The sequence below is a fragment of the Molothrus ater genome, chromosome Z (assembly GCF_012460135.2).
Source record: "Molothrus ater isolate BHLD 08-10-18 breed brown headed cowbird chromosome Z, BPBGC_Mater_1.1, whole genome shotgun sequence".
NCBI lineage: Eukaryota > Metazoa > Chordata > Aves > Passeriformes > Icteridae > Molothrus > Molothrus ater.
This window is the reverse complement of record NC_050511.2, coordinates 27,055,000-27,176,895: the sequence shown is the minus strand read 5'-3', so window position 1 is coordinate 27,176,895 and position 121,896 is coordinate 27,055,000. Positions and strand designations below refer to the sequence as shown.

Here is a 121,896-nt window from a genome sequence, read left to right as displayed (position 1 = left end):
AAGGTCTCTACTAGATTCTTAAATTTCATCTGCAGTATCACCCACTCATGGAGTAGGCAGTAGAGTTCTCACAAACAGTACTCTGTGCTGCATTCATTTACTACTTCAGGTAGTCTGAAAGTTGTTTTTCTGGAAAGGACAATGCTCACTCGGTGTTAACAGCAGTTATGAAGTCCAGCCACACTGTGATGAAGGCAAGGACTTGTACTAATTCTGCTGGACACCAGTGTGCAGAAAGTGGCAATTAATTACTTTATTTTTTGTCACTGTCTGTAATGGATTAATTTAATCAGAATAGATCAAGAGGATAATTCCATCCACCCATGCAAAGACTTTTCTGCCATTGTATTTGAGCATAAAGAAATTTTAAAGCCTCATCTATGGTCAGCCAGACAGATGAACACCTCTGGTGTCTGTACAAACACCACTGCTTAGACTCAGGCCCTGTGTCCGACATCGCCACACCTACAAAAGTCATCAATTTGGCACGATTCCCTGACATTAAAAATTTGGAGCGAAATTATTTTTGCAGCAATTGTTTAAATTACTATCCCAACTCTGGTTAAACAACTGAAAACCCCCTGAATTCTACAATCAAAGGAATTTCTTTCAGGATTAGGGCTGAAAATTTTTGTAATTTTCTGAAAAGAAATACAGATTCTCAGTGGATTCTATAACCTCAGATTTTGCATGGCAACCAAACAAATCTGTATTTCTTTAGTTCAGATACAATGTGGCATAATATATGCCTACTAAAAGTATTTCACATTTTTAATATCAGATACTGAAGAAAAACAAATCTCTTAGGCTGCACCTGGGTTATTTTTACTCATTATAACAGGTAGAAGTGCTCTAGGAACATATCCCAATATAATTTTTAAAATAGTTACTGACACTTCTGTGTATGATACCTGTTTGTTAAAAACACAGTGCAGCCAAACTCTAAGCAACTTTAAATCACATGAGCACAGAATCATTAGGTTGGAAAAGACTTCTAAGATCATTGAGTCCAACCTTTGACCCATCACCACCTTGTCAACTCAACCACAGAACTTAGTGCCACATTTGGAAATTTCTTGAAATCCTCCGGGAATAGTGACTTCACGAAGTCCCTGGGCAGCCCGCTCCAATGCTTTACAACCCTTTCAGTGAAGGAAGTCCCCCTGATGTCCAACCTGAACCTCCCCGGCACAGTTTGAGGCCATTTCCTCTTGTCCAGTTACTTGTTGCCTGGGGAAATAGGTCAACCTCCACCTGGCTATACCCTCCTTTCAGGCAGTTGTAGATAGTGATCAGGTCTCCCCTAAGCCTTCTTTTCACCAGCCTAAACAACCGCAGCTCCAGCAGCTGCTCCTCACAGAACTTGTGCTCCAGACCCTTCCCCAGCTCCACTGCCCTTCTCTGGACATGCTCCAGCACTTGCATGTCTTTCCTGGAGTGAGGGGCCCAAAACTGAGCACAGGATTTGAGGTGTGGCCTCAGCAGTGCTGAGTACAGGGGGACAATCCCTGCCCTGCTCCTGCTGGCCACACCATTGCTGGCACAGGCCAGGATGCCATTGGCCTTCTTGGCCACCTGGGCACTGCTGGCTCATGTTCAGCTGCTGTCACCAGCACCCCCAGGGCCTTTTCCTGTGGCAGCTTTGCACCCGGCAGCCTGTGGCACTGCCTGGGGTTGGTGTGAACCAAAGGCAGGACCTGGAAACCTTGGCTCATGATCTAGCCTGTCCAGATCCCTCAGAAAAATCTTCCCAATCTCCAGCAGATCAACACTCCCACACAACTTGGTGTTGTCCACAAACTTAGCAAGGGTACACACCTGACACAGGTCACTGATGAAGATACTACACAGAACTGGCTCTAGTACTGAGCCCTGGGGAACACCACTGGTGACCGGCCACCAACTAGATGTAACTCCTGCACCACCACCCTCTGGGCCAGGCCACCTGGCCAGATTTTAACCCAGTAAACAGTGTACCAGTCCAAGACACAGGCTGCCAGCTTTTACAGAAAAATGCCATGGGCAACAATATTGAAAGCTTTGCTAAAGTTCAGGTAGACAATATCCAGCAGCTCTTTCATCATCCATTAGGCAGGTCACCTGGTCTTAAAAGGGGATTGCATTGACCAAGTAGGACCGGTCTTTCCTAAATCCCTGCTGGCTGGGCCTGATCCCCTGGTTGTCCTGTATGTGCTGAGGGATTACAATCAAGATAATCTGTTCCATAACCCTCCCCAGCAGTGAGGTCAGACTCACCAGCCTGTAGTTCCCCAGATCCTCCTTACAACCTTTTTTGTGGATGAGCATCACGTTGCCTAGCCTCCAGGTCTGAGACCTTCCCATTTAGCCAGGACTACTGGTGGAGAATTTCTTGGTGAGTGCTTCTTCCAGCTTCCTCAGTACCCTTCAATGAATTCCATCCAATCCCATAGAATTCTGAGTGTCTAAATAGCTCAGTACTTCATCATGTATTGCCGAAGATCTGGCTGGTTGCCCTCAGGATGAGTCTTACCGTTAAAAACTGAGGCAAAGGGGACATTGAGGACCTCAGCCTTTTCCTCATCCTTGGTGATAATGTTTTCCATGCCCAATAAAGGGTGGAGATTTTCCTTGGCCTTCCTTTTGTTAAGGTATTTATAAAACCACTTTTTATTATCTTTCACAGCAGTGGCCAGATTGAGTTCTAATTGAGCTTTTGCCTTTCTAATTTTCTCTCTACATGTGCCAATGACATCTTTGTACTCTTCCTGAGTTACCTACTTCTTCCAAAGGTCATAAATCCTCCCTTTTTATCTCTAAGTTACTAATTATACTGAAAATACTGATTAACATGTCAAGCTTCTGAATTATCCATGGATGTGGTACTACAGCATTTTAGTTCATACTAAAGCTCATACACTATCAAGGCAAATCTATTACACTCCGTAATATGCTTTGATTCCCTTTATGATGCCATTTTCATACATACAAACTTCATACAGCTTTTCAAAACACTTTCCAATTGACCCATGGAAGGTGCATTCCATGAGTTCACATAACATGTTTTATTTGCTAATGCAGATGCAAGAGCCTCAGCTCAGTGATTAGGGTGCACCCACTTAAGTCCACCAGTGTATAGCAAGCACAGAGGTAGGAGTAGAAAGCTCTCAGTATGCACAGCTAAGGCCATACCCTGCAATGCTTTTCATGCACATAAAAGGCTAGGTGTTGCCAGTTTTACACATGCTCTTTATGATCAGCATTTATGATCAGTTCTTGCAATCTTGCCCCTTCCTCATTCCTGCAAATGGTGGTATTGCCCATGACTTGTTTCTCGGAATTATCAACAGTGGTCCACAAAGAAACCTACAGGTAATCCAAGAAAGTGCACTTCTTGTGTGGACACAGTTCATAGTACAAGGAAGACACCAAACTGATGGTCTACTAGTGATGTCTCATCAGCCACTGATGAGAGGACCAGCAGCAAGGACAAAATATAATTTAAGAAAATCAAGTATTTTCTATATGGAAAAGGTATCAACTTATCCTCATCAAAACCCAGGACTTGCAGAGCAGCATAGCAGTATAACAGAATGCCTAGGCAACCCTAAAGTGTACTGAGTCTCCTGCCCAGCAAAGCAGTGAGGCCATCTGTTCCCATCCCCAAGGTCAAACATGCAGACTGCACAGGCATTTGAGTCAGCAAAGGAAAGGGAGTCTCAGTTCCTCAACTATCTGGTACAGATGGATAGAGGAATCCTGATGTACCTGAATGATTAACAAGGGAGGTGGCTGTCCCCTTTACTTTGCTCTAGTGAGACTCCACCTGAAGTACCGCATCCAGCTCTGGAATCCTTGGTAAGACATGGACATGGAAGGACATGGAAAAGGAAAAGACATGGACCTATTGGAGCAGGTTCAGAGGAGGGCCATATGACTTAGACCTGGAGCACCTCTGATATAATGAAAGGCTGAGAGATTTGGAGTTGAGCAGCCTGGAGAAGAGAAGACTAGAAGGCTCTTGGGAAATCTTATTGTGCCCTTTTAGTACTTATAAAGGGGACTTACGAGAAAGATTAACACAGACCTTTTAGTAGGGACTGTAGCGATAGGGACTGACCCTATGGACCAAGACAACTTCACCTAACCCTATACAAATCCCAAAATATTAGTAGGCATTTGGAGAACATGTACCACATATAGCTGGAGTAAAGGTATGCAGATCACCAAGTAAGAGGGAATATTCCCTCCATAAAGGGAATAAGCATAAAATACTCAAGAGACAAGTGAATGACTTGTTATGGCTGTAAGATAACAGAAGAGAAAGATTGTTATATGTCCTACTGTTTACCGGAAAGGTAAGGAATAACTAAGTAACTAACTAAGGTAGAATTGTTTAGCCTTCTGTATATTTACAACAGTATCCAAAAGAATCATGCCCGGCAAGCAATTGGACATTGGAGCGTCTGGATCTGCCTAAGTTGCCTATCCTTTAACATCAGCATCTATACATACCTCCTTTGCCTTTTTCCCCCACATCATGAGCACTCTTGAGAATGAAAATCACAAAAATCAATGGGACTAGACTTCCAAGAAAGCAAAAGGGCTTGTTTCCTGATATAACAGCTTCCAGATGGTTGGCTTTTCTTGATGAAAGATGTTGCAAATGCTAAGTTTATACATGAGTTTAAGGGGTGACTAGCGAAGTTTTTGGAAAACATTCTCTGATGTAGATGAAAAGATTATCATGCAGAGTTCAGAAAATCATGAAAATGGACATAGGTTGGAAAAGTTAAACAAGCAAAATGCACTTATGCTTCTTATTGCACTTGTCGAGGCACTAACTTACACTATCTTGTCCAGTAAGTATACCCATGGTCTGAATCAGTTGGATTGCTCCTACACACTTTTCTTTAGTAGATTGTCTTCGTACTGCTTCATAAGATAGATAGCTACTGTGTTCTTGACAATGAGGCTGGCAGGAATGACTTATGGTACGTTTCAGAAATGCAACAAATGGCAGAACGTATCTGAAAACCATTTGGAAGTGCAAACAAACTATGAAATGGACTTAAGTAAAAAAATGGGCAATGTTATGCGAAATTACTAGACAGGCTAATTATGACTTTATAGGTAATAGCAAACTGTGTAAGATTCTGTATTTTGGAAAAGTTCTGAAGGATAGCAATGTAGCTCTGTTGAAAATAAAACACTTAAAGTATTATAAATCTAGTATGAAAAAAAGGAATTCATAGGAATTCATGGGAACAAGAAATGGGATAGTTTTCCATTACCATTTGCAACATACAAAATTGCAGTAGAAATTCCTGCATATGACACCAGTTATTTTTTCAGAGGTGTTGAAGATCTGAATCTGGCAACAGAAAGTGATAATTTTTAAGGTACACAAGCAACTTCTGTCCAACCACCTCTTAGTAAAAAACATTGATTACATTCTGATTATTCCTTATCCACATAGAAAGGTATAAAATTACTTTGAGATATGCAGCATATTCTGCATCTAAACACAAAACCCAAGGCTTTTAGCAATACAACCACTTTTAATCAACACTGCTTTCATATTTAAATTTGGCAGGTTGTTTAATGTCATTAGTTACAAAAATTCTATGAAGGGACTGAATGTTTTAGGGATTGTCTTGCAGCGAATAACTGTTGTATAAGTTTTTAAAAAAAGAGTTCATAAAAAATGAAGTCTTTGATAAAGATCAAATTGATAAAATGCTAGGATACAAATTTGCAGAAATTTATTTGAAATTCTTTTAAACAGATTCCATTAGGTCCTGACTGATCTAAGTGGGCACATCTGCAAATTAACTTCATAGACAGAAGCATAAAAATATTGAAGTGATTAAATAATCTTCCTGTAACAAAAGTAGCCACTTCCCTTTAACAAAGAAATTGATCATTTTCCTATAGACTGAAATGTTGCTATAAATTCAAATAGTCTCTAATGTACTGGCTCAGGGAAGATGTATAGTGATATTTGTAAGTATATTTTAAATTTCTGCCAAGACCTCGATTTGTTCTTTTCATACAGATAGACACATAAAGTTCCATGATTTCAGGAAGAAAATCAACATCCCAGTGCTTTTATCCTCCAACTTTACACATTCACCACAGCTCATCCTACTAAGGTAGCCAAGCACATAACAATGCAAGTGACAATTTACACAACAGAAAATATCCAGAATTAAAATACTTAATATCAATGCTTTCTTTAGCAACATAGATGACATGAATGTTGCTAAAGCTTTACCATGGAACTAGGTCACATCACTTTGGCAACAATTTTCTGGTAAAACTACTCAGTATCTGACACCTCTTTTTGGTTTTCCACCAAACCAAATAGTATGAACCTTGTTCATATGAAATTTAAAATTGTATGAAACACAAATCATAAAAGCTTTCCAAGTACAAGCTAAATTAAAGCATTTGCTTTATTTGCTAGATAGAATGAAAGATACTTATCAAAACATCTTTTACCTTTAATTGAATGCATTGCTATATATTTTTATTAAATTAGATTGCTTATAGTTGTGTCTCATTTCCATGTTTTTGAAAAGGTTAGTAATGTGAGTGTGACCTCTTAAAACACCCAGACATCCAATGAGGTTGAAGATCTCAGCTGAGGTTACTAGTTTAGCATCTCTCAAAAATCAGGTTCCACAGCAGAAATATCAAGACATAGCCTCAGCTGTAGAAGGGCTTTAAATAGTTTTATTAATTCAAGATTGTTCTGTTATAGATTTAGATCTCTGTCAATCAAGATCTTGTTTGTATATACTTAACCCTATTTCCCAGTATTTTTTAGTAAATAGTTGCCATAGCTTAAGATGGTTACAGAGGGCCCTGAAAATCAGAGTGAATCTATTAATGTAAGAGCAATTTCAGTTTTTTTCTGTAGGGACAGGTGGAGTAGAATTGGTTGTAGACCATTCCACACAAATGTCAGGTGCTCTTAGCAGGAGTATTAAAAAGATGTGACTGGTAAACCATAGGCTGGTAGAACATGTAGAGGACACAGACCAGTACATAGATAAAGGGGGAACTCCACAGTTTACATGGATTATAGCATTACTGGCAACACAGACTGCTGCCACTGTGTATAAAGCTTCGGAGATACTTTTCTGGTTAGTAACAGGCTGCAGATGGCGGTGCACGGGACTACCGGGAGACAGTAGCAGTCAGTAGATGCAGGGACACTATACGTAGCCTCGACATATACACACCCACTGAAGGAACTTCCTGAGTTTGGCAAGCACTGGGACAGGCTGCCCACCGAGGTCCTGGATATCCCCTCTCTGAAGACATTCAAAACCCACCTGGACATGTTCCTGTGTAACCTGTTTTGGATGACCCTGCCTTGGCATGGAGTGGGGGTTGGACTAGATGATCTCCAGAGATCCCTTCCAGCCCTGTGACTCTGTATACACCTGGAAGGAACAGATACAGCCTGTCAGGAGAGCATCCGGTTATCTCAATGCTAACCTCCTTGAAAGTGTTTAAGGAAAGACTGGACGTGGCACTCAGTGCCGTGTCTAGGTGACATAGTGGTGTTTGATCACGGATTAGAATTGGCGACCTCAGAGGTCTTTTCCAACCCGATGGATTCTGTGAGTCGGTGTGCCAGCTGGGACAAGGGCCCAACGCACGTACTCGGGCCAGAAGGCCACGTGGGCTGAGAGCAGCCACCGGGCACTCCGGGGCCTTGGCTCGGCCCCCCGCACAAGTCCGGGGTCGGCAGGGCTGACGCGAGGCCACCGACGAGTCGGCGGGACAGGAAAGACGACAGGCATAGTGGCGGCAGCGCTTCCCTTTCCATCGCCACTTGCCGGCGACCCACTCCTCCTCCTCCTCCTCCCTCCTCGAAAATGGCAGCGCGGGCCACGAGCGGTGGGGGAGCGGCCCGCCCGCCGCCATCTTGAAGCTGGAGGGACGCCGGCCGCCGAGCCCCTCCTGCCCGGCCTCCTGCCGGAAGTGGCGTCAGGCGGCTCCCGCGCGGCCACACCCCCCCCCCGCCGGGCCTCGCGGGGTCGCCGCATGCCCCGCACGGCGCCGGGCCCGCCGCGCGTGCCCCCCCTGCGCGGGCCGAGAACCGGGCGGGCGCGCGCCCTGGGCCGGGGCGCCAGAGAAGCGCCGCGCGCCAGCCTTTACCGCAGACCCCGCCCCTTCCGGGGCGCTCGGCCGCGCCGCCGCCCCCGCCTCCCTCCGTCCGCCCGTCGGTCCCTCCCTCCCGCTCCCGCTCTCCTTTTGTGAGTTATAGCAACCGTTGCCTTGTGAGTCGAGCGCCATAGTCACCGTAGTCCTGGCGACTGTTACCCATCAACAACAGCCGCTCCGCTCCCGCTCCTGCTCCTCCTCCTCCTGCCGCTGCTCCGCACCCCCTGCCTCACCGTCACCCACCACAACAACAACAACAACAACCGCAGCCGCCGCCAGCAGCAGCAGCGACAGCGGGAGCGCCGCCGCAGCCCGCCCCGGCACAGGTGAATGCGCTCGGCGGGCGCACCCCGGCCCTCCCTCCTCCTTCTCCGTGAGGCATCCGGGCCCGGGCTGCGCCCTCGGGCTGCGCCCGTGCTCGCGGGGCGGCGAGGGAACGCGAGGCTCCCCGCCGACCCCCCGCGGCCCTCCCGGGAGCGCTGTGCGGTCGGGGGGAGAGGGGCGGCGGGCATAGACGGGGGTGTCGGGCGGGGAGCGGGGCCGGCCGCCGTGCGGGCCGAGGAGGAGGAAAGGCTGGGCGATGCCGGGGACGCAGGCACGCTGCGGGACCTCCAGGACAATCGCTGGGATGCGGTGGGTGTGCGTCTGAGTTGGGTCTCGTTTGTACGGGTCGGGAAATGGAGAAATCAGGGAACGCGCTGCGGCCGCAGTCAAAGGTTAATGGCTTTAAACCTGAAAAAAGGCGTAGGGTTGAGAGGAAAGATGCAGCCGGAGACAGATCCTGTAGGACAGCAAGAGCAGGGGTTGATTTCCCTCTTTCACTTAGAGGGGCCTTGTTCTGATTTGATTTGACTACTAAATGACTAAATGTTGCAGGTTTTTGTGAACTTGCTATATCTTTTAATGATACTCTCGTACTATCGATCATATGAACCCCCTTTTATTTTTTGTGCTGTGTCTCTGTGTAATTTTTTCTTTCATTCGTAATTAATCTTGCAGTTTGTTTTTGTGCAAGCTATATTTTCTTTGTATTGTGAAGTGGGGTTTTGTTTATTCAATACCCCCACTAATACATACATAGAGTAGCAGGTTGGGTTTTTTTCTTATTGCACTCCTTCTGCAGGGAATTGTTTTTAAATTATGCTTTCATAGTGACAGTGTAGCATGGAACAGTGCCTGTGTAGGTCTAGTTTATTGCATAGTGAGTTACGTTCGTGTTGAGAGAATCCATTTGTTTCCTTAAACTCTCCACGATGAAGGAAATTCAAGATACTGACTATGGGTTTCAGTGCTAAGCAGCGAAGAAAGGAGAAAAGAACAGTATGAAAAAGAAGTCTGTGTGATTTTGTTAGTGGTACTGCTTTTCAAGAGTACTTTTGTGAAAGAGGGAATGGGCAGCTATTTACCCCTGAAAGAGATGTAGGAGGACTCATGTTATTAATGAGTATGACTTCCTTCTTAGTTTTAATCCAAAATGCTTGCTTTCTTCATCCATTTTGTGATTGCTTACTAAGATCTATCTTACTAAGATTTGTGTTGTCATTGATGTTGAATCATACTTCATATACTTTTTTAATTGTTTGTTTGGATGAAGTGAATTTTTGGCATCTTTTATGGCAATGAAACATCTAACATCTTAACATTTCCATACCCACTTCCACTCTCCCCTTCGACTTGTCAAATCATGTGTTGTTTTGGTAGATCTGAAGTGGTGACTTATTTATTTCCTTATTTATTTAGTAATATAATTAGGAAAAATAATGCTCTTGTTTTTAATCTAAACCCTACATATAATTGTGCATACACCTTTTCCAATTTATGTCCTTAGATATCCAGTGTAAGATATGGGATTTGTCTCACATTGGAACTACCAATGAGTGTGACTGGGGCAATTTTTTCAAGCAGGTATTAACTAAAAGAATCTGCTAAGTGGTTAGTGCATTGTTTGATAGTGATATTCCTTGGAGCAAGACATATTGGATCTTTTTTTAAATGTGTTTTAATATTTCATAGTTCACAAGACCTTAGAAAATAAATTATTTTAGATAATGACCAAAAGCCCCTACATCATCATCTTTTAATTTTTTTACTCCAAGATGAAACCACTGTGTGCTAGTTTTGTAGGCCCTGGTGTAAATAAGTTCTAAATACACTAAGAATTTTCAGTGTGAGTTCTTCTTGGGTATCAGTTATATGGCACATCTAAGTCCTTATGAATTTGTTGTTAGTTTCTGTGATTGATTGGTTTTGAAATAATTCCTGGCATGTACTGTTGTTGAAAAGATGTCAGTTCTGCACCATACCTTTCTTGAGAAGCTCTCTTAGAGTAGGACAGAATACTGCTCAGGATGGGATTATTCCTGGGTATTGAAATCTGTCTTTGCAGAACATATATCCAGGCCACTGGGTAGCAAAGGAAAGTGTGTGCCTGTGTGTGAGACAAAGTTTCTGTTCTAATTCTGCTGGGTGATGTATACAGGTGTTTCTGGAAATTTGTATTAAAAGCACATGTTTTTGTCTAAAACCAAAGACCTTTATAGTACTATTTGGCTGCATTTTCCTTAGCCAGTGACTACAATTTGGAAAATAATAAAGAAGGTGTAATCATGCTTTTAATATTATGGACTTCACTGTGAAAAGTATTGACTCTTTATTCTCTCTGAGATACTGCAGTGATCACAGACGAGATCTGCATTATACATTCTGATTCCCTAATGACCACAGCTAACAAAATAGTTGGTGTTTATAATGCTAACTAGTGTTTAAAAATGACTTGGCTTGTGATATTTATTTATTTATTTATTTTAAATCTATAGGTTTTCATGACTTACAGAGTGTGACTATCGAATTTTGTTTCAACATATCCAAACAAAACAGTAAGGATCAGCTGCTCTATTGTGTTACTAGTAAACTAACCTACATTATGCTACTTTGGAGAAATCCTTTCAGTAAGGTAGTGTAGGTAAAAGAAATCAGCGTCAAAGATACTGTCAAAAGCTGTTGAAGATTTTAAAGACATGTGCTTTATTAGATAATTAGGTTCAGCTTTGTTAGGTCTATCCCATTTCTTGTTCCTTCCTGACAGGGTATTGTTAATCAAAGACTGACTAGAGAAATAAATGTTGCACTTTATTTCCATTTACTAAACTTTTGAGAAGTCCAGCTGCTTTTGTTTGCTTCTCTTACTTGAAACGTAAGCCAGTGTCTAAAATGAAATAGTGGTTTATCATTGTAGTTCCTTTTAGTGTTGTAGCTAGTGTTTCTCATTTTCACGCTTTACTTTGAAAGGCTTTCTTCCCTCTGAAAATATTCTAGATTAGTTTTATTTTTTACGTGCAGTCTTCAACAGCTTACCACCTGCAGGTATGTGTCATGCCGAATGCTTAAAAAATGAATAGGCTTTAAAAATATATATATGACTATTAAAATGGTTTTTAAAAATCATTGTCAGTTGGAAAGGCATAAGACTGCTCTACAATACAGAGTAAAAAAGGAGCTTTCAGTGGCAATGTTGTGTCTTGTAGTTGGAGTTCCATTTGAAAATTGAGCTCCTTGTCAAATTTATGTACTAGAATACAAAAAGAAGAATGTTTTGAAATTATCAATGAAAATTTTTTGGGTTTTTTTTTCTTTTTTTTTGGGGGGGGGGGGGCAAAAATTAGGGCTGAAAACTTAATGAGGCTTTTAAAATGAATAACTGAAGTTTAAGACCTTTTATTTCAATTAGCCACAAGTTTATTGTCTATGTATTTTGCCTACAGTTGGTTGTCAATCAAAACAATACTTCTCTTTTCTCTCAGCTAAGACTTTGATTTTTAGATTTGGCTAAATCTAGTTTGTTAGGGACAGATGGCTGATTTAAACAGGTGTCACTTACATTTCTTGTGCCTTGTGTTGAAACTTCCAGAGGTTTACAAAAGAGCTTCCTAAAGCAGATGGTGATCTCCACTTCTGTGATTAGAAAAATGTACTTTTGTAGGAAATTATTTTCCTAGTTACTAGGTGTATTTTAATAGTTCGATGTGTCATATTAGACTTTATGCTTTAATAGTTAAAATGTCAGCAGAGTTTGAAATGTTTCATATAATACAATAATTTAAAATTTTTGTTTTCTCATTGGACTTTTAAAGGAGATGTGAGTATTTTGGTGTGAAATTCAGCAGTTTGAGTGTGTGGATAGCTGTAGACCTAGCAGAAATATTGCTTGGTGTAACATTTTGTTCCACTACCTTATCTTTTCTACTTAAAGATTATTTCTTTTTGGAATATTTTTTAATAAAAATGAATTACTATTAAGAACACAAGATTAGTGCGAAACAAATGTATGTTTAATTTTATTTTTCTGGCACCTTGATGTATTATCATATCTGCAGGTTTCTTTTCTTGTAAAATTTTTTATTCAGTACTTATAATTTCCTCAATTACAAAAGATTTTAATAGGGAAGAATGAAATTGAAGTTAGTTTTCTAATAATTTTTGATATTTTTGTTTTCTAAGGACTCCTTTTTTTCTTCTTTTTGTGTTGACTTTTTTATCGCAATGACTGGTGTTTATTATTAATTGTTTTCTTTTTCTAGCAGATGCACCAGAGGGTGCTGTGCTATTTGAAATACAAAAAGGAGAGAAAAATCCTAAAAGTTTGTTCATTGAAATGCATTGGTAAGGCATATGAGACTTGAATAAACATTACTGAAATTTTTACACTTTTCTGTGCAGTGCAATATAGCAAACTTTCTGTTTTGACAATATTATGTTAAAAATCATAGAGTAAATTGGCTGTTCTGGATCGGATTATGTCTGTGTATGTAGATTCACACACTTAAAATGCAATTTCTGTTCATCAAAAGAAAACAAACATTTATATGTAAATTATGTCTGTTTAACATATAGCTAAACCTATATAAGCTGTATACTTATTGAAGTACTACATGAATTTATGTGAGGCACACATGCATTTAGAAGTGACCTTTATTGTATATTATATTTTTCATTTATTAGTCTACATTCACATTTTATATAGCTAATTTGCTCATATGTGAACTCTTTTTAAAAAATGTATTGCTGTATATAAATTTTTTTTTCCTTTCTCATCTTCCTAGATGAAACTGAGGTGGGCATGGGAGGGTATGTACTTATGAATTGTAAAAAGGACAGGATATTTTTCTCCATCGATCAGTAGTTCTGGGAAAGAAAGCCACCAACCCACCTCCCCCTCACACCCTACCCCCCCAAAAAAACCCCTAAAGAAACAACAACAATCAAAAACCAAAACCAACAAAACAAACAAACAAAAAAAAAACCAACAAAAAACCAAAAAAAGTGCCCAAATCAGCCCCTGCCTCTACATATTTATAAGTACTGAGTTTCATTTTAAAAAATTCTCTATGGATATATGAACCTGTCAGATTAGAAATTAATAGTAGTAACTTCTGTAGTTTAGTAATATCTATTTTTTTATCATACCCCATAAAATTAATAAGGTAATATTTTTCCCCTATGTGTAGTGGTTAATGGTGTCGAATTTAGTGTAATTTCTTTTTGGAAACATGCGAAAAGATGCGGAGTGTAGCTAGGGTAGTACATCTTAAATTGCTTCATTTTAGACACTGTTGCAAACAATTTAGTTGTTCTACCTGTTCCACTATTATAAATTGTTTGGTTAGTTAGGAACTTCAGTTCTGGTGTCCTAAAATCTAGAGGTAGTGGATGGAATATATTGTGAATTCTGTTTGATAAAGAAATTTCCCATTTTACAATACAAATTTTAGTGAGATTTGGTAGGTTAATTTCTAGCAATTTAGAGTTCCTCTTTGAATATCTAATTTATTTCTAACTTGTCTTCTTTAAATTCTTGCATGACATTCTTAGCAATGCTATGAGAATGCCAAATATTGTACATGAATAAACTGAACTGAAGTGTACTTGTAGCATTTATGATTTTATTCATTCATCAAAGAGAGGAAAGAGCAATTTAGCACTATTTTTAAAAAAAGGTCATTTCATTCACCCAGAGACCCCGTATTTTGAGTCCATCTCAGCTTCTTAGACCATCAGTGAGTAAACAGTATATTTAGTTCTTTCATTTCTTCTTATTAAAGACTGATTTCAATAAGTTTATAAGGCCTTTAAGGCAAGAACCACATATTTAGATTTTGTTCAGGCTTTGGATGCTGCTACTACAACTAATGACTCAAAGCCATGTTTGCTGTTTATGTACCAAGTAAGTGGATTCTTCCTTCTGTTTTACTTCCTCATTATATTTAATCTAACTATGCCTTCTCTTACATACCGCCTCAGGGATTTTTTCTGAACTCTGAAACAGTGTAGTTAAATCAAGCAACATTGCAAAGTAGAAATAGAAAGAGGCGTGTCTGTTAAAAGGTGAAGTATGTCAGTTTGCAGGTGGCATTGACTCAGATTATTCTACCTCAGTTAAGGTGTTCTGGGGTTTTGGGGTTTTTTTGTCTGATTACTTTTTTATGTGCTGTCAACTATACATCCTTTACAAGCAACTTTAATAGCATAATAGGATTCTGTGACAGAACTATTTACAAGACAGTTATTAATGTTATAGATAGCTATTTCTTTATTAAAAAATACATTTTTGGCTCCAGTGAACCAGTTTGTCTGCTAAATTTTCAGGTGATTCTCTAATACCTTTGGTCTGATTTTCTTCCCCTCTCCCCAAAAGTTCCTAAATCTGGGGTGGGAAGAAAGGACGGTGGCAAGCAGTCTTGCTTATATATCTCTCTAATCTGACAGTGGTATTGGAGGTTTATTGAATTTATGAAGTTTCCTTTCTAGTGGATTAGATGACTAGGACTGTCAATTTGTACTATTGTCTTTTGGTGTGATCTCTTGCAGATTATCCACAAAGCATTTTGAAATGTTGCTGTTGTACTGTGTGGCATCATCTCAAGAAAATTAGTCTTATCACTTGAGCTTTTTCTTCCTTGCATCATGGTAGCATTCTGCACTGCAAAGAGCTGGGAGTGAAATTAGCAGTGAAACTAACTGAGTTGAATGGTAAAAAGTAACTAGCATTATCAAAAGAGGACTTAATCTATTCATTTTTGGTATGGGGAAAGCAAAAAAAAAAACCCTAAATAGCTGTAGTTCTCATGCTGTTGGAAGCAGCGGTCAATGTCGGGATTTCTGTCTTACATTAAATGTCTCATAAATTTGAAGACTTATTTTCTATTTAACTGCTGCAAAAAGTATTCAAAATTCTCCATCCTCATTGTTTTGTTTTCCTTGTAAGATATCTGCTGTATTCTTACCTCCTTATTGTTCTGTGGCTTGAGAGTAGATACATTAGTTACAGACTTAATAAAGGAAGAATAAATGTTTCCTACGTCCCGTTTTTGCTGATGAGATGCACGTTGCAGTTCTTCCATTAGGAAGGACATGTGGCTATACACAAAGGATTGTTAATTTGTCTTTCTAGTTAATATTTTATATATTGTGTTTATTATTGGAAGTCAGTGTTAATTACTTTGTATCCCAGAGAATTTAGAAGTACAATAAAAAAATAACCTTTCTTTAGAACTACTTTCTTTAATTAAAATCCCATTCTTCCTTTTCAGTGTTTTTAAGAAAAATAGTTATTGTATAATTGCCATTTAAAAACTAAATTGTCTCAAAATTTCTGATTGAAAAATCTGGAATAATTTAATGATCATCTGATAGTCATTTTACAGTTAAGTTATATAAAGGTGTTGTTTAAATATATATAGTTCAAGAGACTATTACAGTCATTTATAAAATACATGACTTGAAAACTATTACAATACATGAAAACTATTTATACTTCTATAGGAAAGCCCAGCTGTTTTCAAGTTAAATTAGCCTTGGATAGTGAGGAGCAGTTGAGCTACCTGTATAGTAGCTGATTTATCAAATTGACTGTTAGCCATGATGTGAGTTGACACACTGTGGTAGCTAAGCTTGAACTATCATATCAACATTTGTATTTGTCTTTAGCATTTAGTTCACTCCTATTTTGTTTTGTCCACTCTATGTTAAATCAATTCAACTGAGTTGCAATTTGCAGAGGAATTGATAAATAACTCTTCCATATTCATTGTAGTGTTTTCCTGTCAGATTTAGTAAATGGAGAAGTGTAGAATCCAGGGTGTTTCTAATTCCTCACAGTTGAAACTGGGTAATATTAATAGCAATTCCCTGTAACTTCTAGGAAGTTTATTCATTAGACTTTCTGAAAAGCAAGGAAGCTCTTCTGTGAGCTACATCATCCTTACAGTTGTTTGGAGAGTAGAACCTGCTTAGTGTTAAACCATAGATTTAATGTAATTTAATATAATTATTATTTAATAATAAGTGGAGGTAAGTAGGACAGAAATATAGCTTCATTCCCTTATTTTGTAGAAAAATTTTTGAGCTGCAAGTCTTGATTTTGAAGTGAGGCAAGAGTGAAGTGAGGCAATTAAGATGAGAACACAGCTCTTCATTGTCTCTTTCCAAGTGCTTTCTGATGGAAGGTTGTCCTGAGTTGCTCTGGCTTTCTCTAACTTTGAAACTCCTTTGTAGGGTAAGGAGCACAGTCCTGAGAGGGTATTGCATGGAACAGTAGTGAGCAAGTAAATGTATAGAGAGTTCAGTATGCTGGGTCTGTAGTGGTGTGGAGATGGGTATGCCTTAGGGTTTTGCAAACCTCAGGCTAGTTCACAGGTTTTGTGTCTGAAGTACCCTTTGCTAGCAAATTTAAGTCACGCTGAGGAAAGGTTTATTTGCAGTAACTCAGAATTAGAGATGATCGTACAAAGCAATAGCATAATTTATCATGTAAGTAATTATTCTGTCTTATGAAGCAGACCTTCCAGTGTTTTAAAAGTTGTGCGTTTACACTTATTCAGTTGCATCTGTTTGGTGTAATGGTTTTTTACTGCTGTTGTTTCAGGTCATTCAGATGATCAGTTGTGAAACACTATAAACTTAGGAACTTGTGTCGTCTGGAATATCCAGACTTTATGTTACTGTTTTATAGCCATACTTCCTGTGGAGGCAGATTTAAATTTCAGATATTAAAATTTCCTGCCATGATCTTGATAAGGGCCACTGAGTCAAATTTCCTGTCCTTAATAGGGCTTGAAGGTCTTCAGTATCTTCACTCCTTGGCCTACTTTAATATTTATTTCTCCTTATTGAATGCTGAAGAAACTGACATTTCTTGAATTCAGGGAAGAGCTGGACACAGGATCATGATTTCAGTGCAGTGACCAACTTTCATGACCTGATGAAGATGGATTCTTAATGCAGTCTCAAATCACTGGTTACAAGTTTGTTTGTCACAAACATATTTCAGGCAACTGAGATGAAGAGAAGTTTTAGGATTACTTTCCATGTGAAAGATTGACATATAAGGGCACCCACTGCTTGATTTCAGGATGAAATACTAGATTATTTGGCTAAGACTTGTAACAACTCAGTGCTGTAAATCTCAGAAGCTTTTAATGGCTTGTGTTCTAAACACAGATGTAAGTTTGAGATATTCAGAAGTTCTTGTGTCAGCATAGTTCTATTTTCTGTTACATGCTATGTAGGATGGTAACTCTTCATACACAGCTGAATTTCTTGAAAGCTCAACATCAACAGACCATCCATCTGCAGCCTACTGAAAAAAGGGTTAAACTGGAGCCAGTAGTTAATTTCTTTTCCTGTACTTAATAATAATTAATATTTTGAAAAACTACAAGCATTTTCTTCCCATATTTTATAAAATGGAAAAAAATAAAATGTCCAAGTCAGAAAAACAGGTGGATCTCGCTGATAGGAAAATAGAAGTTATGTTTTTGTCATCTGTGATAAAGAAAGCTGTGTATGTGTGTGTAAGTCTTGGTCAGAAATGCTTTAGTATTTGTCCCAGAGTTTGTAGTATAAGAATGGGAAAGTAACAGATTTTGGCCCTTAAAAATGGCTTGAAGATGTAATTGTGTGTTAATAGGGGGAATTGAGATGTTGATTCATAATGTGTTACATCCTCTAATAAAATTACTTGTGTCATCTCCATAAAACAAACTGCATGGTCACAAGTATAACTTTGTTTTATTGCTATGCTTCTGACCTCCCATTGATCTGTTCTCTCTTAATATTTAGATTTCGTTTTTAAAAATATGTTCATTCCACATGAAGTACTTCTGTCTTCCACAAACTGATTCAAAAGCATTTTATGTGCTCTAGTTACAGGATTTAACTTGCTAGTATGGAAATGGTTAAGTTTACTGTAATGAAGCCACAATGATTTTTGCTTTCTTGTTTCCTCCTTATATATATTTTTGACTATATTTACACTACTGTTGTATAGTTCTATTGTTCCTAGCTAGCCCCAGTACTTTTCTCTACCGTGATAGACAGAAGGACAAAACACATTCCCGAAGCTCCAAGCCCCAGGGGTCGAAGGCCCCTATCTTGTCTTGGTTCTCTTTGGGAGCCAAGGTTCAAACCAGCTCTTGGAGACACATCTTCATAAATAGAGTTTAGTGCCTATCTAAGCTGGGGGGAATTCAGGAAAGGGTAGAACCAGGGGGAATTACCTCATCATTTGTGCTTCTAATTAGGGATTTTTTTCAATTATGATAATTTGCTAAACTTATAAAACTGTATTCACCCTGTGCAGGATTGGTATTTTTACATACCTGCCCCTTGCAGGCCTCCAATAAAGACCAGCCTTTGTATTACCTCCTATACTAATATTGTCTCAAAGGTGTATTGCTCATTTCTAGATCTTTAAGGCATCAATAAAACCAAAGGAACAGGAGATGCTTAGGGTACTCAGTGTAGTATGGTGTGCAGTTTGCGGTTGGTTTGGTTGGTTGTTTGGGGTTTTTTTCCTTTAAGAGTGAAAGAAATGTGGAAGATACTTTCATAGGAATAAGAATCATCTAGCAAGACATTTTATTTTAATCTGGATGGTTCAGCTTGTCAAATGGAGTTACTTGTGTTAGAACAAATGGTAAAATTGGTGGTTTTTACATCACTGACTGCTATGTCATTTCTGTATTGAGCATATTGTCTCAAATAATCTGCTAGCCATCCTTCACAGGGTGTTAGAAAGCTTGTCTTTTCTTACAGCAAACATACAGGTTACCTATTATAAACATAGTTGTTTTAGTGAAATCTAGAACAAAAGTGGTCACTGAAAAAAATACTCTTTTAACCTGCTTCTACAAGAATCTTCTGGACAAAAGAGAGAGAAATGCCAGTTCTGTGAAGCTCTTTAGGACTTCAGAGACCTGTAGCTGCAGATTGCAGGCTGGGGACAGAGTGGCTGAGGCTACAGGCTGGATGAGACCCTGAGGTCCATGGTTGTCAGGTAGCTGAATATGTGCAAGCAGTGTGCCTGTCCTGTAGGAAGGATAAAAAATGTCTCTTGGGCTGTATGGACACAGGTATAGGCAGGGAATTGAGATCAATGTTTATCCACATCTCTTCTGTATTAATTATACCACATTCACATGCATTTCTTGCTTTCTGTCACTCTTCTGCAGTTGTGGGAAAGATGTTGGTTGGAGTAAGTGCAAAGGGCCACTAAGATGGTCAGGAACTAGAGTGCACATCTATGAATAGGTACGGAAGGACATGGACTTGTTCAGTCTAGAGAAGAGAGAGTTACAGGGGTCCCAACAGCAGCCTTCCCTGAAAGTGCACTTCCTATGGAAGTGTGTGGTGAAAGGATGAAAGACAATCACAAGACAATTAGATTAGACACAAGGAGACCTTTTTTCCCCATGAGGACAGCCCAACAATGCACCTTGGACTAAGTGAGGTTTTGCCATTTCCATCTTTGGAGATTTTCAGCCTCTGACTGGATAAAGCCCTGGGGAGGTGGTCTAATGCCAAACCTGAACCTGCTTTGGGAGGGAAGTTGGGCTTGGCAGCCCAAGCTGATATCTATGGAAGCCCAAGCTATACTATAATTTTACTTGGGATTCTTGCTCTACAGCAGAAGTTCCTAGACGTGATCTAGTTTGACTTCTAGTCTTGTTGGCCAGTTCAGTTTCCTAGGACTGTATTTAAATTTTCACATCTGGAAGTAAAAGTGGAGGGATAGAGCTAGAGTCACAAAGTTGTCCTCTTGACATATATCACAAAGACCTAGATTGGGTGCCCAGGAGATGATCTCCTTAACAACACAACTCTTGGGTTCCTTTTTTCTTTGGTGTATTACATTTTTGTTATTTTGGTCCATTCATTCTACAACACTTCATTCTATGGATTCTGCAAACTTAAGTCTCGACATAGACTGGACTTCTCACGTTTATTTATACAATATTTTAGATTGAAACCTTGAGACTTTTCACTGGAGTCCTGCAGAGGGAAAAAAATAAAAGCAGTAGCAAGAAACCAAATTTTTTTAGGTCTCTCGAGGAAAAGACAATGATGAACAAAGAGTTTTATGAAAGAAGAAGGGACCTTGGTTGAATACCTGGCAAAACCAAACCCCACTTGCTGATTTCTGTGGACATTTTTGTGTATATATCAAAGTCTTAATTTGCAGTTTTTAATTCTTTTGTTGTAGCAAAAGAAAAGAATAAACTAAAAGTGGAAGAACTGCAGATGACATTTTTATTGGAAATTATTCAGAATTTTAAAATAAACTGGATCATTTCCTTTCTTTGTTGAAACAAGTTCAGGGGTGTTGATGAAACATTCTATATTTGGCTTACTGCCTGGTGATTTGTAAGTGGTGTTCAGTGTGCATAACAGCCAGCAATCTGAAGAGGGTATCAATCTTTTTTTTAATGAGGGTACCTAAAATATTTTCCGTGTAACTTGACTATATCTCTGTTCACTTTGATAAGAACTGGACTGTGTCCAAAAAAAAAAAAGGATTTCAGAAGGAAGCACGATCATTTTTGAGTGTATGTAAAGAGATGTTTGTTTTAGAAAAAGTATTTGCTTTATCATATAGCTACAGATATAAAATTAATAGCAATGATAGAGATCTAGAGCAAGGATCTAAAGAAGTATGTATTGCAGTAACTATTATTGGTAAAATCAGAAAAAATGGATTGATAATCAATGCTTCTGTTGACTGAAGTGGTTCTCTTTGGGGGTCTTTTGGTTGTTTTGGCTGGAGTTTATTATTATGGGACATTCAGATCCATAGCAAAATTAATGTGCTTTGATTTCTCTTACTCTTATTTAGCACTGCTTGAGGGATAAGCACAAACATATGTATACATTACTAATTATGATAAATGTAGTCTTGATAATCATGGCAGTATTAGAAAGTAATTCCTTTATTTAAATGGAGATGTTTCATATCAGCTAATAAGCTGAGTTGAATGGAATGATTAAGCCTGGATAAGCAATACATTATTTACGATGTATTTTTATTTTATTCATAATATGTTAAACTTACCTCTGTCAAATTTAAGAATTTAAGTTAGGGAGGGGTGTAGGATTTCCATAAAGTGTTTCCAGTGAATTTTTTTCCAAGGAAAAATCATTTTTCTGATTGAATAAAGTACATGAATGCACAGTAAAACTCAAAGTACCCTAAATGATCTAACACCATGACATAGTCAGTACCTTTTTCAAGTACCTCTATTCTAATGTGCTAGTATTTTAGAATGTTCCTGTCAAGTCTTGCCTGACTTTTCAAAGTCAGTGATTAAAATGAATAGCAAGAAATTCAGGTAGTAGAAATCCTGGTGGGCAAAACAAAGAGCTGCAGTAAGGAAAACAATAGAAATAAACTTAAACATATATCAAAATTTATATAATTAGTGTTCAGTGTTGTTGTGTCATAGTTTATATTTCTATTTTCCATATTATAAATGAGATAGCTAATGATATCTGTTTATTTTTACTGTTACTTGGCAATATGGAAGAGCAATGAAAGGGTATGTTACATAGTCGTATATCTTTATCTTAAGACTTAGAAATCAAATTCAGTTTCTGCTATTCATGACATAAATCTTGCATACATACTGTGGCTGAATGTTCTTTATATTTGAATTGGTTTTTTATTCTCTATAGGTGCAGTAGGCTGGAGCCAAATTAAAAAAAGTTACCAAATAATTATAAAAATCAGTTACCATCACCTTTTGTCAAACTATCTTTTGAAAGTAAAATTATTTAAACTTCCTGAGCATCAAGCTTTTTGTCAGATTATATGAAAATTTCCATTAGGAATGTTTTGTAACATTAGAAGCCAGAAAACAAATAAACAAACAAATATGCTTTGGATCCAATTGTGCAATTCTCAATATTCAATTTCTCAATATTCAATTTGTATAAGTACAATTACTGTAAACATAGAAATTAGTTAAATACACACTGTTGTACAGTTCTAGTCATTGTCATTGATTAATGACATTCTTTCCTCTTTTTTACAATTAATTAATTTCCCTTAAATTTTTACTTTTTTATTATTTTTTATTTTCATTTATGTGTGCTGGTATGCTTTTCATTATTCTTTACTTCAGTTGAGTTTTACATTGTACTTAATTTTTTTTAACTCATTGTTTTTTATTTGAGGGCAAAAATGCCATGTTAGATAAACCTAGCTAAAATGATTCCTTATGCATGTTTTCATTTTACAGTCAATCTTAGCTAAGAGCTTAGAGAACTGTTTCTTTGAGAGAAAGCTAGTGGTGACTAAAGAGGGTTTAATAATTTTAGGATATTGTTTATAAATAAATGCCTGTAGGCTGAAAATGTAAGTTGAAATGGTTTGTTCTAAGTCACACATGGAATAAAAATAAAATATTGGTATCTATCCAGGAAATACAAGCTGTGGCTTGCTAAATCACAATCTTTTCAGGTGCTTGGTACTGTTAGGTTGGAAAAGCAAAACAGAATGTGCTGTGGAACTGAGTGTCTTTTACAGTGAGGTCAACAAAAAGTCATGTGGAAGGGTTTTTTGTATGTTTGGCTTATAGGATTTTCTGGTGTTTTTGTTTGGTTTTTTTTTTGTATGATTTGTATGTATTTCAAATGTTAAAATAGATTTCATTTCATGCGACATCAAAAGGAACACTGGTAGTAACAGTGTCTTGTGAATAAATACCTGCTTGTGAAAGCTAATGTGTTGGGAAGGTCACACAGGAAGGCAAACAAAGTTATAATTAATATCTTAAATAATGTTGTCAAGTGTGATAGTAAATTTCAAGCATGTTTGGTAAAATAGTATTTTTGTAGTGAGAGGTTTTTTTGTTGTTGCTTTCAACATATAATGCATTTCTTGTATATTTCCTGTGGAATTGCTGCTGCTGAATTTGCTCTTAAATTGAGTATAAATTTCTTAAATTAAAAAAAAAAAGAAAGAACTTGGTAAACATATTGAAATTTTAGTTTCCTTGTTGCAGTTACAGTACTTCAGATACATGGTTACAAAGCTAAGTAGATTTCTAAAGAGATACTTAAAATTCAGATGGTAGGGCAGGGTAAAGGATATCTTTAGGACATAAAGCAGTATTTTATAAAGAGACAGCCTTCTTTAAATAGCTTTCTAAATTTCTAAGTTTGTAAATGTTCCTTTCTTTCTTTTAAATTAAAGTATATGCCAGTCTTGAGGTTTTTTATGTCAGCATTTTTTCCTTCCTTCGTGTTTATAAATGTAGTTCTTTTTTTTGCTGCTTTATTATATCATCATTAGTGACAGTGATATCTGCTTACATATATTTTGCAATTACAATTATTTTTTCAGTACTTTTCTGGAACTTACCTTTACTTATTAAGCTCTGCAGTTCAGTATCCACAGTTTGGCTATTGTTTTTTTTTTCCCCTGTTGTTGTTGGATGCCTGGCTTGGATGTGGTTTAATATTTAACAATTTACCTGAGATAGTGGGGTATGACTAGTCTGCTAAGCTTCACACAGTGCTGACATGGTTGTAGGGATTGCCTACAGGTGCTGAGATTGGTTTTCAGGGACTGCCTGATTTTTTTTATTTCCAACAGCCACTTTGCTTTCATGTTTGCTAATCTCTAGCTTTCTCTCAGTGTGCTTTAGCCTGCTTCATGGCAATGTATACAGAATTGATATTTAAAAATATGTTTGGAAGAACATTCTTTTAGTCAGTTTGATGTAATTGGAAATAACTTGAATTGAGAAATTCAAAATCTGTTTCTTTTAACGGCTACATGAGAACAGGTAAATCTCCAGACCCTCTAGAAAATAACCCCAGTAATTGAGGAGTGGAATGCCTGAAGAATATCTTAAAACAAGATCTTGAGTCATTTGGGGGTTTGGGTGGAAGGGGTATATTTGTTGTTGTTGTTTCAGTAAATTCGGGAGCAGTTGTATGGACCATGCATTTGGTCTGGTCTAATTGTGGTGATAGTGAATTCTATCCTAAGAATAGGATTCTAGAATTATGGGAGAACCATTACCTTCATAAGAAATTATACTAATGTGGAATTGTCTCCTAGAGCCAAGGGAACCTTCAGCTTGTACAATTCATCTCAATGGCCAGTTTACAAGCAAGTTATCTTCCTTCTGTAATAACGGATGAAGGAATCTTAGGCTCCTCCTTAAGCTAATTATAGTGAGATTCTGGTCAAGTTTCTTTTACTAAAGTGTCAGAGAAGACAACCAGAGTGTCTCACCAGACTGAAGGCATCAGGGCATGTTTTGTGTAAAAAAAAACACTGATGTCTGCTAATCTAATTTCCTTCAGTAACATTAAAGTAAATATACTTACAGAAGAACATTTAATGAAAAATGGTGGATGGATGTAGCTTTGGATCTGTTCTCTTTGTCAAAGTCCTCCTTTTCTCTAGTAAATTCTTGGGCAACACAAAAGTATGTTACAAGCTCTGACAAATGCTGAATGCAGAACTTTAGATAATCAGTACCTACTTTTTAGTTGTAAACCTTAGGTACTTTTACAGCATGACATTCTTCTCTTACTTCTCTAGCTGTATCTAGTTGTTGGTGTTGTCCAAGCACCCTGTCATCTTTGAGGTCATGATGTCCAGGCTAACATACTACAGTGATCCTTTTTTAATAAAATCATAAAAGTAAACTAGCAATGGTGGTTATACACAACAATTCTTTAGATTTATGGATTTGGTTAGAATGTGTTTCATTCTGGCATTTTGTTTTAGACTCTACTGGATTTGTGGCTGTCAACTATTCCAGGCTAAATCCCTCAAATACAGGGACTTATGCAGGTTTTTTGTTGTTTGAGTGTTACCTGACACAGGTGAAAAGTTCAGTTTTGCCTTTGAAATAGATTTTGCAAACTTAAAAATTCTGGAAGAGTAAAAAAAATGTACTTGGAAGAGTTTGAATTCATGAATGCATTCTGCTGATATTTGCTTTTTTACTCCCAATCATCTGAGATTTTTGTCTTCAGAACACACTTCATATTTGTTATTGTTTTCATGGTTCCCCTAAAAAACATCAGCCACTAAGTAGTACAAAGCATTTTGGAAAGGATAAACCCTAGCATTTCCTTATATTACTGCTAGAATCAATTTTGTGGCACTGTCTTTTACATCTAGATAACTGATCTTAACATTTCCAGTAACTACTAGGGCAGTGCGTTAATTTCTTACATTTGTACTCTTAGGAAAATAAATTTGGTTTGTTGTTTTTTGGTTGTTTTTTTTTTTCTGATATGCCTGTCTGTCTTATTCAAAAGATAATTAAAAGTTTCAGAAAAACATAGTAACAAAATAATTAGCTTGAAAAGGTAAGAAACCATAGATGCTACCATTGAAGAAGAGGCATTTGCAACTTACTTTTCACTCCCAACGTTCTATCCTATCCATTCACTCCTGACTGGATAGTCAGGCAGCAAATACTCACAATCTAATCTATAGTGTTGTATGGATCCATTTAAAGGACCAAGCTGGAGGAAATACTGCTTTCTTAATTCTGATGCCATGGAACAACTTGTTCTTTGATGTAGACTGGAACTGCCTCAGATAATTAAAAAGAAAAGCCATAATAATCAGCTCTTTTTCATGTCATTTCTTAGCCATTCTTCAGCAGATTTACAGAAATATTGCTGTAAGAAATTAATCTGTAGAGATTTACATAGATCTCTAATATGTAGAATGTGTAAAGGTGGCAAAGACACACAAAACTAGAACTCACTTGGAATCTGCTTAGAGGTTTGTTGGACATCTTTTGATATAGATTATAAATAAGAAATATTCTGCCATTTCAGAGTTAATTAAGTTGGTTTTTTTTTCCTCCATGTTCCACATTTATGATCTAGAGTATGAAAATTGTATGAAAATGTATTGTTCTGTCAAAAGTTTATTATAAAATATCTTTGCAGAGCATGTTTAGCAACTCCATTATACTATCTGGTTAGTATGTGAAGGTTAGAATTTGACAGGGTTTGGAGTTAACAGATTTTAGCTTTGCTAATTTAAATGATGGATTAGAGGAAATACTGCTGTCTGCTTTGTTGTAGTGTGCAGTGTAGGTTCTGTATTGCTTCTTTGTAATTTTTTGGAGTTTGTATTTGTATACTGTATTCAAACCTGTCATTGTAACTTTTTTTAAGGGTATGTCTGGAATTGGGGTTGACTAAGGAGAGTGTTAATCTATTTAAATAAACTGGTTAGAGCCATAGGAGCGGGCCTGTGGTGTTTTCAAGGCTTCTCAGCCTGAAAGTGCCGCATAACCCTTTTAGGTTGCATAGCAACAGGCTCCTAGCAACAATAATAGATTGAATTTCCAATAGTGACCAGGCCGGATGTAATAATAAAGCAAGAGTACTAACAGTTGTCATGGTTTTCTTTTCACAGTAAACTAGTGTTGAATTTAGGGAGATTCTGTTTCTCAAAGTGGTGAACCTCTTTGGAAAATGACAGTAATTTTGAAAATTGAGGTACCAAAACCCTGACAAGGTGCTTAAAATGAGTGACTTTGATGTCTAGTAGTTCAGAACATTGGAGAAAACAAAGAAACATTGAATTATTTGTTCACAAAGAAGAGTTAATAAAAAAGAGTATTTAGTAACCACTTTACATTGCTTTTAAATCCCAACTTCTTTTATAAATGGACCTGTACTGGATCTTCATAAAAACCCCTAGCTGTACTGATAAACATATTGTTTAGAAAAGTTAGGAAATACATTGTCAGAATACTGTTAAAAGGTAATGAATAAAACTGAGTAACAGATTTGTTTCATGGCACTAATCTGTCAGTATTTCAGGACCTGTTATGTGTGAAAGATAGAAATATATGGATAAGCAAGTGACTTGGAATGAGACAGAAATAATCTAATTAAATAGTAATAGTTGTAATTCTAGATGATTACATTTCAGTTTTAATATTTTGACCTGGCTAACAGTTGAAAATTGTAACACTGGTTGTTAAATAAAGACGTAGATTGACACTAGATTACCACCATTTTTCAGTTCCTGTATGTGGCTTTGGGATGGTGTTGAAGTGTCACTGTAGTATAGGCCAGTTACCTTAACAAAAAAGACAAATTAGTTATTTGTAATCTGCTATATTCCATTAATATGGCACTCTTTGTTTTCTGAATAGATGAAAACTGCTCTAAGAGTATAAAACATTCATCTTTAGTTACTGATAACAGGGGCAACTCTGGGGGCTGTACAATATTGAAGAAAGGCCAACAGAGAACAAGAAGTTTGGCAAAAAATCTGTGTAGTCCATTGGGCTGTACATTTATCCTACTACTAAATTACAACAAAATGTAATGCATTGTGGCATGGCATGGCATTGAATGTTTAATCCTATTTTGTTTTAATTAGTGCTGTTGATATGCAAATTTATTTTCAGAATTTTCCATTTCATGTAAACATACTCTATTCTCATATTATTTTATTGTAAGAACAATTACACTACAATTTAGTGTAAGAAGTCAAAACGATTGTCTTTTTGTTTAACATCTGTAAGTTGAAAACTGTAGTTTGGAATAATTTACCAGATACCAATTCTGAAGCAAACATGTCATATTCTTTCTGTTTATTTTTTGTAGTGATGTCTTTCTTTTCTCATACACTAACTATGACTGAAATAACAAATACAAGTAATAATGTTGGTTTATATAATGTTAATGAAATGTTGTGGAAAATTACAAGATGTTTAAAAATGCAGAGTTTTTTAAATGGGTAAAGAAACAGGCAGAAGTAGTGAAAGCTTCCAAGAAAAAAGCTATATTAGCATTAAATGTAATTCTTGTGTGGAAGACTACAAGGTCTAACTAATTTTTTGGACTTAACTGCTATTTATATGCTACTGGAGTATGTATTATATTCTTTCATAAATTTACCCATGTACAATATTCACTCTTTGATGGTATACTGTTATTTATGCCACATTTATCTGCCAAGAAGAGTGAAGAATGTCAATGAGATGTTTTTCTGCTTAATTAAATACTTAACACTCAACTTAATAGGTCTACATCACATAAACATAGCTGTTAATCAGATATAAGTACAGAATGCTGTTTGTGCATTGGACCTGAACTTGTGTGTTCAGTATCTCTCATTTTGATGCACCCTTGAAGATCTTAAAGTTACTTGTTTTGGAAAGAGAGGTGTAGGAAGCTACTGTGCAGAATTCCTGGGAATCAGACCTGCTTTTTTCTGGAGAGGACAAAGATGGACAAAAATAATCTTTGATGGTGGCCTTTTGAAGAGAGAGATGGAATTTTCAGGTTATTTAAGCCTGTATATATAAGATTTATGTATTTTTATATTTCTGGAAAGTAATTCTTCAGAATGCTCACATTTTCCTTTTTTTTTGTGAGAGTTTCATGATTGGAAAATTCCAGGCTGCCTAATATTTACAGATTTTCCTAGGTATTTTCCTATGTATCTGACAATTAAGAATCTAAGATTTCTGTGGTATTCTGAGAAAAAAATACTCTTGCCATTTTTCTACTAAATGCATTTTATGTTGTAGTAAATAGGAGAGCATCTAAATAGTATTGCTAAATATTACATACAGCTTTACATTATACTTTCATGTACTAGTTCTTTGTGCTTAATTTGTCTCATATTTTTAATAGAATTTTTGACTATTCTGAAAATGCTGACTATGCTCATACAATCTTCAATGTAGCCCTTGGGGCTACCTATTTCGTATTACTTACTGATGAGAAAGCTGTCGTTAATGACTTCTCTTTTAAGAAATTTACAGATATATGTGTGAATTGCTGTCTCTCATGATTTAATTTTTGAAGCATACCAGAACAAAAAGCCCAGTGTTTGGAACTTGGGTAATTTCTAGGTCTTTCTAGAAGCAGAGAAATTTTTTGTTACAGTCATGGAAGGTGCCAACCTATAAAGCAAATCTTATATTTATTTTCTCTTACTTCATCATGGAATATAACTACCAAGCCAAAATCAGTCAGTATCATCAAGTTATTCATGCCTTGAGATAATATGCCATTCAGTTTTTAAATGAATATGAGAATAGTGGTGATACCACCTTACAGTCATTTGCCTCATTGAAATAAAATATATTAAGCCTCTAATCATTAGATAAATAATACTGCAATTACTTGAAATCTCAGTAGCTAGGCCTGTTTTTTTTGTACTGTAGAAGACAGTATCTTTTGAACTTGAAGGTATTTTGACATAACAAATGTGACATTAAAATCAGTGTAATTCCTTTGAATAATTAATTGACATGCAAGTGTTCTTATAAAAGTGGCAAATGTAGGATGTATCTGGTGTTGTTATTTCAAAATAGTATTATTTTATAACTGTAGTAATGCTCACTGTAAAAACATAGCGTTATAGGTTCAGACATACATCAGTTCTTTTAAGTTTCAGTTCCTTAATGTGTTTAACTAGGTAATTTTATCAAAATTTATTAGCGTGTCAGTTGTGTCATGTATTTGAGTGTGGGGGGAAGGTGTGAAGGGGATATTCCCAAATGTATTCTAGTACTATTCTGCTTTCTTTGATGTTGTTGTTTTTAATATCTGAAACAAAACCATTGTAGTGTTGAAAAAATATCTTTTACCAGGTAATGATGCCTTAAATGTGGAGAGTTTGACTCCTGGCCTTTACTATTAGTCACTTCTGGCTGCACACTACAGTTCTTTCCTACACTTTTCACTTCCATTCTGTATTTCTTCTTCAGTATGTGAGACAGATGGGTAATGAGAAAAGCAAGTAGTTTAATTTTGAGATGAATCAACAAAATATCAAACTGTATGACTAAAACCATTGTAATGTCACAGTCTTGCATACCCTGCAGTGAGTTGGATCACAAGGGAGCAGCTGATCACTGTAAAAAATATGTTGCTATCAATGCTCTCTCTGGGGATTATTTAAAAATAGAAATGTGTGGAAGGGAGAATGGGGACTTGAAATGTCCAGAGAGTAATTGAAAATGAGTTCTCTAGAAAATGAAATTTGGGGCAGATTTGGTAGAAAAGGACAAAGGCAAGGTACCCAAGATACATTCTTCACCTTGGTTTTTATTGGTAAGAACCTCCTAGAGATGTTGCAGGTACCAGTGGAAAACTTCTGGATCATGGAAAGTTTTCCTTCTGTGGAGGAGTGTCAGGTTATGATGATTTAAACAAACATGACATACAAATTTCCATTGATTCAGGGAAAATGCATACAGGAGTGCGGAGGGAGCTCACCAATGCCACCAGGAGATCACTCTTGACTGTTTGAAAGGTCATGGTGGTCAGGGGATGTTCCAGATGTGGGGATGGGGATATGTGTTTTTACTACATTTCTGATCCATGCTTCTGCCTGTAGATAATTACCACAGAAATGCAGTTGTTTTATATATATTCTTACTGTAAATAACTACACAGTCGTCCACATGTGTTACTCCATTTTATTAAACCTTTTTTTGTTTTTCAAATTAATAGAGATCTATGTAGTGTTCACTTTTGCTTAAGATTGTACTTTCTTTTTTGGTAGAATACTGACTAAAAACAGATACTAGCACTAGATAATTAAGCTATTCAGCTACCACTTTCAGAACATTTATTCTGAATGCAACATGATGTGATTTAGTTAAAATATTTTCAATGCTGTTTTGCTATCTGGTTTATTAAAGATGTTTTAGGATAGTATAGCCTCTACTAGTAAAAGACTAATGTAAGGAAGTAATTAAAGAATAGAATTGTTCATGGTGAGTTGGAGTTCATTAATTTGGTCAGTTAAATGCCTTAATTAATTAAAAGAACTATTGAGCTAAATCTGAACTAAATGCCAGAGCATAGTGATAGTCTAGATGCTAAAGTTGCATAGAACTATTCCTTGCTTTTCATTAATGCTGGTGTAATTAAAAAGATGCCATGTCAACATTCCTATGGCTTTGTCACTGCATAACTTACTATGTGATCTGCTGTTCGGCAATGAGCTTATTCCTCATTATTTGCTTTTAAACAGGAAATCTAATTTTTGCAAATTATACAGTTGCTCTCAGTGTCTATTGTTCACCTGGGAATATTTGAATTAAAATGATTAGGTATTTGGGAATTTATTTATTGATCATAAATATTAGCCAGATCCTATATCTGTAGGAAATATCTCAGGACTCAATTGTTACAGTCAACAGTTTCAGTCCTACAAATGTGTGAATAATTCTTTTTGTGCTGTATATTGCCATTTCTTTACTACTGGAAGTTACTACTTCAGAGACAGGAAGGTTGATGAAGAGGATTGAATGGTTGAAAAGGCAAAGAGACATATCAAAGATCATGAAAAAGAGTGTGGGAAAACAGTACTGAATTTAAAGATTCTCAGCTCTTAGACAAGGATCTTCACTGCATGGGCCAGGATGCCTGAGAGTTGTTTTGTTTTTTTTAACCTAGAGATTATGTAAGGAATGAAACATCTACTGGATATATTGAGATTTTTTTTTCTATGCTTAAGTCAGTGAAATACTTAGGATATGCAAAACAGTAAATGGCTATATGGAGAATAATGTTCATTTTGTGTGTATTATTAGAGTCTAGAGCTTAAGAGACTCAGTTCTGCTGTGTCATGGTTTGACGCTGGCACAATGCCAGTGCCCCCATGAAAATATATGCTCCCTGGTATCTGCTATGAGATGTGACCAGGAATAAGCAAAGCAGGCCCCCCACTTAAAAATAAAGAAAAGAAAACTTTATTAACTAAACTACAACTCTAAGTAACCAGAAACACACAGGGAAAATGAAAACTTTCCAAAAACATTTCCTCTTACCCCACCAAATTTCCAGTGCATCTGTCCCCCAAATCACCAACTCTCAGTCCATTACCACCTTTCAGACATTCAGTTCTCAGTTCATCAAGAGGAGAGGAGTCCTTCTTGTACCATAGGCTTCCCCAGGAAACACAGTTGAAACCTCGTGTGCTTCCATGTCACTCGTGGCACCGCCTGGAGAACATCTGCCATCGTGACATTTTCCTTCCATGTCCAGTGCTCTCACCACTGAACATGGACCAGAACTGCTTCTAGGGTCATCTTTTTTAAGGATGCTTTGTCCTGTACCAAAAAGAGCACAGTCTCACCTTTGGGACACCTGTCCCCCCCAAATTTCACCCCCTGGGGCCGAGGGGCCTCAACACTGAACCCTTTTGGCTCTGAGCCATTGCCTCCCCCGGGATGCAGTCTCTGTGTCACAGGAAACATGGCTCTGTTCATGGCTATAACAAGAAGAGTCCAGCTAAGGCTACTCTATCATTTCTTCCCACCTAAGATACTTCTCTACTCTTCAGACATCTTTCACTTGCCCAGACCTTCACACTTGCACATTTCCTTCTTCCATTTCATCTCTATCTCTCTTCTAGGAAAGGTTAGTGTTCTGCAAAGTTTTCATTGTCCAAAAACACCTTCTCGCTGCACCCCCCCATTTCTTCTCCTTCTCTGCTGTGCTGCCAGCACATGTTATCAAGTTTCAAGGTAGCAGTCACAGGCACAGGCTGTTCTCTTTCTCTCTTTCTCTCTTTCTCTCTTTCTCTCTTTCTCTCTTTCTCTCTTTCTCTCTTTCTCTCTTTCTCTCTTTCTCTCTTTCTCTCTTTCTCTCTTTCTCTCTTTCTCTCTTTCTCTCTTTCTCTCTTTCTCTCTTTCTCTCTTTCTCTCTTTCTCTCTTTCTCTCTTTCTCTCTTTCTCTCTTTCTCTCTCTCTTTCTTTCTCTCTCTCTCTTTTTCTCTATTTCTCTCTCTCTCCCTCTCTCCCGGGGGGGACTGCCCGATGCCTCCTGGATGCCTCCTGGTGCTTCTACCACCCTTCCATGCCGGGGCCTCTTCACCTCCCATCTCTGTCCAGGGCCCGTCTTTCCTCACCTGGCGAATGGCTCCCCTATCCCGCCCAGCAGCGGCAGCTGGATGGGGGAGAGATCCGAACTCTTCCCTGCCGAAACCCAAGAGAACTTCCCACGGGATTGCTCTGCTTTTTAACCCCTGTGTTCTCAGAGGCGTATCTATTGTCCCCAGTGGCCACACCAGGTGCCAATATTCAAATCTGAGCACCTGTTGGTGACCACAGCATATCCCAGAAAACCTACTTCCTCTCAAACCATGACATGCTGCTAGCTCTGAATTCAGCCCTCTAATAAGATCAATATAATCACTCATATATCGCCTATTACAGGGTTGAATTCTAAACATTCTAAAAAGGGGTGAGAAAGGCAAGAGGATTAGTACATTAGTTGCATTTTGAAGAAGCTGGTTAGCATCACCTGAGATTTATTTATCATGTTGTACAGCACATGCCTTCTGTAATGATTTTGCACTTTTTCAAATCAGTAAATCTACTCAAGCCGTGTAATAAGCCACCACAATTTGTACTAAAATGAAGTTAGTAAGCAGCCAATGTAGAGTTTCCATGGACTAGAACTTCTAGGATTAGCTGCAGCTTAGCAACATTCTTAGTGTATTAAGGACATATTCATAACGGTATTTCAGAAGCTAATGTAATTTTTGAAGTTTATGTTCATTCATGACTGTAAAATAATAGAGCTACATTGGTTTATCAGTTTGTCTTCAATTATACTGTTGGAGTTTACCGAATAACATCTTCATTAACTGAATTTTTAAAAGTAAGTTTCATAAGCTCAGTCACTGTAGGGCAATTCTTAATGTAGTAGATAAATATGATCTGACCATCAAGTCAGATCTGACCAATAGTATGAGAGAGATAACTACTCAAAGCATTTAAAATGACATGTGGGTAAGAAAGATCATGCTAGTGATTATATTAATCTTCATTACATTTCATTAATTTCAGATGTTTCATGTTTTAAAGAAATTTCTGCATACTGCAACAAGAAAGATTTTTAAAAAAGTAAAATTAAATAAATACCATATGGCTTCAAATTCTGTATAGGTATCAGTCTCTATCAGTAATCATAAGAAGGTGGGAAAAAATTAGGTAATGGATTTCTCTGAGGCATGCATTTGGAGTTAAAAACTATCAGGTGTGTGCAGTATTTCTAGTAGGTGCTTGTCATAAAAACAAGGATTGGTGTCTCAGCCTGTTTTCAAATATCTCTACAGTAGCTAATTTTATTTATATGCACTTGGTGTTTAAGGTTTCAGGGAGTTTAAAGACTTCAACTTCCATGCCATTAGCTGTTTAAGAATGATTATGTAAATAATTGTTTTGCTTTCTTTGTACTGCTTCTGTAGTTATATAATTTAGATGCTATGGCAGTAGTGGTGATGGGCGTTTTAGTTAGGAAATGTTAATTTTTTATGTCTGGGGTTTTCTTTGACCTTGCTTGAAAACATGCAGACCCCTGTCCTGATTATTTTTTTAGGCTGAAATGAAATACCACTATACCAATGGTATACTGGAACAAAAACTAGACAGCATTCACTGTACTGAAGATTTATCAGAAAGCCTGGAGTACATGAACACATTTTTTAACTTAAGGGTAAGACAGAACACACTTTGGGAAAGAGCTGTGCTTACTAAACTGCATCTCTAGATACTAGTTCTTGTAGAAAATATATAGGAAGTATTCTTAAAGTGCACAGTTACAACATTATAATATACTATTTACCTAGTTTTCCACACTATAAAGAATGTGTAAGAAAGGCGTGTGAATAAATTGGTACCTGACCTCATTGTTACACCTTGTGTGTGTGTGTGTGTGTCTTTTCTGTCACCCTGTGGCCCGACTTATTTTTTCTAGAATGAGTTCTTCCTTTGTTTCCTGGAGAGGAACAGTTACATTTTTTCTTACATGGATTTTTATGCAGTTGTTTTCTACTAATTTTTGTTTTCTGAGCTGAAGTTGCACAAAACTCCTCCTAGTGTTTTAAATTCAGCATTAACTCTCCTAGGAACCTTATCACTTCAGTTTCTACTGTCAGTGACTGGAATTTCTCAAGATTAAAGCAACACGTTTTTTCTTCAGCTCACTTCGTAGCACATGGTGTCAGTTTAAAAACAAAGATGTTAAAAATGGCCAGGAGTTTCAATTTTCAGATTGACAATGTGGTCTTTTTCTCTACTTGGACACCTTTCTTTATGGACGGTTGACTGTTACAGCAGTTTCTAAATGGAAGATGTTTTTGGAAAATCAAATTTTGTGCAGGGGAATCAATGCATTTGTGATAGCAGACACGAAGAAGGGTGAAGCCAGCTGGTGACACCTTGACTACAGCATGGAGGATTGAGGAAGCATGTTGTAATAAGAATGTGCTGTAGATGGAGATGGAAAAGGATCAAGACATTCACTACAAGAATAGGGAAGGAAAAGTTTGAGAACTATTGCAGCACAGATAGGTTTTTATAAAAGATAGTAATCTTTAGTTTTTCAAAAATACATAGTAAAAACTAAGTAAGATTTCATGAAAGCTCTAGAGGCAATGACATCTGTACCTTAAACAGTTAGAAAAACGAGGACAGAAAGTACACTTTTCATTCTTTTCTTCCTGTCTATCCACCACCCCTTCCTTTGCCCTTGCTTTCTCCCCTTTTCTGCTTTTTTCCCTTTCTTATACTTTGCCAGACAAGAAACTGTAATAGAAGAACACAGTGAAATAAGAGAGTTTTAAAGCTTCACTTCGTGTTAAGTGTCCTTAAAATACATACTTTAAAAAGACTTTAGGTTTCTCTTTGAAATATGAAACTAAATAAAAATTGCAGTATTTTCCATTTTTTTGTGCAATATCCAGCCTTTCTAGTCTAACGGCTGAATAATGCCACATAAAGTTTAAATTTGCAACCACTATTCTTGCTGTGATTTTTAGATTAAATTTTTTATACAGAATGATTCTTTACAACAAAATTTTAGATATGACAATCAGAAAATGAATATATTTATTTCATGTAGCATATGCATATTTAAAATAATACTGGAAATTGTTTATTAAAAATAAATTATTCTAGTTTTTATGCCTAATGTTTTCACTCTTTTGTAGATAATTATTGTTTTGTAATAACATCCCAGTTTCCAGAAAGGACGAAGGGCAGGGGGAATGAAGTTTGAATGTAAAATATATTTTAGCTTCTCCAAAGCTTATGTTGACATAAACAGGGCTAGGTCTTTTTGGTTGGTGTTTGCAGTTAATTAGCTTCTCTTCCTTAACAAACAAAGCAAATGGAGTCACAAGACACTTGTTACCTTTTCTGTCACTCTAATAATAATTTATGTATTTAACTTATGCAGGTTCTTCAGTTGTTTTTAGTGCTAACCTTCCTACATTACATGTAACGGAAGTGATAAGTAAAAGTTGCAAAACATATGTGTTGCAAGAGAAAGCATGACTGACACCTACATTCCTCTCTACAGAAAAAAAAAGCAAGTGTGTGGTGGAACCTAAAGAATGTCCTAAATGTATAAACCTTAACACTTCAGGTTTCAGAAGTTAACTTTGAAAAATGATTGCTACTTTGGATTGCTTTTAGTATGGAAACAATTGTTTAAATATTACTTTGAAAACAGTGTTTTGTTTTATTGATTTTGTTTTTTGTTGTTTTTTTTTTTTAATTTTTGACAGCAGTATCAGTAATAGAAATTACAGAGAAAAGAAAATTTATCTTATACTCTGAAATAGCATTTCACTCCATTTGAAATAAACCAATGTCTAAACTTCCAAATCCAAATAGGTAAAGTGGAAGACGCAGGAAAAGAAACGAATATGCTAAAAACATACTGTTTTAATGTGAAATAATGTAGGATTTGTGGTTATACTTTGTGAGAGATGCCTATGAACTACAAAAATGTGTTTTTCTAAATTGAAGTCTTACCTCTAGAATCTGTCATGTCTGTTGAAGAGGAAAGAAGATCCTGAAATAGGGTGTTAATCTGGAAACTTGCAGTCTGTCCCTGTGTTGCAAATTCTGTGTGTGGTCCAGAATTAATTGTTTAGGCCTACATACCTGAAGGTGTTAATGAATGTAATTCTTCTTAGCTGATCCTTAGTCAGAGTTTCTAAGTATTAGGGGTTTTTTTGGTTGTGATATTTTTTCTTTTTTTTCTTAAAAGTGTAAGATTTTTTAACACACTGAGATTTAGCACCTTGAGTTTGTTGTGGAATTCAGAAGGAAATGTCTAGGATTTAAGAGATACCAGTCTTGACTTATCTTTTTTATTTTTTAGTACTTTTTATATGGAGTATTTTTCAATCGGGCTGAAGAGCTTTTATCTGAGGAAAAGAATATATTGGTATAAAATTGACAATATCCTAATCATCGGAGAAGAAATGAGGCTAAATTGAGGGCTAAAATTGTTTAGCATCTGTCAGTCTCCAGAAAAATGTTTTGTAACTCAAATGTTTTTTTTCTTTTTCTTACCCATTTATTTCACAAAGATTGATCCTTATCATTTGTCAATGCAAGAATGTAAATTGCTAAAATAATTTAAAAGGAGATTGATTTCCTGATGGCTTTTAGTCACTACCAACCACTATCTACAAACCAGTCCTTGCAGCTGTGTATCACCCAAAAGCTTGCTGAGATGCACTGTGTTCCATCCTGTAGGTCATTAATGAAGACATTAAACAGTACTGGAGCCACTATTGATCCTTGCAACTGGACTGGCCACCTGCTGAACTTCATGCCACTCGTCACAACCCACTCTTGTTAAATTCTGTTCAGGACTCTTTGAAATGTCAGTATCAACAAATACATGTTTCAGAGCTTCAAAGACTTTAGTATGCATGCTTTCTAGTCCTAAGAAGCCACGAGTGGGGTAGACTCTCTCTTGGGTCTTAATGTTGCACTTGTATGCTTGGACATACTCAAAGTTGTGTGGGCCCTGGTTCACTGACTGGTTCATAAGGGTTGCATTACAGGCATTGCAATGAAATTCTTACTGCATGTGTTAGGTTGATTATAATCTTAATTCTTTTTTTTTTGCAAATCTCATATTTCAGCACTATTTTTTTATTTTCCTGTAATGATAGTTATGTTCCAGATGACACTATAGTACCAGGTTTCAGGTGTATCCCAAAGTAACTGTATTGTGGTTTTGAGCAGGAAAGGAGGGGAGGATACTAAATCTTTGGGGTTTTTTGACACGTGAGACTGTAATTATCCAAATCCATTTTTTAAACAGATTAGACAACAATCCTTTCATTAACTTTCACTTTTCTTGCCTTGTGCTTTCATCAATAGTAGTATTCTTCCCTTTACTTTTATATTGTATTATTAATTTATTAGCTAGTTTTCTAATTTACTTAAAATATTGAGTGAAATTACATAAATCCTGCTCAACTTCCCCTATTTCTTATTTTAAATCTCTCTCTACAGCATGTGGCAATAAATTGCAAATCTGCATGGGTTTTAACTTTGAAAACAATTAGTCTCAATAAATTGCTGGTAGTGACCAAATATCCTATAAACTTGATGACAGAATCAGCGCTTAAGAAGCAATTATATTTTATTAAGGTTTTATTGTGCTTTTGTGAAGACCACTTCATGTTCTCTAGTCCATGAGAGAGGTTGCAGATTGTAAAGTTGCTAGTTGTGTTGTTTCAGTCTGTGTTTGTTACTGGTTATTACCTTCTTCCATTTTGTCAGACTGGTTTCTGGCTCTAATAAAATAGGGCTTCAAATAATGTGCTGCTTATCCTAAACTAAGACACAACAGATTTTTCTAATAATTTGCTTATCATGAATATACATCAATCTTCATGCAAAACTTAGACAATAACTTTTAAGACTGAAATGATGAAGTGCTAATATATTGTAACTTTGATGTAATATATTAACTCCTGAATGTACTCTTATCTGACATTTATTGCAGAGTATGCTAACAGTAACAGTTTATGACAGCCTGATAAAGGAAGTATAACCTTATTTGTTTGAGGTCATATTCACCTTTTGCACTTTGTATACTGCTTGTGTACATACTTTCTGTTAAAATCATCCTTTTCTTTGGTGATACATATCGCTTGGGATTTTCTTGTTTGTTTGTTGTTGGGTTTTTTTCCTTTTACTTGCTTAGATATATCTAGAAACTTACTAGCATTTGTTGGAACCCTCATAAAAACAGAAAACAACAAAATCCATCTTCTTGTTAACCTGTGCAGCTTATCTGTATAAGATAATCTAATACACATCAAGGAATGCTGATGTAAAAAAAAAAAAAAAAAAAAAAAAAGGACTGTACTTTTGAAATGTAATTCATTTCAGTACCTGCAGCACATAGGAAGTTCTCTTAAGAAGACAGACTGAAATTCTTGAAAATATTAATATGCCCCCTAAAAACTATCACAGCTTTAGCTCACTCCTCCTTTTTGCCCCTGGGAGCCACCATGACTCATTTTAAAAGGTGCAGAATATGATGGTTAGACCCCAGCTGAGAACTAAGCACTATGAAGCTGCTCACTCACTCCCCTCTCCCAACTACTGTCTCCCTGCACCCATCCACTGCGGGGGAGAAAAGTTAAACTTCATCAGTTAAGGAAAAAACACTTCATTAATTTAAACAAAATATAATTTATGTTATCAATTATCAAATCGGTAGCAAATTTATGAAAAATTTAACAAAGATTTATTGGATCGATAACAAAAAATAGAATTTCGAAAAAGAACCACCACAGCCAAGACAGAGTCAGCCCCGGGTGCAGGTGCTGGGTGAACCAGGATCCGACTGACAAAGTGTCAGCTTTTCCCCAGGGGTTCACCCCGAATGCTTCAAGCAGCCAGCTTATATACAGTTTATTCTGCCTGAGGCAGAGATGACCGAACATTTCTTTGTGTCTCTTCACATGTAGAGCGGGATCCATACATGTGCAGAAACAGACAAAGACAAATCCGGAGACTCAGATGAATGTCTGAGTATCCAGGCAGAAGCTGTATTCACGTGTAGTAGGGTGATACCAGTTCCTGAGTACCGCAGATGTAATCATGCCCAGGTGCAGGTCTTCTGAGTTTCTTGAGACATTCCATTAATCATGGTCCAGGAAGGTCTAGATGCTATCTCCCAGGTGCAGATGCCAGGGGAAATCATCTATGATGGTCCAGGGCTGTCCCATTCATACGGTAACAGACCTGATATTATCTTAACGCTGTCCGGGAACTGGTTACAATGAGAATAGAACTCTGCTCCCAGCCAGAGTGGTCAAATGCTTAACTTTGGACCTTCACAATATTTTATGCACACATATATCTATCTATATACCATGAATTATCTCTACAATATATTACAATTTACTACTACTAGTAAAGAAAAAGAGCTTGTAGTATACCAAGTGGTTGCGAGAGACGCGTGCTCCGGGAATGCTCTGGGTGTTCATTCCAAGCGCACGAGGGCCGTAAGCCGCGCCCCCAGCACGTGCGAGAGGATGGCAGGTCCAGCGGCGGGGCGGGCCGGGCGCTGCCCTGAGCCTATCGGGCAGAGGTGTCGGAGCTTCTTGGAGCTCTCCGTCCGGCCCCTGGCGGCCGCCCCCTTGTCCTGGCAGGGGGATGGCGGCGGGGCCGCGGGCGCAGCCGGTAGCGCCGGTGCGGGGACGGGCCGGGCGCGGCGCTCTGGCGGCAGCCGGGCGGGCCGAGCACGTACTCCTGGTAGTCGTCGTCCGCCCTGACGGAGTGCAGGATGCGGCCGAAGCGCTGCCTGCAGAGCGGGCAGGCGGCGCGCACGGCAGCCCACTGCCGGATGCAGGCGAAGCAGAAGGTGTGCAGGCAGGTGTCCACGTGCGCCGCGTTGTCCAGGTCGCCCAGGCAGATGGGGCACAGCCCGGCCGCCGCCGCCTCCCGCTGCTCCCCGCTCGAGGCGGCCGGCGCGGCGGAGCCGCTCTCCTGCAGAGCCTCGGCGGTACCGCGCGCCATGGGCTGCCGAGAGACGGGCCCGGAGCCAGAGCTTCTCTGGGGAGCCGGGCAGCAGAGAAGGCCCAGAGCGTGGGCAGAGAGGGGAGACGGGGGCCTCCCGAAGGGTCTCCTTGCAGGAAAAGGAGACTTTACTGGAAAGTGACCGAGCAGCCCCTCAGCTGCCTTCGACACCTGCCTCCCCCTCCGCTCCCCCAGGCACGCTGCCCCCCATGGCAGGAGAAATCTCCCTTCCACTCTGCTCCCGCCCAGCCAGTGGCACAGGGTACCTGCGGGAGGCGTCCGGGACGGAGGAAGTGGCCGGGAGCCCTCAGTGATGCCGAAGGCCCCAGAGCACTCTCAGGAGCTAGAACCAAATGCACTGGCTACTGAAGTGCTGTGAATTTATGGCTGTTTGCCCCTCAGTGATAACACGTAAGTCTCTGGGCCTGCGCCCCAACCAGCACCTGAGGAGGACAGCAAACATTCAAGGGTGAAAACCCTTGAATCACAGGATGTTTATCCTGTTGTGGTGGCTCTTTGAGCTTAGATAAGTCTCAGTCTCCTCAGGCCCCTTGCTTGTGGTAAGAAAACTTCAGAAGTGGAAAGTAAGCTCTGGAGGGCATCTCTTCTAAACCCCTGCTCAAACCAGGGCCACTTAAGAGACAGTTGCTCAGGACCATGTGCAGATGGCTTTTGAAAATCTTCAGGATGGAGATAGCACAAGCAGTTCTAGTGGTTTTTCAACCTTGCAGGAAAAAAAAAAGTTTTTCCTGATATTCAGTAAAGATCCTCCTGTATTTCAGTCACAGGCTGCAGAATGGGTAGGGTATCGGCTCCATCGTTGACTTCTCTGGGTTACAGGGGTGCAAACTTTGTCACCATTTTTTTTTCCACAGGGTTCAAGAATCTCTCTTCCAGCACCTGAATCACCTTCTTCTCCTTCTTCTAACCTTGATGTCTGCAGCATTGCTTGTCTTTTTCACGTGCTGTTGAATGGCTTTTTTTACCTTCTCTTGATTATGTTATCACAGGGGCATTGCCACCATTGGTGTTCAGCTCAGCTTTGGTCAGCAGTGAGTCTGCCTTGGAACCAAGTGAAAGTGGCTCTCTCTGACATGGGGAGAGTTTCTGAAAGCTTACCAAAGCTAACCCTGTAGCCCCCCTCCTACCCAACTGATACAGGAGCCCAGAATTGGACACAGCACTCCAAGTGTGGCCTCACCAGTGCTGAACAGAGGCCAGTGATGACCTCCCTTTTCTTGTCTTCAATACTTTGTGTAATGCAGCTGGGGATTTTTGTAGCAAAATACAATCTAGCTTCTTTCAAGGAGGAAAATTCAGGATGGAACCTGTTGTACATTTATATGTGCATATCGATAGTTTAAACATGAAAGTGTTTCCTTGGCACTTGAATTGCTCAGGTTACGTGGCTGTAGCATTGTAACATCCTGCTGTAGCAAGGTTAAGTTTAAATATTTGGTGTTTTGAAGATGGTTCTGTTGAGCATATCGGGACTATCTTAGAATTAGTTAGAGACAGCAACTTTAAAAATAACTTTATAAATGTTTTTGTATTGTTTTTAGGTTAGGCAAGTATATGTGTATACATGTACATAAAGGTTGCAAATTATTTCTTCTATCCTGTAGGTCAGGAACTTACTTCTCTTATGTCTGCACAGAACTTCCTGGGTTTTTCTTTTTAATATTTTAATATTCTGTGTAATACCTCATTATATTCATGGCATGTAAAATAAATGAAATTTGTTTATATTTTAAAGCAAATTTCTGGTCCTAGAGCAAAGTCTTAACAGAAGGATTTTAACTTTGTCATATACACCTTGCACTGAGAACTTCAGACACCTTTCCTTTTATTGTGCTGTGTCTTGTTAGGTGGTAGTTGTATAATAGTTTTTTTGTGTGCACCATCTCTAAGTGAAAACCACGCAAATGCTGAATTATTTCTCTTGATATAAAATATGGCATATTTCAAAGTGCAAACCTAATGCATTTTTAAAGGTTTGTGTTAGGTGGGAGTAATGTGCAGGTAGTCTTCTGCAGTGTAGAGAACTTTTGTCCAGGAGCTTGAGGATCATGGGAAGGTGTGAGGAGACATAGGAAGGGAGAGAAGAGAAAAATAGCAATTTTTGTAAATATCACAAAACTGAGTTAAGGATACTGTTGTGGCTTCCTCTTATTCTAGGAGATACACCATCTCTCTTCTAGTAAGCAAATTAAAAGAAGGGAAGAATATTTCATTAGTATTTTGTTAGGTGTGGTGTGTCGTAACTGTGCAGCTTGCCCAGGTGTTCCAGATATGTGTAATTTGTACTTCATAAGGAAATTTCTGTCTTGTCTGAAGTATTTAAACACTGTAGTTGAAAAAAGTAGCCAATATGACTGGCTTCCTCATTGATTAGTGAGCAGCCTTGACATTTCAAATGTGAGTAGACCATTTAGATTGTACTTACTTACAAATATGTTGTGAAAATATAGTGGATACAGCAGGAATTGGAGCAAAATCTGTCCGTTTTTCAACTCCTGTAAGTATTGCCACTGATCTTACTTTGTATTTGGTGTGACTTGAACTACGTCCTGCCTTTTCAAAGCAGTTGAGGTAGTTGTGTCATTATCTTGATTCACCAAAAATGGAGAATTACTTGGGGGCATACCAGATTTGGACATTTTAACTGAGTAAGTGTTTCAATTATGGTTGTAGGGTTCTGTGGCTTTCTGGTTTTTTTTCTTAGAATGAAGACAAAATAAATACTTGGTTAAGTGGGCAATGTTGTTTACATAGAAATAACAAAATATGACATAATGTTGACTCATTTATAGAGAAGATAAATCTTGCAGTAGGTAGGCACATTTTTCTGCTTGGTATCAGAAACTTGAAGTACGATGTACAGAATTAGAGGGAAGCTGCTCTTTACCAGAAGTAAAAAATCAGCACTTATCTAAGCATGATGTAGTCAGTGTGATACCTGTCAATTCATGTCAGATATTAAATGTAAATATAATAGCTGCATTGGCATATGTGCTGTGAACAGTAACACTTCAGCAAACTTGTTTAAAACACACAGCAAATTTTGTGGGGTCTGACAGGTAAGTTTATTTTGCAGTCAAGGAACTTGCCTTACAATGATTGATAGTTTTTGCTTGCTTTGTTGAACTGTAGTAGAACTGCTGGTAATATTTGTCTGTCCATATGCTAAATGAGTGAATAGTTGAGAGTAGCTCAGGCTTTCAGCTCTTCATGCTACAGTTGTTCTCCTAAGGTTACCAAAAAAAAAATCAGTACTGATTTGTTTTGCAGGTAAGGTAAGAACTATTTGCTGTGAAACTAGACAGACTTGGAATATTAGCTCTATAGCAGTAAAACTTTTTTATATTTAAAGGCAGTATATGTTTGTTTATCCAGTGCAAGGTCCAAGTGTTGGCATCAGGGTCCTCTCTTTCCATGTGAAAAGAAACCAGCATTGTAGCACCAGTGTAATTTTTACAAAATGAGAAAGACTCATAGTATAGGATGAAGCCTTGAGAAACAAAAGCTGTAAGAAAAGCTGCAGTAGGTATTGAATAGTTTTTTTCAGTAAGGATAACAAGCCTACTGCTGTAATGCTACAAGGATGTGAGCAGTGAAAGAACAAATAATTTTTGTGTCTCTTAACTGGAGACGGGGAGGTATCATGCTGTAATCCAAGCCAGGCAAATAATAATGTTGTGTATGGTGAAGTTTATTCTTAGTAAGCCAAAGTTATGTGAACTAGGAAGTATGTTATTTCTTACACCTGACCAACCATATGAATTAAATCTTACTATTTCCGTCTGTCAGATGGTGGAGAAATTTGTTTCTTATTTCTATTCTTATCTGAGAGCTGTCTTTTAATTGCTTATTTGTGAAGATGATGTACAGATCCAAGCTCATTCTTAACAGGAAATTTTCTTACGTCAAAAACCTACATCTTTTTTCTTATGTAAAGTGTTTTAAACGTCATCTTCCAGTCTGCTTGCATTGTTTTTGGGTTGCACTATTCTTTTGTGTACAACCACAGTGGATCAGATGCAGACTGTTGAACCTGGAACCATACTGTCAATACCTTAGTTTGATTTGAGTCCATTCTTTCTTGTAGTCAATTTGTCAGTTGCTGCAGACAGTCAGTATGTTTTTTTCATTTTTCTATGTACAGACTTCTTAAATGTAGGTGAACCTATCTGTGAGAAACTAAAACATTCCAGTTTTCCTATAAAAGTCTTTGCACTTTTGATGCCTGGAAGATACCAGTAGGTAATAATGTCTAGTTAAGCTGAATATAGGTTAATAATTTGGTAACTACTGATTTACTTGATTTTTTCCCCAAGATGTTCAATATTATCTCTCTAAGAAGAGATAAATGAGTTATGGGAAGAAGGTTGTTAGTTTTTCTTTAGGTTGAATTAAGAAATCCAAGCACTCTGCTTAAGCCTTCATTTTTTTATTTTTTTAATGAAGGTTTAGGTTGTCTTAGAAAAACTACTGGATTACTGATTTATTTGTGCTACAGCATAAGCATCATCTTTAGCATTTAGAACACAAGTCATCAGTTGGCCACTTCTAAGATTGAGTGTGTGGAGAGGCTATCTCAGAGAAACACTGGTGATCATATTAACCACTAAAAGTATTTGGATGTTTCTGAAGTTATAAAGGCATGCCATGAAATTAGGGAGGCAATTTACCTGTGGGTCTTTGTTCAGGAAATTATATGTATCTGAACTTTATAAACTTCTTTTATTAAGGCTGAACAAATCCTTTCTGATCTTCTGGTCTGCCTTTCCTTCCACATCAAATATAATTGCTTTTTTCTTAATTTCTTTTTTTTTTTTTTTTTATTTTTACCTGTAGAATCCAAAGATGGATAGATGGATAGAGCATTTCAGATGGAGAGAGCATTTCATTACCTCCAGTCTAAAGTCTGGAACTGAGGCACTTGTTACAGTCAAATCTGCTGTTGGTTGTCTTTACTGAAAGGTTATCTCAATCTACAGTTCCCATTTTCTTTACTCCAGTTGTGTCTAAATACTTTGTAATTTTTAACATGTCAACACTTAATATGTGTTACAGTGTATTGTTGTTTAGGGAGATCAGAAAGACTCATCTGAAACAAGTTAAAGTTATACATAATTAAAGCTATCAGCACAAATAAAATATATGAGAATATTTTTTCTACTACTATTATTAAAATAGAGAGTACATAATATGCTGGGATTTTTACCTTTTAAAAATTGCAGATATAAATTAAAATACATTTCACTCTCTGTTCTTTAAACAGTTTAGTCCTTGCAGATTCTTTTTGCAATATAAAGTAAAGTTATCAAAGTATCTTGAAAGATGGTTGTTCTACTATACCAAATGCTGTCAAGACAGGAACACTCTTAAGTAGTCTTAGGAAAAGAGAGGAATGTTATCCATTGATACACAAAATATATCAGATGGTTTAAGAGCCTACAAGCCTTCTGGTAAGTCAGAAATACTAAGCCACCAACTTGTGGTTGATCTAGGACCTGAAGTTATTAAAAATACTAAATTTTTTAAAGATTTTCCATTGTAAGTTCCATATTTTCAGGTTCCACACCTTCATGTAAATTATTTTATCAGTTTCTAGGTCTGAAAGTTTAATGTCCTTGAAATAACTTTAGAAATTTTTTTCAGTTCAGGGAGTTCAGAGGATAAATCTGCCTGGTGTTGTGCAGACCATGATGAGCAAGCTATGCCAATGTTCAGGGCTGACTGAGGCTTCAAGGCAGAGTTAATTACTCTGATGCTAAGGAAAAGTTTGCATGCCTTGCCCAGAGCATTCTGCATAATTTATGGCTGAATGTGATCAGTAAAGAAGCTTTGCACTGAAGCGTTCAGAAAACTTGGCTCTTTCTTCATGGTTTCATTGTCGGTGCTTCTGACAGAATACAGAAGCACTGCATTTTATTCTTTGGAATATTTTTAGGTTTAAATTCATCTGGCACCTAAATCCCATGCAGGTGCTCAGTCACTTCCTCATCAGCAGGATGGGGGAGAGAATTAGAAGGGTTATCCCTGTGATCAGTTGAGGTCAGCTGTCCTGAGTGTGTCCCCTCCCAGCTTCTTGCACACCCCAGCCTACTCACTGGTAAGGTGGTACAAGAAGCATAAAAGGCCTTGGTTCTCTGCAAGCACTGTTCAGCAATAAGAAAAATATCTCCGTATCATTAATCCTGTGTTCAGCACAAATTCAAAACCCAATCCAATACCAGTCACTATGAAGAAAATTACCTCTACCCCAGCTGAACCCAGCACATTCCAGCCCTTATTTCCTGGCATTTACATCATGCTCGGGTGCCATACTACTCGGTATGATCTCATTAACCACAACCCGCTTTCCATTTGATGTAATAATTTTCAGTTTGATATAATACATAGATAGCATTCCCTTAGTCTGAGAACCACCTCAGCAAGATGTTCATAAAATGTCTGCAAAAGGTTTATTTAGTCTGTGACTTTGGGCTCCATCGGTTCTGGTGGTCATTTGGGACAGGGGGAGTGGTGTGTTGCATGGAGTAACTGGGCACCAAAGCCAGCTCAGGTCAGGTCCCTGCTGCACTGGAGCTCCTTCTTCTCTTCCATTGGTTTGGGTTGTTAGTGTCATGGTAATTCCTGTAAGATGCAACTCAAATCATGGCTTACAGCAACAGTTTAAAGGTATATCAATTATGAGCTCTGTCCCTCACCCTTTTGGGCCAGGTTTGTGGCTCAACATTGCAGTGAACTCCTTCATTTGTTTCTACCCTGCCTACCAGCAAGGATTTCCTGCTGTGGTCCACCATGAACCCTCCATGGGCTGCAGAGAGACAGCATGTCTCACCATGGTCTTCAGCAAAACAGGCTGCTGGGGAATATCTTACCCATCATGGGGTACCACCCACAGGAGACAGTTCTCTACGAACTTTTTCAGCATGGGTCCTTGTCACAGATTGCAGCTCTTCATGACCTGCTCCAGCCTGAGTCCCTTCCACAAGGTGCAGTCCTTCAGAAACAGCGTGCTCCAGCATGGATCCCTCACAGGGTCACAAGTCCTGCCAGCAAACCTGCTCCAGGGTGGGCTCCTGTCTCCATGCATTCACAGGTCCTGCAAGGAACCTGCTCCAGCATGAGCGTATTGCGGGGTCCCAGCTGCTTTCGGTTATCCAGCTACTCCACCGTGAGGTCCTCCATGGACTGAAAGTGGATACCTGCCCCTGCATGGACTCATCCTTCTACTCAAGTTCACACTGGTGTTGCAGCCTCTCCAGTACAGCATCACATAAAACTGCCACAATGCCCTGGCCACCTGCCAGCCCAGGCACTTTGCCACGGCTTTTTTTAAAATGCTCTCAGGCACAACACAGTGAGGTGATCAGCAGCACAGCACTGCAGCGAGCAGCAAAGACAACAGGTGGCCACTAATGAGCACTAGACTCTAGTATTCAGTCAGGCAAGCAAGCTCCATGGCAAGCACAGGAGACTGCTCTTTACTAGCTAAGTGGCATTAGCTATAAATTTGGTCTAGTACATTTGAGTCAAATCTGTTGTTATGTTGAACTCTTTGTGCTTCACATTGGCTACCAAAAAGGACTCTTATGAATTAACCCCAGCTGCCAGCTAAGCCCCATGCAGCCATTCACTCACTTCCCTGCCACTGGGATTGGGAAGAAAATTAGAAAAGTGAGAAGACTCATGGGTTGAGATAAAAACAGTTTAATAGGGAAAGCAAAAGCCACACACATAAGCAGAATAAAAAACCAAGGAATTAATTCAGTGCATCCCATGGGCAGGCAGGTGTTCAGCCATCTCCAGGAGAACAGGCCTCATCACACATAATGGTGATGTGGGAAGGCAAATATTGTTGTTCCAAATATCCCTCTCTTCCTCCTTCTTCCCCCCCCATTTTATATGCTGATGTTGCAGCCATGTCTCCTCCCAACCTCCTGTGCACCCCCAGTCCCTCACCAGCATGGTAGTGTCAAAAGCAAAAAAGGCCTTGGCTCTTTTTGTAAGCAGCTTGCTCAGCAATAACAAAAGCAGCTGTATTTTATCAACCCTGTGTTCAGCACAAATCCAACACATAGTCCCACTCCAACAACCGTGAAGAAAATTAACTCTATTCCGCCAAAATTACATCATGACCAGAGACTTCTTTTTTTCTTTTTATTTTTCTTTTTCTTTTTCATTTCTTTCTTTTTTCTTCAATTAATCCTCTTTCAGTAGGAACATAAGCACGAGTAAGAATAATTTAGGATAAGAGGGTAATTTGGGAGAAAGGTATAAGGATAAGCAAGGCTTGTTTGGCTACACAGCTGCTAGGTGCAGAATGACAGATGTAAATGAGAATGATGAAGTTCATCTGGACACTCTGTTTCCTTATCATCTCCTACATTCCCTGCTGTTGACATCTTAATTATTTTCTAATTGCATTGTATTTCAGAATTATCTTCATTTCCAGCACTTTCTTCTCCACTTTATGTGAGTTGAACCATACCAAGCAGAGTCCCAGTTGCAGCTAAGGTGTGAATTATTGCAGCTATTATTTCTAGATAATTGGGACTGTTGTAATATTCTGAGAGACACTGATCAAATCTCCAAATTCCAGGCACACATTTTTTTATGCTCTACTTCTAGTCTATTACAAGCTAAGAATCAAGCACTAATCAAATACACTGGTCTTCAGGTTTCTTCTGAGGGTTGATACCTATTTTCAGACATCTTTCCATTCATCTGTTTCTTGCAAGTAGTTGCAGACTGTGGCATACAAGCCAATATGATAAAATACTGTACTTGTGATTTCTAAGTCATTCTTTTTAGGTGTCTGGGTATAAGATGAATAAGAATTTATTCATTTTTCTGCTTTAAGCAAGCAAGGTAATGTCTCAGAGCAAGAATAAAATGGTATGTTTCACAAATAGACCATCTCGGTACAGGGAAGGAAAGATCCAAGGAAAGATATGCCTCAGATGATGTCTCAGTCATTAGCAAAGTAAAATAGTCACTAACTTGTCTCTTGACATGCATGATATATATCCTTCTCTTACAAAATAAAATTGCAGGTTGAGGAAGACAGGAATGGGAGAAACTGGTGAGATTTTATCCATTCCATTCATTGTTTAAATAGATTACATATAGATATCCCTGAAGTAATCCTGCCAATATCCCAGCTCTAAGACTATTTGCATGTTTCCCTCATCAACATAGAAAATATTTGTCTTAGCTAGCTTGCTTCTTTGTTTTAAGGCAATCTAGTCCTTCCTAGTGGCAGAGTTATAATATTCTTGTTGAAGTCTTGTTCCTTGTACTTTCGTAGATAAAAGAAGCTGTAGCTTCTGTACGTAGTAACCAAATGGATTTCACATCTGATCAAGAAAGCCATTGTGACTTGAATCAGCAACAGTGTGGCCAACAGGAGCAGGGCAGGGATTGTCCCCCCATACTCGGAACTGATGAGGCCACAACTCAAATCCTTCAGTTTTGGGCCTTTCAGTACAAGAACATTGAGGTGCTGGAGTGTGTCCAGAGAAGGGCAGTGTAGCTTGGGGAAGGGTCTGGAGTACAAGTCCTATGAAGAGCAGTTGAGGGAGGTGGAGATACTCAGCCTGGAGAAGAGGAGGCTCAGGGGAACCTTACCACTGTCTATGACTGCCTGAAAGGAGACAGTGCAAGATGGGGGGCAGCATCTTCTCCCAGGAAATAAGTGACTGGACAAGGGGAAACTGCCTCAAGTTGCCTAGAGAGGTTCAGATTTCATATTAGGAAACATTTTTTGACTGTGGTTAAGCATTGGAATGGGCTGCCCAGGGAACTGGTAGAGTCACTATCCCTGGGAGTGTTCAAACAATGAGCAGACCTGGCACTTTGTGCTATGGTTTAGTGGCCATGGTGGTGTTTGATTGAAGGTCAGACTTGATTTTGGATATATTTTCCAGTATTAATGATTCTACAATTCTGTGGTAATTTATCATAATTTTTCAGAGCCTAAACCTGAGATGTTTAGAATATGTCTCCAAATAACTTTCAGTGTGTCAACAGTATTTTTCACTAGGATTCTCAAATCTCAGAGCAGTATTCTGTATCTTAGTAAAGAGAAGAGTATCACGCAGTAGAAACAGGAGCTGCAGAGAATAAATGTCCAAAACTTGGTGTAATACTGCCAGACAATGTGATACCTTTTTTAATTTAAACATCTACTTAACATATACATATTAGTAAATTTTTCTAGCATAAGTTTAGTTTTGTTGTGCTCTACTATCAAAACACTTTCTGTTAAAATAATTTAAAATTTTAATTGTACTGTAATGCAATACTTCCAGCAAAAATACAGAATTTCATCTTACTCAAAGGTGTTGTATACACAGGGTGCCATCACATAGTTATCTGCTTACTGTTGTATGTATACTAGGCACTTAAGTATTGTGGGGATTAGGATTGTATCAGTATCCATACTGTCTGCTTAAAATCATGTCAAGTATGTGTGAGCCTGTAACGCTGTTTCCAATGTTTTGAACTGCTTCAGCTTCTCAAAAACTGAAATATTAAGATTTATGCATCCTAAGTAAAACTACCAAAACTTTACCTATTTGGAATCTAATAATTTTGTGATATATGGATTTTGAAGCAAACTTTGCTGTAGTTCAGAATAAGGGAAAAGATGCCTCTCTTCATTTTCTTTTCCCATAGATGCACAATCTGGCATTAGAACTGTTGTTCTCTAATATGATGTAGCAAGACAGGATCATTCTGTTGAACCTTTTATTCTGTACATTTTCCAAAATTTAAAGATATTTTAATATTGAACCACTTTTAGTTTCTAGACTACTCTAAATAGCCCATTAAGAGCTTTCATCAGTTTTTATCCTAAGCCTTCTTTCATATCCAGTGACTGTAAATTCTAGTTTGGCAAATGATATTGGTGATAACCTAAATATGATTATATGATGTGGTAGGCTGTTATTGGGTGAAACCTATGTCTCTCCCTCTACATTCTCTTTTTTTTTTCTCTTTTTTTTCCTTTCTTTTTTTTCTTAATTGGTATCCCCTGTCCCCATTCATAGGGGAACTGTATGTTGTCACCTGTCTCACCATCTGTTTAACTACTGCTAAGGTGATGGGTGAGGGAAAAAATTATCAATACAGCCATTGGGGCAATAATTGTGGCATGAATTTTTTCCTTCTTCTTGTACTTGGTGAGGATATGGCTAACTCTGAAGCATTTGAAAGTTGCCAGTGTATTAATAATACCATTACTTTTAAGTGTTAGGTTATGACATGGGTTAAAGCAGATCTGACTCTTTTCAGTGGTGCCCAGTGTAGGTACAAGAGGTGGTCCTCTCTCAACCTGAACTAAGGTTTTTTCTGTGAGGCTGACCAAAGATGGGCACAGGCTGTGCATAGAGGCTGTGGAGTTCCTATTCTTGGCTGTATTCAAAGTCACCTGGACGTGGTCCTGAGTAGAAGGTAGGTAGGGTAGCACTGCTTGAGCAGGTCCCTTCCAGTTCTCTGGGACTGTTCTGTCATTTGGTGAAAGTCCAATAGTAAGAATCACAAACAGAAAATTTGTGACACAGAGGTGACACATGGAGAACATAAGCTATTTCTTCTAATACTGCTCATTCTGTTAATAAAGTAGATTTTTCCAGCTATAATGTTTTCACTTTTTCATTTTATGTTTTGATCTACTGAGTGGTCCAAATAAATATAGTCTCCATTTTGACATTACTTTTTCTCCCTTTATATTATTATTATTATTATTAGGTACATGCTCAATCTTTTGATGAAAGGACTGCAGCACAGTATCATACTAGAAGAAAAAAACCCACCCAAACACCCATAACTCACTTCTTAAATAACCTAGAGATCTCCTTTCTCCATAACTGTATAAGTTATGCAGATGCAAAAAAAGCTGTTTTGTTCAGGTGGTTCTCCTGCTTTCATGTTCTTCCTCAGAAAGTAATCAAAATACATTTTGTTGTCAATAATTTTGAAAGGTGTGAAGAAGTAGCATTATATATGTTAGACTTTATAATTAATTCTGCTGTTATCATTAGTGCCCTAGAATAAGATCTTGGCTCAAGCTAGAAATTTCATTTGATATTGTAACTATTATTCTGCATAGAGATATTTTTGGGAGATTGTGAACATGCTCATTCCAGCTCATGACAATTATGCTAATATAATAAAGACAGATGCCTCAGTATCTGAAAAGTACCTGAGTACTATTAAAGATGGATAATGCTTCATTAAGTGTGAATTAAAAACCATAATATACTAGACTTAGCAGTGTAAATAGCAACTTAGAAAGCACACTAAACTTGTAAAAATGTTCTGTAATAAAATTCTTTATCAAAACTTGTTTCTGGTTAAACACTACAAAATACCATCCCAACAAGGAAGTTCCTGTGAACTTCATCCTAGATTCCTGAAGACATTTTTACTTCTGAAAAAAAAAAGCTGTAAGGTTAGATAGCTAATGTCCCTCCATTGCTGCCATTCAGTCATGTTTGCTGTCCCAGCACATGACTGTCATCTAACAAGGTGATAGTTCTGCAAGTGCACAGAGGTCTCTATTCCTCATTTTTATTCAACATGCTGAGTGTGGGGCCATTGTATATGCCTTCACATATGAGCTCTTCAGACAGGCACTTCAGCATGCTGATTTCTGAAAGATGATCTGTGTGACTTCCTCATAAACATGCCTCTAAGCTACTTCCTTGCTCATATGCACATGCTGGAGGTGACCCTGCTTAAGCCTCATTATCTGACTATGTGTTGCCTTTCATTCATGTCACTCCAGGCCTTTGCTTGTCGAACTTGTCCACCACTCCTTCACTGGGCTGCTGGAAGATATTTTCTTCCCCATACCTCTCCTTGCTCCAGTCCCTTCCTACCAGGTCAACTATCATGCTGGCAGAAATATCTCTGCCCCAATTAATGAGGCGCATCTCAGGTCTCCCAAGTTGTTAACCTCAGAGAAGGCTCTATAGTCATTAAAAAAACAAAGTCCTGTTGCTAATGCCGGTTCTATACTCAAGTGTTGACATGCAATATTGGTGCCCTCTTCCTAACACCCTTTCACCCAGGATGAAGGAAAACACCCCTTGGACTTTTCTACTCACAGACTCTCTAGTGGACAAACTAATGCTTTAGAATAGCATAAGTGTAATTGTTTGATGGCTTGCTAGTTTTCTCACAACAAAAATTTTGAGAAGCTTTAGCCTGTAAGTAAATGTAATCTTGGTGCTAGTGTGTACTAATGGGTAAGGCTGCTGTGTAATACTGATTAATTTTCGAGCAAGAGAAGATACAATTTTGATGGTTTTGAAGGTAAAATTAGTAGGTAGATCAAAGTGAGAGTGTCATGAAGTAGTCATTCTATCTAAGCACCCATGTGCTGTGATCTCCTGGCAATATGGGATTTCATTATGACTGTTGTTGGCTAGTACTGTACCATTCTTAGGGATTTAGTAAGCAACTGATCATCAAGACAATGCTTTTTTATATTACGAACTTTCTTTGAAGGAGTTACCAGGGGTTTCTACTTGCACAGGTCTCTTCCCGTGTGCACCTCTGTATCTCACACTTCTGTTTGTTACTCTTTTACAGGGTTTTACTACTCAGAAGTAGTTCTGTAAATCCAGAGAGGCAGCTTCTAAACTTCATTCTGTGCCATTCAGTTAACTGTTACTCCTCCATAAATCTGTGACAAGCTGAAAAAAGCGTAAGGAAATTTGTATTACTAACTGCAGTATTTAGCAACTAGTACCAATACCAGGTAGAGTCCAGCTGCCTACTTTGGTATTCTCAAGAACCTTCGGAGAAGACAAACAATCAAATAGTGTTTTAGTAAGACACTGGGGTTCTAACATGAAATTACATTAGTATCTAGAAACTATTGTAATATTCTGTTCATCCTCTGTGAATAGCTTGTGTAATCTGTCTTCTGCTCTGGGGTAACACAACACAGTTATGAAGTCAATTATTCATAAAATTTTTGTTTATACAAAAATTGAAAAGGAATGCTTATGTGAAACTAATATATTACTGAAAACTGTTTCCATTTATACTCTTGTTCAGGAGCCAAGCATTCTGTATTAATTGCTGAAACAATGTTTTGAGTTTTCCTTTATAGTGAAACACATTATGTTCCTGCAAATTCTTAATTAGTATATTGGCTATTCATCATTATAAACAGATAAGATTTTGAGATTAGCTGTTTATTCTGACTATTAAAAGCTTACCATTACTGCATGTGATTACGAGATCTAGTTCAGTTTATCTTCTGTGATGTTTTGTTTAGGCTTCTAGAGGAGAAAAAAGAAATTTCCTGCTGCACTTGAAAGTAAATTACAGGCTTTCATTTTCTGCATTGAATTAAAACCTGCTACATTATTTGATCTAGACAATAAAGCATATGTAGTTGAACAAAACTTTGCAAACTCTGGTCACTTAAAAAAGTAAATTAGTTCAGTGTGAAGTAGTCCAAGAACAGAATAAACTGTAATCTGACACATTTTAACAATTCCTTTTGATAAGTATTAGAACAAGTTATACTCTTAAATCATTCTGTCTTCATATTTCAAGTCTCAAAAACAGAAGGATTCCAACTGAGAATTTGGGTATATTAAAAAATCTTTAAGAAATTTAACAGACAACATGAAACGGTACAGAATATATAGGAAAGGAATAATTTTCAGCTTTGCCTAAGTTCTGCCCATTATACTGAGGAAATACTAACCTTGTTGCATTCAGCAGCTGGGTCCTGACAGTATCTTTTCCCACTTGGATGGGATAATTAGTCTTCTTTCAGAATGTGGCCTTTTTAGGTTACATTCACATCGTGCAACAAGCACTGGCTATACAAAGCATACCATTAACAGATGGGTGTGTCCAACTGCTTAATTAGGCAGAATAAAAAGGACCTTGCCAAACATTCATCTGTTGTTTGTCATACACCTGACAGTCCAATTAGGCAAGGATGACGTCTTTTCTGCTGTAATATTCGCTTCCTTTACTTAGGTGGAGTATCAGTGAAAAAACGTGAGAGTCTGCGTTTAGATTATTTCTTTGGCCTTAATCGTAGCCATCGGCCAAGCCCCTGCAGCCACTCGCTCTCCCACTGGTGGGGTTGGGGAGAGAATCAGAAGGGTAAAAGCTGAAGAGCTCAGGGGTTGAGATAAAAACAGTTTAAAAGGGAGAGCAGAAGCCAAACACAAGAGAAAGTAAAACATGGAATTAATTCAGTGCTTCCCATGGACAGACAGGTGTTCAGCCAGCTCCAGGAGAGCAGGCTTCTATCACACATACACACTGAGCATGATGTCACATGGTCTGGATTATCCCTTTGGTCTGTTTGGTTCACTTGTCCTGGCTGCATCTCCTTCTGACCTCCTGAGCACCCCCACTCTCCTCCCCAGTGTGGCAATGCCAAAAGCAGAAAAGGCCTTGGCTCTGTGCAAGCCCTGCTCAGCAGTAACAAAAACACCTCTGTATTATCAACCCTCTGTTCAGCACAGCCCAGTGCCAGCTTCTGTGAAGAAGGTTAATTTTACCCTAGCCAAAACCAGCATTGTGTTCTCAATACTGATGCAATGTAAAGGAATTACACTGACTGCATCATTGATGTGATGCTAGAAAAACTTCCAGTAAACAGGAAGCTGCTTTGGTTGACTGTCAGACCATATCGTATGGCACCTAGAGGGAAAAATGTGTACAGTGTACTGAACTATAATAAAATTTTGTGTTTAGGATAGGGACTTAAACCAGAACAATGAAGCAGTCCTGGCTGAATGCCAGGTGCTTGCCAAAACCACTCTGTAACTCCTCCAGTCCTCAGCTGGACAAGTGAGAGAAAATGTGACTAAAAGCTCATTGAGGAAGATAGCAACAGGGAAGGATCACTCACCAATTACCATGACAGTGAAAACAGATTCAACTTGAGGAAAATTATTTGAATTTATTGCCAATCAGATCAGTGCAGAATAGTAAGAAATAAACCTAAATCTTCAAAAACCTTCCCCTCACTCTCCACTTCCTCCCAGGCTTTACTTTATTCTTGATTCTCTACCTCCTCCCTTCCAGCAGTGCAGGGAAATTCAGAATGGAGATTACCATCAGTTTTTCACACATTGTTTCTGTGGCTGTTTCCTTCTCAGGGGGTGAACTCCTCCCTCACACTTTTCCTCAGCTTCTGTGTAGGGACCCTCACACAGGAGATAGTCCTCCATGTATTTCTCTGTGAGTCATTCCTGTGGGCTACAGTTCTTAACAAACTGCTCCAGCATAGGTCCCTCACATGGGGTGCAGCCCTTCAGGGCCAGGCTGCTCCAGCATTACTTTCCCCTGGGGTCATGGGTCCTGCCAGCAAACCTGCTCCTATCTCAGCTCAGGTACCTTCTGAAGCCTGCTCTTCCATTGACATGTCTACAGGTTCTCTCACATACTCTCACTCCTTTTTTCTGTGATTGCAATGTCCTTCTGCCCAGTAAGTTTTTTTTTCCCCCTTCTTCAATATGTTATTGAAGAAGGGGGAAAAAAGTAGAGGAACTACCACTGTCACTGATGGGCTCAGGGCTCAGCTTTGGTCAGCAATAGTTCCATCTTGGATCCAGCTGGCACTGTCTTCATCAGACACAGGGGAAGCTTCTGGCAGCTCCTCAGAGAAGCCACCCATGTAGTCCCCCTTGCTTGCTACCTACCCAAGCCTTGCCAGACAAACACAATATACCCATCTCTCCTTCCTCACCTGTTCTTTCTGAGCAGCCTGCACTACAGGCATGGGGTTCATCTCACCAAGTTTGAGTAATCACACCTAGGTTGTAACTTTCTAGCAGCATGGAGGCTTCCGACTCCTCCATATTTATTGTGTGAACATCCATTTTAATTGTTAAGATTTTAACATATAAATGTAATCTGAAGTTCTACTTCTTTATTCTTTTGTATGCTGATTTTTGTCAGGTGTGCTGGGTCCTGAAGTGCATCCACTGCTTAAAAGTACAGGGTTCAGTTAAGGTGAGACTCTGAGAGTCTGTTGATTAATCTGAAATTAGTTTGATCAAGAATTTATCAGGCTTTCTGAGTATTTAAGAAGATGTATTTAAATCAATCACGTGTTCCATAGGCATGGTTTCCTGGAGTTTAAACCAATAATGGTCCCAACTGGCAAGATCCTTGCCCAATTGCCTGACCTCATACCAAATTTACATACCTGTTTCCTGCTTTGCAGTGGCTACATTTGAATGCAAAGTGAACTAGAGACAGTTGGAGGGACGAACTGCAGAAACCCAGTCTTAAATCAGCTTAAACTACTGTGGAACCGAGCCTTGAAAGGAAAGTTTGATGTTGACACCTGGTTCTGCAGGAAGAACAATGAATTTTTTTTTCATACAGTAATTAATTCCTCCTGTTATCTAGTGGTATGTCCCTCAATATTTTTGTAACAGTTTTGTCTAAAAAAAAAATTGTTGAGTTTTTGGAGGAGCTAGTTATTTGGTGGTGGTGGTAGGGATTAAAGTTTCTTCAGTGTCGGCCATCTGGATTTCATGAGTTGAACTGAAAAAAATCATTTGCATAGGTCATTCTAAGTATGTATAATTTTTTTCCCATGTAAATCTCTTCTATTATGCATGATAAAGCTACTAATTTTTAGTGACAGTGGTTCTCAGATTGCCCAAGTATTTTGTAGCTAATGTAGATTAATAGAGACTGAGGGCAGTAAAAGTTTTCACAGAACATTTGGATTACAGACCAGTAATTTGTGTTTGTTCACCGTAATTGTTCACAGACACATACATTCTTCTGTTTTGAAGGTACCAGGTGAAGAAGAACCTGCCTCATCTGTTTATTAGTTTCACTGGTTAATCCACTGCTTTAAAAAATTTACAAAGAAAAGGAAATAAAAGACTGATTCACAATTTTGAATTCGTTTTGGTTTATCATCATTAAATTGTCATTTTGGCTGTGCAAATTTGAGGAATCTGCAGCTCACAATCTATGTTTCATATGAAGACGTCATTCTTGGTTGTCTTTCTGATAAGTTTTCTTTGTCAGGCATTTTCCTTGATTCTTGAACCATTTCTTTATTCTACCCAAATTTTGTTGTTTCCTTAAAGCATCAGGGTCATGATCATAGGCATTTGTCTACCATTTATATATTTCTAAATGGTTTTAGAGTAAAAAAATTTCTTAATAATTGCTCTAATGCTTTCTACTGAAGAAGGTTATTTGAGTGTTTTTTTCACTGTGACTTATTAAATGCTTTTCAAAGGTTACTTTCCAAAGTAGAGGCCTTTGTTCTGTGGCCTGCTTCAAGTTCAGCTTTGAATTTGAATGTATAGAGATTTTAGTGTAATTCAGTAAGACAGAGAAAAAATGGTTTTGAATGCTGACCAGTTATTTACAAGCTGAGAGAAGATCTGCTGCTGATTTTTAAGTTATTCCTAAAGGGACAAAGCTCAGATAAGTGACACATTTCTTCATATGTAAGCAAAAGATATTTGAAATATAAGTAAGATAAAAATAACATAAAACTCTATTTATACAAACACTTGTGCTAGTAGGGGGAAAAAATCTTTGGGCTCATAACAAGATTAGTATTAGCTAATTTTAAAATATTAATAGAAATAAGGGACAAATTAGTGTGCTAATGTAAGTGGCAAAATAAAAACATTTATGCACTAATTTTTGGATTTTATATTTTAATTTTATTCAGAGATCACAATGCAGACATCAGAGACTGGGGCGGATACAGGTTCAACTGTGACTTTACAGACATCTGTGGCTGGCCAGGCAGCAGTTCCCACACAGGTAGTACAGCAAGTACCAGTTCAGCAACAGGTATGTGGCTGTTAATTTTAAGATTGAAAAAAAAATCCTAATAATAATTCTTTACAATATAATGAAGAACTTGGTTTTGTGCAAGACTGCTAAAGGAACTTTTGCTCTGCTTTTATCAATTTTATTTTGCTGGAATTAAAATAACCAGGGAAAAGCAAGCTATTTTCAGGATCTGTTCCTTAACTAGAGCATCTGACAAGCTCTGATAGTACTCATACATGATTCTAGCTGTTATTTATTATATAATTCATGCAGTAGCTCACAGAAATTTGCTTTATGTTATTGAATATTTACATTTTTTCCTTTAAATAATGCACATGTTTCTGAAATTATTGACTATATAATTTCTTCATTTGTTTGGATGTCCAAGTAAATACAATACAAATGTAAATATGAAAAGCGCTGTTCTTTGTACTTCTAGGCTTCAATGCATGCAGATATATGCACAATGTCATGAAAGGTTTTGTGATATGACAATCAATAACTCATAATGTAAATTTGACAGGGAAGGAAGAAGATTTGTGTAGCAGCCAGCACAATGCACTGTTCTGTTACATGAGGTGGTTACTCCTATGCAGCACCCATGAGCTTTAGAAGAAATGGAGGCAGAAGAAAATGGGGAGCTAAAAAGGAAAAGTATGGAGGTAGAAAATGGGGATTCAGTGTGAAAGCCACGATAACTGTCTAAGACTTTTCCAGAAAACACAGAAATTAGCTGTCCGGTGATGGGTATTCTGGATGATATTTGATGTTTTTCATTAAAATCTGACTTTCCATTTTCCAAATCAGTAATAAGAGAACAAGACATATTTTATTAAACAGTGCCATTCATTTCTGTGCTGGTGGAGCGCTTCTCTCTAAATTAAACTCTTCAGCATTTGTTAAGTTCTTAAATTCCAGTGCATTTTCATATATGTGTTTCGCAGTCTCATACATTTCAGTTATATTTTTTCCTGTTGTGTAGACTCAGTTGTAGTGCCTTTTAGTTCCATTACTATAGTACGATGACTGATCTTAGCTACACTTTGTAGGAGATTTGTCTATAAGTCTTTTGTAAGATTTCTGAGTGAAAGACTATTTTCCTTTGTGAAATACAAAGGATAATTGTTTGATTTATATCTTCTTTCATGATGACAGATGTTAATACATGTCATTTATATGACTTGTTCCTTGCTATTTCTGTATTCCACTTTTTCAGGTACAAGATGACAGTTGGTAGTGTTAGATGGTTGCTTGTTTTCGGCATATTAGATGTACATACAATGGTCTAATATTACTGATAAATATTACTAATGTTAGTAATATTTAGTATTAGTAATATTTAGTCTAATATTACTAATAAAAATACTGAGTTTGTGAAACACTGGTCAGTGTGAAGGACTGAAAACTGGTAAACTGGTAAAAAAAAGGTTTTACCGGTAAAAACTGGTAAAAAAAAGTTAGTGTCATATAGGATACTTTATAGCAGTTCTAGTATTTGTATTGATTGAACTGTAAGGTCAGGTTCTATGAATTTGTGTTCTACTCCTACAGAAAAATGGAGAATGAGCAGGACTTTGGTATTTGTAAACTTTGTTTGTACAAAGTTTCTACCTTTATGAAAACTTCTAGGATAGAAGTGGCTCCTTGTTTGTTAAGTGGAGCCGCCTGCTGAAGGAACCTCAGGCCCAGCAGTTGAAGTCTCTGCAGTGGGAGTGTGACTGCCAGAGAGTCTCATGAATGGAAAGACTGGGAATTTTCCTTAACATATTTTCTAAAGTAATGCTGGTTGTCCATTAATAATGTTACATGTGTGTCAAAATATAGAAGCCAAGGATGAGATTTGGTTTTTCCTTCTGTGTTTATACCTTAATAAGACTGGCAAGCAGTATTTTTGTTGCCCTATCTGAGTGTGTAAAATTGTTTCTCATCACCTTTACGTACATCCCCTTTAGTACTGGTACTTCTGAGTATCACCTTGTGTTGAATCCACCATCATTATACTGGAATATTTTTCCCTGTAGACATAGTAAATTATATTTTTCCAATTGACTCTTAACGCTGACTGTATAATCAACATAACATTTGAGAAAAGAAATAGAAAGGAACTGGGATTGAAGATCCAACAAGAATATTCGGAAGTCCTGTGCAGACAGTATTGCAGTGATTGAAACACGTATGTATGGGAGATATGTGTATAGAGAGACGATTAGATTATGGAAGCAGTGAGGAGGAAGGGAAGAGTGAAGATGTGACTATGGTATGCCAGCAGGAAATGTGATGAAGAATGTAGGTGGTATAGGTGATTTCAATTCCAGGGCTGGAAAAAAAAAAGAGCAAATATGAAAGGAAGAGCAAATATGAAAACAATCACTGTGTTGAGGAAATTGCAGGTATGATCTGTCCTGAGGAATTACCTGTGTATAAATTTCATTGGCATAAAATTAATATTGCCTCTATGTACCTTTAGTAGGAATAAGTCAATTTGCGTAAAGAAAATTAGGAGAAAGAGCCATTATAATGACTATTTTAATAAAGACATTCTTTTGATGGCAGAGGGAGAACTTATTATTTCTCCACATTCAAAATTACCAATGCTGAAAGCTGGAGAGAAGGTTTTAGACAAGAGTATATAAAATATGGGGTTTTTTTTTCTATGATTTGTAATGGACATGCTTGATGATTTCAACTGTATCCAAATTATGTGTGAATATTCAAATTTTGATTATATTTTCTTGTGAATGTATATTGCTAAAAACAATGGGACACTTCTGGGATTTTGTTAAATTCAAGGATACTGTAACATGAGTTTCCATGTATACAGAACAATTTGGTGTAAGCTGAAACTTACATATCATGTTTTGCAGTAATTTATTAGTACTTTCTAGTGAATAATGCAATTTTAGATTAATTTGTTTTTAATTAATATTAAATGTATAGTATTTAATTTTTCTAGGGAGGTTTCTGTTTCTGAAGTTTCTATTCCTATATGTATGTCATGTTTAAATGCCTGAATGCATTAATTTGGGCTTGATTTCATGACATCATGTTTCTTATATGCACAAAAATTTTCATTTTTTTCAAAATGAAATATTTTTACCCTGAAGAAGAGCAAGCGGAATAAGTGGAAGAGCAAACTAAGAGCCTTTTCTCTTCAGCTGTCTTAGTACTCAGGCATCCTGTCTTTTGAAAAAACAATCAGCAAATTAGTAACTTTTAATATTTCTAGCTAAAACAAATCCTTCATTTCCATATAGCTGGTATTAATATGCAGCTCATAAAAGTCTGCTGTAATGCTCTGAGAATAGGAACAATAAAGGTACCATTTATGAAAACCTGGATTTTTCCTCTTGCAGAAGTGGCTTTAGTAGCAACTGGTTTCATGCAACACAGCAGAAGTCACTGTTGAGATGGGATAGAGGGGAATAAGAAGCAAAAAGCAACAACAGTAAGACCAAAATGTGGGAGTGTAATTAAATTTTGTTTAAATCGCCTAAGAAGTTCTCTTTGTCTTCTGTTTCCTTGAATAGTGGGATTTTTCATTAATATATGATTGCTTTTTCAACAGGCAGTCTTCAGTTCAGTGCAGTAAGCTTCTAAGGATTCAAAATTAAACTAATTTTTGAGTTTATGCCATGTGATATGGAAGAATTGGGGAAAGAAAAACTAAAATTAAGCTATTTTGTAAAAATATATCCATGCAACTCAAGTTGGGCAAAGCATTTCTTCACAGTCACTGAATTCGGTGGCCATCGCAGTCACAAAGCATTCTGTCATTCATTAACTGGAGATGCAGACTTCTGCTAATCAAAATTGCTCCCAATGCAAAATCATGTTTAGCATATGAAACACATAATCATGAGCTGACATTAGCCATTATATAAATATGAATGTGCTTAGAATATTACAGCATGTGCTATTTATATGTTACTTGCCAAAAGTAATCCATACTAATGAAGGAAAAAATTATTTTTATCTCCAAGGACAGAAAATATTGCACCTACAAGCTGTTTGCAAAGACACAGTGGATAATTACATGTTCTTTTTAAAATGGAATTTAAAAACCCATATATATATATATATATATATATATATATATATATATATATATATATATATATATATATATATATATAGCTCTGTTGTTCTAGTCTTTGCTTAGTAGTACTTGGAACAGAAGCACTTTTTATTGGAAATCAAAGTTCACTCTTATATTTTGATTCATGCTTCAGTGTAATTTCAGCATTTCAGTATTCTTTTATATGCTTTATTTTGTTGACAAATTTTCATAAATAAAATATAACTTAGGCCCTCATTTGTTCCTCCGAGGTAGTATAATTAAGAAGACTTTTTTTGCCTTTTTTTTCTTCTTCAGCTGGTAAATGTAACTACACATGTATATTGAAATAAGTTTTCATTCACCTCTTGTTGTCCTGCAACATTTCAGCTGCTTGCTTCTGATCCTATTCCAGTTTTTTATTTCAGGATAGAGTCACTGAGGCAAGAGGAATGAAAGCTCTACTATCTGTTGTTATTTAACTCAAAAATTGCTAAAGTTTTTTGTTAATTTTCTGTTTTCCAGCCAGAAAATAATGAAAATTACCATGGCTAGTTCACCAATCCACCCTAGAAGATAATTTTTAAACGTGCATACTGTTGCTGTTTCATAAATATTTTATTGTGTTTTCTATTTTGAGCCCATTTCAATTAATTATTGGAGAATTTTTTAATATAAGAAGGCCATTTAGTTTTAGGCCTCTGGAAAGCACTGCAAGAATAGTCAACAATTTCTGCTCTGCCCCAAAAGTTACGTGACTTAGCTGATACCACTCCTTTAACAGCTTAATAAAAGGTGAAAAGATAATGATAAATAAAACAGTTGTGAAGAAAAAACTAACCTTTTTCATATTTTCCACAATTTTTCATGGTGTTTTGTTTCCTCCTAACCAACTTCTCTCAAATAATTTTGTGCTCATAGAGAGTAAATGTATGCATCTAATTTCTTTCTGTTGAATATTAAAAACAAGATTCAGAGGCACTAGGTTTAATTCTCATTAAAAATTTAAAAATTAAATAAAATAGGAAATAAAATTAGTATTGGAAATATCATACAACAAAGACTTTCATCATGGCAGAGGTTTCGTATACAAGGCCATCCTAAAGGCTCCTTCCTTATTTTATTTGTCAGAGCTTGATAGGAAAAACATTTGCCTCTAACCTTCCCCACTCTAAAGTTCTTAGTACATCGCAATACCATGTAGTGACTACAGTCTCCTTTGGCAGGATAATGAATTTAACTGTAGCAGTACTGAGTTTCAGAGAAGCTGATGCAAAGCAAGTTTTTTTGTAAACTTTTTAAATTACTGTATTAAAAAAAAATCAGTGGCCCTCTTTGTATTGAACTTCGGTGTTAAAGGAAAAACATTTTGATTTTCAAAAGTAGGTAAAATGTTTTAATAGCACTGTAGCATATCCATTCTTAAATGTTGGTTTGAAAAACAAGTTACTTTCTATGCATAAGAAGTCCTGATGTTTCTAGTAGTACTCTGTGTTAGGCTATTAAAGAACTTAGATAAAAACTGCTGGAAAATTGAATTTAAGCAATGAAAGTTTTAATTTTAACAGATATGGGTATTTTGTTTCATGGTAAAATAAATTTTTGTTGTTCTTACTCCATATTAGAAGAGAAACACATTTTGGAATTTTTCAGTTTCCTGTCCAATAGACAGCAAACATTGATGCAGTGTGTATACACTTTGTCCCTACAGTATTGTCTCAGTTTTGACAGAAAGGTCTTGCACTGTACCGAATCTGATGCTTTTGAAATGGGTAGCAGCTTGTATTCAAGAATAATGTGAGGATATAAAAATGCCTTATATAGAAGGGGAACGTGACCTCTCTGTTTTAATGCTATGTTTGTACACAATGTAGCGTTCCATTTTACCAGTGTATGCAGGTTACGGGGAGAAAACCGTGTCTCCTTTATTAACAGCAAAATAGTGTGGGTTATTTTTAATATGAACTAAGCCATATTCAGTTTGTGTGAATACGGAGCAAAGTGCATTTTGGGAGTAGTTGGGTGAGAAGATGGAATTGATACTGACAACAGCATCATTTCCACAGTGTTTCCCCAGCTGTGCTACTGAGAGAGAAAATGGGGCATCTCCATTACATGCCAGGTGACAAGCTACTGGTTTTAGGAACAAAGCCCGTTTTCAAGATGTTTTCTCACAGCATAGGTCAAGTAGATCAGTTTGGTGTTCTGTAATAGACTGATCAACAATGACTCCCCTTCTCCCATTGATTGAAGGGAATAGAATTGACTCACCCAAAAGGAATAAACATGCCTAGACTTAAACTTTAAAAATAGCACAACAGTAAGTTGCATGTATGTTTCACAATAAAGCACATATATATTTTGGCCAATTACTGTGTGAGTGGGTCATTTTGTCAGAGTTTGGAAGATCTAAATTTTGAGTGGTACAGATTAATAACAAGGTTACAGTGTAACCTTTCTTACAGTGGATTTGGATCAAGCCTGTTCCATGAAATGATGATTTGAATTAATTTAAGTTATGAAGTCAAAAGTGATGGAAGTAGAAATAGTTTAATTTTGGGAGATGTTTGCACAATACAGCTATTTCTATTTTTTAATTCAGGGAATTTTCCAAGGCCGTAGTAATGTGCACAATTTTGATTAGAGTTTTTGTGATTACTTTTGAGAACTGAACCTTCCTGTTAAATAACTAAATATTGTTAGGACAGTTACCTTGCCTTAATAATTAAGGAGACATCTTCAAAGTATACTTTTTGAAGTTGAGAGATTGTATTTCAGGTGTATTTCTCAATTTATGTAATGATTCATATGGGAAATCATAAAAGTATAGATTTTAATAGATACCTTAGCCATCATATTCTGTCTTATTTCTGTTAGTGGACAGAAGCATCTGATTTTTCATCATGATAGTATAGCTGCATTCTAAACTTTGGCTGTTTTCTCTCTTTTTCAGACTTTGGGTTTTACTGTTAACCTAAGGGAAGCTTTCTGTAAAAATCTAGATTTTTGTTTCAAAGTCAGAGTCAATACCATGGAAAAGTAGGAAATGTGGTTTTTTGCAGAACTTTTTAAAACATAACACAGGTGAAAGTATTAGATTAGGATATTTTTAAAGATCTCTTGGAGGGGGTTCATCAAGTGCATGAAACCCAGACTGATCTGGGATTAGGTATTTGCAGTCATTAGAACCAAATGGTTTAGACTGAAGTAGCCTTATAGCAATAAATATGAGAAAAATTATTGTCACCTAATGTTAAATCTATTTGCTAAATAAGTGCATTGATACTTTCTTGATTCAATTCCTTGGGTAAAGTAGTGTCAATCTGTGAAGTAAGTCCTTTAGAAGGTTTTAGATTCTGGACTGCTCTTGTATCAAAACATGGCTTCTCTGAAAGCTGGAAGGTGTAAAAGTTGAAGTTCTTCATCTTTACTGTGGAAGAAGACAAAAAATTAGGATTGGAGAGAAAATTTGCATGACCCAAAATATTCCTACAATAGTATATGAATCAAAGGAGTTGATAAGTAACTGTCCTTAGTGATACATGTGAAGATAATCCATGCCTTACTGCCTCTTGCTGTTTAATTCATTGAAGTAAAACCAGTTGTGTTGGAATTTTTCATAGCTGATAATATTCTTGGAAAGGGGTTACTCAAACTGGGGGTTTTGGCCCATAACTGTACACCACAAAAAATACTGTATCACTGTAATTTAACTGCAGTTAAACAAGAGCTAAAGCATCTTAATGAGAACATTTATTTCTAAACTTACTGCAACATATTTGAGCTATGATTTTAAGGCTTGTACTGTTTACTACTTAAACAGAATAAGAAAAAGAATAAATGTAATGAAATTATACTTTCTTCTGTAGTAAATGTAGTTCTTCAGCTTGGTGCAAAACAAAGTTACACTTCATCTCATCTTTGTGTTCTCCAGTTTTGCCTTTGACACTGAAGATGTGTATGAGTGTGCATCTTCAGTGTTAGCCCTCTGTTCGCTGAACTTACAGCACAAATATTGTGTAAGAACAGTAATTTTCTTTGCTAGTGCTGTGATACACCTTTAGTAATTTTGAGAACAGAGGTATCCCAAATTGTTTAGAAACCACTAGGTGCACTGGAGCATTGGTACTTCTTTATGATATCCCAAACTTTTGGTTTTCTTGTTTTCAGGTACAGCAAGTACAGACTGTGCAACAGGTACAGCATGTCTACCCAGCCCAGGTTCAGTATGTGGAGGGAAGTGACACAGTCTACACTAATGGAGCTATGTAAGTTGGAAAATGGTCAGAATTTTAATGTTCATTAAAATGTGAAGTTAAATACTTTCAGTTAAATATTTTCAGTTAGATTCTATCAACTACTGTATATTAAATTAGAAAGAAAAAATATTCCATTGCAGTTCTTCCAGTGTCAAAATAGTTTTTTGGATTAAAATGTGAATTCACACTATTTGTTTTTATTAAGGCAGAAGTTTTGTGTAAGTAGAATTCTTGTAATTGTTTTAGTTGCCCCCTGTACGGCATAGTGTTGTTTGAAAAAGTATTTTCTAATTCATGGATACGTTCTGTCTGAAAGACATATTGTATAGCTTCTGTCCTCAGGACAAAAGCCAGGGCCTTCTTTCTTCCTGGCTGCAATCCTAGTGGCAAATGATAGAAAGATGCAGCAGCTGTAATTACTATCTAGTAATTTAATTTCATTTATGTGTTTCATAAAATGAGATCAGGTTTTTTTTCCCAAAGGAATGAGGAAAAGCAGAGGAAGGAAATTCAGAGTCTCATTTGCTGCTTCTTTAACATCTTGTTTTCACATGATTGTGCATTTCCTGCTTTCCTGAACAAGTGTTTTCATCATCAAGTTTCTTTCTTCAATATGCAAGCTAAGTAAGACTAACAAAAAATCTAGATTTGATCTGGCCTCTGGACAATACCTAGTCTAATAACAGGCTTGGAGCAACACCACCTTTGAAATTGGCTCAAACTTCAAAGTAGAGTGTGTTGCTTGGAAAGGAGCTTCTCAATGGTATTTTTTCATTTACCATTTTTGCTTTCTAACTGGCTTTTTGAAGAAGTACAATTTAGAAAGCTTAGTGATTGTCTGAAGATATTTATTGATGGTAATCCAAAAGCAGTTTAAAAGAGTAGTATTATTTGGATTCAGAGACTTTGGTTGCTGACACTGACAGTGTTCTTTGGTCATTTCTTCTAGCACATATTGATTTATTAATTTTTCATGTACTGTCTTCTCTGGTTTTCTTCTCACTTATAAATGCTAAACAATGTATTTTAAATATGCATTTGACTTCTCTGTTGTACTGATTTTGTCTGGGATAGATTAATTTTCTTCCTAGTAGCTAGTACACAGCTGTGTTTCAGACTTGTGCCACAAATTGCATTGATACTATCTACTGTGAAGAAAGTAACTCTACCCCAGCCAAAGTCAGCACACATGTACAGCACCATAATGTCATTGTGACCATGATAGAACCTATTAGCTTCCAAAAGAGGTCTTTCTTAAATATGCTATTTTTCAAGTTTCTCTTTTCATTACTTTTTAATTCTATGTGTGCTGTTGGGACTTCTGGCAGTTATAAAAAGTGTACTACACTACTTATTACAGTCCAAGGGAAAAACAGAAGCAGATGTCACTGACTGCTTGGTATGAACCTTCAGGTTTCCATTATTTTATTATATTTCTTTGTCTGAATCCCTCTGTCAATTGCTGCAAAATCAGTCAATAGGATATAAAAGAAGAAAGCGCTTCTTAGCATGTGAGCCAAATCTAGATTGTTTTTCTCTCCTATAGAGATCTTACCTATGTTGTTGTGAGCAGCAATATAGTGGACAAGGAGTTTGTTGTTCAATCCTTACAGGAAGATTTGCCTTTCTAAAGATTGTAATTTTATTGATGGAGAAGGTACCCAGTCTGTGTTTCTACTCAGACTTTTCAAAGATTCTATATAGTGAAGCACATTTCCCATATACTTTTATACACCAGATTTTGGGTAGTCTTCCTATGATTATGTGTTTGATATATTTATGATAAATCAAAATCTTAATTATAACTCAAAATTGGATATAGGATGGTTCTGTGATCTATCAAGCAATAGTACTGCTCTGGCAACAGAATAAGTAGTCTGCAAATCATAGTTAGGCTGAAGACTAATTCATACAGGAATGAATCTCTGTAATAAATTGTCACAGCATGCCTGATGAAAGATTGCCTTCCACTCTGTTCTCATGAGACCTCACTTGGAGTGCTGTGTCCACTTCTGGGGTCCTCAGCAATTAGAAGGACATGGACCTGTTAGAGCAGGTCCAGAAGAGAGTCACAAAGATGACCAGAGGGCTGGGGCACCTCTCTTATGAGGACAGATTGAGGAGCTTTATTGTAACCTTCCATTACTTAAAGAAGGCTTACAAAAAAGGTAGGAGAGGGACTTCTTTTACAGGCAGATAATGATAGGCTAAAGAGGCAATGGTTTTAAAGTAAAAGAGGAGAGATTTAGATTAGATGAGACAGATATGATGAAGAAATTCTTGGCTCAGAGGGTGGCAAAGAAGGTTGTCCAGAGAAGTTGTGGATGCCGCATCCCTGGCAGCATTGAAAACCAGGCTGGATGGAGCTTTGAGTAACCTGGACTAATGGAAGGTTTCACTGCCCATGACAGGGGGAGTTGGACTAGAAGATCCTTAAGGTCCCTCCTGACCCAAGCAATTCTACAATTCTGTGAAAGAATTATCCTTTATTTTAAAATATAGCACTTGCAAACTACCACTGACTTAAATCCATATACAGTAGCAACAGAGGATGCAGTTACAATACATATCAGGAAAAAGTTACCTAATTCTTTGCATTATGAAACCAAAAAGTTTGTCAGGTTTCACATTCTTTGTCAAGTGTAATTGTTGTATTCCTGTAATACAATTCTTCCCACACATTTTATATCATGATTTGTCTACACTTAATAATTATTTTGTTTTATTATAATTGGAGGCAATATAATTATACAAGGGGTGTAGCCTACAACTTGTCACATACATTGTATGATATGAGAATATTTGAATTATGTTAACTGCATTTGTCTCTAGTTAGCAACAGTTTTGCTTGTCAAATATGTCACTCCATCCTGAAACAAAAGTGCATTGTTGTTGCAATGGCATGTACAGGCTTACCTGGCTGTTCAGAATATATTAAGACTATTATTGCTACACCTATGTTAAGAAGTCATTTGGTTCCACATACTAAATGTGAACTTTCTTCTTACAGATTGTAACAGATTAATAAAATGTAGCCATTTACCCTGTAGTTCTGATGCAGCAAACAGGATTTTAATTGCTGGGATTGTGCAAGGATTGATATTGCTGTTGGATCCAAACTGCATTCTTCACCAAATTGTACAATGATTTGTGGTGTTTATGTTGGCAAAATGCACCATTTATGCAAACCCAAGAATTTACTATTGCCTTAATTGAAATCTTAATGGTTAAATAAAGTAATTATTATCAATATAGTTGAAATCATTATCTTCCTACTAGTTACTAGTATTTATCCCTTTTTTTCTGACATTATCCTTTTCCTTTTACTATCGTTATGCATACTAAGGTGAATGGCTCCTGTCTGAGTTAGAGAGAGTTACAGCAATTTACCACTAACACAAGTGTTATGTGTAGGCAATGTATGATGGGTGGTGAGGGTGGCACAGTGTGTCCACTTGCAGCTATTTTTGTGTTCTAGCACAGTATATACCTTATCCATATCAGTGTATTCACTGGTTTCCATTTCCATAGTTAATCTGAATTTGTTTTATGTGGTCTGTTTTTGCCAGAATGGATACTTCTTCAATACTGTTATCCCACCTAATGGTTCTCTTTGCTACAATTTTGATCTAGGGTTATTGTTTATTCTGTACAGAATAGCTATTTGATATTAACATCTGTTAGAGCAATGCCTCAGCATTTTAATTATAGGTTTCATACCACACAATCATAGAAAGCTTAGATAAAATGGAAAAAGATTAAGTAACATTTATCTAATTGTTCAGTAATCATTACTGGAACAAAACTCTAGACTAAGATAGAGAAGCCTAGACAAAGAGAGCCTGACAAGCCCAACTCCTGACGTCTTGCAGATTTAGTATGTACCCTTTGACATGTTCCTAACAGTGGCAATACCGTATTTCTTGGACTATAGGTCTGCTGTACTTAATCAGAATTTTAGAAATATGTAATTAATGTTTCTTTGACTGTCTAAATTACAGATCCTGAGAATAGAATTTGTAGAATGGCACCTTTGTTTTCATTTACTGTGTGCCCCACCTTGCCTGATTTTCTGTAGCTGTGCATTGTGTGTGCTTTTATTGCTTTGTTTCCATATGGAAAATGGTCTTGGACTGGATGTTGAAGATCTCAGTTCTTTTTTCTGGCTAATAAATGCCTCTCTATTATAATTAAATAGCTGTATCATGTTGTCTTGTGACAGTCTGAAGGTGTATGGCACTTCCTTTTCTTCCCTTTGCTTAGGATACATCACCACCAGTATCTGGCTATGGTAAGGCCTTCCCTCAGTATCAGACAAAGGATTCTGTTCTCTCTAATTTCTGTGAAGCTCTCTATTAGCTTAAGGACCACAGAATTATCCTAAAAACTTAAAGGAGTTTGAGGATATTGTTCTGACATGAAAGAATTTCTTTGTTTGGAGGTTTTATAAGGTTGAACACTCGTACATAGTGGTCAAATGAATTAGATATTTACATAGAATCTGATCATAGATGCAGATGGCTATAAATTATTTCCAGTGTGTGCATATGTGTGCTAAAAACTGAGGGAGGACGAGAACAAGTTTACTCTTTCTGTGCCATTGTTCTGGTTTTTTCTTTTCAGAATGTCAGTATCTTTGAAGAGACAGAAGTGTCTGTAAAAGTTGAGATCAGTAACATTATATTAGAGTCTGTAATGTAGGGTAAGACATTGCAATTGATTTGTGTGGTAATGCTGGCACTTAATGAAATTAATTATTTTCTGGTTTCATGTGCAAAAAAAAAAGTGTTTTAAACTACTTTTTACTACAACTCCATCTCTTTTATTTCTAACATTATATTTAGTAAATCATTATAAAATGTATGCAAGCAAGCAATGAGGCATAATGGGAAATGCCTTGGATTATTGTACCTTGCAATGCTAGTCTGACTCTTGCTGGTATTGTTAATTTCTAGTGTGGCATCTTAACATCAGGCACCTGCTCTGTGCTTGCTTAATCTGAATTCACACAGTGCCTGACTTTTTGTTGCTTGCTCTCAGGGTAAACATGATCTAGTTTTCACAGCCTTCTGGAAATTAGGATACTGCAGCCTAACTACTTAGACTTTAAATTTACTTGTAACTGGTAAGCTTTCTTCTAATGCCACATTCTAGTAAAGCACTTCACAGTGTGTCAGTAGTAGGAACTATCAGGTTCTTTTGCATTCCTGCTATCACAAGCAAGAGTTAATCATCAATGTGTTCTCATAAAGAGCAAGAAAACTTTGAGATTACTCCCTGTGTGATTTTATATGCTGCTGTTAAAGAAGAGAAGAGCTAGGAATGCTAGAATGCATTTAAAACCTTTGCAGTGGGAAGGAACTGACTATGATATGTGTCAGGCTATTTAAGAAAGTATAATGTATTTGTGCTACAAGTGCTGTGGAGAAATAGAAGATCACTTCCTTATTTGAATTTATTTTCCTCTTTGCTGCAACTTTATTTTAAAGGGTTGTGTTACCATGTGCAATGACCTTAAAACAATTAAGTCTGCTTTCTAAAAACATGGTTTCTTAAAACTGCTTTCTAAATCATCTTATTCAGCTGCATTTTTAATTTCCAGATTGAATAATTTTGATTAAATTAAATGTCTCTTTGCTAAGTTGCAATCATTACTGCATGTAATAATAGTTTCTCTCACTTTTAAGTACACCATTGATCTCTGTTTTGAAAGGTTTGCTAAATCATTTCCAGTGATTGGGTGTTCTTCCAAAAACCTGGTTGGTTGTTGGACCAAACGGAAGAGTGTGTTTATTTTGGAGTCAGACCCATAGATGTGTGTCCCATTGATACACTGATACAGAGTGCTATTATAAGCAGAAATAGGTGCTCTGTTACAATCAGTCCTTATTTAGAGACTGTGTGTGATATAGCGGTCTACAAATGATACATATGATATACCTTAACAAGGTAAAAGCAAACATATATTTCATCTCCTGTTCCACAGCAAGTCTGTGACTGAATTCTCTTCAAAATTGGAAGCATTCTCTAGGATTTGCATTGCTTCCAATATTCAATTCCACTTTTGCAAGTGAGAGTTGTTCTCCTTGCATCTTTTGTACAGTGTATTTCCTCTAGCCATGTCTATTTTGCAGTATTGCAAGAACTTGCAGCAAGAACTTGCAGCATTGCAAGAACAATGATCTTATCCTTTCATTACTTTCCTTACTGACAGCTGATACCAAGATATTCCTTTCCTCTTGTGAGAGAAATTACAGTGTCAGTCACTTGGTGATCATTTCCATGAACTGTTTCCCCTGAGCCTACATCACAACATTTCCCTACATTCGTCCTCTGCTGCATAGCACTGTTCACAGATGTAAAGATAGAGGCAACATCCAGTCTGCTAGTGGTTACTGTGCTCATCACAAGATGAATGACCTCAAGGTGCACCCAGGGACACTTTGGTTAGACATTAAGAAAAAATTTCTTTGCTGCAAAGGGTGATCAAGATGTGGAACAGGCAGTGTGGGGAAGTGATGGGGCCACCATCCCTGGAATTGTTCACAAAACATCTAGATGCACATAGGGAGGGATGAAGATGGCAGCGTTCACTCATTTTGTTTTTTGCACCTTAACAACTCAGTAGAGCTTTCCTATGGTTTAAGATAAACAGTATCCCAAAGGTATGACAAGGTACCACAATGATACCTTGGCTTGAGAGAACAGATTAAGCAGGACCTGCATAGTACCTCAAATACATACATGGGTTATTGCAATACAAAGATCAACTGATTTTAACTTTCAAAAGAAAGGTTAATAGATTAAATACCTGTTTGAGCATTAGTCCCTCAAAGAACTATTTTGCTTTGTTTTCAGCAGACTGCAAAGCATTTCTTTTGGATTAGCTTCAAGGTTTTTTGCAGTTGATCTTGAGGCTTTTGAAATAATCAAAATAAAATGGAAAGTGTTTAAGTAGCTTAAAGAGGGGTAAGAGGGAATAGGGTAGTATGAGGCTTATGAAACATTTCAGATTTTGAAACTTAAGTTTGGAGATTCTAGAAGTCTCAGCAGGGGAAGAGAGAAACTGTTGTAGCCATAGTTAACAAAGCAAAATTTCTGACTTTGGTTGTTGATGAGGTACTATTATGTTCCTCAATCATTTAGAAGTAATGCTTTTCTGAAGGTAAACAAGAAATTATAATTTCTGGGTTTGTTGTTTACTATTTTATTGTTTGTTTATTATAAGTTTTCATAAATAAAAAACAGTAAATTGCCTTGACTTTTTCTCTATATTAATTTCAAAATAAATATTGTATAGATAAAGGGGAAGAAAAATCTGACTCCAAGTTCTTGCATATGTGTCTTGATCATCAGTTTATTGCATAAAACATGAGTGCTGCATCCACTTCTTGTGTTTCTGTACAAAAGTGTCTGGGGTTTTGTTGTTTGCTTGTTGTGTTTTTTTTAACTTGTTTAGTTACAAGCCATATAAATTGATAATGCTTGTGGATTACAAGAAATGTTACAGATTTTTATGCTTAAGTATGAAAATTAATGGTTGGGTCAGTTGACTGATTTTTACTTGTTATCATGCTTGACAACATACAAAAATCCAGTCTTTGAAATAATTAATTATATTTATTATAATTTTGAAATATATAGAGTTAAATATAAAATTTAGTTTTTGGGAACGTATACAAATTCAAAAATTATAAGTAGATTATAACACATGAAGAATAATGATTCAAAATAAGTAAATAAGAACATGAAAGACATGACAGAAGGTTTCAGTAGCTGAATAGTTTATTAGGGTAAAATGTTTTATGACATGTAAATGATTCACACTTGATAATTATTTTTAAAATGTTACTGTTGCATTCCTTTAACTTCTCTAATATTGCAATGTTTTTACAAGTTATAGTTCTGTTTGGTTTTATTTCTTGAATGCTTTTTTTATCATTACATTAATTCATGTCTAATTTTGAATTTGCCCTGTAAAAATAATGGCATTTCCCGAAATACCAGTAGATTCAGATTTTCAAGCTTCAGTCAAGAGCTTCAGTGAATTTAAAAACAATAGACAACAGAGGATTCTTGAACATTGGACTCAGTTAGCTGACATTTGTATGAATTGTTTGTAACTTTACAGACTACACATTATGCAAAACATATAGCATCCAATTGAAATTGAAATTCTATTGTCAAATTTAAAAAAATGTTGATGCAGTCAGAGCTTTGTAGATTACTTTGCAATATATTAATAATTAGATTAGCTTTATGTGCCTGCCTTAAATTTTTGTTGTTCCTTTCTCTCTTCCTCTTCATGTAAGACTGACATTTTTTCTATAATGTTCAGTGGATAATTGGCTTACCATTGACACCGAGTTAGTTATTTAAATCTTTTACTTGATTAACTGTTATTCTCTGAGGAGACAGGGATTGTTTGCCAATCTTATTTTATTTGATTTTTGTTTTTGTAAATCAATTTCTAGAGTTACAACATTTCCCTCAGCTAAATGAAATACAAATAATGTATTTTCCTTTTCTTTTATTTTCTTTTCTTGAAGCCGATCAACAACTTATCCTTACACAGAAACCCAGATGTACAGTCAAAACACTGGGGGAAATTATTTTGATACTCAAGGAAGTTCTGCACAGGTGACAACAGTGGTCTCGTCTCATAGCATGGTGGGCACTGGAGGGATTCAGATGGGCGTAACAGGAGGACAACTCATTAGCAGCTCAGGAGGGACCTATCTGATTGGCAATTCAATGGAAAATTCTGGTCATACAGTGACTCACACAACGCGGGCCTCCCCAGCGACAGTAAGTATTTCAGACTGATGCAAAACCTTTGAGACTAGTCTCTTAGTCACTCAGATGTTCTTGCAGACTGACATGGTTTTTGTGACAGAATGCGTTGTGGTAATATGTTGTCAGAATAAGGACTACATAGTACTTTTTGTGAAAGAAGCACTATATTACTTATAAGATTCAGGAGTAAGAATACTGTGAAAACTTAATCATGAAGGCATACCTTTCCCTTGACAGCTTTTGAATAATTACATTTCATATGTTAAATTTAAACGTTTGTAATTTTTCTGAAAACGTAAGAAAACTACAGTATTGTTGAGTGTAACTGTTAGACGTAAATGTTAAATAATGTAAGTTATAGATCAGTATATCTAACTTTCCTGCATTTAATCAGTTTGTTTGCCTGATATTAGTATAGTTTTGGTAGCTTATTTCAAAAAATTTCCCATTGTTCAGAATACCAAGGTAATATGTTTTAACACTTCATTCTTACTTATCTATGGTATGTCTCTAAATTGTGTTCAGATTAAAAGCTCTTTTGGGAATGTCTGACAGTGCTATGGGAATATGCATTCTGTTACAACTGTGGTATAGAATATTGTGGATACATAAACATGAGCATGGAGAACTTTACCTAAGAACTTACTCAATCAGCCTATATTTCAGTTAGGAAAATGGGTTTATACTACTCTTAACTTTGCTTCCCTAGGGAGTACTTTTACCTCATGCTTCTGAGTATTCTGGTCTGCACATAGAGATTTGAAAGTAATGGGGAAGAGAATTGTGAAACATAGGATAGCAGCAGTTTAAAGATATAGAAAGGAGATAAAGCATCAGTAATAATACAGATTCATCAATATTCAAAAAGGCAATAAAGTTAGGGGACTTAATTTTTAGAAATGAATGTAAAAGCATTGGATAATTTAGATGATCTGAAAATTTCTCTCCAATTTGAATCTTAAAGTGATTGGTATGAATAAATACAATTTTTGGTACCATGCAGGAAATTATTACTTTATCCAAAAAACCCATGCAGTATTATTTCTGGAAAGCAAAAATTGTGAAGAGTCATAATTCATGAATAGTATAACTGTCCCACCTGGACATAAGGGGAGCTTTCATAGCAACAGAGAATTTTGTACTTGAGTTATGAAAAAGAGTGTATATTAACATTTCCCTGTATTTTGCATGACTTAATAGAAGAACAGAGTTTCTGAAAAAAGTGTCATTCCTCTTTCAGATTTCAGATGCTTAACTGACTGTGAAAACAATTGAGGCTTAAAGGTATCCAGTAAACACAAATGAAGAGTAGTAGAGTTACTTTGAAGCTGAAAATCCTAGAATTATTTGAATTTCAAAACTCCACACTATATTTGGCAAATTAAAAACAGGTTTGATTTTTTTTTCAAAAGTTAAAAGTAGAATTCGCCAACCTTGAACAGGAGCTAAGGTTCATGGCTTCAGCAGCATTTTCCTCTTTCCCTGTGTGTCAGTAAAATAGCCTGTTTTAGTTGCGCAAAATAAATTCTATACTGCTATATCGGCTCATTGTTAAGAACAGGAGAAAATACGGCTAGTTAAACAACAATTACTAAATTGCATTTTGTCACTATAATAATTTCCTCTGTTTCTTAGTGTGTTATTTCTTCTGTATAGTATACTTCTATAAGAATGACACATTAGAGTACATCGGAAGTACATTTCTTGCTAAGGAAGTGGGACATAACATGATTTAGATAATAATTTTAGGCTGTGTTTCAACTGAAACATACAGGAATTAATTGAAACACTAAAGGTTTGGTTTAAGCTCACTTGAAAGCACCGTGTCTCTTTTAATTTTGCTAGGTGGCATAACTAAACTGAGTGAAATAGAGCAATGTAATACTTTAATTGGATTGCACCTTTGATAGATAGAGCTTGTTTCAGTTGTGATCCTCATTTGATCTTTACCATCATTACTTTTTTCATTCTTGTGTACAGAATATATTGGAGCAATCAAAATAACCTGTATCCAGACTGTTTTGCTAGAATAATATGCAGAAATTTTTTTCCCAGTTTTGAATTAGTTTGGAGAATTTTCATATAGAGAAAAAGGATATAGAAATTAATAAGAATTTATTTATTAATATATGTGGTTATCACAAGTTCTCTTTATTTTCCCATAGAGGTACTAGTTCTGTTTACTCTTTTCAGCTGGTAACTTCACTTGTTTTGTCATTTATCACCCTCACTGATCAAATCATTACATTATCTAATAAGCAAATTATTGTATGAATGATGTTAACTCTTTCTGATACACTTAGTTTAAGTTAAAAGAAATGAAGAAACAAGAGTTTCAGGTAAAAAGTCAAATATATAAAATAGGTAAATTTTATTAACTGTCTTTTAGATAAATTGAATTTAAAATCTAATTTACTCTTCAGCTGGTAAGCTATTTGTTTTATGCAGATTTCAATAAAAGATAGACTTTTAAACTTAATTTTATTTTCACTTTTTCTTTATGATTTAATATAATTCTGAGTTCTGCTTCAGAATTTCAATAAAGAGCTAATATTTTGGTTGTAATATATAATTTGTTTAATTTTCTGTTAAACAATCATACAAGAGAGCAGTCCTTATTAAGCTACAGCCTGCAGTAGCACTGCTTTTATAGCCAAAATATCAAGACTTAAGCTCTCTCAAAACTATTCCAACATATATACAGTAAAAGTTTTTGTTGGTATGCATGAATAACTTTTGTTAACTTTTTCTTTCCTTTTTTCTTTTCCATTGGTTTCACTGCTTCTTTCCATTATATCCTTTGCTAGCCTATGAAACTACTTTCTCTACATGCTGAAAAGTTGGTTTTTTTTGATAAAACCAGAAAGGCATTCAGATTATAAGAACTTCTATATAAGATGCTCAGTAGATAAGTAGATTTCCAAAATTATCATTTTCATGTGAGTATGTTTGTGGATTGGTCAAGAATGTGTGTGACTGCATTGAAGAAGGACTGATTTAGCCTAGCTGGATGTCTGTTTAAAACAAAATTGCATGTTGAAACCTGCATGAAAGAGTCATCTGTTTGGTTTACTGGCAGCTCTCATTAAATAGGAACCACTACATTTAAGGGATTCTCCAAAAAATTGGATTGATTGCCATGTTAATGAAATATAAATCACCTTCCATTTTTTCCCAATATGTAAACACCTAAGGATTTTTCTTGTGATGAAAAAAGGTAACCTAATTGCCATATTTCATAATATTACAAGGTTAAAAAATTCATACAGTTTCTAGTAATAAATTTGTTGTTATGCTTGTCTGTCAGTGAGAGGCTCCCATCTATTAGTCTTGTTTGCTAACAAGCTTTGTGACTGATCCTCAGTTTACAGTTGTCATTCGGCAGTCATCACCAGCCATAGGAGGTCTCCACTCATGCTGTTACAGAAATTCATCCTATTTCAGTGCAAATCTAAATCTGCATGAAAATAAAACCAAAATTTATATGTATATAATGTATCACCACAAAATATTAGTTCTGCTAGTAAACACAGCATGCAAAGGAATAACTTCAAAGGAAGGATGACACCTGATGAAAATATGTTGTAATTATTGGAGAGAAAACAACAAGAAGTAAGAAGACCCAATGCAAATACCATATCCTGATAATACAATTCTAGTGGAAGTCTTATAACTATTTCAGAAAAACTAGCACATCTTACATAAGGGCATAAAGGTTATAATTTGGATTTAAGTTTGAGGTGAGATTTTATGTATTAATTTCCTTCTTGGTACAGGAGTTTTTCCTCCTCAATTTCTTAACTTTTGTCGTAGTTTTAAGGTAGCTAAATAGATTTTAGCATAAAATAAAACATTTCTGATCAAATCAAAGGTGCACAGACTTTTATGCAAAAAGGATTATTAGATCATTTTGTCTGACATCATAAATAGGCAAGATATTTATTTATCATTTCTGCAACTGACTACAGTGGCTTTTGTGAAAAAAGGGTATCAGGTGGATCTTGTGCCTTGATAAATCTCCTGCTTTGGTTTCTGCTTCAGGCTATGGAGCATCATGGCTTCTCTCCCTCTCTTCCAGAGGTTTCAGTGTAGCAATGTCACCAAAATAATTTGTATTTCTCTGTCCCTTTGAGTACCTTGCTGCTACACTGTAAAGTCTTGCATTGAGATTATGCGATCTTCATAAGAAAAGGAATGTGGGGAGAAAGGGCGAATGATTGCTACTAAGGTCAGGCACACCTACCCCAACTAGATTCTGGCTTCATCTGTCTATGCTCCTTGCTTCTCCTCTGATACAGACTGGTCTCATTGGCTTTCGTGTGTCTTCCCCATGAAAGCCCTGTAGCAATTATAATGTTTCCAATTTTGGCAGTTTAATATTTATTTCTGGTATTTGTTTATCAAAAAACCGAGTTGTTGGAAACTTGATTTATTCCAATGCAATATTCCAGTTTCTGATTTGAAAAGATTTTAAGAAATGAAATTTTTTCATCGTAAGATATCAAAAATAGGTATCTTTCAATGCATGGGAAGAATTTGTGTTAATTCTTTTTGTTTGAAAATGCATAATAAACTGGATGCCAGGAGACTTGACATGATGATGTTCTCAAAACAGTCTGGTTGTCAATTGCATAGATGCATCATTTGTGATGGACTACAGGTTTTCTTTGGTTTCGATTAAATAAACATTTGTCCTAATATGGCCACCCTCTCTGTCTAAGGCTGTCATGCCATAAATGTTTTCAGATTTGATTTTAATAGTAATCTGAGTTGAATTTTCTTTTTAGTTTCTCTATTTTGGTTCTCTGGTGTGAATAACTCTGATGTATTTACATGTGTTTTTCAGTGTTAGGTGGAATGTATATGTTTTAGAAGTCTTTATGACAAGCTTGAGAACAGATTTTTATATGGGATTTTTTGGTTTGTTTTCCAAATGTGGGGAAAATGACCACAGAGAAAAAGGTTTAGGATATGTTTAAAGATGTATATAAGGTGTACAAATAACTGGATGATCTAGGGAAAAGATGGTAAATTAGTCAGTTTGACCCTATGTTGGAGAACTTCTAGCAAAGAAGATAAACATAGAATCATAGATTGTTAAGGGTTGGAAGGGATATTAAAGAACACCTAGTCCAGTGTCCTCTGCCATGGACAGGGACACCTCCCTCTAGATGAGGTTGCTCAAGACCTTATCCAGCCTTGCCTTGAGCAGCTCCAGGGATGGCAATTCCACAGCCTCTCTGGGGAGTCTGTTCCGGTTTCTTGCCATCCTGACAGTAAAGAATTTCGTCCTAATATCCAACCTTTGTTTCTCTCCTTTCAGTATGTACCCATTACTCCTTGTCCTATCACTGTAGTTCCTGATTAAGAGTCCCTCTCCCCCTCTCCACCTTTGCTGTAGGCCCCCTTCAGATCCTGGAAGTTGCTGTGAGGTCTCCACACAACTTTCTCTTCTCCAGGCAGAACAGACACAACTTCCTCAGTCTGTCCTCATAAGGAAATGCTCCCGTCCTCTTATCAATCTCATGCCCTTCTCTGGACTCGCTCCAACAGGTCCATGTTCCTCCTGTGCTGGGATCCCAGAGCTGATGCAGCACTGCAGGTGGGGTCTGAGCAGACAGAATCCCCTCCCTGGCCCTGCTGGCAGCAGTGCTTTGGATGCAGCCCAGGACACGTTTGGCCTTCTGGACTGTGAATGCGCATTGTCAGCTGTTGTTGAGGTTTTCCTCAACCATGAACCCCAAATATTTCTCTGCAGGGCTGCTCTCACACTTCTCCACCCAACCTGTAGCCTGGGATTGCCATGACCCAAGTGTAGGACCTTGCATTTCACATTATTCAATTTCATGAGATTTGCATCAGCCCGCCTGAATTGTGTCAAGGTCCCCTGGGACCTGGGTAATAACATTACATTTAAAAATTTGGGAAGGAAAAGGTAATTGGATTTAACTCCAAGCATTTTTTATTTTTTCAGTCTGTGACTGCGAGGTGTGCTTTTTCTCCCTAACGACTACATGTGTTCTTTTATAATCACTAGAGAACATGCTGTATTCATTAGTCAGGATGCATGCTTTATGTACCTGTAGACTACTGGTAGTGTGCATTTGCAGCAGGTGTTTTGACCCGTTATGTATATTAAATTTTCATATTTACAATTTAATCAGGGGAGTTTTTAGAAATAAAAAAAGCTCTTCTTTTTCTAAGTCTTTAAGGTTTATCAGCATTCTTTTAAGGTCAGCTTTATGTAAAATAACGCACTAATTTTACATCTTTTTTTTACTTCTTCTTTTTCTGCATATTTACATTTCTTTCATTCCACAGACTTAAAGAAGCATCTTTCTGTCTATTTTCATAGTATTGTTTCAATATTTTGAGCAAAATTTCACAGAATCTGTTTGCAGGTGTTGCTACAGCTTTTTTTATTGACAGGAATGCAAATCTTTTAGATTTAAGTCTCCCAGCTGTACAGACTAGATTGGAGTTCTCCTCACATGGTCAATATAATTTCATTTTCAAGCTTGTTTCTTGTGAGCAAGCTTGTCTGCCTAACACAACCCTCTGGCACAGGTTTCAGAAAGCAATATTATATACATGAATACTCTGTCCTGAAATAGTACTGAAAGCCAACATGAACCATGCATGTTTGTGGCATCCTAAAAGGCTGAAATTGTCACATTTTCAAAAAGCCTGTGTCCATTTATCCTGTATTTTCAGATTGGTTCTGCCTTATTTAGGTAGGCACAATTGCCACAAGTACTTAGGACTTAGCTAGCTGTACCACCAAATCAGCCTTTCTTGTATACATATGATGAATTAGTAATTCCTTCATAATGGAGCATTGTGATAATAGCTGCTTTAGAATTTCACTTCCTTTAAAGCCTGAAAGGGTGAACCTTTGGAAATGGATAAAAAGCATCGTGAATGAGCGGTGCCTGTGGAAAAAGAGACAGTAGCTATCTTTTTTCAAGATGTTGCAACAATGTATTGAATACTAAGATACCACCTGCCTGCCCTGCTGCTGGTATACAGTGGTTTGCAAATGCAAACAGATAAAAAAAAAATTATAGGCTACCCAGATTATTCACTAAACGTCAGGACTTCAATTTCTGCACATTGTTTTCTTTTTTTTTAATTCCTCAGAGCAACTTATGATAACATTTTGTACTAATTGTGAAATTGTTAGTTGATCGTGGAAATTGTTAGCTGAATCATGTGGAAAAACACTGTTTCTTTCTTCTTCCTAAGAGGAAGGGAGTTTTTTTTCAAAGTGGGTTTGGGATAGGTGTTTGCTATGTCTGTGCTATATGCATCTTAGACTATTATGTGTCATTTCTTTATCTAGTAACATGTTAATGAATACTGAGACATAACCTAGCAAAAACAGTCAGTAACTTCCAAATCAGTAGATCATGTAAGGATTACATTGTAGATGCACATACTGGGATCAAACTGTTGAAATTTTTAACCCCAGGAGAATATCCTTATTCCTTATTGATTGTGTCTGAGTATATGACAGTGTTTTAGCTCACTAACAAAGTAAATTGAAGAAATTCACAATCTATAATGCTCTTAATTTAGTGACGGCCTATGTTTGTAACTGTACAAACTGATTAGTCTTCCTACATGTAGTGTAACATCTAACATGATTTAGTTGGAATTGCAGTGGGAGCGATAGTGTGTATTTCAGTTATCAGAACTTTTAAATAAATTATTTTAGTTTATTAAGACAAGAAAAGGGGGAATGTGTGACTGATCACATATTCAAATAAGTGAAATTCTTCCTATTTAACATATCAGATAAATATGTAGGAAGTTGTGCCTAGAATCTCTCACAGCTTATTGTTAAAAATGGAAGGGTATCAGTCTTCCTTTTGCATTTTTACAGAATATCATTTTAAAATTACTTTCATCTGTAAACAAAATATTATAATAATACACACTGTATTACCTGTGTAGTTATTCCATGTTTGTGCTTAAGTGCTATTTGAATAGAGACGTACTGTTCAGTTTTTTACAGCCTAAATAAAAGTCCCTGGCCAGAATTTAGAACCTAAGAGCTTGAAGGAACAGATCCTTCACTTAAGGAACAGATCCTTCATTTAAGGAACTTTTTACTTGGGTAGCTTCTATTTCCTGTACATGGGTGTCACATAGAGCCTCCTGAAAACCCAAACCCTTGGAATAGCAGAGTAGAAGAAAATAAAATATTTCAGCTGTGGGGGGCCTACAAGAATAATTTAGCCCAATTGCTTCACTTTAGGGCTGACCCAAAGATAAAGCAGGCTCTTAAAGGCTCTGTCCAAATGCCCCTTACACATTGATAGGCTCAGGGCATCATCAAGCTTGACCACCCTCTCTGTAAAGAAATGCTTCCTAATGGTGAGTCTGAACCTCCCCTGGTGCAGCTTTGAACCATTCCCACACATCCTGTCACTGGGTCCCAGGGAGGAGAGATCAGCACCTCCCTCCCCACTTCCCCTCCTCAGGAAGCTGTAGAGAGCAAGGAGGTTGCCCCTCAGCTGCTTTTCTCCAGACTAGACAAGCCCTAAGCCCTTAGCAGCCCCTCACAGGCCATGGTGTCTAGTCCTTCCACCAGACGCCTTCTTGCCCTTCTCCAGACACCTTCGAGGACCTTCCCATGGTTCTGAAATGGTGGAGCCCAGAGCTGCACCCAGCACTGCACAGGAGGCCCTGCCCTAACAACGGGACACACAGGGACAGTCACCTCTTTAGACTACCACAGCTGGTGCACCCAGGATGGGGTTTGCTGTGCCCAGGCTGGCATTTGCTGCATCCAGCATGGGGTTTGCTGCACTCAGGCTGGCGTTTGCTGCACTCAGGATGGGGTTTGCTGTGCCCAGATAGGGTTTGCTGCACTCAGGATGGGGTTAGCTGCTCTCAGGATGGGGTTAGCTGCTCTCAGGATGGGGTTTGCTGCAGCCAGGATGGGGTTAGCTGCTCTCAGGATGGGGTTTGCTGCAGCCAGGATGGGGTTTGCTGCACTCAGGATGGGGTTTGCTGTGCCCAGATGGTGTTTGCTGCACTCAGGATGGGGTTAGCTGCTCTCAGGATGGGGTTTGCTGCTCTCAGGATGGGGTTTGCTGCTCTCAGGATGGGGTTTGCTGTGCCCAGATGGGGTTTGCTGCAGCCAGGATGGGGTTTGCTGCTCCCAGGATGGGGTTTGCTGCTCTCAGGATGGGGTTTGCTGCTCTCAGGATGGGGTTTGCTGTGCCCAGATGGGGTTTGCTGCCCCCCTGGCTGCTGGCTGCCACAGAGCCTGCTGCCAACCAGCACCCCTTGAGCCCTCTCTGCAACCCCAGAGCCGCCCCTCTCCCAGTTTAGACTCGTGTGTGGCATTTCTCTATCCCAGGTGCAGAATCTGGCATTTTGACTTGTCATTTTCATGTCACTGGTGATTGCCCAGTGCTCCACTCTATCCAGATCTCTCCCCTCTCTCTGCAAGGGTTTTTGTCTCTCAGGAGAGTGAACTGCACCTCCCAGTTACAGTGCCTCCCAGTTTGATAACATCAGCAAACTTACTAATGGTGTGTTCAACTCCTGTATCCAGATCATTGTTAAAAATGAACAGAACGGGCCCTAGAACTCAGTCCTGTAGGGCACCAATAGAGTAAAACGAGAAGCAGCCATAAGTTTTCAGAAAGGGCAAGTGAATCATTTAGTGTCTAAAAAATTTGTCTTCAAATCAATCATATTTTATGCTCAGAAATAGTTAAAGTAATTTTACAATCTATATGCAAAGAGGGTTTCTGGGATTGTGGAGACATCTGTCAGTTAAAGTTCATTTTATCAAAATATTATCTAAAAATGGTGAACAAAATAGTAGTGAAAACAATTTCTCTGTAAGCTTGTCCTAGTAGAATGTGTGGAGACTCATTTTTAATAAAGATCCCATTTCTGAGCTTGATAAAGTAATTAACATGTTTTAGTGGTGACCAGTGTTGCTTGGCTTATGTGATATACTAAAAGTGAACACAAATTGTGTGCCTTCAGTGGCCATAGTCATGAAATCTACTAAAAGAAACTCCAGCAACAAAAATCTCCCAAATGATGAAAAGCCCAACAGTTACCCCCATAAGCCATGGAATCAATATGGCAGTGAGAAGTCAGTGTCATCTGTAATGCCACTTTTCGAGTGAAATTACTAGAGATGCCAAGTTTTTTAGCAGGTTGGTTCCCTGAACAAAGAAGACCACAAGTTGCAGCAACAAAGTGAGAATAGGGCAGTAGTGGGAATGAGCAGCAGGCAGTGTAACCCTGGTGTACAGTACTGCTATGTGTAAGCACTGTGGTACATCTGACCTAACATTCAGATTTAGGTTTTAAATGTCTGTACACTCTCAATTCTTTGATTGTATTATTTTTTTAGGAAGGGAAACTCTCTGGCTACAATATATAGTAAACTGACCTTATGATGATCTTTTGACCTTGTAGTTTTTTACTTGAAGCATGTTTTTAAAATTTGATCTTTCCTGTGTTTTAGTAATTTGACCTCAGGTTTTTTCCACTGGAGCAAGTCAGACTGTTAAAAGAAAGAACATTATTGCCAAGCAAGAATGTTTTTTTTTACATAGTAATCGTATATATTTAATAATGTACCTTTTTTTAAAGACTTGCAAAGCTAATATTACACAATTAAAAGAAATTGCTCCTGACAGCTAATATATTAAAATACTTGTCAATTGCCCTCAAAAAAAAAGGAGAAACTAGTTTTACAGGTAAATTCAAATATCAGCTATAGTAGTTTTCCATTTCTACTATACAGAGAGTAAATTCAGCCAATATTGATAAATTATGTCATTAAAATGATAATTAGTACTGTGGTATTTGAAGTACGATAGACGGGGCTCATTAGGAATGTTTGCAGAGATAATTATAAGTATTTTTTTAAAAAGTTTAAGTGGTGGTTCCATTGCTTTCATTTCGGCCATTTATTGTAGCTAATAATTGTGTGCCTTTTCTTACTGTGCATTCCATTGTCTCTGTCATTTTCACTGTTGGTTTTTGCTCTTCTGGCCCCCCAGATAAATTACCCTTAGGTTTTTTCTTTAATGTTGTTTCCAAACTGATCAAAATCAAAATATCCATTGTTAATTAAAAGGAAAAGAAAGAAAATGGACATGAGAGTAACCATACATTTGAATTTGAAAAAAATCTACTTTGTATTTTCATTATACTGTGTTTTCTTTTCCTTTTTAAAAGCAAAATTATTGTGAACAAATCTGCTTTTCCAAAGGCTGGATCCTGCAGTCTTTGTAACTCCTGACTTTCCATTTACTTTGGCAGCTGGGGATCTTCAGAGGGTACTGGCAGGAGTAAGGATTGATGTCCTGTCCCAGTGAAGCTAATGGTGTAAAGCCTATTGAATTACTTTGGTTTGGGATTTGATTCTGTGATTTCAGATAGTTAAAGTTTTGTTTCTAATTCAATTCTTATTGCAAGCTCTGCATGTTTCTTCCTGGTATAGTTGAAGGGAAAACTTGGAGGCCTTCCAGAAAATCATTTAGGGATTTTATTTTTTTTTTTTAATTTAGTGATTATGTTTTTGTTCAATCTGGGTTATTTTTATTTCAATGCAGCTCACCAGTAATTCTACTTCTTTGAGCTCATTCTGAGCAGTTTGGAAGGTAAAATGAACTTTGAGGCTGTGATCCTGCAGTATACATGCTAGCAAAATTGGATATGTGCAAGGACTTTCTGACCTCATTGAGGAGGCTTGTGTTCACTGGGACTCTAGAATGAGGCCTTTTAATAAAATATATGCCCTAGCCAGGAATAAAGCAGGCATTTCTGTTGATCTGTAAGGAATCTGTCAAAACTTCTCTGATCAGGCTTTTTTACTATCCCATCTTGAGTCCTTTTTTTAATGACATCTATTATCAGATTGAAATGGCGATTGAGACACTGCAAAAGTCTGATGGTCTGTCCACTCACAGAAGCTCTCTTCTCAACAGCCATGTAAGTTGTCTCTTCTTCACATACACTCTCTCTTGCTTGTTCTGCATGCTTAGCCTGCCTCTAAATGTTTGTTTTATTTTATTATTACTTTTTGCTCTTAATCTTCCCATCTTAGTTGCTTGTAATCTTCTACTACACCTCCCATGGCTTTATTTTGTCAGATTAAATGTCTTTATGGTATATTGCAGAGTGTTACCTGTTTCCTATCCTTTACACCTGTGTTAGGATGAGTTAACACATTTGACTGTTTTGCGGGTTACAGTGTAAATGTCAAGCTAAGGTTCAATTAATTCTAAATTAGCTGGCTTTTGGCATTTTAAATACAATTGTCTGCATCATAAGAACTGTGTACCATATACTAATTTTGTGGCATGTGAAGAGGAAGAGAAGAAAAAGCGCACCTAAATAATATATTTAGGTTATTGCTAGGTGTTTCTTCATTTATTCTGACTAGTGAGTTTATTTTGAAATTACTTATTTAAGAATCCTAAGGATCCTTCTGATGACCTGGTAAAAATTGAAAGCAGTGCCTTAATTTGAAGTACACAGAAATGTCTTATTCATCTGCCTTTTACTTTGTTCTTACGCTGCAAGTCTAACGTTTCATAGACAAAGCTAAAAGATATTTGGGGAAAACATGATCTCCAAATATAGTGATAAGTTCATTATATAAAACTTTAAAATAAAGGAAAAAGACCAAGTTCATTTTAAACGTATTATATAAATAATGTTCTTACTTTGTAAGTTGTTAGTCTTTCTGAAATGTTGGGTTTTTTTCTGTTGGTTCTTATGGTTTTGAATTTTGTATTTTTGCCATGTTGATTGGTTTTTTTTTTCCTTCTCAGCTTTGCTTATTATATAAATTCAAATACCATTATTGCTTTACAGAAGAAATTGAAATTTAGTTTGCAGTCTGAAATGTAGAATATGATAGTAGAGATTATCCTTTGGAAATAAAATTAAAAATGTGTGCTTTAGAAGGTTTGGGTTTGGATTTGGATTTTTTTTTTCCTGTAGGGGTCTGGTTTTGTTGAACTTAAAAATGTTTTGTGGAGAATTTAGGCAAACTTTTTTTCCTTAAAACTAAAATTTAGAGGAAAACTGTATCATAAATAGTTACAGGAAATTATATACAGAAAGAAAATTTAAATTCCACCTTTTGTGCTTACAAAAAATTATTTTGAAGATAAAGTGGTATCAGAATTATTATTTAAATAATAATACAAATTATTGGACTAATAATATCAAAATGATTGTTTAAATGTAATTTTTAACAGACTGTAACTTTTTCAGGAATTTTTTAGAACTATCTAGAAAGACTTAAAACACTAGCACTATTCTAAGTTTGTGTTTAAACCTGTTAGGAAGTCCATAGTCTTTGTATAAAACTGAGAAAGATTACAAGATAAGCTGCAGTGCCTCTGTAAGCTGTGTTTCACTCATTCCTAGTTCTAGGCACTGTTCACAGTGTCTTCCCAATAACAGGATTGGTACAGAAGATCACAGTCTTTCCAGCTGTGAATACTTACCATGGTATTCATGACTGTGAACACTTTGTGAAAAATACTGTGGTAGGGATGTATCTTTGACTCTGTGGGGAAAGAAAAATTTAAAACAACCCTTGTACACATTTTTATGGCAAACAGTCTTTCCTGCTTTTGGTCATTTTGAAAAAAAATTAAAATCTAGATCAAGCTTACAGGATGTTTTGCCTGTTTTTAAAGCAATGCTTATTGTCTTTAAACTCAAGGACAGTGTAAAGGAAGTTTAAGTGTAGATGTACACTTTGTCTCTTTAAACTTTTCTTGAATTTGCCTTCTAATGGTTTGGTTTGGCATTTATTAAGTAATTTGCTTAACAGATTTTAAAATAGAATCTAAATTGCGTTTTTAATTACCTTATACACTTAGAAGGTGATAAATTAATTTGTGGAAATATTTCAGTTTGGGATTTAAATTTTCAACCTTTGATACCTCAATGAGGTTTTGTAGGATTTGTTTTCCTAAATACATGAGTTCTCATTTCAAGGAGTTTGTCATTTCTCCTCTGTTTTTTGTTTCTTGATGTATTTCTGCATGGGATCAACTTATTCAGCCTATTGATAGTTGAGTGTTTTATAAACATTGCAGATTAATTGAAATCACACTCAATTTAACAGATCTGGCTCTGTGAATATTTCATATCTTTCCCCATCTTAGCATTACATTATGGTCAGTACTACAAATTCATAAGCCACGACTCAAACCTGAACAATTTTAGAATTGTATTTCAGCTTGATGGAAAAGTGTTTGGGTTCTTTAAAAAGCTGTTTACAATAATGTTTGGATTCAATTTTCTCTTAAAATCATGAATTAACTGCATTTTTTCTTCCAGGCTATAATCTATGAAGTAACGATTTCAAGGCCTTGCTACTAAGTAACTCGTTCCAAGAGCAAAAATTCTAGTATTGCACTTAACTTTTGATTTGGCTTTTTGTGTGTTGAATAATGCAAGTTATGTTTGAAATAACATCTGTTAGAAATTCATATAATTAATGAAGTGCACTCAAAGTGATTAATAATAGATTAGAAACCATCTGGAGGAAAATATCTTTAATGCTACATACAGAACTTAATTGCAAAATAATTAATTTTTTGTTTGTCAGTCTTTTGGGATTGACAGAGTTTTTCCCCTTGGGGAAAGCAGAAGTACTTCAAGTTCTGTATCGTTCTGATTTGATTCTAGATGTAATAGTATATGACAAATGTTATATAAATGTATTAATACAAATAGAAATGTAATAACAGATTTTCAATATGGATAGATTGCAACCACTGAAAGTTATAATTACCTTTGTAAGCCAAGACAGGCTTAGGTCAGATCACTAATGAAATAAGTTTAATAAATTCGCACAAAACTCAAATATTAACAATTATACCTTTTCTTCAGCTATATTTCAAAATGACAGATGCTTAGTGTGGAAGCACTTGTGAATGTTAGTACATATAAAACAATAATAAATCATGATTAACTGTACTTCTTCATTTTCTTTATTTGAAATGCAAAATTGCCTGCAAACCAAGCTAAAAATCTTATGTCTTGGAAGTATTTGCATCTTCTTTCTGTATTTTTCTAGAGGTGAGAAAATTCTAGCGATCCATGACAAGTACTGGGAAAAATAACGAAAATGTTGACTTATCAAAAAACAAAACCAGTGAAATTTAATGTATTCTCAGACTATATTGGTTTTGCTATATTTTGTCATTTTCCTCTAATACTAAATCTAGGAGTATTAAATTGTCCTTTGAACATTTTTTTGTATATTAGCAACAGCTAGAGGTGTTTCATGAGTGTGCTGTACTTAGAACATGCGGTGATGTTACATAATGTCTCTTCTTGCATGTTTTTAATTATCTACCACAATTACATGAAAAGATTACTGTTTTTCCAAGAAACTCATTCTGTTCCATTTGGAAGTCAAAGGCAAGCAGGCTACAGCTAAAAGGGTTTGTATCCCTAATGATTCATAGACGTACCAATTATTTTCGATGTTACCTAGGTAGCTCTCTGACTTTTATGCAGTAGCTTTTTTTTAATCTGTATCTTAATGTTTTTTAACAACAAAGAGAAACAGTATCATTTTCTGGTTTTACAAGTACATTAATTAGCTATTGTGCCCAAGGAGTTTGTTTTCTGCAATTTATGTGTATTACATTCATGATTCCTTTATTTCTTTGTGGTACTAACAATTTGTCTCCAAAGCACAGATACCTTTATTACATACTGATGTGTGGTACTTAATCAAAAATATTTTAAGAAAAGGGCACTTTCCTGAGGTCACAAGTGCAATGAATTCTGCTATTCCCTGGTAATTGTGAAGATATTAAAGCATTATTGTTTAACTAACATTTAAAGACACTCTGAGGAAGAAAGTAATTTTTAATACACCTGAAGAGTGGTTCCAACTGTCAGAAGTTAATGCTGTATGGCTACAATATTTTCAATAAAGTATATAATAGGGTGGGTTTTTTTCTGTTTTGTATGTGATACAGCTTCAATGGCTTTTAGACAACTATGAAACTGCAGAAGGAGTGAGCCTTCCAAGAAGTACCCTTTACAACCATTACTTAAGACACTGTCAGGAGCACAAGTTGGATCCAGTCAATGCTGCCTCCTTTGGAAAACTCATACGGTCAATCTTCATGGGACTACGGACCAGAAGACTTGGAACTAGGTTTGTGCAATTGAAATCCTGAATTATAATAAAAAATAAAGGTAATAATTATGGATAAGAAACTAGTCTGCTAGGAAAAAGAATACATAAGACCTGCATTAAAATACTAGTGTTTTTCTGTCAGTTCTATTTCTTCATGTTGAACAGTTCTATGCTTTTCAAGATGCTATTATAGTTTTATTTCTTCTGCTTTTGACAGTTAATGTGTTTATATTTTGGTAACTACACTTCAGATTTTTATCATTACAAATAAAACATAACTTTCTATTTGGAAATCACTAAGAATACTATTTGCCCATACTAGATAAATTGTATTTATTTGCATTTTATTTTTCTTACTGAAGTGGAGTGCAAGTTAGTATGCTGATAATATTTGTTTAAGAGAGTGAGTTAATTTCCCAAAGGTAGTAAAATGACACTCATGTAAAACAGGTATGACAGGAGAGCCAGACCTGATTTGTGTGTGTTGTTTTCCAGTCAATGTAAATTCTAAAGTAAATGTAAAGAAAATATGTAAAACTAGTGTTACTGCTCTTTTAATGCTTGCTCTTCCATAAAGGGGGAACTCCAAATATCATTATTATGGGATTCGGGTCAAGCCAGACTCTCCTCTTAATCGACTACAAGAGGACATGCAATATATGGCCATGAGACAACAGCCCATGCAGCAGAAACAGAGGTAAAGTGTGAAACACAGCTATTCACACTATTTCTCATTCATCAAGTCTTTTCCTTACATGGGCAAGTTCAAATTCCTGTTCAACTTTTTTGCTGTGAAAACAAAAGTGTGCTGAATACCCAATTGATGTCAATGATGTCAGGCACCAGTCAAAGTGAAAGAATATTTACCTAGAAATTGTCATAAATTTGCAGAAAATAAATAATGATAAAATTACCTATAATATGAACAGATTCTCCTTAACTATATTGAATTCTTGTCCCACAAGATGAATAAAAGCAGTAAGAGCTTTAATTTCAAACATTCCTGTTTCTTTTCATTGTATCATTTTATGTTCATACTTCTTATCGGAGAACTTACAATTAAGTTGCTTGGAATTTAGTTCATGTCCCTGTGAAGAATTAATATGACCACAATGGTTTGCCTCCAAGTACATGTAAGTATATTCCCTTAGTATCTGTTTTTCCTGAGGAACCTGTGAAGGCTCAGAAGTAGTTGAAAACTGCGGCACAGGGCTGTACTGGTGTTGAAAGAATGTGGGAATATGCATATTAAAAACTATGTTAAACAGAAAATTAATTATCTTTGAAAGTTAATAATCTTTGAAAATTAATTTTGATTTTACTGGTGTTACTAGCCAGTCATATTGCCCTAAAGTAAAATACATTAGATGCATAATTTCATGACACTAATCAATAGAAGAGCACCATCTTTAGAACACTTATTCCTCCAAAAACCTTCAGTTGAATGAACAGTTTGGTATAGTGTACCAAGCATATTTTGTGTCCTTGTACACAACTGAAATATGGAAAACACAAACTTTTAACTTCAAACTTTTTAAACTTTACCTTCAAACACAAAGATCATTTTCATCTGAAATGATTCTACTGTCATTTCCAGACAGTACAGATAATTTACAACACTAAATGGAAGCTCATGGTAAGATATATGGTCTTAACTGTCTTTTGCTGAGCATAATACAGGAGCATGAGATGTCTCATAATAACATCATGTAGAAAATGCTTATTACAAAAACCATGGCAGGATTATATAGTAAGGAATGATGATAGATATTTACAAAATCTCCCAGCAAGCTTATTTTACCCACTCAATCTCATTCACTTAGACACTTCATTCACTTGCATTCAGAACTACATATGTGCACCAAAACATATGGTCTAACTAGAATTATTTCTGGAAAAATGATGCCAGTCAGCGAAACATTGTCACGTCTCTTGTCTTCTTCGTGTTTCACAAAGAAAAAGTGATTTTGGAATTTCATTATATAACTGTTAGGACTGGATATTTCTTTTTGTATTATTTGCTTGATTATTTTATTTAAGACCACTGTATGTCTTACATAGTTCCCTTATTTCCCTCACCTAAATATGTTTGGCATCATTTTCTTAACTTTAAGTCAGTATGTTCCTTGATTATATAGCAACAAAATCACACATATGGCACTGTGTGCAGTTAGTGCACACTTCTGTGCCCCATGTTTTGCACTTGCACACATGTACCTGCACCAACATGCACCCAATTCAGGCTCAATTCACACCAATCCTAAGCTCTGTGGCAAGAATCTGTAATGGTGTTGATGATGGGTGGGAACTGCAAGGTACCATTATGCACAATAGGTAGCTGTTACATGGAAAGTACTGTGCTATAGAAGGCTTAGTATTTAACTTCAGTGTTTCATATATAACAGTATGTGTTCTTATCATTGTTATCCACATGTATTGAAAAATTCTAGCAGGATTTATTAAGAGAGAACTAAAAAACTGAATATTGTAATTTTCATGATTATGGGAATATTTCTCTTTTGTCAGTGTATTAATATTTCTAGTGGTTCTTTTGTCTTTTAAATTAGTGGTAAATTGCAGTCAATATACTTTTTTTCTAGGTAGTTATACCAATTCTAGCATCTCTTTCAGACACATCTAGTTGAATACTTCTAGTTCTCTTCAGCAAAGCTGTAGACTGAATGTATGCCTCATTTTTCTTCATTCCTTTTCTTATTTTGGGAACCATGAAGCTTTTAGATTTGCATAACTTCAGTATCAAAAAGTGCTTGCTTTGAAGTCTTCATTAGCATGAGACAGTATTGTTGTTTCTTCTTAAAAGTCGTGAAACATTACCTTTGTTTTACAAAATTATGTCAATCTGTGTGGAAAGGGAAGGATTTGATTTTTTTTGGTATAAATTTGCTGGTGTTACAATATGCCGTTACTAAGCTAAATTCTAGCAGAAATTGAGAGTACTGCTGGAATATCACCTTTGTGAATTCTGTAATGCATTGTTAACACTCTGGCTTCCCTTAGTGTGTTTTTCCTTCTGTTTTTTACAAAGTAAGTAAGAATCTCCAAATTCTTTTGACACTTTTCCTGAAAATTTTATTTTGAGATGGAAAAATCAAACTCAGTGTTCCATTTATGAAGAAGTAAACAGAAAGGATAATTTTGTACTTGATATTTTGCAGGTATAAGCCTATGCAGAAAGTGGATGGAGTTGCAGATGGCTTCACAGGAAGTGGTCAACAGACAGGCACATCTGTTGAACAAACTGTAATTGCCCAAAGTCAACATCATCAACAGTTTCTAGGTACAAAAGCAGGCTTTATACTGCTATATAAATAAGTAAGATGAACTTTGTTTTTACAGTGAATATCAAGCCAGACAAGTAAAATAGTTACATCTGAAGTTATCATGCCCTCTGTAAAATCCTTACTCTCAACAGAACCAAAAGGCACTTAAATTACACTTTATGTAATTTAAGTTTTATGTAATATTTAATATGCATAATGTAAGTATAAAAGGAAAATAAGGAAAAACAGTGTGAGGTACACTTCATATTACATAAATATGAAGTTGCTTTGCATAATTATATTAAATGTGCATATTGAAATTCCTACTATGAAAGTTGTTTCCTTCATGTGCTTTACAGTGCATTTTATTTCGTGAAAGTTGGCATAGGGGGATGGCATTGCACTACTATGCAGGTTAGCCACTCCTGGCTGTTTTGAAAGGGTGTTCTAGTGTTTTGAGTGGAAAAAGACAAATAGTTTCAACTGAAAACTCAGGTCTTCAGGTCATGTTTTAAAATATCCAAATTGTGGATTTGTTGACCAGTTAAGCATGTATTCCAGTCACAGAAACAAATCTTAATTTAGTTAATTGTTTATGTAAAAATAATCCTTGGCTGTGCAGATAGAGTGCGCTATTAGTGTAGGCTTACTTGGTTAGGATTTTCAGCCACCAAATCCTTTGGCTTGATTTTGCTATTACTAAAACCATTTGGAGCATAAGGGTAGCATTAAAATGTTTTGAATCTTCTTTTCCAGGTATCTTTCAGTCCAGTATTTTTATCTTACCATCTTGTCTCCCAGAAACATTTGTGGCAAATAGTAAAAGCACACATTGGCTCTACTTAAAAGTCTAGTAAATGTCAAGTAAAAATGTATATTGAGTTTATTAAGCCCCATCACACCTTGCTGCATGGAAGCTCTTCAGCTGAGTAACCAAAAAATTATTGAAGGATTAATTTCTCCTGCACTGGCTCTACATATTTTCTTTGTAATAGTCTGAAAAAGCATATGTTAGGTTCTCCATATATGTATACTATGTACATGATAGCGTTGTAATCTATTCTAGTATAATTTTGTATTTATTTTTTACTAAAAATTATTAATGTATTTAGTATTTTGGCATACAACAGGTATTAAATCATTTGCCCTTTGAATATAATGACCTTTTGGAATTTATTTCTTTGTATAATCCTTAGATTTTTTTTTTAACTATACTGTAACTGGCACTTCTTTCATTATGTTGTCATGACAACAGATGCATCTCGAGTACTGCCAGAGTTTGGAGAAGTTGAAATATCTTCTCTGCCAGATGGTACTACCTTTGAGGACATCAAATCACTACAGAGTCTTTATCGAGAGCACTGTGAGGTATTTCCTATAAACCATTTATTTTCAAAATTTTATGACTTTTACTGAAGGCCAGTACAGGAGAATAGTGTCCAATATATTGTAGCCATGATAGTGGCATGTGACTTTCCTCACAATATTTTACTTAACGAAAACGAGAGCAAAAAGGGTTTTCTGAATGATCCCCTTTACAGGGGAAAGAGTAATATGTAATAAATACTGAGAATAAAATGTTGTTACATGTACATTTTTCAGAATGTTAGACTTTAGATTGTGTATGGAGATATTTGGTTTAGTCAACAGCAAGTGTAAATCAGGTTAGATTATAATTTTATTTTTAAAATCAGTAACATTTTTCTTGTAGCAAAGAAACATTTAGACATTTAAACCACATTTGATACTTAGCAATATGTCTTTTAAAATTATTTTTGAAGGTGCTTCCAACTTAGAAGGCATTATGAGAAGGAGTAATGTGTCAGGTTTACTTTTCTATTTGCAGTAGCAGTAAATATTTTCTGTGCCTAAACTACTCTGATATGTTTACATAGTAAACATAGGCCATACTAGTTCCCAGAGGCTTCCATGCAAGCCTTATGCAAGTCTCTGTGCACAACAGTTTATAGTGCTGGATAATTTATGGGTATCAAAGATAATAAAACAGGTACCATTTAACTTGAGAAATATACAGTTTGCCTTGATTCCACTTTGTGATGAAGGAAAAGAGCTGTAGATCTAGTTGGAGTTGGGAGTGGAGGGATTCTGGATAAAAGACAATATGATCTCATCTTTCATTTTTTCAGGCAATACTGGATGTGGTTGTTAATCTTCAATTCAGCCTGATAGAAAAATTATGGCAAACTTTCTGGCGCTATTCTCCTTCTGCTCCACCTGATGGCACTCCTGTTAATGAACCAAGGTCAGTAAATGTTTCTCTATGTTTAATGTGTCTCATGATAGTGTAAATGTGAAATTATAAAAATCATACTAGTTTTAACATAGTAATTTTTTCTCCTATGATTATTTTCCAAATTAAATTTATGTTGTCTGGCAGTTTTGTATAGCTTGGGTGTATGCCAAAGGTCAGTCTTGAAACAGTTGTGTCATCCATGTCCATTTTGCAAGGACAGCTAGAGTGAAGTTGTCCCTTCCCAATATTCAATCCACCACTTCTAAGCCAGAAACATCATTCATATGTCTGCACTATTTATGAGCTTTAGGAGAATTATGGAGGCATTTTTTAAATCCATTTCCATGTGAGACAACGTGTAAATAAGTTATATTGGGTGCAACTGAGATATCTGTGACACCTGTATAAAAAAGTACATTTTAACACCCAGGTTTTTACCTGCTGTAAATCATGGAATCATAGAAACTTTAGGTCAGAAAAGTCAAATTCAACTGTTAACCTAGTACTGCCATGTCAGCTGCTAAACCATGCCCCTAGTTGCCATAAATGCATTATCATGTATTAATTTGCTACATTTTTTTAACACCAGCAATCTGAGCGAAATAGAAAGTCGACTTCCTAAAGCAAAGCTGATTACTCTGTGCAAGAATGAGTCTATTCTGAAATGGATGTGTAACTGTGACCATGTGATGTACCAGGCTTTGGTGGAGATTCTCATTCCTGACGTCCTTAGACCTATTCCTAGTAAGTTCAACATCTGAAACATTTTGCAAAGATTTTTCTTTAAGCATGTATATGATGGAAGTGTACTTGTGCCTCATAGGACAGCTTAAGAAAAAATTCTGAAAGTTATACAAAATACTGTATAATTTATCCATACTTTTCTCGTGCAAAGAGTTGTGCTGGGAAATGCCTACGACACATATTAGTCTTGGATTAGTCTGGAAGAGAACTGTGGTCTTTTTGATTCCATGTTTGGAGACGTGGTCCTTTATCCCTAACTGCTGAAATCAATTCTAATAACTGTTAAGGCTATGAAAAATTCCTACTCCAATTTATTATTCTAATCTACTGTTTTTCTGTCATACATCCTGCAGGAAGTAGTGAGTGATTGTCCAGTCATATCACCATTACCAGGAGTAGAGCTTTCTTTTCAAATTTAATTTTACTAGAATCTGTCATTGCTCTAGCAATGTATTTTTATGGCTATCTTTGGTAGAAAACAAATTTATGTGTAGTTGAACTTCATGAAGTATTTATTGTGTCACATATACTGTCCAAATGTTATACTGAAATCATGTTAGCAAGCCACTAAAACCCTCATAATTCCTATGTATTATCTTCTTCCAATGAAAAAAACCCACAGTATTTACTTCAAAAAGTTGGATTGATTTTTTTTTTAATTAGGGCTGTAAGTAGTTTTGCAGGTCACAAAGCTATATTGTCATGCTGTGAACACCTCCTCTGTTATAGTGAGTCCAGCAGTAATAACTGCTCAGTAAGAATATTTGGTGGTAGTACCTTGCAAAAAAGTTTTATTGTCTTCTTGCTTGCCAGTGGAATAAAATCAAGCTTTAGCAAATTATGTACAATACCAAAAAAATTGAAACTGGAAATGTATAAAATACGAAGGTTTGCCATTTACAATGCACATTTTACCTTTTGTTTAAGGAACGGGTAAGTTCTTGGTAGTAATTGGCATAATATGTGCATCTATATAGCAGAATGAAGGAAAAATGTTTTTGCAAATACATGCAATTATTGACAACTTTTACTTGTGTAAATTATTTTACATTGGTTTATATTTAAGGTTTTACTTCTCTAATGACAATACCATTAGGTAGGATTTTACTGTAATATAGTGTATCACCAACAATTAGTCAATAATAAAATCTCCCACAAATTTAATTATAACATTTAATAGGTTGAATGAAAACTCTCACTTGCAAAAGCAAGTTAATTTCTGAATAAAAAGGTGGTGCAGGCAGTTTTTCATTAAACTTGATCCTCTCCTTTTCAGTTGCTTTTCCTGTAAAGCCTGGCAGTCTCTAGAGAGATGTTTAAATGACAACATGCTGTCTTCCTGCTTTGCTTTGTAAAATGCATTGGGCATTGCCAATACAGGATTTCAAGAAAATGGGCAAAATCAATTAATATCAATAACTAGATGCATCGTGTCCTTTTCATGCTATTTCTTTCTTTCTAGAATTAACAGTCATATTTGAATAATTGATACCTACTGTGTTTGACATTCCTGTTTTGGGGATGGTCATCAAACTGTTGGATTCAAATACCTCATCTGATCCCACGACAAATTCATCTCAAGAGACTTTTTGTGAACAGTCCAGTGTTTTTCTGCTCAGAATTGCACTCACTGAGCTACCTTTAGAAGGCAGCTAACACATTATCTTACTTTATCCTTTAGGACCAGCTAACTAAATGGCTTTTTTTTAGCACCTTTCCTTTAAATGGTGGGCCATCCAAGTTTCTTCTTCTCTGTTAAATGGTTCAAATATTACAATTTTTTAAACTCCCGCTTTTGAATAAAAGTATTTCCAGTGATTAAAAGAGACTAAAATAATGGGTTAAGGTTGAATATAACAAAAATGCAGCTGGGTGAATCATTCTCTGTGGGAAAATAGCAGTTTGTAGGAAAGTTGGACTCTGTAGAGGTGCTGTTACTATCAATGCTTCATTAAAGGCATGTTCATGATTTTTTTTGAATAAATGGGAAGATAGCAGCAGCTGCTGCTCAAAACAGGGAAAAATATTAATTTGAAAAGGGCTTGAAGAAAGCCCTTTTTTTGTTTAGATCTTTAGTATTTTTTCTTTTAGACAAGTCCTATTGTTGATACATATTACTGGACTAGAAAAAAAAGACTGTTGAGGAAAAAATTGTTTTATTTTTAACTTCTGTATTAAATTTATCAGCTGAAATATTTTGCACCCACAGAATGAGTGAAGAATTGCTGGGTATAAAACAGCAAATTCAATTTCCTAAGAAAGTGAAATGCTGTCCATTGGAGTAAGGAATAAAGAACATAATTATCTAGTGTCCTGTTATGTTTTAGAGTGGACATCTTGCATCTTCACATATGGCAGAATGGACTGAAACAAATTTGATTGTGAGTTAATTTCCATGATAGGTGGAGAATTTATGCAAAGTACATTTCCATGCCATATTACACAATTCCAGACAGACAAAATATTGAAGTACTGGAAAGACTGTAAGGCTCAGTTTTGTACAAGTCAGGGGGGTTTTGGTTCAGAAGTCAAGCTTTTTAGGTGCTTATGCAAATCAAACTTTCTGTAACTGCCACTGCCATATCCTTTAGTGTGTGACTAGGAACACTTAATGGTTTAGGCCCTTTGCACCAGGCTTATCATACGAAGATTCTTTGAAAGGGTTCAGATGAACTTACAAGTTAAAGGATATAGGTGCTTATGGTTTTGGTAATGGCTACATGTGTACTTAGGGATATGAGAAAAATTCTGTATTTAATATATCTCCAAAGGTCATTAGAAATTCATGATGGCTCTATACAATACTGATGCTTGATTAGCTACTTTAGCTATTTTGTTTCTTCAGAACTTAGAATTCCTTTTATTTGTTCCTTTTTCTTTCTAGTTAAAGGCCTTTCTTAAGGCCTGAGCTGCTTTTCCGTACTTATTTTTAAAGGAGATCAGCATTACAGTGCTGCAAATAAATTTTAACATATATATAAATACACTTGGGTAAAAAAGAGTCATGAGAACACTCAAAGTGAAAAAATGGTAATGTTTTTCTTAAATGTCCAAGTACTATTCATACAGTATTTACATTATTACTTCCATCTTGTCTGTTAGGTAAGAAAATGTGAATGAATACACAGTCAATTAGTAAGTGCACAGAAATAATTTACAAAGCAACACAAGTGAACTAGGGGATTGACAGGGTTGAAGAAAAAAGCTTGTTCTTCACATGTAAACCTGATACTATAAGAGGGCTCAGCTAACACAGATATTTTGTAAGACCAAATTGTGATCAGCTAAGCATTCAAAGGTGTGGTGAATTATAAGAATTAGCAATATAGATTTTACTGCTTCTGACTGCAAGTTTAAAGACGTGAAAAAGATATCACAAAAAATATAGTTTCTCTTTTAGTAAATTCACATTTCTGGTAGAAAGCTTTATTTTAAAAAGGTATTATTAAAAAAAGATATTACTTCCTTAGGTTTTTTCCTCTTCACTTTTGTAGTTGCTTTCATTCTCTAGTAGTCTTCAGAAACCTTTAGTTTTTTTTCTTTTTTTTTTGCCTATTTTTTGCAACAGTTCAAGTGTAGTGCTGTTATGTCAATGTGCAAGGTTTAGGCATGGGAAAGCCGGGTTTCTATCACTCAGAAGATACGATTTTATTTTTTCCAGATACTCTTCCTTGGGACAATACTACCTGTCCTCCTCTTTTGAAAAATTAAAATTTCTGGTTTTAGTAATGCAGAGTGCTATAGGGGTTTCTTCAGTATCTCTCTAAATCTGTCAGCCATTCAGCATTTCTGTGGATGCTATAGAAAAGAAACAAAAATGCACACAGATTTCACAGTCATTTGAATAATTTCACTTTCTGTCAGTGAAACACATTCCTATATCTTGCTTATTGATGATATCCTTAAGGACTGCATGTGAATGGAATTTATTCTTTAAAACTCAATTAAGCAACAGTATGACATAGTTTAAGATTAATTTGGACTTATTTGAGGAAACTGCAATATTCCTATAAGTGGATTTTTCCCCAGACTTTTGCTTTTTTGAAAGAGGTGTCTAGGTAAAATGGAAAGCTGAAAATTTGTGATGGAAAATTCCACTACAACTACTGCAATTGGTGTTGTTCTTGTATAGGAGTGCCCCCAACAATGCTGCTAAGTCACAAATTTCTTTGGAAGATTGTCTGGTGAAGAAGTCAGAATGTTTATTAAACCAAAAGTAAAAAGAATTATTACATTATATTATTAACACATTATTGTGTAAACTTTATCTCAGTGAGATATTTTGAACCTAGAGTAGATTTGTCTAATAAATAAATGCAGCAGACCTGAAAGTTGGGTAAAGAGCTCTGGGGATGCAAAGCGTTTCAGGATGGGTGTACTGCTTTCTTTTCATTCTGTTTTTATTCTCCAATGTGCAGGTGCCTTGACCCAAGCCATTCGCAATTTTGCAAAAAGCCTTGAAGGTTGGCTTTCAAATGCCATGAACAATATTCCACAGAGGATGATACAAACCAAGGTAGATGAAACTTAAACAACTATTCTTGCAGTGGCAAACCAAGTGGGCAGTAGCATCTAAAAGGAGAAGCATTTTAACATCAATGCTAAATTTCATGTTTAGCATCAAGCATCAAGTAATGGCAGAGGAAGTAATATTATTTGATCTGCTACATGGTATAATTAAAATATGAGGACCCATTAATACACACTATTAAAATGAAAGTCAAGACTCAATCTGTAGAATTAATCTTTGGCGCACAATATTTAAAAATAATAAATTTCTTCATAGGTTGCCGCTGTAAGTGCCTTTGCCCAGACTCTGCGAAGATACACATCTCTTAATCACCTGGCTCAAGCAGCTCGTGCTGTGCTTCAAAATACTTCTCAAATCAACCAAATGCTCAATGATCTCAACCGTGTTGATTTTGCCAATGTTCAGGTAAAATTTAGTTTTGAATAGCAGGGGTTTTTTAATTTTGATTTCTTCTATGATTTTGAACATTATTGTCAGGCATCATTCGATCAAGAAAGACAAGTGCTAATATTTTGCTCATTCATATGCATTGTGACTCAGTCCAAATGTGACAGCTTATGCTTTAGGAAAGTCAGAGCTCAGAACCATTACTTGTTTCAATTTGCTCTCTTGAAATGCACATATTCTTCCAACTTCTATGCAAATGTAGAGCAAATACCTTCTTAGAATGGGTACTATGAATCGTGTCTCGCTAATAGCAAAAATTATATTTTAGGATTAGAACTCAGTAGCGTATCTTCTGAATGTCTCTAAAGTTATTAAATGCATAGCATTTTCAGTAGAGACTGTCTCCATACTTAGTATTAAAACTCCATACATTAGTATTTTTTTTCTACGTGCTTCTGCCTAAATTTACAAGATCTCCTGAATAATGGATTAGATTAGTATGGTTGGAACCTATAGAGTATAAATTCATGTTTTTACTAAGCCTAATTTTTCCAGATGTTTTTGCTTGTCTGAGGAAAAATAGTTTTGTCCTTTCGGCCAGCAAAGTGAAAGGTTTCGGATTCTTGGTAGTTCTCTGTTTCTCTTAGTTGTAAAACAGTGTTTTAATGTACTTGTTAACACACTTAACAGAAATCTAGTCAAGAGTTCTTGACCAAAGATACATTATATTAAGTACAGTAATATGTTGACATGGATAAAGAGTCTGTGAATGAGATATTAACTTGGCTCATGACGACTAAAGTTTAAATGGAAATGGCTTGCAGTTAGTGAGCTGTCATTTTTTTCTCATTTTCTGAATTTAACAGTTAACTTTATTTAAACTTGGTAACACTGACTAAATTGCTGATTGCTGCATAGTGTGTTTCTCCACTTGTATGCAGCTTATGTTGTCTTTAAGTGATATGTAATCTATTACTGTGTAGAGTCAGCAAACAATCCTTGTTTGCATACAAAGTTTCTTTTATAAGACCATATAACAGGATTTGTCTTTAAACTTAACTTCTTCAGAACAAAAGGAATGTTGCACTTGATTTCTCTCTACTTTTTTTATTACTTTAGTCCCCTACATTTGACTCTTCTTCTTGCTTGTCCTGCCCAGAAAAAAATTACAAGATATAAGTATTTCAACAGAAAAATTACAAAATTGGAAGCCTTTTTTCACAAATGAATGTGGGAGACAGGAAACTTTTTTGTTTACATTGTTTGTTCTAATTTCTTTATTTGATGTCTGATCTTTCATGCTATACTTTTCCCACCTATTTGCTTTCAACAAAATTACAATAGATTTAAAATAAAAAAAAAATCTTAGTCTGTCTAGTAAGTGAGTCCAGTCTCTTTCATCCATTGAACAGCTTAACCTTTGAGATACAATTACCTTGTGTGCTTTGGCTTATGTATTATCAATTCAAGAGCTGCCATGTACTATAACAGGAGCAGGCTTCCTGGGTGTGCCAGTGTGATGACAACATGGTTCAGAGACTCGAAACAGATTTCAAGATGACTCTTCAACAGCAGAGCACTCTGGAGCAGTGGGCTGCCTGGCTTGATAATGTAATGATGCAAGCATTGAAACCGTATGAAGGAAGACCCAGCTTTCCTAAAGCAGCACGGCAATTTCTGTTAAAATGGTCTTTCTACAGGTAGCATTTAATAGATTTTAAAACATTCTAACTATTCTATTAATTGCTAAATTGTGCATTGTAATGAAGTTGATAAATCTAATATTAACCAGTGGTTTGATACATCATGAAAAACATGAGGTTTTTTTTAGAGGACTTCTGTTATTAACCTTGAACTCAGGGCTATCAGCAAATGAACAGGGACCTAAATGGCCCTAGTTTATTATTTCAAAGGCCATCTGAAAATGAATGCAGGTGTAATTTTGTCCAAAGTTAGAAACATACTATGAATTGTTTTGGTTAAAAAACTACGCAGTTATTAAGTCACTGTTTTTAGTATTACTTACTAAAACATTGTGGCATCAATGTTTATTAGATAAGAAAGGCAAAAGCTGTTTTTAATATATGAAAAGAACATTAAGACAAGCATTTCATGTTAGCTGCTTATTGAAACAGTTATCAGAGTAAACCTTGTTCTTTGAAGCTGACTGTAGCGACTTCTTGCTGAAGATATGAAGACATAATATGAACACACAATAAGTCTATATTTTTTTAAGTTTCAAAACTTTTTAAATTCTGGCAATTAAAAGCATTGCCATAGAAAGACTGACACAACAGATATTATTTAAGCAACAGTTTCTTTAAAAACAAATCGTTTTCTTGCCATTTTAGTTGTTTATGTTTTCAACAAAGTTTCTTTCAAGTTAAGTTTTACACTTGTTCAATTAGTGGTAGTTATGCATAGGTCAATACCAAAACCAAACCAGTCTGGTTATTTCCTATGTGGTGTTCAACAGTACGTTCTGAGAAAGGAGAGAAGCAAATGATTGCCCTTTCCTGGTCATCCCATTAAATCAGACATTTGAGGATAATGTTACTTTTGAGAATATTGATTTTGAGGTGAAATGTCTGTCTACATGGGTAAATGTTAAAATGGCTGTGACATACAATACATAAACATATATATATTTTTTATTTTCAAATAGCTCAATGGTGATTCGGGATTTAACCTTGCGCAGTGCTGCTAGCTTTGGCTCTTTTCATCTGATCCGCTTGCTTTACGATGAATACATGTTTTACTTAGTAGAGCATCGTGTTGCTCAGGCAACAGGAGAGACACCTATTGCAGTTATGGGAGAGGTAAGATAATATGTAAGAGACTAGATTGATAGATTTAGTGATGATTGGAGAAAGTGTTTTTGCACATTTTTAGGCATGTATGTAGAATGATTGGATGTTCTGCAGTATTACAATAGACTGAGTTACAAATATTTACAGTGGTTTCAAACTTGTTTAACTGGTTCATTGTAGGAGTATTAAAATAACGTTGAATTCTTAAAATCAGTTATTTCTAAATGAACTTACTCTTTTATGAATCTGCACACAGATTCATATGCGTAGTTTAAAAAACGTTGATCAACCTGCAGCCATTTTCCACTTTTTGAGATCTGAATATTTTATGTGAAAATAAAAAAGGGCATAGTAATAGGAAAATGTTACTTCTGTGGATCTGTTTACATGCATTTGCACACATAATTCCCACACAAAATGTATACCCTCTTTGACATAAGAAGTCTGGTTTACATGCAGAATTTTGGCTTGTACAGACCTGTCCACATACCAGTGCAGACAGAGACGTTTGCAACACATTGGATTTTCATACAGTTGTTTCAAAGACTATTGGCTTATTAAAGAAGATCTAGAGTCTCAAAGCACAACTATTTTTTTATACTCAGCTATGGCATTTGCAAGGCAAAGTTTCTCTTATCCCTCTTCTTTTCAGTAGTTCATCTGGCATTTTATTTTGAGTGAGACAGTAAGGAAAGCATGAACTGTCCCAAAATAATAATGTTTCAAAGGTGCTGGAAAATTGATATATTTGAAAATATGCTAAATCATTAATAGGAAGGATTTGTTACATTTTTACACTTGCAAGTCACTCTATCATGTTCTGTGTTACCTATAAATTGCAGGTAATTTTGCTAGTTGAGTTGTCATTTTTCCCACAAGATATATTGATAGGCTTATTAAATATTATAAAGAGGTAATATACTTTCAAGAGAAGTTGGAAGGTGTCTCAGATTGCTTTGTCAAATTATTTTATATCATGTGTCATGACATGTTTCAGAAAAATTAAATAATTTTTCTGCTTAGTAGAAAGACCCACCATCAGTATAGATGCTCTTACATTTCTTGTCTTATATTTGCAGAAAGTACTACACAAGTATGCAGTTACTACATTTTTCTTGTCTCAGCAGACTTTACATGATAAAGACATAAATGTAGCATAGGGCCTCTAAAAAGTTTATGAGACTGAATATGGAAATACTATGAGGGAGTAAGTATTGCAAAATTTTTGGAGGTGAGGGGCAGAATAGAAGTAATACATGAAATGCATGTCTTCTTATGTTTCTGTGTATTCAATGGCTGAAATAAAATGAGGAAGTCCAACAAGCACTGTAAAACAGTATAAACTGGTTGCAGCTGAGAAAAGCCTTCTCGTACTTCTCCCTTCCTCTCCTGTCCTACCCTTGGACACAGGTGTTGGCAAAATTCTTCTGGAAAAGACTAGTATCATCATTTATGGCTAGAAATGTATCTATGTAAACAATGTGCTTTTCATTTGATATCCACTGGTGGCATTTTACTCTTCCAAATTTCACACAAGAGAAATGGAGGAAGGAAAGGGAAGAAGGTTTCTAACTCACATGCAGCTTCTTTTAAAAGCTCTGGATTTTGATGTAAATCAGTTAACAGGTTATAAACCCTTTCTCAGCAGTGCCTTTCATCTGCCTTCCAGGTAGATTAACAACACTGTGACATACTTCATTTTGCTCAAGCACAATTAAAATGATGCCTGGGAAATTTTAAAGAGAGTTTTTTGTTATAATATTGGCAGTTCAGAATGAATATCCACTATAATTTATGGCCTTATAAGACATAGAAATAGCTCACTTCAAACAACAAAGGCCCTGAGAAGGCAATCTTTAAAAAGGTTGTATTTCTCCATTCTAATTTTTGAGGGTTTACTTAGTGATAATTGTCTTAATAAGCACAAGACTGAAATGGAATGAGAAATTGTTCTGCTATGGCTATGGCTGCAGCTAAGATCATGCATTTGAATGAATGCATCAAACCAGCGAAGCACAGATTTCCTACATCATAGATATTCTATGTCCCCATTTGCTTAAGACTGTGTCCATTTTTTAATTGTTTATTTTGCAGTTTGGTGATTTAAATGCTGTGTCCCCTGGAAATATGGATAAAGGTAAGCATTTCAGTATCTCCAGGGTATAATTCTGTTCAGAGCTAATGCGTCTCTGAGCAAAATAAATCCTTATGTTTTAAAAACACAAGTCAAACAGAATTTAGAGCTGTATCATCCTATAAAGTGCATGTATATGCTGTATGGATACATTGATATAATACAATAGCTGTGCCTGTAATGTGCCACATGTAATAATGACTGGAATATCATAGGTTTGTTTTACAGTAAGAATATTTTGAAGATGTTTAGTATTGTCACAAAGAAATACTCAAATTTTTATGCAAATTTTGTTATATCTAATAGGATGCAGGAGGGTAACAGCTGTGGAAAGAAAGACAAGAATAAGCTTATGGATATTTAAGTGTAGTGAATGTTTTGCTAAGTCAAGAAGCAGAATTGTATGCAAGTAGTCAGGGAAAAATTAGTTCCTTAAATTCTCTTCCTGCTCTATTTTGACATGCATTCTTATACTGACTACTTGAGTGATTTGGGGTGATTTGACCTCAGAACTCAACTAGTGAATATAAGAATGTTTGTCAAAATTTGGGGTCAAGTGACCACAACTCTCCTCGCCTCAGTTTCCCTATCTATACCTAAAAGTAACAACTCTTGTTCATCGTGTTTAGGAAATGAGACATTTTCCAATATGAAGTTAACATTATTTGTTAGACCTTTTGAGATTCCAGGCTTTTTTTTCACATTAAAAGTGTGTAGCTCAAGTGATGAAACCTGAATCTGTTTATCTATTTGAGATAACAGTTGACTTCTTTTCCATTAAAATTTTAATTTTCAGTTTATGCTTTATCAGATTGCTCCCCTGTATTTCAACTATTACGTACAAAATAAAGAGCCTTGTATTAGAAACTTCTCCTTTGTGGTAGTTACATGCTGGTTTGTTTGTGCAGATGAGGGCAGCGAAGTTGAAAGTGAAATAGATGAAGAGCTGGAAGAAAGTGGAGAGCCACAAGCTAAGAGGGAGAAAACAGAGCTAAACCAGGCATTCCAGGTGGGCTGCATGCAGCCAGTGCTTGAGAGTGGAGTACAGCAGAACCTCCTGAACCCAATTCATAATGAGCACATTGTTGCAACTACTCAGACTATCAGACAATGCAGTGCTACTGGAAATACATATACTGCAGTCTAATGTGAAACTTCCTCTGGCCTCCAACACACGCCCCATTGCATTAGCTGTTTAGGTTTAATATGAAAAAGAAAAAAAAAAAGAGAATAAGTCCGAAGGTTGACTGTTGTCAAATATAACTGTTCTGATCATTATTTTGTTGGAGTTGTTGAATGGAATGGGTGTATGTATTTTGCCAGGTCTGTTTAGAAACAAATTTTTGTAAACTAAATCATTTTACTTTGGCCACTCAATATGAAGAGGTTTCTTTGTATCAAATGCAAGGAAGATTTTTGCAAAGTTTAATGTTAATGTTTTGTCCTCTTATAATAATTTAATTTTTTTTCATCGTTTTAAAAATATTTTAATGTTAATTATTAGTTATTATGCTGATTTCATATAGATAGGTTTTTAATTAGATGCACTTCTGTGAAATATCAAAAGAACTGTTTTCTTTGATTTACACTGGAGGCATACTTATTTGACAGCAGATGTATCAAATTTGTTATAAAAGGTGCTTTTCATCGTACTACGAGAAGACACTATTTTGATAAAATTGTGAGTATTCAGGGGGATTTTTTGTAATAATGCTGGAGGGTTGAGAAGATCTCCTCGTTTCTTCCTGTGGGGAAGAAGCTGTTTAAAGACAGAATTGTATCAGAATGTGGTAATCTGTATGGCATAAATGTACCTAATTATCTGAACATGATGTAAACAATGCAAGCTTCATTTAAAATCAACAGTTTCAGATATTATTTGCATACCAGTTCCTCTGTTTTGAAGACTACTGATTCTATAGGTGAGGCCACTGAACTGATGCTTTTGATTGTTCAGTGGCACTGTAGTTGTTAGAAACTGAAGCTAAAAAATAAGTGACTTGATTATTGTTAATTTTATGTGTATGTGCTACTTATGCTGAACTGGACATACAGGAAAACATTCCATTTGGATGACTTTCTTCTATTCCAGGTCTTTTCCTACTAGTGGTTCAATCTGCTGCTCTTAGAAAAGATGATTTATAGAATGCAAGGAATGTAGCAACCTGCATCATTTTCCTTTCAAAAACATTTCCTTGTTGTTAAAGTGGATTTAAATTTTTACAAAAATTAGACAAGGCAGTGTAACTGGCACACCTCACTTGTACCTATTCCCAATTGTGTAGAATTTGAATAGGTGGCTAGATGGACCATTGCCATTTAAGAATGTACATCAGGGATCATTGTACCTCGGCTATTACATGGTGCCTTAAACAGAACTGAAGCTAAGACTTAGTACTTTCTGTTATTCTTAACTCTTAAATTAATTCAACAAGGTGTGCCTGTCATTTTCAAATTCCCTAAGAAGTAAGGACAGGTTACACAGCCTTCAAAAGAATAAAAGGATTTTTTTATTATTAAATAATTTTAATATCCCTCTTAGAATGACAATAGACCTATTTTTTCTCGTTTCTAGCTGGATTTCACTTTAATAGAAATAAAATTTGCTTGGGAATTTGGAAAGCAAAACTAGCTTTAATACCAACTTCAAATGTCAAAATAGATTGACCATAGTCCCAAGCATGATTATATATTTTCTAAACCCTTGCCTACTTTTAATTTTAAAAACTAAAAAGAAATAAATGAGCAGGTACATAATGCAGTGCATGTTTTCAATTTCTATATTTTGTGGTGTATCAGCCAGATATTACATTTTAATGGTTAAATAATATCAGTTTATAGAGACCATATTAATTGACATTAAAGAACTCAAGTTTTTCTTCAAAAACATTTCATTATGCAGACACATGAATTTACTACACTAAAGTAGAAGAATTAAATAAGAAAAAAAAATCCAAAAAGTGAATGAGAACACAAAAAGATCAACTTTATAGGAAAGACTGTGTAAAAAAAAATAGGATTCTTTTATTCTGGTTTATCTAGTGTGTCTGGAAATGACTTTAAAGTCATATATACCAAATGGGAGAAGAGCATGTAAAATGGAAGTTTATTTATAGCAAACAAGTTTGTTGCTAGAGTTTACATATGCTCCAAATACAGCTGCACATAAACTAAATGTCCTAACATTACTGGTGCACAAAAAAAAATTTAATTCCTCTGCAGAATTGTGAACCCATCCAGCTCATTCTGTGTAGGCATAATTCCTACCAATGTCAGTAGATGGCTTTTGCCTCAGTAAAAAGTAAAAGTGACATTTATATTCATTATTTCTAAACTCATAAATGCACTGAATCTCATTTTAGATTTTGTTGTCACATATATCACTCAGTGTGTCCTGATTTTTCCTTAGAAATCAGCACATCTGTACCCTTCACCAAAAATGCTAAAACTAAGCTGTGATAAATATTTACTCCCCTTCATTGTGCATTATAAGATGTTTACAAGTAAAATAAAGTGAAATAATTCAACTTTTTTTCATTTTCAGCTTTTTTTAATACAGTAGTAGTTGTTTTAATTTTTGTGTTTGTTTGTGTTTTCTTATTCTTTCTTGGTTTAATGTTGAATATGTTGTTGCTGAGAAAAGAGTACAATTGTAAAAGGCAAATCTAGATTGCTGAATATAGTGGGATTTGAGTATCTTTCATTGTTTAGCTTTCCACTCCGCTCAGTTGTTAAATGTCATCAAGTGAAAAACAAAACTGAAAAAAATCTGAATACAAAAAATGGAGTGTCTTTCATAGCTTCTAAAAACAATGAATTATCAAAACAAATTGGAACTTTCACAGGTTCAGAAAACTGACTGGAGTCTGTATTCTTACTCTTAAATTCTAAAGATTTTACCAAGGTTTTTTAGAGCAACTATCTTACTGTGTTGTAAACTTACAGATTTGGGAGTCTTTTGTTTTGTTCTTACTGAAATTTCAATCAAACGCTTAGATAAAACATTTTGCACACCCTTGCTCTTTAATAGCTGGGTTTTAGTACTTGTTGAAGTAGAGAGATGCGAATACCTCAGTGTGTATTCTGTAATGTGTAGCGTGCGGCTGCATTGCCACACCAGCTCTGACGTCTCTGGTCAATGCTATGGAGAGGTGTAGTGTGTGTCCACAGGGTAGACATTATGAGAGTTGACATGATTTATGTGTTTTATCTAATCTTGAAATGGAATCCAGAATAATTATTTTAGAGGCATTTCCCCCATTAGCACAAAATAGCACAGTGACAGTGTGGGGGAAGAGGTCTTGTTGAACTACCTTTTCAAAGCACAGGGCCCAATTTTCAAAAGTTTTACATATGTTAAAGTGTTTTGTTACATTTTCATCTTTCTTGTGGTAAATCAGTTTTAAAACATTTTTTTTCAGGTTTTTTTTGGTTTTTTTTTTTTTTTTTTGCTTGTACTGTAGTATGCTCAAAGCACCTTCATTTTTTAAAAGTTCCATAAAAATTTGGAAAATAGATGTTAAATTATTTGCCTATAAAATGATGATTTTAAAGGCATTACTGCCTTTAGTTCAAAAAAATAGGAAAATTAAGTTCTGTCATTCAGGAATGCATAGGTCTATATATAAATTTAATTTAAAGCAAGGTATTTTTAAATATCTGAAACATTTTTTGTTTTATCTTGGTTTCCCTAGGAGAAATGATCTGATATCTTTATCATTCTCACCAACTGACATCTGCACTGTTTAGAAAAAAATCCATGTTAGAGATGTACTGCAATCCAATTTAATTCAGAATGCTTTTACAAAATAAAAGCAACCACTGAGAGCCATAAATGTACTGTCAAAAACCCCAGATTTATTAGTAATATAAGTATAAAACAACAATTTCAGAGTTCAAAGTACAAATCTGAGAGAGCAAGATGAATTTCTGAAAATTGGGCCCTTGTCACACTAACAGGACATGCTCTTTGTATACAGTTTAAAGCAAATTGATACATGGAATTCTAGTATCTCTGCTAATTTGTTTGGTGATTTAACAGTGACAATAAAAACTGGAATAGAAGCATAAACACACAGTGCTTAGTTCTAGTACTAGGAAATTAATTTGATATGATGCCTTGCATTAACCCTTTGAGCATTGTAAGTAACATGATGGGAACAAAGATTTTTAGATAATTTAACTAGTTCACTGAGCATATACTTTGAAATAGCTTATAGTGTTGTAAATCTTTTTTTACTTATGTCTAAAGTAAATACTTGCATACAATATGGGGATGTTTTTTATTAATAGGGGCCTCAGTAGATGTAGGCAAAATATTCATTGCCATTTATATGTACTGTGTAATATAGAACAGTACTTCAGCTCCCTGGTTTTCATAACTGCATATATATATACAAAGAAAATCAAACATGATTCTACAGATAGGAAGTTGTCTACTTTAAGATTCCTTTAGAAGATAAAGGTTCAGAAAATATATTCAGCTATTTTGAAAATTTCCTGAGATAGATTAGTATTGGAATACTCCAGTACTGTAAAAGAGAAATCTTTAGGATTAAAAGAAGGTTTAGTAATAATAAATTTTGCAGAATATTTGAGGTGTTTGCATTGAAATTTTTGGCAGTGTTTGTGAGAAACAGGAACAAAAAGTGCACAATTATGTTAATATTCCTTTTAAAACTCAGTCACTGCAATAATGACTAGCTAGAAGATGAAGGTATTTTATTAAATTTCACATACAAGGGTACAGTTTGGATGGCCCTTCTTGAATGTCAGAATTTTAAAAGCAACTAGAAATTGCACGAGCAAATAATTTTAAAAGCCCCTTTGTTCTTCAAATTAGTGCTTACAGGAACAAGGGAACACGTGTAGCAGCAAGTAAAGATTCTTTTAACTTAGAGATACTGATGCCACCTTACTAAGTGAGAATACAGTACATTTTCTACTGGTTCCTTGCAATATCAGTCAGCAAACACTAAAGCAGCTTATTTAAGTCTAGCTGAGGGCAAAGAAAAAGGGTATCATTTAAAGTTATTTAAGGGAATTACGTCAGTAGTATAGTGCAAGTAAGTTGTAAACATTTTTAGTCAGTTAATGCAAATTAATGCATAATTAATTAACATAAATGCAATACTCAAAGGGTTTTAATTTAACAACTTTTTTTATTCATAATTTACTGTAAATGCTTCTGAGTTTGCATGCCTTGATCATTGCTGCTAGTGATTTTATGTGCCAGTAGACCTGAGTTTAATTTACCAGTTTAACTAAGAAACAGTAAAAGCCACTTACAAAGTGACTGCCTAGTGTTTGTTTAGAGTAAAATATGCCTTAGTTTGAAAACTATCATTTTAACTCTTGTTTTATTCTGATTTTCTTCTCCTTTTCCTGTTGAAAAAAAAACAAATTGAATTTTGGGATTGGAAGCCCTGAGTAGTTAAATATTTGGTAAGAATTATTCTTGGAGATTGCTCATTAAGGCTGAAATTCACTGTAGAAAACAAGGCCCAGAAAAAGCCTATGGGCATCAAATGAGCCTCACTTAACACTAATTCAGGAAGATGTTCTTTGTATGTTCTTAAGCACTTTCTGGTTATGGTGCAAACATCTTACAGGAATTTTCAGTTCTAGATTAATTTTACTCTGAAATAATAAATGTCTTTTTAGGAGGAATTTAGACTTCAGAGGAGCAACCTTGAATGGATTGGGTTTTAACAGGAACTCAGTTCAATTCTTTTTGACTCACTGATGCCAGCAAAAGTTTTTTACACAAAGAATATTTAATGGGTTTCCCAAGTAAAGTTTCCTTCCATACAATATTAAAGTGACTGCCTTGTATTTAAACATTAAATACCCATTTTAAAGTAACCCAGTTAAGCAACTTAAAATATGTTGGGAAAATATCACTTTTGTACCAAAGCAAGTTGCCCATTTCCACTCATACCCACTGAAAATTTGGATTTACAGTTAATAACCAATGAGGCTGTTAAAGAAACTTCGAGTGCCTTTCAAAAACTTAGAAAATTGTGCCTGAGGTGGTAAACTTTAATTAGGTTAATTCTAGAGCTACCAATCAGTAATTTTATCATCACTCAGGGCTTTCTTACCTTCTAGGAAACTTCCCTTGTTGCATTTATTTTATACTGTATTTTTTTTAAGTGCCATCATTTAAATTTCACTTAGTAAGTGGCAGATTACATTATCCAGTCCCACAGCACAGAAACATCATAACACTAGGACATATTCAAATTCTTATTTTCCAGTTGACTGAATATATTATGTAAATGAGGTAAGCAACTTTTTGTAGATTGTATGTGTGAGATAATGTAATGTTCTTTTCCAGTTTTTGGGCTACAGTTGAATATACTTTTTAATTATTTAAAGAAGACATCTTTACAGAATAACGTGATGGTTTTTTTTGTATAATGTATTTGATTTTGTAAATACGTATTTCCTGATGTGATTTTTGTGACAAATGCTAAATCTTTTAGTATATAATGTCCTCTCAAAACTGGCAGGAGCTAAATAATAGTTTGTTGGCAATTTGTATTGTGTACTGTACAATAACTGGGGACCTTTTATAATTATAAAAATATATATTAACTTTTAGTGTGTTGTATAAAAAAATGACTGGAACATACTAAAGACAGTAGGATTTTTCTGAATATTTCAGACTTGAACTCAGGCTAGCTTTCTTGTGTTTTTCAAAACAAAATTGTGTCTTGTCTTTTAAAATCAATAAATTTGTTTTCTTGTTACAAACATACCTGAATGGCTTCAGTTCTTGTATAGCTGTTTTGGACTGTTGTATAGTTGATTTTGAGAAAAAAATTACTGCACTTACACTTTTGAAATAAGACCACTTTTTTTTTTTATTTAACAACAACAGAACTAGGTAACAAGTGTGTCTCAGATGGCAAAAACCCCAAGTATTTTGAATCACAGAATTACAGAACTGCTAGGGTTGGAAGGAACCTCTGAAGATCATCTAATCCAGCCCACCCTGCCAAGGCAGGATCACCTAGGAAGTGTCGGTTCAACTTAGTTGCTGTCATACTCCCAGTAAATAGAGACTGTAATGTACTTATTCATTTCAATGTTCACAGTAATTTCCCATTACAGATTTATGTAGTTAACAGCTAACAGTGAGAGGCATGCAGACTCTGGCCTCCAGGAATTAATGGTGTCAGTTTGGTACCAGCAGAACCTACTTCTGCAATTTTTGCTGTAAATATTCTGCAATATGGTAATGTGTTAGATGTTTTGACAATTTCACAAAACATAGTTGAAAGGCAAATCTTACCTGTTCACATATTCTGTGTGTCTCAAGTATGTGTTGCAGGCACCATATATATTTCATATTATATTTCATATAAAGAAATACTGAATTTTATTTTAATGTGGAGGACCCACCAAGTAGTAGATGCTAGAACATATCAAATAACTATTGGATACCAAAATTAAAACAGGTATTTCACACAAAACTGTGGTAAAGGCAGAAGAGTTGCACCCTAAAGCTTGTTTTTCTCAGGATGTTCAGCCATAAATTACGGTCCAGTCATTGCCTATTCTTTAATTTCAAATGAAGACCAAAAACTTAGTATAGTACAGTATCGGTGCCTGCATTGCGTAGTACAAGACTACAACTACACCAGTGACCCGCTGCAGCTAAAGAGTCGGGAAATTGGCAAGGTTGGAACAGACCTTCACGGTCACCCATTCCAACTGTCTGCTCAGCACTACCCTTGTCACCCAGAGACCACCAAACCACATCACCAGACCCAGATGCCTCTTGAACACCTCCAGGGACAGTCACTCTACCACCCCTGTGGGCAAACTGTTCCAATCTCTGACCACCCTAACAGTGAAAAAAAATCTCTAGTACCTGAATCTCCCCTGTCTCAGCTTAAGGTCATTTCCTCTTGTCTTCTCACTGCAAGCACAGCAGGAGATCAACCCTTACCTCACTGCAGCCTCCCTTCAGGCAGTTGTTGAGAGCATTAAGGTCTACCCTGAGCCTCCTCAAGACTAAATAAACCCAACTCTCACAGATGTTCCTCTGTTAATGTCCTAAAGCTTTCACAAGCTATGTTGCCATTCTCTGGACATGTTCCAGGAATTCAGTGTCTGTTTTAAAGTGAGGGGCCCAAAACTGAGCGCAGGATTTGAGGTGTGGCCTCACCAGTGCCCAATACAGGGGAACAATCCCTGCCCTGCTCCTGCTGGCCACACCATTGCTGGCACAGGCCAGGATGCCATTGGCCTTCTTGGCCACCTGGGCACTGCTGGCTCATTTTCAGCTGCTGTCACCAGCACCCCCAGGGCCTTTTCCTGTGGCAGCTTTGCAGCCACTCTGCCCCAGCTTGTGGCACTGCCTGGGCTTGCTGTGACCCAAGGGCAGGACCCAGCACTGGGCCTTGTTGAACCTCACACCACTGGCCTGGGCCCATGGTCCAGCCTGCCCAGATCCCTCTGCAGAGCCTTCCTGCCCTCCAGCAGATCAGCACTCCCACCCAGCTTGGTGCCATCTGCAAACTGACTGAGGAGACACTCAATTGCAACACCCAGAAATTGATAAAGATGTTAAACACAACAAAAAGAGCCCTGGGGAGCACCATTGGTGACAGGCCACCAACTTGATTTAGTTCCATTCACAACCACTCTCTGGGCCTGACCGTCCTGGTAGTTTTTTTACCCACCAAAGAGTCCACTCATCCAAGCCACAAGCAGTTTTCCTAGGAGGATCCTGTGGGAGATGGGGTCAAATGCATTTACTCAAGTTCAGACAGACAACAACCACAGCCTTCCCCTCATCTACTAAGCAGGTTGCTTTGTCATAGAAGGAGATCAGGTTGGTCAAGCAGGACCTGCCTTTTGTAAATCCATGTTTGCTGGGCTTGATCTCCTAGTTGCCCTGCATGTGCCATGTAATGGGCTTCATGCATCTCTTCCACAGCCTTGCCCTGAACTGAGGTAACTACAGCCCTGCAGAATCATCCTTCCAGCTGTTCTTGCAGACAGGCACTACATTTGTTGATTTCCATTCTTCTGGAACTTTTACAGTAACCAGGACTGTTGGTAGATGATTAAGAGTGGCTTGGCAAGATGTTTTACCAGTTCCCTCATCACTCTGGGTGGATCTCACCAGCGCCCATACACTTGTGAGTGTCTAATTGGCACGGCAGGTCACTAACCATTTCCTCCTGCATTATGGGGGCTTCACTCATCTGCCTATCACCAATTTCCAGCTCTGGTAATTTCTCAAACTGGGTATCCCAAGGACAAGTGGGAAAGAAACTAAGACCAGGGCAAAGAAGGCATTAAATACCTCTGCCTTTTCCTCACGCTCTGTCACTCACTACACTGCCCTCTGCATTCCACAAATGCTGAAGACACTCTGTCACCCTCTTTTTGCTATCACTGTGTTTATACAAGCCTTTTTTGCTGTCTTTAACTGCTGTGGCCAAATCAGGTTCTAGTAGGACTTTGACTCCTCTAATCTTCTCCCTATATGATCTTGCAACATCCTTACAGTCCTCCCAAGTTATTTGACCCTCCTTCCAGAGATGATAGATTCTCTTTTTTCTCCCAAGTTCTCTTTAACCAGTCTTTTCCTGATGACTTGTTTTTCTAGACAAGGGGACAGCCTGATCCTGAATATTTAATAATTCCTTTTTAAAGCACATCCAGCCTTCCTGGACTCCTTTGTCCTTCAGGACTGACTCCAAAGAGACTCTGTCAATCCATGTCTTAAACAGGCCAAAGTCTGCAAGATGGAAGTCCAAGGTGGAAGTTCTGCTGGTGCCCCTCCTTACTCCACCCAGTACTGAAAACTCTAATATTTCATGGTCTCTCTGCCCAAGACAGCCACCAACCACTGCATCATCCACTAGTCTTTCTTTGCTCGTTGTCATAGTTTAAGCCCAGCCAGCTGCCAAGCCCCAGGCAGCCACTTGCTCGTTCCTGCACCAGTGGGATCAGGGAGAGAATCGGAAGGATAAATGCCAGGAAACTTGTGGGCTGAGATAAAGACAGTTTAATAGGGAAAGCAAAAGCCATGCACAATCCAAGCAGACCCACTTGCATTCTAAGCATGATGTCGCAGGGTCTGGAATGTCCCTTTGGTCAGTTTGGGTCACCTGTCCTGGCTGAGTCTCCTCCTGACCTCCTGAGCATCCCCCACTCTCCTCCCCAGTGTGGCAATGCCAAAAGCAGAACAGACCTTAGCTCTGAGCAAGCCCTGCTCAGCAGTAACAAAAACATCTCTCTATTATCAACCCTCTGTTCAGTACAAATCCAAAACACAGCCCTGAAGCAGCCATTAGGAAGTTAACTCTACCCCTGCCAAAACGAGCACATACATAAAAACCAAAAAAACAAAAAAACAAAAACAACAAAAAAACCCCAAACAAACAAAAAAACCAACAACAACAAAAAACAAAACAAAACAAAACAAACCAAAAAAACAAAACAAAAAACCCCCAAACAAACAAAAACAACAACAACAACAAAAAAAACAAAAAAAAAACCCAAACAAAAAACCCAAAAACAAACAAACAAAAAAAAAAACAAACCAAAAACCAGGTCTAGCAGGGCTTCTCCTCTGATAGGCTCTTTCACCAGCTGTTCAAGAAGTTCCCTTCCACACAGTCCAAGAACCTCCAGTCTTCTTTGTTTCTGCTGTGTTCTATTTCTGGCAGACATTTGGCCCAGATAAAAGGGCAACCACGAGACTTCTGGCAGCCACTTGAAGAATGCCTCATGTGCCTGTTCATCCTGGTTGGGTGGTCTGTAACAGACTCCCACCATGACATCTGCCCTGCTGATCTTCCCCCTGTCTTACCATAGGCACTCAGACTTGTCATCTTCATCATAATCATCAATTTCAATACAATCAAATCACTCCCTAAGAGTGCTATTCTATGTTTACAGAATACTCATAATTGGTTTGCTAATTGAGTCAAGGCTTCATTTTCTAGCATGTGTCTTGCTGAGACTAAATAGGCTTTTCTCTTGGCACATACATGGGAAAGCAATGTGTAGAGGACATTGTCCCTAGAGGGATCACACACCAACCAACTCCTGAAAGAGCCAACAGCCTACATTCCTCAGCTCTTTTCTACTGACAGTACTACCAGGAAGACCCTGCAAAATTCAACCTCTGTTGCTGTTCATATTTGAACTGATTTTATTATGAAAGTTTCATTCACAGTAACACAGATCCACAGATCCAGACCTCTAAGTGTGAAGTACAGGTAAAATGTGGGAGAACTTGAAAATACTGGGTATTGTAAGAAAAAGGAAGTGTAAGAAAGGTAATAAATTATTTCTATTACTTC

The 121,896-nt window shown here is 36.4% G+C and overlaps 1 protein-coding gene across 2 annotated transcripts; it reads left to right on the top strand.

Annotated features, from left to right (window-relative positions):
- The first annotated feature begins 8,258 nt into the window (after positions 1-8,258).
- On the top strand, positions 8,259-117,323 carry RFX3 (regulatory factor X3). 2 transcript variants are annotated; one of them, XM_036403114.2, is made up of 17 exons: positions 8,259-8,486; positions 60,034-60,158; positions 68,365-68,462; positions 77,003-77,261; positions 89,151-89,225; positions 93,257-93,438; positions 93,998-94,117; positions 96,597-96,718; positions 97,957-98,069; positions 98,849-98,964; positions 99,545-99,699; positions 104,118-104,215; positions 104,486-104,635; positions 106,109-106,317; positions 107,283-107,436; positions 109,522-109,564; positions 110,470-117,323. In XM_036403114.2, the coding sequence occupies exons 2-17, from the start codon at positions 60,042-60,044 to the stop codon at positions 110,706-110,708; spliced, it is 2,250 nt and encodes a 749-aa protein (XP_036259007.1). In that variant the 5' UTR covers positions 8,259-8,486; positions 60,034-60,041; the 3' UTR covers positions 110,709-117,323. The 2 variants fall into 2 exon arrangements, with proteins under 2 accessions (XP_036259007.1, XP_036259008.1); XM_036403115.2 differs by lacking the exon at positions 89,151-89,225.
- Positions 117,324-121,896: the final 4,573 nt, after the last annotated feature.

Excerpts from the sequence above, each read along its gene's own strand:
- RFX3 (XM_036403114.2), top strand. The coding sequence starts at position 60,042 with ATGCAGACATCAGAGACTGGGGCGGATACAGGTTCAACTGTGACTTTA. Across the intron at positions 77,262-89,150 it reads CGCGGGCCTCCCCAGCGACA|ATTGAAATGGCGATTGAGAC; the intron begins GTAAGTATTTCA and ends ATCTATTATCAG. Across the intron at positions 99,700-104,117 it reads CGTCCTTAGACCTATTCCTA|GTGCCTTGACCCAAGCCATT; the intron begins GTAAGTTCAACA and ends TCCAATGTGCAG.